This window comes from Lutjanus erythropterus, chromosome 20, assembly GCF_056507025.1.
Source record: "Lutjanus erythropterus isolate fLutEry1 chromosome 20, fLutEry1.hap2, whole genome shotgun sequence".
NCBI classification, from domain to species: Eukaryota; Metazoa; Chordata; class Actinopteri; order Lutjaniformes; family Lutjanidae; genus Lutjanus; species Lutjanus erythropterus.
The window spans coordinates 13,864,581-14,008,759 of record NC_139336.1 but is presented as its reverse complement, the minus strand read 5'-3'; the positions used below and the strand labels follow the sequence as shown (position 1 = coordinate 14,008,759).

At 38.8% G+C, this 144,179-nt stretch overlaps 2 protein-coding genes across 8 annotated transcripts in view; one reads left to right on the top strand and one right to left on the bottom strand.

Moving 5' to 3' along the window:
- nefma (neurofilament medium chain a) overlaps positions 1–268 on the bottom strand; it is a 4,793-nt gene extending 4,525 nt beyond the window's left edge. The window contains exon 1 of the mRNA XM_084746304.1: positions 1–268. This exon is cut by the window's left edge and continues 941 nt beyond it. Coding sequence (XP_084602430.1) covers positions 1–118 — 118 coding nt within the window. The 5' untranslated portion in view covers positions 119–268.
- Positions 269–43,467: 43,199 nt separating this feature from the next.
- On the top strand, positions 43,468–138,742 carry ank1b (ankyrin 1, erythrocytic b). Of its 7 annotated transcripts, none has more exons than XM_084745432.1 (44): positions 43,468–44,263; positions 85,026–85,127; positions 92,093–92,191; positions 93,877–93,975; positions 94,306–94,404; positions 95,202–95,387; positions 95,655–95,753; positions 95,972–96,070; positions 96,253–96,351; positions 97,345–97,542; positions 97,829–97,927; positions 98,287–98,385; positions 98,995–99,093; positions 99,284–99,481; positions 99,925–100,023; positions 100,226–100,324; positions 101,153–101,350; positions 101,531–101,629; positions 102,411–102,509; positions 102,730–102,828; positions 104,516–104,608; positions 104,850–104,922; positions 105,104–105,124; positions 106,531–106,654; positions 107,526–107,589; positions 108,011–108,123; positions 109,335–109,559; positions 111,122–111,276; positions 111,490–111,701; positions 114,052–114,256; positions 114,670–114,766; positions 114,872–115,100; positions 116,856–116,984; positions 119,954–120,073; positions 121,211–121,295; positions 122,422–122,496; positions 122,593–122,724; positions 123,885–124,043; positions 125,719–125,790; positions 133,372–134,029; positions 134,416–134,680; positions 135,034–135,105; positions 136,624–136,718; positions 138,414–138,742. In XM_084745432.1, the coding sequence occupies exons 1-43, from the start codon at positions 44,138–44,140 to the stop codon at positions 136,690–136,692; spliced, it is 5,841 nt and encodes a 1,946-aa protein (XP_084601558.1). In that variant the 5' UTR covers positions 43,468–44,137; the 3' UTR covers positions 136,693–136,718; positions 138,414–138,742. The 7 variants fall into 7 exon arrangements, with proteins under 7 accessions (XP_084601558.1, XP_084601559.1, XP_084601561.1 ...); XM_084745433.1 differs by having other exon boundaries at positions 43,469–44,263; positions 134,416–134,545; XM_084745435.1 differs by lacking the exon at positions 105,104–105,124 and having other exon boundaries at positions 43,469–44,263; positions 134,416–134,545.
- The last annotated feature ends 5,437 nt before the right edge of the window (positions 138,743–144,179 follow it).

The following is a 144,179-nucleotide window of genomic DNA, read 5'->3' as shown; positions in this document are numbered from 1 at the left end:
ACTGGGAGCGGAAGCCGCTGGAGGGGGTGCCGGTGGAGCGGCTGTAGCCGTAGCTGCTCGTCCTAGTATCCATACTTCTCCTGAAGGGGCTCCCTATCGTGTCCACCGGGTAACTCATCCGGACAGACTACCGGAGGGGAATGTGCGCAGGGATGGAGGGGGACGGTGCAGGAGGTGGTGGAGGCGTATATGTGGGTGTATGTGTGTTATGTGTGTGTGTGCAGGTGAGGGGTGTATGGCTCTCACAGCGACTGAGAACTCCTCTGCCTGCTCCTTATATACCCGAGACTGAGCCGATAACAAGGCAAGGCCAAGCAGTTTTCTTTGGTCCATTGATGGAAGGGAGGGGAGGGAGCGTCCCCCTCAGGCCGCCTGCGAGTGGTCCCCGGTCCCGTTCACTCTCAACCACGTGGGCACATGGCTGTCCAATTTAAATAAACATACACTTTAGATAGATAGATAGATAGATAGATAGATAGATAGATAGATAGATAGATAGATAGTATTGTTAACTTTATGTTAATGAAAAACATCTTAAAGTTAAATTAAAGTTAAAGTAAAAAAAAAAAAATAGGATCTCTCTGAATTCCCTCAGAGCAGAACTTAAGTCACCATTATGAATCAATCAGTCACCATATTCATTTAACTGCTCATATGAAACTATCACAGCTGTAGTGATTCTGTTATTTCAGCACCATGGAGAGCGACAAGCAGTCAGTTGTGGTCTCTTGGCTGAAAAAAACCTTCTGTAAAACACTGTAGAACTCATACAGGAATTTAGTGGAATCAACTAATCTTTTCTCAGTAATTTAAAGTGGATATACTACTTATATTTATTCAAGTTAACTAAACTTGAAATTCCCAGTATTTATTTTCAGAATAGGTTGAGCTTAAACTTAATAAGTACAGCTGAATTAATATCAAGTTTAATTAACTAGAGGAGTTTATTTGCTTTGAATCATTACAAATTACCTTGTTTTTAGATTGTGACGAATGATGATAAAATGAGAGTTCATTTCACAGCTTATTAGAGTGAGCTATGATGATTATTGCTCACACAGTCAAATGTGAAAACTTTGCTTCCCCTTGTCACTGAAAATAAAGATGTTACAACAAGTGATCCTCAGCTCCTTATATGAACAATGGTTATATGTATTTATATATATTACAGCCAGACAGATATATCAGTTGGCTGATTATTGTTATTTTCATTTTTTGTTTGATGAGCAGCTTATATTATTTGATCCATTTTTCCTTTTTTAAATTTATATTTATTTACAATTATTAATGATTATGAGTTTTTTATAATTAGCAAAATATTTCTATGCTTTGATGTCGTTTTAGATTTTGTATATGTTTTACTTTTATTCCCTAATATTGGTATCATACCCCCAAATATTGGTTGCACTCTAATATATACTTGTCATTTGTGCTTTAACATTCAAAGTTACAAAAGAGAAATGGCAATTGGAAGTAAGCTATTCCAATTTTCCTTAAATAATAATAATAATAATAATAATAATAATAATAATAATAATAATAATAATAATAATAATAATAATAATAATAATAACACACTGAAAAAACAGCAACAGCAAAACACTTCAATTGGCAATTTATTTTTTATTTTCTTTTTTTTTAAATTAAGGTAGCAGGGTAGATTAACACAATTGCATTGCAACTGAATTGGATTGGAAAAAAATGTCATTAATTTGTGTGTTATGAATTTAAGTAATTTTTCTAAGTTGGTCCAACAATTTTATTTTTTCAGTTCATGCATGTCATGTCAAACTTTAAATCTTTCCTTCATAGAACACAGATCATTTGATTTATTCATGAATTGATCAGTTTGTGTTTTGAAACTGATTTGACTGTAGACATTTTAGATAATATCAGTGAAATATAAAAGGTCAAAATGTTTGTCCAGCAGCCTGACAAAATACTGCAAAATGTAACGATCTAACAGTTAAAATTGTCTTCCTTACTCAAACAGAATCATTAGGGGGGATTCGGAGGCCTAAGGTCTACATATGGATATTTTTACCTGCAGCATCTCTTGTATAGAGGATCAAATGTATTTATTTTATATTCCTGCACAGCTTTACTGTATAGTGTTAAATATTTGTACACCACTCTCTATACCTATCTTTAGGATCCTCACTATTGTAGGTGCAAAACCACATGGGATTTGTGGTTTATCTATCCCATTTGTTGAGAAGTTTTTCCACCGTAATGGTGAGGCGTCAGTGTGGGCTGCTTGTCCGGTGCCTCGGCTGGCTTCTGACAGGCTATTGATCCCTTATCAATCATGACGGTTCACTCTAATCTCGGGTCACTCCGGTCAATGCAAATCGATTACCAGTTGCTGGGGGTAATGCACCAAAAACAGCTGCATTAGTGCTTTTGGGGATCCATTACTTAATGCATTTAAGGCTGTCAAAATTTCTACGACACTCCTCTACAAGTGCAGCTATATTGTAATTGCAAACTCCCACTGACTGAGGCACAAACTTGTGCATATATTGCATTTCTGGTGTTTGCGCATAGTTGAGTGTTAAATCTTGCATTCTTGCACAGATGTCCTGCTTGTTTGGGGTGTAGCATGGAAGTAGAGAACTTATTCTACTTTCAACACTGAATTAGACGTTTGCCATTAATCACCTGTCTACATTTTCTTGCCCCCCCCCCCTCATTGGCTGTTCACTGCAAGCTTCAGTCAAGCAGAGCTAATGCATCAAGCATGGCCAATTTTAGATTGCTCCAGAGACAGAAAGGCAGACAGAGAGAGAATAGAGAGACAAAGCTAGACTGAGAGGGAGGGAGAGACGGTCACAATGACTTTCTCCTCCTGTGTGCGTCTGCCTATTTTAAGCACTAATATGTATTGTAAATGATTATATACTACAGGAGCCGCACCCACAATCTCCTCACTTGCTGACGTTACAGTGTCCTTGAACCACTGTTCCCTGAGTGTCTCTGTCCAGGCCCCTTCCTGCTGGCTTCCTGCTTGCTGCAGGATTTTTAAACGCACATATTTCCTCGTTGGGGGCTGTTTGCTCAGACCGTTTGAGGTGCTTTTGGATGCACGTACGGTACGAGGGCAGTGGTGGTGTGATGTACACAGCAGAGTGAGGGGTGTGTGGGTTGGGCAAAAAAACAGGGGAGTCATTCAACATCAGTTCTGGGCTCAAGCGCACTGCAGAAGAGTTGGAGTGTTTTCAAATGGCACTGCAGCAGAAACAGGCTCTCACAAGCAGCTGAGCCCATCCCAGTCTGTCCCAGTCTCCAACATGCAGGCACCAGGCCACAGGGTTCATTCACCTTTGAATGAGGTCAAGGCACAGTCATCTCTAGGTGACATACTGTAGAGCAGATATGTTGTTCTATATGCTGATACAGAGAATACAAGGACAGTGTGACCTTTTATTCAGCTGACATACTGTGAAGTGGCACATATAAGCAGCAGATCAGGATAACAACGCATTAATATGACAGCTGAAGCACACATTCCAAAACCATCTTTTGGGAATCAAGAGTTGCTAGTATGAGGGTTTCAGAAAAACTGAGGTCAAGTCCCAACAAGTTTCAAAAAGTTATTTTGATTTTTCAGTAAAAAATCTGGTAGTGAAATGTTAAAATTCTTACTCATTTATTTTTCTGGCTAGAAAGCAGTGTAAGTAAAATATACTGAGGCCATACTGGAATCGGGCAAATAAATCATTCATTTTTAATTGACCTATCCTAAGTCCTGCCCCCTTTTTTTCTGTGCTCTGATAACAGTTGAGTGAGTTTGGGTCCCGTCAGAACCTCATTCATTTTTCTTTCTCTTTTCTGTACTTACATGTGTGCTTGGCTTGTCTATATTTTTCCAGGCTGCTAAAGTCTCAGAAAATTATATGGCAGGACCTCTGTGTCACATGGTCACATGGATCTTAACAGTATTTCCTTCTATCAAAAAGTGAGACTACAACTTTTGCAGCCATTCTGACCACAAGTGACAACTACAGGATAAGGGTAAATGCTCCATTGTTTGTTAAACAAATGCTAATATTACCTTGACCATTAACATGCCTCCATAATACCAGACCAAAAAAGACTGCAGCGGTATTAAAAACACTTTTTAATGTTGCTATAGCATTAAAAAGGGTGGTTTTTCCTCGTCACAGCTGCTCTAGTGCTTGCTCTTGTTGAGAACTATTGGGTCTCTGTAAATAATATTACAAACTATGACAGACCTGCTGTATATGAAAAGTGTCCATAGGTAATCTCTGTTATGATTTGGTGCTATATAAATAAAACTGACTTTACTTTTAATTTTCTACTTTGTCTAAGCGCAGCTTGTTGTTTATTTGAGTACAGATTTGAATGCACACACAGTATTGTGGAATTACAACTCAGCTAAAGGATCTGAATTCCTCCACAGCTGTTCTGATGTGTCATGCAACAAACATGGCTGCCAGCTGCACCTCTGTCTGTCCTGTAATATATTCATGAGGAGAAACAGAGAATGTCACGAGTCAGTGGAGAGGAAGAACGACATTGAGATAGAGAGAGAAGCAAACACGGGGACCTTTAATTAAGATTTACGTTGACGATGTTCAACCACCACTGCAGTGCGACCTCACAGGCTTACAACTTGTGTGTGTGTGTGTTTGTGTGTGATTGTGTGAGGACAGAAGATTAATGATTCCTGTTTTGGGTGGTGTCAATATTGTGATTGCCACAATCTAACATGGTTTTCTCACACTGTACACATTAGCAAGTTTAGTTTATATATAAACAAAGTTGTTTTCTGTTTAGAGGCAATATATCAATGAATGTGAACAAAAATTTGCATTTTCAGTAACTCACTCAATGGCTGCAGGAATTTGCCCCAATTCAACCACTAGAGCATCAGTGAGGTCAGGCACTGATGTTAGACAATGAGGCCAGACAAAGTAGTTTTTTGGTGTCTAAACCTAATTAAACTGCTACTGTTAACCACACGTTTATTATTGTCTCAATGACAACATAGGTCACCTGACTATGATGATGAAGGTCGCCTGTTGAAGGTCACTTAACTTCTTGCCTCCCTGCTCATCCAAAACTCTTAACATGCACTAAACAGTGTTAAACGACACATGCAAAGCTGACTAGAAAATGTGAAGTCATGACATGAGAAATGTCCTTAAAAGTTAAGCCCGTTAAAAGCAAAATGTGACAAAAACACACAAAAGTATGTTGAAGAAGTGCCTTGCCTCAATGAAACTATAAATGCAGTGTAGTTAAAGCTCTCTCTCTTTCTGTGTGTCTGTGTGGGACTACAGGCAGCAAAGCTTGAGGAAGACATAGAGGACAGTTTTGGGTGACTGCAGGTGGCCAGACAGAATGACTTGACACATATACCATCATAAATAAAGAGCTGCTCAGGACACCGGTCGGGACAGTGTCTACCTCATGTCTGCCACCGCTGTTATTTGTTGGACTGTCATTTAGCTTTATCACAGCTGCTCTTTTCTTCTACTGTTTTATTTCTTGATTACTTTCCCTTTTTAATTACTTCTTTCTTTCTACTGTGTCTTTCTTTTTTGTCATCATGTCCTATTCTTTCCATCTGTTCCCAGCCCCCCTCTGACTTCCCACCTCTCTCTGTCTTCCTCCCTCCTTCCCTCTGTCTCCCTCTGTCTCTTTCTCCGTCACTGTCTGGCTCGCACCCTCCCAGTATACCATAATGGTTGTCTTCACTTGTTCACCGTGATAGCATTATCGCTTTTCCGCCCTCTACAACTCCAGCATCCATCTGTTACTTCTGGCATCAGTTACTGTCAGTTAACAACAAGCAGTTGTCACGGAGATGTTCTCCACAGGATGCAGTACATAAACATGTTGGGTATATCAACGTCACAACTATGTCCTGACGCATCATTACACCTGCAGGCATTTTGTCATGGATGTTGATGTATTACAGAATAATTGCATAAAGTTGACATGAAACCGTTGAGTTACAAGTAAGTCTTCTGTTAATGAAAGTCATATGTTTGTTTATTCAGATGTATCTGGAATGTTTAACTGCATCGCATATTTTTCCTCATTTGCATCATTGTGAGCACCACAGACCTCTCAGTGGAGGATTCAGATTATTGCATGTTCAGCTCCCATTTGAGGTTTGTTGTATATTGATGAACATTTTCTCCCAGAGGTTTTCACAGCTCTGCTGTGCTAAAAAAAATCTATATGTGGGTCGTGTTTTGGGTAGAGAGGAAATTTAGTAAAACACATGACACTGCCACTGCAGAAAACTAGAAAAGTCCCAATGATTGACTGTGTGTAAAATTGCCTGTGAATATAGTAAATCTAAGAATCTAACCAAACTGGTACTGGTGAGATTATTACAATTCACTTCTTTCACAGTTTAAACCTCATGAGATCTGCAAGTGGGTCATTACAAACTTATGGTGCGCAGCCAAACATTGTGGAAAGTCACAGAACTTTCTTTCAAATTCTTTCTGAGAGTTTGGGATGTGGAATCTGAGACTGACGGAGGCCAGTTTGACTACATGGAACACAGCACCGAGGAGACTTTCAGCGGATCCGTCCAGGACTTTGACTCCGGGGATGACAAGGACATGATGAGTTCTGGAGGGGACAGGAGAGCCGTGAAGCAGGAGCACTGAACAAGAGCCAAACCAAAGAAGAAAACCACTTCTTTGTTGTTGGGCTGAGGGTAGACTGGATGCTACATTGACTCATTATCGCCCTTTGAGGTACAAAGTGGCATTGCAAGACAGGGCAGGCTGGGGCAAGCTGGTTAGCATGCTGGCTTCAGTAGATATCTCTGCAACCCAATACATAGTTCTTCATATTCTGCAGAGAGTCAGTTAATTTTATGAGTGATTTAAACAAAAAATCTTTTTGTACCTTCAAGTACATTTCACTAATTATAATATCTGATGAACATTAAATGTTTGTCTAATCGATTTCTTTTGCTTGAAAGTGCAAACAATTCGCACTTTGTGTAAGGAAAAATCGTAGTACATATGTCAGAACATACATAATGGGAGAAAAATGTTCACGACAAACAGAGTCTTTGCTGATTTGTGAAACAATGCCTTCAGACTGCAGCATTCTGCAGAGGTCAGAGCTCTGCTGGCCGGAGAGATGGATGGGTGAGAGGTGTGAGGTGAAGAGGATCAGATGGTAAGCTAAGCAGGGTGTGACAGGCTGTAGATAGCAGTGTGGGGTGATGTTAGTGGAAGGTCTGGAGGCAGTGATGATGTCATGAATAGTGGCAGGACGAAAAAAAGAGCAACAAGAGAGGAGGTGGAGGGGGGTTGCATAGGAGAGGAGGAGGAAGGGAGGGGTTACACTAGGATCTGCAGTTTATCTGCAATGCATCAGTAGCTCTCTCTCTCTCCCTCTCTCTCTTTCTCTCTCACTTCCTCGGGCAGATGCAGCGTCTTCTCTCATAGGTGATTCTCTGTGGACGGATAAGTAGCCACAGAAATAATACTGTTCCATATTCTCCTCGCACAGGGAGAACGGCTGGCAAAAACCCAGGAAACGGTTATATCAGACACACATCTATTTGGACACATACGCACCCACAAAAAGAAGCTATCACACAGGAACTAAAGTGTTCAGATCATGTCTCTTTTGGAGTTAGTAGTTGATTGAAGGTGTGCAAACACCCACATATCATTTTCTTCTCTGTAAAGTTTGAAATGCAACCTGAAAAATAACAACTTCTTTCAGTAGGTACTTCTTCAATAGGAGAGTAAGTTAGTTTATTTATATAGCATCTGTCATGAGCAGACGTCACAAAGTGTTTCACAATAAAAGACAAGAAAGCAAATAAGAGTCTGATGAGGTAGACATTAGATGCAGACATCCAGCTAAAAAACATCAAGTCAAAACAAAAAACCAAAAAATAAAATGAATAGAACAAGTCTAAACAAATGGGAAACACCAACTTTCAATAAAATGTCAACTTTAATATCAATCTGTCGCCCTCTAATCATGTTATGGAACAAAATATACACTTTTAGAGATAAGGGTTCCCAAAGGGTACTTCACGAAGGGCTGAGGTTTTACACAGAATTATTTGCTTCTGAGAAACCCTTGTTTGGAGAAAGGGTTTGTTAAGGGTTCTTTGTAAGACTAAGGAATTAAGAACCCATTTCATCCAAAGAACCATTTTTAGAATAAATAATTCTTCAAGGATTGTTGACATCCCTTATGACAAACAAACTGGGCACTGTGCGCTCTTAGAAATAAAGGGTTCTTTGGTGTGTACTGTAGAACTCTCTGAAAAGGTTCCAAGTGGATCCTTCACAAAAATGGAAGATTTTCATCCAAAAAACCCTGTGAAATGTTCTACAACCTTTTTATGATGAAATCTTCTCTTAGCCCTTTTCTACTAAATAAGCTCTGGTTCTTGAACCAGTTCCATCCGAGATTCTTGGAGCCATGGTGCCATCTAATGAACCAGCTACGTTTCTACCAGTTTTGATCGGAACCATTGTAATCAAAGATCGATTGGATGAAAAGGATTCTTAATCTCCTCATAGTCTCCAAAAATGGTTCTTCAGTGACAAATGGTTCTGGGTAGAATCTCAGCCATTCAGGAAGAACGCTTTTGGAACCTTTATTTCAAAGAGTGTGTATAAATCCAAGTAAATGCAAAACTAATTTAAAGTGCACACACAAGCACGCACACACACACACACTCACTCAATAATCTACTAAACTTGTTTCCTTATGTCCCGGTGATGAAAGGAAAAGCTTGTTTCATGTTGAATAACCAGTGATTTATATTCTTGTTTGCACTCTATCCAACATTTGGTGCTACAGATAAATGATTTAGCCTGATAATCAGACTGCTTATTCATGCTATGTGTTATGATAATATTTGCTCTGACCTCCACTCACATCGCCATCAGTTACCCTGAGAGTTTTGTATGTTGTGTTCCAGATATTGAACCCTCTTTGATCACACGGTAACATTTTCATGCTATTTTAGAATTCTATTCCACCACCTTTTGGAAGCCAATATTTATACATTTTATTCCACCTCATACATTTGACAACATGGTTACTTCTTACTATGCAGATTCAGATTACTTATAAATCAACAAATAAATCATGGTGTGTTATTATGGATTAAGCTATCCCCTGAAATGTCGTAGAGTGGAGGCAAAAAAAACAAACTAAAAGTACAGTCCTTGAGTAAATGTATTTACTTATATTGCATGTAATGAGGAAATAACTCAGCCATCACTTTGATTGCTTATCAAGAAAGTTTTGACAATATTGACGATATAGTAAGTACAGAATGTGTATTTAATTTACTAAGATTTTAAAGTTCCCATTATATGGCTAGCAGTGTATTTATTGCTTGCCAAAACAGCCTTCGAGACCAGTTTGACAAGAAGTTCCAAGGTGATTTCCCTGCAGGTTTTTTCTCCTGGTACCCCAGTTCTAAGTCACACTAATTGAGCTAATGTAAATTAGCAGTTAGCTAAGGTACTTTAGCACTAAATAAAGCTATCTATCTGTCAGAAAACTCCATAACAACCTTAGTACTGTATTCCCTGTTGGTCTCAGAAGCAAAGTGTTGACTGGGAGGCTGCTGAGCCTGGTTTTGTTGCCAGCAAACAGTCACAGTTAGCGACAAGTAACTTGCTAAAGCTGTCTGTCATCAGGAAACTCTGTAATTAGAGTTGAAGCTGAACAGCTAGAGAACATCAGAAGGGCAACCAGAAAATATTTTCTCTATAAAATATGATCTAGTTTCGCCCAATTCAGTGAGTAAAGTTTTAAAGTGGTGCTTTTACTGAGGCCTCCAGAGACATTCTGTCTGCTCTGGTGGCATCAGAGCCAGAAGGAGTTTCACTGGATGCAAATTTAGCGTATAGTCGCAAGTGCAGGATCAGGCATCAACATTTTTTAAATAGTTTTCCAGGAAAAGACAAACTCAGAAGTACCAATAATGCATATGTGATAAAAACACAGAAAACATTGATTTTTACTTGACAGGAACTTCAAAGGATCCCTGGCTGCTATAAGTGGCATCACTTCACTGATTCCTGCCTATAGGTCCAGTTTATGCGTGTGTGTCTGTTTTGGGCCTGTGTGTGTATAAAACTAACATGTGAGAACATGTCATTTCTCCTCCATTTCATTTTATTTTGTTTTTCAGCCGACCTTTGGGTTTGCTTGAATGGAGAGGAATAGCAGTGCAGCAGTCCTGCAATATGTATTCAAGCGTATATATGTGAATCTTAAATGACAACTATGTTTACTCCAAGTTTCCAATCTATCTGATTTGATCAGAGTAAAGCCACAACATAATATTGGCTCTGTGGAAACACAAAAACATTTACTATTGTTTACCCATGTCTGGTAGCAGTTCTATAGCAATAGAGCAATGATGCTTTGCCATATTCACTCGACTCTCATCTGTATGCTCGGTAATAAAAAGCACTTTCTACTGCCTTCAGTGTGTTTGTGGCGTTGTCTTTCTTGCTATGTGAGCCCCTGTTGTCCCTGAACCACGCGTGTCAGCATGTACTGTGCGGCTGCATAAGTTGTCGATATGTCCCTGCGCCAATGTTATCGAGACAAATTCGTTTACACATGTTGTACTTTGCAAATAAAGTGACCTGATGTCTGTGGGGGAAGATCCTGCATTGTGCTGCTGCTGCTGCAGGAAGCTGCTGCGGATGCTGTTGTTCAGGGTCATTCAGAACAACAGGAAGGTTCACAGGTGTATTAAACATACAAACACACATACAGACAACACACACAGTCATGTTCTGATTACGTCAGAGGACATTACATTGACTTACATTAGAGACTTAACCTAAACTGAACCCGTAACATAACCTTACCTACTCAACCTTAAACCAAGTCTTCACCCTAAAATTTAATGTTTTATGTAAAGAGTACTTGCATTTTGTCCCCAAAGGCAAGTCCTCACAATGTGACTGATTTAAGAGATTTATGACCCCACAACATGAATACTACATGTCCACACACACGCACACATACAGTACATAGCAGATCCGAGTCTGTCTGTTTGTCTCTTACACGGACTTACATGGTCTTCCCTCGTGATGAGTCTTAAAGAATTTAATGCTGAAGTCAGCAGCTTCTCTTGTCTGAAGGAGGAAGTAAACGATCAGCAGAAGCTGAGCAGATTGAACTGAATTAACCCACTGAGAGTGACCCCTATTTAATTATTTCATCAGTGCCTGTTTTTCCTCTCGTTTAACAAAATCAGAATGTGTTCATCATATAAGTAAACTCAACTAACTCTGTGACTTAACAGTTTTAAGCATTTTTATGCAAAGACAGACTCATCAAAGAGAAAAATCCCATCACCAAGTGGGTCAAACTTAGAGTTCCTACAAAGTCAAAATTGATATTTAATCGTTTTGTTTTTTTTCACATATGCATTGTGCTGTATTTTACCAATACACCAGTATCTGGATCTGCAATGAAAGAAAAGTCTTTGCAACTTTATTCAGTGATTTGGTGAAATCATCTTATGGAGAAAATATTTTCTGGTTCCTCCTCTGATGTCTTCCACCATTTCAGCTTCAACTGTCTGTTCTTTAATGACAGTGTGATGGACTAGTCTTGCATACCTAGACCTATCTTCACAGCACTCAGTAATCAGTATAGGAGAAAGGGTTGTTAGTGCTTAGTGCTTCTTGGGTGGCACTAAGCCCTGGATGCAGCGACAGACCCCTGCAAAATAGTGTCGGGGGCTACCTTTGTACCTTCAGGAATCCAAGTGCTAACTTGCCATTCTCAGCATGTGGGTTGCTAGCTCTGAGGTTGTTCTTGTTTTCTGAAGCAACAGAGGACTTCTGAAAACCCAGATAGTGTATGCCGCCTCATCCTACATCCAGTGAGTCAGATGGACAGGCAACTTTAGCACAGCCCTCTTGTTGCTAAAGTTGCCAACCATACCTGTTAGCTGTTGTTAGTGGGCAACAGAACCAGGCACAGCCCCCTCCCAGTGAACAGCTTCCAAAACCGCCAAGAATACTGGGAATACCCAGTTTTATCCTGCCAGCGGGGGGATTGAACTGATGACCTCGCTTCTCTAACCTTTAGGCCACCACTGCCACCATGTTCTCCATGGACCACTATAGCTGCATGATGGTGGGGATATTGGCTATTGGCTATTGGCTACTATAAATGCCAATCAATTGGAATCAGGGGAACTTTAAGGTCCTGGTGCCCAGGGTGCAAACAACCTAAATCATGCATATTATCCTCCAACAGTTGTCTATCTATCTATCTATCTATCTATCTATCTATCTATCTATCTATCTATCTATCTATCTATCTATCTATCTACGATATTCTGGCCCATCTTCAGTGGTCTGACATTGTGTTTTTAATCTGCAGCGTCTCTCATCACCCTCCTTCTCTGCAACCCTCCTCCCTCTTCTGCTGTCTCCACCTACACAGAAGCAGATTCACTGTCTCTCTTTTTATGTCTCTATCCTCCATCATTTTTTAGACATTTTAATGCTGTGCCCTCTGTGAATCGTCTTCTCTGTGCTCGTGAATCAGGAAATTACCTCAATGCGTATTTTCTGATGCACCAGACAAAGTGTGATGAAACCAGACGAAGACTCAGAATAACTTCGATGACATATGCAAAAACAATGAAGAATATACCTGAAATATGACTGACTGCTGCACAGCCATATGTCCCCATGATCACATGACTTGGGAGAGCCAGCCAAGCCAGAGAGGCTTTATGAGTCAATCACTCTATAAAGATGCTCAGTTATGAATGAGATAAAACATAAAACAATCTAGCCAGCTCTTGACAGATGCTGAGTCTTGTCTTTGTAAGCACTTGTTTCATCACATTTGTATACTTACTGTAGTAAATGAATAGTATTGTTTTGGAGGATACTGTCAGCACAAAGTTAAATGAAACATTTGAGAGTAAACAGAAAATTATTGGCTTAATATGTGAGGGAGAAACAAACTGTTCTCTCTGTTTGACTTGGATGACTCACCTGAATCTAACTGATATGAGTCATCACTTGTACTGTACAGTACCTGTGTGTGGGGTGTGTTAGTTCAGTTCATTGTCCTATAAGAGGACTTTCATTTTGCAGCAAGGCTGCATAAAACCACTGACGTAAAAAACTGTGAAACATAAATGTTTCAGCATTAGTCCTATTCAAAGAAACAAAAGACAAGAGTTGATTTTTTAAACGATGGCCTATCATTTCAAAGCATTATGAAAAAAAAACTGGTTAATCAACTTAGACCTAAATAGACTGCAGCATGGCCCAAGGGATGGTAATGGTGGCTGGTCGGTCCATCACATTGGTCCAGACTGAAATATTTGAACAACTCATGGATGAAATGTCATTCATGTTGTTGGTCCTCAGTGGATGAAACTTAATGAGTTTGGTTGCCACCTGCCTTTTCAACATGCTCAACCAAAAGGTCGAATTTATAACTCATCCAGGGTTTCTAACATCTACCAAATAGATTGCCACAAACTTTGGTACAAGCATTTATCATTTCCAGACCATTAATACAAATGTCTTAGTGACCGCCTGACATTACCTCTGGTTCTACCACGAGGCTGACATTTGTGGTTATGAGAAAAATGTCTTGGCGACTTTTGGATGTATTGCCATGAAATTTGGTTCAGACATTTATGTTACCCTCAGGATGAATTCTAAGAACTTTGGTTGTCCTCTACCTTTTCATCCAGCACCACCACCAGGTTTCTTGGTTATACTTTGGCTTGTGAACAAATACCTGCAGAAATAATGACAATGTCATTAGGCTGAGCTGATGGGGATGTTCAGCCCCTGCTACACATCAGCACATAAGAATTGTCATCTGGAGCATCTTAGCATGCTGACATCAACTTTTAGCTCAAAGCACTGCTGTGTGTGAAACATGACTATAGACTCTTTTTCTGTTTCATAACGGGGCCAACCACATAGTTGTTTAAAGTGGAAAAATACATTTTTTGCTTTAACTTTTCCTTATGAAGCAAACAGTGATTGTGCAGTGTAATGGCTATAGAATAATCACACCATCTGCATTTATACTGGTTCCCTATAAAACTCGCTTTCACTATGAAAGATCTGTCTGCCACCAGGCATGATTTTTTCCCAGGAAAAAGACGTCCCCATTATGGACTAAATCAGGGGCTTTCAACATTCTTCAGGCTGTGGACAGGTTAGCTGTATTGAATATTTTCAAGTCTTCTCTCATTGCTGCTTACCCATATCTGCTAAATCAGCAGCAGTTGTAGTGCTGAGTGATATGTGTACTTCATGTTCACCCCCTAGCAGTCCCTGCTGAAGACCCATGGCCTAAATGAATGAACAAATTCATGCTTTTTTTGAATGTTTTCCTCTCTTCCTTTCTGACAGAATTTAAACTATGTTATTACTATGCATTGCACATCATTACAATAGTTTTTAATTTACCTCTTCAGTGATCATGCTTCTTTCTTCTCCCTTATTTCCAAATTAGTGTTGATCAGCTCTCTACAGAGGAAGGAAACAGTGTACAGGTGTTGTCTTGGCGACAGTGGTACAAACAATAATACCTCTTGGAAATGCTTTAGGGGAAGACTTGAAAAGTTGTCTGTTTCGACTTTGAACTATAGAAGTCTGGTGTTGCAGTAGGTTGCAGCTTCTCTAAAACCTTTGATGAAATGTTTGGTGAATTTTGGGAACTGTTAAAAATGAAAGGTTCCAGACTGAGTCACAGACAGAAAAGAACTTCAAAAAAATCTTATAGATGAGTACGACCCCAAGATGAGAGAACTGCATGGGATATCAAGTTTCCCTTTCCCTGAGGAAATCTGAATGAAGGAACTAAAAAATGTGCTCGACTGGTTCCTTATAATGCATGAGACAGGGATGCTGTATCTGGACAGTGTTTTAAATTAGTAGTCAGCGCAACACAGCGATTCAGTACAAGATGTGAAATAACAGTCTCAAGGCCGTGGTAGTAGTTCATCTGTCAGATTATAGAAATATCTCTCTGAATGCTTTCACAACAGAATCGGTGTCTGAAAAACAAATCTGTTTCTTTCCCTTCTTTTTGGCTTTCAAGAATTATTTTGTGCTTGCAACCTCATGAATCAGTGGAACACAGTTTTGTTTGTTTGTTTGTTTCCTTCTGGTTGTGACAGGGGTAGCTCCATATAAGGCCTTCAGACAATGAGACTGTAAAAATGTTTTTTATGTGGTCCTGAAGGGCGTCAACATGACGTAAGGCCACCCTTAAGAACTCTAATAACTGCATCGAGGAGGAATTAAATTGTCTGTGGTAATAAAAGCAGCACTTAGTGTGGACATGTGGTGTGTTGTGTGTAAAAACACCATGCTATCTGAGTGCATGTGTGTACGAGAAAGAGAGACCGGGGGAGTGTGTGTGTGTGTGTGCATGAGTACTATTATCTGCCTGCAGTTATTTAAAGCCATTCCAGTGTTTCTGTTAGACTTGTCAACGAGCTGCTGGAGAGGCAGACTGAGGCGCAGAGAGGAAAGTGGAGTCATGCTGCAGAGGCTGAGCTGCAGAATCATGATACAGCTGAATGAGGGAGGGAGGAAGGAGGGAGGGGAGGGGAGAGCAAGGAAAAGAGAGACAGAGGCATAGAAAGGTGGGTGTTGGTGTGTGTGTGTGTGTGTGTGTTGGAGATTCTAACTATCCATTGGAGACTCATTACGTAACTGTATCTGTTGCTGCAGCATGAACACAACATAGTTGCGGTGAAGGGGAGGGTCTCCGTCTATAATGTCGAACTGTTGCATTTAACAAATTGTCTTTGTCATGACCTTCTGTCAAAGTCAGATACTTTGTGCACCCAGCCATTCACTGTGGTTCAAAATAATGCCTTTTTAAACATCTTAATTGTTAATTCTAACTGTTTTTTCAACAGTCTATATACTGTACAGTATTTGTCCCAAACTGTTCAGTATAGGATGTTCGTGACACTTCTGTCTTTGTTTGGTCACCCTGGGACTCAAACAGTTAGAGTCAAAATAGTCTATTCAGGAGTGGTTCTAGTGGGTGGCCTCAGGGGCCAGTGCCACTGAAACACTGAGGGTGGACAACCCCTGTGCCGCACCTTCCAAAAATCTACAACGATAGTCAAATTAAAGTACTTTCTTACAAGGCTATGGAGCTAACACCATGTTACTGAAGCAAATTTGTTGTTGAAACAAATATATGAAACTGTAAGTTATTAAAACAAATATCAATCATCCACAACAATCAGGCAAGTGGGACAGAAATCTAGTCGCCCAAAGTCAAGTTTGTCTCATTTTATCCTTCTGAAACCCCAATATATTCAGTTTAGTGTGATAATAAACAAAGAAAAAGGATCCTCCCATGACAATTAGATCCATTGCATGGAAGCACTGCAGTTTTTTTGATTAGTTACACATTGGTGTAGCACTGACGTGCTGCATGTACATGTCATAATAAGATAGCCTACCTAGGTCAAAAAATAACTCAGTAACTCAGAGTTACTAGGAATACTAATTGTAATATAATGCCTGTTTTGGAAATTGTAATCCCATACACCACTCATAACTAGGATAAAACATTACAGTAATAAGTTACTGAGTAATACATTACTGAGAGGAACTGTAGAGTGGTAATTCTCTGGGCTTTTTTGCTACAGGTTACACCTTTAACATTACAACTTGCCATGTAATCAGTTAATATAACAATATTGATTGTAGCAGCTTTAATCAATCAGCTACATGATGTGCTGTTTAAAAAAAGGCAATTTTTGCCAAAATGATAAAATCAACCTAGTCCATTAAGTCTTCTATTCCTTGTATAGAGCCCGAATTTGCACAAACATGAATTTCTGTTTGTACAAATAAGAACTAAAGAACTTGATTCATGTATTTGTGCTTACTTGTTAAGTCTATTTTTTCATAGTTGAGTAGTCTAGCCTTACAGTGAGTGTTTGTATGCGGCCCTTATAAATATTTGAGAGACCCTCTAAGTGGTCAGTCCTTCTCTGCACCACTGCTATTGAGATGATTTCAATGGTAGTTTTCAGACTTTGGGATTAACGTTGTGATTAAACTGTAATTCAGGGAATGGCTGGAGGTAAATGAGGGTACATTTATTTACAGACAGTAATAGGTTCAGTAGCACAGCACCAGTGTTGGGAGCCTGCAGCCAATCCTACTAAGTACCACTTAGTATTGTGAGGCAGTACGTAATCCCTCAAGTCAATGTGACTGCCTACAGAAAGATGTGTGTGTGCGCGTGTGCGTCAGCTCATTGCACATGAGACATACACTGTAAGAATCTAATTGTGTGTGGAAATTTTATTTCACTCGTACTCCCCACACATTATAAATCAGTGGACAGACACCACAGCCAGGACAAAAGCATCAGTGCTGTCTTTTAATGGTTGAAATATTTATTAGATGCAGTTAGACGTGTACTGTAGTTGTAAAAGTAAAGTTGTAAAATTGGGGTTAAGGACTTATAAGGTATTATGTCAATACAGACACAGGCATGTGTACATATGAATGGTTACATCTATCTTTGTGAGGACTGAATTTAGGTTTAGATTTGAGAGTGAAGACATTTTGGCCACATTTTTGATCGGACCACAGCAAAAAGCGGGGGCTGTCCCTGACTGAGTGATGAAGTTACACTACTGGTCAGCCACGTCTTGGACTTTCCCCATTGGCTACTGCTCTTTCAAAATTAATAGTGGCCAACAATTCTCAGTTACATCCTCGAGGGGCTTTTACAACGAGACGTGGGCAGTCCTCAGTTCCTTCCTCGGGATTTATTTTCAGCACCTATACTCTTCTGTGTCTCCATCCAAATGTATTTCAAATTTTCACAGAATTTCAAGCAAATTGGCAAAAGAGGATGAGAATAAATGTTTGTTTCCATTCATTATCACTATGTGTTTAGTAGAATTATTATTAGTTCGTCAAAATATGCAGTTATTTAATTAGAGAGTCGTGGGAGCAATTAGGAGATTGTTAGATCAGATCAGTCTTGTGTTAAATGTCAGGAGATATTCTGAAACAGTGTTTCCATCTCCCATTAAAGGGAAAATTTGGCACTTTTAATGTGGATGTCCCGCCAGTGTTGATGGACAGTGTGGTCAAATGAGGCAATTTATTTCCTTAGTGCTGCTATATTGACTCAAGAAAACAGTTCTGCTTGTGGAGCTGTGCCAGCAGTGCCTACATGTACCAGGATCCATTGCACATGAGTCTCTGACACACACAACCAGGTTACGGTGCATCGCCACCCTACCTAATAGCTATTACTTGGCCAGAACATAGTGTTAGGTGACAAAAATACTCTAGCATGCACCCACATATCCAGAAGTGGAGATTAGAAATCAAAGATGAAATAGTCTGTTGCAGCAGATTTTGCAGCAGGAGAACTCATTTATCATCAACACTGACTGGACATCCACATGAAAAGTGCCAAATTTCCCTTAAAGCGCATTAACTTTTTTTTGAATAAGCCACAATACTTGTAAAATTTGTATTAATATACAGTACATAACTGAAAAAGCAGCTATTGACAGCTCATTCCATGTCTACGAACAGTCTTTAATTCTACTATCTGAAGACTATAGACTTCTTCTTCTTCTGCTTCATTATAAACTCCCTTTTAAAGTCAACCATCTTCAGATCTGAGTGGAAAGTGTTGTTCTTGCAACTGCATTCATAAAATGTTTTGACACAAATTTATCTTGAAGATGCAGAAAATGATTCTGAGGAAAGATATAGCTGATTGTTGTGTTTCACTGAGACTCAAAAATCAACCATCTTACATGATTGACCAAAGTCTCCCGCCACAGCCTTGATTTTCTAAAGCTTGAAAACAGAGTCAGAATAAGGAGCAGAAGTCTATTTTTCTCTCAGAACACTTCAACATGATATTTCATTACATTATATTATTCTTAAAGGTTGTTATGGGACTTTTTCCTAATGATGCCAAAATCTACCTACCCTGGTTTTTACCATGTCATGTGATATGCTACTTCAGTACACTTGAAGAACAAATATTACTGTGACCACTGCAGAAAATTGCATTTGAATATTTAAAATGCAGGAATTCACATTATAGTCACTACCACTGACTAGCTGTGTAATCATTTTAGCACAGTTAAGCACATTAACCACACATGGTCCAACCATATAGTACACTCAGTTTCAACCTCTTAGCTTACCAAAGGACTGTTTGAGGGCTGAGACTTGACTTTAGCGTTAATGGTTAAAGTTGGCGAGTGGGAATGTAGGCCTATTATGACACTGAGCATCTTTGAAAGCACTGATGTACAAAGGTGTGTTTCATATGGAGTGTTTTTAATGATAATGTTTTTTAGTGACTGACAGCTTTTCCCATGATGACTGCTCTAACAGCCAAAGATGAGACAAAAATTTCTCTTCCCTCTGTCTCCATCACCCTCGTTCTTTCTGTGCTCTTTATCCTGCTCTCTTTTACTCTCTCCTTCCATCTTCCCCCTTTCACTCTTCTGTTTATGCCTCTTTCTCCAATCCAACCCTGTTTATGCTGCCTATTAAATAATCCCATCTCAACCAGGTTATAAAACTGTATCTACACTACTAATAGCGGCTGAGGACATAACAACTCTGTGTAATATATTTTTTGTATTAAACATGGAGTGTTTTGCAAAGAAATAAGCCCACAGCCCCACTGAGCAACCTCCCGAGGTCTGCTCTTGAATATGTAACAATGCATTTTACATGGAAATATTTCAGACTAGTCAGTGTGCTCACTTCTCGGTCAAGAAAAAACTACCATGAGACGCAGAGTGGAGACGCATTAAGGGAGAGGAGGGACGGAGGATGGATGGAAAGGGGGAGGGGATGGAGGGAGGATGCTTCCCTAATGGAGATGACTCATGGTTGTTGGAGCCTTACATCAGCTCTGTGTCTCAGATTTGCTCCTACATGAAAACCCTTGAAGTTAGTGCTTCCCATTTTTAATTCATCATCAACTCCCGCAGTCGCCCCCTCCTTTATCCAATCACGCAGCCACTCCCGTTTGCACTGTGTGATTTTATTGTGTGATTTGTACATTTAAATTGCTTATATAGTTTTTATGATTATTTATACTGCTCTGTGCTTTGTTTGCAGCTAGATTTCCCTTCAGGGACAATAAAGCCTAAAAATAATTGGAAACACTGTAGTCTTTTATAAGCCAAGCCTCTTAACAATAAGTGGACATTTGAAACAGGGCTGATTAGTATCACTTGATTTGGAGAAAATAATAGGGAGAAGTTTATTCACACTAATCTCACCTCAAAGGCAGATTGTTGTCACATTTTTTATTATATTTTTAGTTTTTTATTCTCCACAAAATAAGACTCAGGTTGAGAGTAGACTGTGTAATTTGATGTCTTGTTAATGACTTCTGGCCAACTTCGATCTTTGGCAGATCAAGGCAGAAGGCAGAAAATATAGTAGGATATTTTAGTACTATAACTTGGTATGATGCATATTAAAATCCTCATCAAATAATTGTAGTGATGTACAGTATGTTAACTGGAACCATTTGACATATACTGCCATCATTAGGAATTATTCATTTAAAGGTAACTTATGCAGAAATGTCCCAGTACCTAACAGTACCTTTTCCAGTACTTTACTCTTCCTTTAATAATAAAAATATAATTTCAGTTGTGACAAATAAGTCAAAAAGTTTCAATTCTATCATTGTTATTTCTTAAGAATATTTTGTTATTCAGTTAAAACAATCTACACACGTTCAGCCTGTCAGTCTGTAACCAGGGCATTTAACACTGTTGCAGAAAGGACATGATATCCTTCCTGTTACCTTGTTGTTGTTCTCAGAATTGCAGCACTGACATACTGTAACATTTCCTTGTTAATAGTGTTCAATTCATGAATATTGGTTTCAGACATAATAAAAACCTCTCATTCTGTTTTAGTGAACTAAATAGCTTGTTGGTGAGGAATTTCAGATGCAGCCAGTGGCTTAATTCTAGTAAAACTTGTAGAGCGAGCCACCGTCAAACAAAACAGTGAAAAAAGCCTGGTCATGTCCAACCACAACTCGTCCAACTAGCTACGTAAGTAATTAACTGAAGATGTCGATGAAGTTGTCAGCACCTCAAAGTTTCATCGTCCATGGACGGTTAAACAACTTCGGCATTGGCTGCACATGTGTGAATGCTAGCTGCAGCTGCCACTCACATCTCACATGCTGGTACATATATTATGCAATTTGAAAGAATGCAAAGCATGATTCTTGTTTTTTTTTTTTTTAATATAATCCACTAACCTCCCTTTTCTTACCACAGCCTTTGCTGTAGGCAGTCAGGCTGAACAGAGTAAGAGTAGTATCATGCTTGAGTAAGCCGTCTCTTTGGTTTGGGTCATGAAACTCAAAGTCACGCAACCCTGACTGGTGAATGGCAATGACTGAGCTTAAGTCAATGCATATTTCATGAGAGTGACACAGGCTCTAGGAAACTGCTGCTCACTGGCGAAACATGTGTGTATGGAGAAAGTGCTCATTCAGGACAGACTTTGACAGTCCCCCATCCTGTTTATGAAATGACTGGACCTACCTGAGCTAAGAAAAATGTTTTAAAGGTGCAGTAAACAGTTCCAGAGAAAGATAATTGATTGCTGAGTTTCACTCGTCAAATACTTAGAATGAGACTCGACAATGAACTATTACTGACTTACTGACCTCTGAACAGCCTGATTCTTATGTCATGGGCCACATTTTCTAAAGCCTGAAAACAGAGTCAGGAGTTTTCTCTCAGACCACTTGGATATCATTATACTCAAAAGTTATTATGAAACTTTTGCCCAATGACACAAAAAAAAAACTGTCTATCCACTCTGTCAAAAATTTCAAGCCATAAATCTGTAATAAAATCTGTTTTTTTAGGCACCTATTCACATTTTGAAACTTTAGACTATATAAGGGCTTAGAACATTATAATTGAAGTATATGATGGTCATTACCATGCTCCATTATGTCTTATAAGCTGTTGTTCCACTATGAGATAGATAGATACCATGTCTTACACAGATTTAATGCAAAATGTAACCACTTTTTACCGCTCAATTTGTAAAAAGTCCTTTGAGGAACACCATAGAAAAAAATCATGCTAGAATCTAGGATCAAAAACTTTGCTCTCTTTATTGTCAATATACCTTGGAAAGTTGTTGTAGCTGTTGCTATCCATCACTAGTGGTCATTTTATACAGTGATGTCCAGCTTCAAATAATGGTCTCTCTAAAATGAAATGACCACTCTGGGGATTACCATCATCACACATGAATACTGGCCTCATTAAATCCACAAGGGTCTCAGCTTTGCAGTCAGACCCAATTTATGCAATTCCAATACAGATACGGACCTTAGTATGCAGATGTATTCAAACAGAATAGTGCATACAAAAAATGCATGTTTTTTTGTTCAAAACAGCACGGCATCAGCATAAAGTGGGCGTGTAGGCGGGTGGGCGGGTAGACTCTTGGGTGCACATACAACCCATTTTCTTTCAGATATCATGAAATAAGGAATCTCTTTGAAAATGGCACTGACAGTTTTTCCTTTTCCCAAAAAATTTAGCCAAACTTTGCAGTGTTTTTATAACTGAGCCTGCTACAGGCTCTGAAAGACAGTACTGTCGGCCAGAGACGGGGGTGTCCCTGTGGAGCTGAAGAGGTTAAAAGCCATTTGATCCACTGTGATCCATTCATTTATTTACTTCCCACCAGCCATTAATTGAGTTTTCATTTTTGGCTAACAGCATTACAGCGAGTGACTTGCAATGAATTGGATGGCAGTCATGTTTGCGGTCCAGAAAACTGACAGTAGTTGATTGTTTGCAAATAGTATCCAGGCTTAGCTGATTACAGTTCTACTAATTCAATTAAAATCACTTCAGAAACAGCATTCCTAGATATACAAGTTCTCATGAACACAAAAAGAACTCAGCGTTGGCCCTCCCGACTCTAAAAAAGTGGGATTCGGTATCAGAGACACACAAGATTTGGACCCTAGCAGAGACACACAACACATTTTTGAGAACATACTCCGCGAGGACAAGAGAAGCGAGCTCAGTGAAAACACCAAAGACTGACAAGAGATGAAATATCACAGGCTTCCCCCCCCGGGTTGCCTGACTCTCTCTGATGTCTCAGAAGTGCCAAAATGCTTCGTCTTCAGCCATGAGAGACCTGCCAGCTTCATCAGCATATCTCATTTCCTCTGAAGAGGGAGGGAGAGGGGGACGAGGGGATGAGGGGGGCTGGGGTGTTTTGCATTTTGGGTGTGGCAGATGTTCCCCAGTGCAGGACGGGCATGAAGTTTCTTCCCCAAACTCTTTCTTCTTTTGTGCAGCTCAGTTATTTTTGTCCCTCCTACGTGTTATTGTTGTTTTCTCAGAATTAATGCTTCAAAGTCGAAGAGAAGTTTGAACTCCAATTACTCTGAGACGATTTTACTCTGGATGTAAAATGTATAGAAGAATGCCAATAAAAGGATTTGGAAATATGAAAATGCACACCTAAAAAAGTTCCATATGTCATGATTGACAATACGTGAACCTCCAGGGAATGAATGCATCAGTATAATGTATAATATGTACTACTGTATGTACTTGTGTGTATCTGTAGATGTAATCTCAATAAGTGTATCATAGTAGCTGCCTGCTCACCTCAGTGGGTCTAACATTTTAATTACCTGAGGCCACAGCGAGGCTGCTTTAGCCTGGGAGATCTCATCAATATTTCAGAGGCACATTCACTGTTGAAGCAGGTCTGACGCAGTCGAGCTCCAGCACTGGAAACGCTGAACTGTAAATGACTGCATCAAGAACACACACACACAAAAAATCTTTTTGTTTTAGCTTGTGTTAAAATCTTATTTTGCTTGGAGCTAGTTTGTCTATCAAATATAACTTTGCCTTTATTCAGTTCCAAGGCAAGCTATTTTTGAAATACTGACAAAATATACAAGTGAAACAGTTTACTTGTCTTGTTTTACTGTAGTATCAAATGTTATATATATCAGGTTTCTGTTTTAGCCCCACTGCTGTGGGATCTCTACATTGTTTCAGTCCTGTGTTACACTGAAGGAACTAAAAACACTACAGGTATGACAACAATCATTTTGAATGCTATTATACTCATTTTCATGTTGTCATCATCGTTTTTAATTAAGGGTCAATGTTGATGCAAGGAACCATTTTTCTACTCTGATTTAGTGCTATTTTGCATTACAAGGTCATGCAATTTAGGTCCACAACACATCACCAGTTGTTTCATGAAGGACCATAAAAGTTGTATACATTCTAGATGTAGAGTCAATATGTGGAAGTATTAAGGCCTGACCAGTATTGAATTTTTGGGGCCGATATTAGGGAGGTAAAAATAAATAAATAATATACTGTCCGATATTCTTTATACAGAATATAGAATATATACATAAACACACATTTTTTTTTCAATGATTCCTAGAAAGTGCTTAACATCTCTGACAAAGACATGTAATTGGGGCAGGATATTTTACAATTTAACAATAAACTTTACTCTGCCAAAAGATATCAAGGCACCAAAAAGTATAATAAGTAAATAACTTTAAATAAAAAAACATAAATACCACAAATTATATGTAACTATTAAACTCATATTATGAATATATATATATATCAAATATACATAGAATGTTGCCTATAAAGCCAACAAATAAAAGCAATATGCATTATTTTCTGTAAAAAAAAAACAAAAAAAAAACATATATATACACAGCATATACATTGACACCAATATTGACCAAAGCTGTGACAGGCCAACACTGTCAACTGATATACTGGTCAGACTATATCTCCAGACTATATTAATGCATTTCATAAAATTGCCTAACCTGTCCACAGTTGTGGGGTGCTGGAGGCTATCCTGTCACACAATGGTGCTTAAATATACTCATCAACAATTCATTAATGCCTGCACTGGTTTTCAAGTCTAAACTATAATTATTAAAATAATTAGAGTGCAGCATAAGAAAATAAATTGCAGCCAGCTAAAGAACAGAAAATTGTAATAAAACTGATCTACTACTCAGTTGTGACAAATGAAAGAGAGAAGAAGAGACAAACGTACACAAGGTGAATGCACTCATGACGTACATGAAATAACTGGTTAACAAAAAAGGTAGGTGACAAACAAGAAATCCAAATATTAAAGACAAAAATAAATCCTCTCAAACTAGGTCATTCAGTGTGTCATCTTTCATTTAAAACCTTCCGTCTTTACTGTCTTCCCTCCTAACTTTGTTCAGTATCTGTCTTTCTCTTCCTTTGACAAAATCTCTCTCTGTTTTTTCACACTCTTGTCTTTTTATCCCTCTCTAACTTGCAATTCCCTCTGTTTCTGTCTCATTTCCTTTAAAAGCAAACACAGCTCTCCTGATAGCAAAAGCAGCACCATTATCAATTACTCCCCGTCTCCTGCACCAAATACCCCCCCCCCCCCCCCCCCCCCTCCCCTGCAGACACAGCACATTTTCCTGGCCTGGAGAGGAAGAAAGAGGGAGGACGGAGGAAAGGAGGAGGAATGGATGAGGGCAGATTGAGAGAAATGAAGAGGGACTGAAAGAAGAATCCAAAATAGAGACAGAAGGAGCTGGATGGTAGAAGAAAAGAGAGAAAGACAGAGGCAGGCAATATAGAGAGGGGAGGAAAAAAGAAAACTGCTTAGAGCATTAAACATTATATTGCCTTTCTTAAGGTGGGCTGGCTGATAAGGGAGCTACTTGCACATTATGGCTTCATATATTCCAATATGACAGCAGCAGGGCTGAAATTTCTTGCTGTGTGTTTGCTCAGGATGTGTCCTCATTTGAACTATAGCTAACACACTCACACATGCACAATATAGAATGAGAACTGAGGACACGCTAGTGATGAACTGTACTGGGACATCATCCAAAATGTGAGCATAGAAAGAATCCATTATCTTAAGTGGAGCAGCTGGTATCTCACTGGACACAGACACACGGCAGGTTTTGGTGAGCCGTTACGACAGGTGAACATGCAAAACAATGACACAGCAGCACATGAATTCAAGACATTCAAGTTAAATAACTATTTTCATGTCCACACCAAAGTTTAAAAGTATGTTTTAGAGGTTTACAGTATTAATGGAGCACTAACTAAGGATGCAAACATAAAAAAACAAAATGAATATCCCACAAATAAAAGAGCCAGGAGGAGACAACTTGAGTTATATTATGCTTAAAGGTTATTATGGAACTTTTGCCCAATGATGCCAAAAATAAACTGCCTACCTCAGCTTTAAGTCACTTTTTTTCCTCTATACTGTATATGTGCATCTGTATTCAATTGCAATGATGTTTGCATCAAAGTTTTTTGTGTGTGAAACAATTAAAATATATACAGTATATTCATAAGGTTTTCTGCATCGTTTTATACTTTCCCCCCACATTGTAAAAGAAAAATAGTGAACAGGTTTTGATCAAATGTTAGCCTTCACCAATTACATAAACCCTCAGTATACTAATGCATAGTAGCAGGTCTAAACAATGGTGGGGTCAGTATTCTAGATCTTGTACATAAGTAAAGTACTAATGGCACCATTTAAAAATACTACATACTAATATATTATTAGCTAAATATACTTAGTGTTTAAAATGTAAAAGTGTTCTTGCTAAATATTCCCTTACTTGCTTTCATTATTATATATTTTGATGTACAGCGGGGGTCTTCGACATTATACAGGCAATGAGCACCTTAGCTGATAGAGAGACGAAGAAGGGACTCACTGCTACATATATACATTAAATAAATGTTGGTCTTCGCTCGCTGTCAGTTACATAGCTGCTAGGTCAGCAGCAGTAGTAGCATGGCTAATGTTAGCTTTGTTAGCATCATGCACTTTCACTCGTGGTTTCTGAGGTGGAGGGACTATCACAGTCTGTTGCTCATGAAGTTAGGTTGTAGCTAGTTCACTGTTATGGATAGGAGCCGCACAGTGATTTGATAGGTTAGCTAGCTCACATGATTGCACGACGATTTCATGGGTAGCCATTTGTCAGTGTAAATGTGAAAACATTTTGTTTTGGTTTTGTTTTAGTTTTAGTAGTAATAGTAGCAGCCCTTCTGCAGTAACTCTGAGGTCCCTCTAGGGGTCATGGACCCCCTGTTGAAGACCCAGGACTTATATTGTTATTATATTATTAACTTTAGCTGTCAAAAGTACAGAATCTAGCAGCAAAAAGGTACCTCAGATGTGTACTTGATTAATTATTTTCCCCTCATTGAACTAATAACTCAAATGAAACCCTCTATAACTCTAATCCTCAAGTCATTCAAGAATAATGTAAACACTTAGGAGGATATTTACTCTTTTAAACGATAGCTAGATATCTCTTGCTTCCTCACATGTTGTGTTTACTTGTGCCTAATTCTCCTCACAACATATTTAAAAGACTTCCCTTGTACTCCTCATTGTGTCTCCCTCTCTCCTCTGCCTTTTTCTGCCTCCATCCGTGGGCTGAGCCAACGCCCAGTTGCTGCAGTGCAGCTCACTTCCCCGTTCCCAAAAACTCTGCCCCCTCCCTCTCCTGATCTCAACACCCTTGCCTCTCTCTGTCTCTGTCTCTCTGCAGTGAGGCAGAGACGGGGCCAAAAGGACAGCGAAGTGAGTTTTTAGTGCCACTCACCAGCTCCCAACTGTGCACTGCCCTATAAACAGAACCAGAACACAGATCTACAGTTTGTAGCAAATGTTCTGTCAATAAATATGTTGTAATTTGAAAAAGTTGAGGAACAGAGGACTCCTCCTGGCTCACCTTCTGCTGTAAACTGTTATTTTTGAGTTTATAAATCCATGAAAGACGAAAAAAGACCAGCAGTTGAATTAATCTTTGAAAGAAGCACTGCAGCAGACAGAAATCTTACTATATGACTTCTACTGCCCCGTCCTCCCTCCCCTCCACTCTCAGCAAACTTAATGACCCCAAAACAGACTCACGCAGATCATCTAAATGTGTTTAATTTGTTGAGGGTTCAGAGTGGTTTCTCATGGTGGGTTCTTCTCTGAGACTTTAATGACCTTAATAACTTTAACGACACACTATTAAAGTTCTTTGTATTTATCAAGTGCTGTTATCCCTGAAGAGTTTTTAATGTTGAAACAGGGTTATGTAAGCCGGGGCCGGGTCTTTGGGAGTAATTGAAAAGTGAGGAGACACACTAGGCTTAGATTGCATCTGCTGAGAAAGATGAGGCCCTCACAAAGAGTGAGCAATAGTCTGGTAGATTAATGATAGAAAGGAAGAGCTATAGCTTCTAAAAGACAGAAGGCCTGAATAGAGACGATTCCTCAGATTGCAGTACTTTCTCTCATACACACACGACTGACTTAGAATCAGGTGTGTTACCAAGTACAAAGAACAGCATACAAGGAATTTGCCTTAATTTTCTGGTGCATCACTTTGAACAAAGTATTTAGAAAGATTATTTTTAAAAGCAAGCCACCATGTGACCATGACAATCATTTTATTTACATGAAACTAAGTAAAGCCATCTGAATCCAGTTTCAATCTACTTTCATTGTGCAACGTGGAATTATATATGGATAATAATTGATACTTCTGGCCAAATGTATTGAATGTTAGGAATTAAGCTGAAGTCTTTTCTAATCAAAAACAAAGAAAAGATAGAAGATTGAGTTTAAAAAAGAACCAAACCCTAACCCATGACCAAAGCCTTAACCTCTATTTTACTTAAAGCTACTACTAGCAACTGTCATATTTTGTTGATTTTGGAGGCCCATGTGCATGAGAGTGGTAGTGTTTCCACAATAACACAAAATATAATGTAAAAAATAAAAACAGCAAAATCTACTCCTGATTCCTCCAGATTACATACTACTCCCTGTGACTTTGCTTGGGAAAATGTAAAGTCAAGCTTGCTTCATCTAATTTCACGGAGAAGTGGCAGACATTAAGAATAACTACACAGAGATAGCCAGTCTTCTGGCAGGTGGTCTTGTTTGCTTATGTAGGTCATACGGAGGGATCAGTATTAAACTGAGATTGTTTCCTGACCAGTAAAAAACTTCTTGTAGTAGCTTTGAGGCAGCTCTAATCAAAGAATTTATATGAACAATTTGGTTTAATGAGTATGTAAAATGTGAAAGTTGTCACTCAGAGTGAGTAATATTACTGTTTGGTTCACTCTCACCACTGTCATAGTGTGTTTTTAAGATACGTCAGAGAGCTCCTGTAAACAAAAAAGTTCTGATAAACCAACTGTACTGACTGTGCACCACCTGCTCCGCACCAAACAGCAGACATGGGTGGATTACTGAACAGGTCTATGAGCCCAGACACAGGTGCCCAAGGACAGTGACAATAAGACAATGTAACAGAGCACCAACTTTGGGCCAACTGTGGTCTGAGGGCCCTACTTTGCGCAGCCCAACAGGTGCTACAGAGGCCAGCTGAGTCTGGTTTTTACTTTCAGTGACTGGATGGTTTGACACAATTTGTTTTACAGACTTTTTTTTCCATAGTCACGCAAGTTTTATTTCAAGATTCACACTAGTCAGTCCTGCTGTTTTCTATTCCAATCCAGCACAATTAGTTTCTTACCTTGCTCCAAATGAGTGAACCAAATTTAAGTCTCATTCATGAAAACTACTTTCTTGTAAAACCTTGAAAAACCTTTTTTAATACCTTTTATTCTTTTATGTTTACTATCATGTTATCATGATATATAATGCCATATCTCAAGAATGCCTTGAGGGAATTTCTTCAAAACTGGCACAAGTGATCATTTATGGATGAAGGATGAAGGATGAACTCATTCGATTTTGGTGGTCAAAGGTCAAGATCAGAGTGACCTCACTAAACACATTTCTGCCCATAACTCAATAATTCATGTGCTATTTGTGATTAAATTACACACAAATATCTAATGAAATAAAATGATGAAGTGATGACATCTTCTAACCAAAAGGTCAAAGGTCAGCTTCACTGTGACATCATAATGTTCAGCTCTTTATCAATCCTCTGTCCTTTGTAAAAAATAGTCTCTAGTAACGACAGCTCATGTTTCTCACTGGAAAAAAAAAATCATGAACTTAAATTTGCCTAACTTGCCAAAAAATACACTTAATTTCTTTTATTAAATTCCTTCAAAGTCACAGGTCAATATAGTGCTAAGTAATAGGTTTCTTCAAAGTTTACATACATTATCTGAGTCTGGAGAGACATGGATGTAAACTATAACTTGACTGGTTGGAGGAGACAAACAACTGCGAGGCAGTAATTCTGTTTTTTGATTGCTCTGTCTTACACTTCTCACTCTTCTTAACCGGCCACTAGAGATCGCAAGTGATCAACAACTGCAAAAACATCTTGTTTCAGGAGTAGTGAATAAGGAAAAAAGGAAAAAGGAACAGGCAAAACATTCACTTTGAAAGAAGAAGAAAACGTCACGATCAGTTTTTCTATAGCGAGTTGAGAGGAGCTGCATATTCTGAGCAGTATGTGGTGAGAAATCAAAAATGCTGTTAGTGCCGTACTTGTTCGGGTAAGGGTTAATTGTGTGCCCTGCTGACAAATTGTCTCTTACTCTGCTTTCACTGCCTATGCTGACAAAGTTAGGAACTAGCTGGTAAACATAGTGGAGCATACAGCAGCTAAAGAGCCACACATTTCCCTCAGGAGTCAGTGGAGACCCAAACAAATAATTTAAAAGCAGAGCGAAAATTGGATTCAAATTTGCCTGAAACACAATTTCAGATGAATGATGCTCCGTATCAGCTAGATTACCAATATGTTCAACCAAACCTTGAGGGATCATTTGGACTATCTGAAGTGGGGTTGAGGTACTTATTAATAATCAGTGTATCACTGAGAGCAAAGAGGGAAATGTCAAAGCAATGTACTGCTGTGTGCACAGTTAGCAACAAAACACATTAAAAAAAGGTCCACCTACAAAAACAAATAACAGTTTAAGTGTATGCTATATTAAGAATACTTTCACTGACTGCATTATGTAAGCCATATATAGAAAACTATCCTCTTAACACACCTAATTCACACTATAAAACAAACAAACTGATCAAGGAGTTCAGTCGATTTAGAGAGTGATATTTGGCTTGTACAACAGCGGTTTCCCATCAGAAAAGGCTGTCTGACAGAAAGGTAAAGCAGTGATAAAGTGATACTGATTGTTTTTTTTAGTGAACAGAATATGCTTTGGTTCTGATCCCATCAACAGCTTATCTTGCGAGGCAGCTGGATTTGTGAGATCACACGAGAATCTGTTTTGCCAGGCTTCAAGTTATCCATTTGTGTCCAATCAGTGTTGTAGGAGGGGCTACCTGGCAGTGATAGGTGTGTTTTTGGTGTGACAACAGTGAGAAGCGTCCATGGAAGCAACACACCTCAAACAATGGCAGCTCCTTATGAGGTTAGTGTAGAAATTATGATAGTTTCTGTGATAACTGTGACCTGCTTTGGCAAGATCTGATCTGATTTAATCCAATCGTTTGAAGTTAGCCTGTGTTAGACGTGATAGACAGATGGTTAGTCCAGTCACCTGCCAGGTGTTTTTTGAAAGTGTGTGGACTTTTCCAAACAGTTCCTAAGGACAACTTCACAGATGGTTCTGTGTAACAAAACATCTGGTGTTTCAAGTTAGTCCACAGCAGTACGTTGCTTCTGTGCGGGTTCTCCTCTCTACTTCTCAAAACTGGGTGTGTGCCGATCACCACCTACTGTGGCTAATACACTGACTCATACAACCTTACTTCAAAATATATGAACTATCCCTTTAACAAGGTAAAAACTAAAATAAAATATATCCATGCATGGTTAACCTTAAGCACATAAACACATTGTATTCAAATGTGTCATTGTAGTGTTATTATTTCTTCAAAAACAAAGTCAGTCTTTAAGTTACATTAAGTATAATGTTTCATGTCATGGTTATGATGCGACTGTAAACCACACTATGTATACATCGCTACTTTAGCTCCATGGAGTTCAGGTCCCATTGCTTTTGTAGCTTAGTGGACATGATGGGGTCAGGTCATGTGGCTTCCCATCAGATCATGGCATACCCTGTCCTGTTGTATCATATCCATCATGCTGCATTATATCCGATCTCATTCAATCACGGCCTGACCCTTCTCATCACATTAGGTCACGTCCCATCATGTCATGTCGCATTATGCTGCAGCATGATATAAACTGATGATTACAGCTGCCATAAAGAAAAGCACTTGCTTTGTCATACTCTGGGCAGCCATTCGAAGAGGATCAGACCTCTCCATCTCAGCTTTACCTTCTAATCTATGGAACAAGGTATTTGTCGTTGCAGTTTGCAGAACCACTGCAAAGCAAACACATTTACTGTAATGTAACTCTTGTAAAAAAAAAAAAAAAAAAGACACAGTTGATGAGCATTGATCTGGAGCAACGCGAGGCTTGTCCTCAAGTGCTCTTGTGCTGCTCTCTCAGGCCCTGCCAGGTAATCCAAGCCTCAGAGGTCGGTGAGTTTCCCGGCAGGGCGAGGGAGGCGAGGCTGCAGGGTAAATGGAGACAAAATACTCTGGTGGTGGATTCAGCTGTGATTTTTTGACACCTTTTAACGTACTTTTTCTCCACAGATTAACAACAGACTCTTGGATGCTGCTGGGAGGTACAAGTTTAAGGCACAAGGAGCAATCCAATAACTATGTTTAAAAGCTGATAAATATGCAAGCTGCACTATCATCAGCTGTGTGCTGAAAGGGCTTTGACAATGAAAAAGGAGACTGTATTATATGCAATGCAGAATCGCCGTGTGCGCTAGTCTCCTCATCAGCATTTCAGACGGAAAGAGAGAAAGTTTGCATTATTCTTCTCCTTGACAGGAAGCTGGTCTGCAGTATTGTGGCATCTTGGCTTCCACAGGGGTGACTCTGAGATAATTTCTGGGTGTCTGCCAAGTGCTTTTCACCCCCCAAGCACTTTGATTCTCACAGAGTGGGTCTGGCATGCCCGGCTCTAATGATCAATGGTTCCTAATGGAGCAGCGGTCATGGACAGAATGAGATTTTAAAAAGGGCACTGAGATTCTGTGCTTTTTTCTGAAATCAATTGTGGCAATTTAATTTTTATGATCCATTCAAATGTGGAGGAGTCATCCCAAGAATTCATTATGCAAGTACTTTAGTCTTTAAAGGAATAATAGTTTGACATTTTGAAAATTTGCTTTCTTGCTGAAAGTTAGATGACAAGATCAGTGTTTGTATACTTACCGTAGTTTAGCATACAGGTGAGAAACAGGGCCAAAACAGCAAGCCTGCTTCTGTCCAAAGGTCTGCCAGCACTGCCACAACTCATTCATTAACATGTCATAGCTCACATGTTTAATCTGTAACAAGATTAAGTGGGAAAACAGCAGTTTGAGGTTTTACAGAGGGTTACATGATGGACAATTTCCTGGCCAGGTGTAGTGACTGTCTAGAGTCTGGCCTGGTTGCCTGGTGATGACTCAATCACTGAGCAAGGCCAAGGAATTATCCCACACGTAACCCTGCAAAAACAGAAATTGTCATGTTTATTTCAGCCTGTCCTCACCAGAAAAAGTGTGTGTATAGGTCGTCTGTACAAGCAGGTTATTATGAACCATTTTTATGATTACTGTTAGACCTCTAATGGCCATAGTAATTATGATAAGAGAAGTATAAAGAGTGAGAACGTCTGCATGTACAGGTGGTTGAAGTGGATGGAAACAAAGTTTTGTTGCATACATGACTTTGTTACATACCTAATGCACTTCTTTAAACCCAAATCATAATGTTTTCCTAAACTTAACCAAGTTGCTTTGGCATGCTCTGACCTAATTAAACTACTGCTGTACAACAGTTAACCACTTTCTTTAACTAAATTTCCCATCAACACTGACTGGACATCAGCATCAAAAGTGGTGGATTTTCCCTTTAAAATAATGGCTGCACATCACCCCTCCATTCCAACCTCATGGCACAGAATATATTAAGACGTTTTTTATTCTTTTGGGTTTTTTTATATTTGTCCTTCTTTCCTCTCACTAATTTCATCATGGCAGTTAATGTATTCACAGAATGAAAAACACACATTCTACAGTGCAGTAACTGAACTGCTGAGCAAACGCAAAATCCTATTTTTTGTTTCACTGTTTATCTGCATTGGTGTCCTTTATTTAGCAATATGTTATCCCTACCCTGCTGAGCATTGCTTATTGAAGCCAGCAGTAAAGTTCTTTAAAGGGTCATACCGTGGCTTTTTGTTATCCAGTTGTTAGTTAGGCGTTATGTTATACAAATGTCACAATATGATAAATGAGTGACTGAAGATAACACAGAAAATGAAAGGAGGAAAAGAAAGAAGAAGAGCAAGATTAATGTGGCAGAAATAGACTTTCACAACAGCCATATTGTTATGAAAAGGTAGGTGTTATCAATGATACTAATTAAGGTTCAGTTTGATTTAGTGTAGCAGAGCCTTCCCACTCAGTTAGATGGCACAATAATAGCAGCCTGACTCTGTTTGTCTAAATGGAGCTGAACTTTAATTAGTATCATTGGTAACACTTGTGTTTACTCTACAATTCATGTGTAACTGGCTGCTGTGGAAAAGGTCTATTTATAGATATGAAGGAACTTCTCATTTATGCTTTGACATGAAGAGCCTCCGAGCCCTTCACACTTGACATGCTTTATGTTGGGAGGCTCTGGGTGCACAGAGGTACAGATAAGATGCTCCCTGGAGAAATTTCAAAATCCCTTGATAATAATGACTGAGAAATGGCATTGACAGAGAATTAGACATATTGTTTGCCTCCTCACAAGAGGCGTGATTGTTTAGGTGCCTTATAGAGCATGATATGCAATTGTGTCAAAGCTTTTGGTATCTGACTGTGTGTTGTAATAAACCTAAGAACAACTGGAGCTCATTGAAGTTTATTTCTTATTCTTCTAAGTAAAGACCGAGCAGAAAAAAAAATGTTTTCCATATCAAGTAAGAAAAGTTATTTTTTCCTTTCATATCACATTTTGGTAATTTTGGATCAAATATTTCAGAGTGTGTGCTCCCATCAACTGGATGTCCTCTGCTCAACATCTTTTATGCAGATGTTGAAACTTTGCTGACACCTACAGGTTCAAGTGTGTAAGTGCGCAGAGTTGTGTGCCAGCACTGTTCGGAGCCGTGGCATTAATAGTAGAAATGACATTAGTAGTTTTGGTAAAAGTGGAAGTTGTAAAGAAAAAAGAATAAGATCAGAAATGTCAGTGTCAAGCTGATATTTGAACCAACAGAGTGCTTTGTTCTGTGATTTGTTTTTATTTGTTGTTTGCAGGGTATAATCTTGTATGAGTGGTTACTTACAAAGATTGTAATACCTCTTTTTGAATATCATATTTTGAAATTTGGTGTCTTTATGCAAAACAATGATAATGATTTTTTTTATGTAATAATATTTTGTTTATGGGTAAAATGTATATATGCAAATGTAGATTTTTTTTTAAGTTGTTCCATATTTTGTGGCCTCTTTCAATCCTTAAAAAATATATAAAAGAAAAATGCCTCAAGTCTCTTTGACTTTCTTGCATTATATATTGATATTTCTATATATTTTTCTATATTTAGGTATTTGTTATTTGTATTATTTTTGCGTTTTTCTTTCCCCACAATTTTTTTAAATCATAGATTTTAGAATTTTTTTTGGCCTTTTGCCTTTATTGAGACAGGACAGGTGAAAACAGACATGAAATGGGGGATAGAGTAGGGGGACAACATGCAACTAAGGGCCACAGGTTGGAATCAGACCCACGTCTGCAGCTGAGAACTCCTACATGAGGTGCATGCTCTACCAACTTAGCCACTGGGGTGCCCCTTCACCTGAATTTTTTCATTTTTTATTTTTTAATTTAATGTTTATTTGTGTGGGGACAAGTACGTAGCATCGTGCCACACACCACATCTTATTTGCAATGTCCGTCCCTTGATGGGCCTTTAAAATACATAAAATTTGTTACAGTGTGCTGCTTGAATTTGTTGTTAGGTGTGTGTAATGACTGTTATTTGAATATTTTTAATAAAGTTGTACAGTTGTAATTTAAGTCTTACAGTCCCAAATACTTTTTATGGCCAGACTTACATCCCAAAAGTTATATAACTTATATCTACCACATACACACATTCTTGATAAAGCGTGGTGAATATATTCTTCCACTTCCAGTCTTCGCTCAAAAAACTTCCAAGGTTATAGGATCTTAAGATAATGACACTAAATGACCTATAAAAGAACACCTAATTAATAACTTATTTGATGTGCTGGAAAGTGTGGCTGATGGATTCCCGGAACAGCATGTGGGGAAACATGAAGGTGAAGAGAAAGACGTGTCCTTTGTTACAGCAGCCACAACCTCTCTTCTTATTTCAGAGATGGCTGTGTGGACTTTAGATTGGATGCAGCAGCACTGGCTGAGTCCCAGAGTTTTTTTTTTTTTTTTTTTTTTTTTCTGCTGAGGGAAGTGCAAGTCATCGTCAAGGGCAAAGACCAGTGGATACAGAGTCTGCTTTGGAGTTTGGCCAGATGGCATGTGACACAACTGGAAAGACACTGCAAAAAGTACAGGGCATTTCAGGGACATTAAACAAACATACCTCAACATCAACAATAAGAATAAGAATAAAGTGCATATGCAATGAACACAAACTAACCACATAAAAGATAAATATGAAAAGCCAAAAACTAAAATAATACCATATATGTATATGTCTCTGCCAGTGAGTCCCAGTTTACATCTGCTTATGTAGTGATGATTTTGAACAGATTTAATAAAAGGGTTTAAGTGTATATTGTGTCACTGTAATTGCATGTATGATTCCAGTGAATAATTTCCATTGAGAAACATGCTGTCTTCAGTTAGAGACTGTTACAGAGGAGGACAGAGGACTGAGAGAGAGCTGAACATTCTGATGTCACGGTGAAGCTGACCTTTGATGTTTTGGATATAAAATCTCATCACCTCATCATTTTATTCAATTAGATGCCATTAGATGTGTGTGGACTTTTTGTCAAAATCAGTGTAAAAATTCTTGAATTATGGCCAAAAGCATGTGTTGTGACGTCACAGTGTCCTTTAACCTCCAAAATCTAAGCAGTTAATCCTTGAGTCCATGTGGACATTATTACAGATGTAATGAAATTTCTGTCTTGCTTCCTGAGATGTCATGCTCAAGAGAAATGGACGGATGTGAGGGTGCAGTGAGCTTGAACTTCGACCTTTGACAATCCAAATCTATCCAGTTCTTCATTGAGTCCATGTGGACCTTTGTACCAAATTTGATGAAATTCCCTCAGGAAAATCAAATCATTTCATTGTTTAGTTCATGTAGACATGTAATGGTCATATGAAATTTTCTTTTATTTATTCATCAAAGCACTAAATACCAGACTTAAGAACTGCTTCTCAGGCACGATAAACTCCAACAACCACTGAATGACCCCTCACGTGCAATATGACTTTTTCTAGGGCAAACACACTGAATCTGGTGCAATACATACATTATTCTTGTGCAATTTAGTGCAACATCACATTTATTCCAGTGCCATGATCACAGTTATTCTTCTTTCATAACTTTCAGACACATACACTTTTATTTTAGTTCATGAATTAATGTTGGAGGTTATGAGGGTTTAAAACTTCAGATGTACTCTTTGCTTACAGTATTTAAATTAAAATAAATAAGTCCTTTCAAATATTTCCAGTGCATGATACCCAGATCTGTCATTCACGCTACTCAGTGAAAACCCATTTATTCATTTTATGCAAATTCAATATTTATTTCTTTTTTTAAAAAAAATCTCTTATTTACCCCAAACTAAAAAAAAAAGACTAAATAAAACTTTAAATAATTTCCTTTAACTGACTGCCTGAATTACAAGTAAAACCAAATTAAAAGTACAAGTCAATTTTTTTTAATTCAAAAGTTGAGTACAGGTATTCTCTATTGCCAAAGAAATATTGTGAGCAACAAATCACAGTGAATAAATAGCAGTTCCAAAAATCACCTTTAGGGGGCATATTACCTTCATGGCAGTTTCTTTCTCTAACACATTTGTAAAGACTCAAAGATTTTTTTTTTTCCCAGCATAACAGTGAGGGAAACTCCTCCAGGGAGATACAGAAAAATGCCCATTAGTAGCAATAACAACCATCTGCCACCTGATGGTGCTATAACACAGAGAACATAAGTGAAAGACATTGCAGTTTGAATCTTTAAATAGCAGTGATGTACTTGTAAATCTCTGCACTGTAGAATCAATCTACTCAGAAATGCAGAGCGAGACGTGGTGCCAATAAATATCACACTTTCACGCTACACCATATGGCGCCTGGTGAACCATGACTTCACTGCTGCCACTCAAAATAAATAGATTACACATAATTCACTCCTTTGGATTTCATTTTTACTAAGTGTTCAGTTGTTGAGTCATGGTCATGCAACAACCTTGGGAATATTCTGCAGCAAGCTAAATATTCCCAAAAGCACCGAGGAGAAAATTGGAAGTGCCTTTATCTATTTTGCTTATAAAATATGTAACACCCTGCCCAAAGATGTTAGAGTGGCTGACACAGCAGGCGCTTTTAAAAGCTAAAATATTATCCACTGACAAATCCTCCGGTTCCCAACAGTCAGTGTATTGCTCCTTATTTCATTATTGTTTGGTGATTGTTGTCGGACACTGAGAACAGTAAATACCAACATTATGTGCAGTATTGCTTTACTGCAGTATAATTGCAGTATTACTTTTTCAACATAACGTGTAATATTACATTCATTGTCATGTCAATATTACTTTTCATTATTATTTTATGATGTGTATTATGTGTATCATTATTTCATTATTGTCATGTTAAGACAATATTCCTTTGTTTCAAATTTCTTTTCAATGTCATTGCCAATGCTACTTTGTTTTTTTGTATCCTTGTGCACTTTATTCGTTATATTTCACTTTATATTTAATTGTAAATCAATGGATTCATAACAGAATCAATCATATCACAATAGCTTGTGCCCCAAGTCTTCCTCAGACCTTCCAAAAACTAGTTTAATCAGTTTATTGTGTCTTTGTTCAACTTCCTTTGACTAAACCCTGTGTGATTATCAAGTCACTGAGTTTGTTTCACCGCACAACCTCTTCTCCAGGTAACAGGAAGTGAACATTTTTGCTGCGTCATCATTTTCCAAATTTAGCATGCCACAGTTTGGCTGAGGAGCTGGTGGAATCAGATCTGACCCAGCAGCACCAGTATTATCACTGTATTCATCAGTGATAGATCCCAGGACCATCTGCTGCAATTCCTCATTTATTATTATTATTATTATTATTATTGTTATTATTATTGCGTCATCCATAAAATGTTCTTCATTACTACTGTCAGCAGATTTATAGTGTGCTACTGTTGCTTAACAAGCAAATGTGTACACGTTAAAACCTGGGGCAGAGTGGGTGATAAACCTAAGTATACTTTTTACATAAAATGGGTACATAAGAATAGGAAGTAGGATAAAAACAGGCATTGCCAGTTACACTAATTAATTCCATTCAGGTCAAACAGAATCATGTTGGCTCACTGGAAAGGCTCTAAATTTGAACAGGATCTTAATTAGCATCACTGATAACACCTATGTACTCATTAAATTATTATTATTGTTGTTGTTAATAATAATAATAATAATAATAATAATAATAATAATAATAATAATAATAATGATGATGATGATGATAATAATAATAATAATAATAATAATGTAGATGTGTAAATTTGACTTCTCCTTTTGTCACCCAGTTATGTGGTGCGGTGGCAGCATGACTGTCATGGTTGAGTCTCACAGAGTGCAGACCACATCTTCACAGGTTTGGCACCAATGGGCTTCCTTACAGATTGATTGGGCGCATAATGAATCTAAAAAAATGCATTACACGTCTCGAGTATGAAAGAAGATTATGGTAAGTTATGGGTAAACTTATTTGCATTGCTCACCCTGTATTTGATGGTAATATTAGCTAACCTTATGTGTTATCTTAACTTTTTGGAGTTGACAAGCTACCGTACGCCCACACAGGTGTTTCCAGTTAACCTGGCTGATTAGACCTGTGCTCGGGACTGTGTGGGAGTGTAGACTGCAATTGATTAACATCTTTTGAGCCTCCTGTTAGCTAGGGATAAATGACATCTTTATCATTGTTATTGGTAGATGAGATCTGTGACCTAAATAATTACCCGCACAGTTTCAACCTACCTTCAACCTGAGCGCAGGTCTAATCAGCCAGGATAACTGAAAACACCTGTGAGGGCGTACGAAGGCTAAGGCTAGCCTAGCTCTTAGCTTGCCTTACTAGTTAAGCTAGCTACCTGAACATTGGTAAGTTGAAAGCTAGTTAGCTAAACCTGTAAAAACCGTACATTAGGACGGTCTGCAGAGTTAGCAGCAGAAGCACTATAAGCTCTTTCAGCTAGCCAGTCACTGCAAGAGATAAGTGCTTGTTAGCAAGTTAGCTAGCTAATTAGTTGCAGTCACTTCTTATATTCTTGAACTGCATTATTGTATGACTTAACGTGCGTGCAGCCCCAGTTAAGTGCCTCTCTAGAATGAGGTGGATGGTTTCATGAAAGGCATAAACCATTGACATAGCATTTTATAAATATTATTTACAGTCAGTGACACGAACTGTGACCAGATGCCAAAGCCATGGAGTTAACAGATAGTTTGTACTGTGCAAGCTAGCAGTAAAGTTTGTGATTACAAATGCAGACCTTTTTCCTGAATACCAGTGGTAAGATACCTAGTAAAATTATTCTTCTTATTATTTTTATTATATACATTACACTTAACTATGCTTTCAAGGCTCCTTTTCATGTTACAGTTGTATCATTGAAGCATAATAGGCACAAGGGTAATATTAAATAAGTAAATAAAAAACAAGTGTAAGAAATCTAATACAAAAAAGTAAACAATAAAATTTAAAAAACAACAAAATATAAATGGTATGTTAAACTTATTTTACCAACTCTGCAAGAATCATACAATTTTTCCTGGAAATTATACTTAGTTGGGTAATGTCATATTTTCAATAATTAACAATTAGACAGCAGGCAGTAAACATGTAGTAAACAACAGGAGTACATGACCACAGGCCTTACAGAAGTTGAGTTACTGTGACAGTACATAAAACAGGACAGATCTTCCAATTATTGGTTATTTATGTAAGTGTCTACATGACTGATCAGCTAAAAGATTTGTGCCTGCCAAAGACCGTTTGACACATTACTGAAGAGCCCTCTATTGGAGCATGAACCATTTAGTATTGAACCATTGAACCTATTTAGTATGTATGAAGTGCACGTAGCCTTGAATGAACACATGCATCTCCTTTATGAAGGACAAAAAATGACACAAGTTCAAATGAATAAATGCAGAAATAAATACATGCCAAACACCTAAGTAAATGAAAAATCAATACAATTTGTGAATGAAAAATTGATTTATCTATGCATATCTACATTTATTTAAATTTTTGTACTTCATACTTGTTGAGGGTTGTTTCATTTCATACACATAAATTCACTGTGAAACATTTAACCCACACAAACACACAATTGTAGAAAGGCACAGAAACACTAAAAGTTACACTATTTGGCAAAGGAAAACCATCTTAAGAAATACTGCCATTGTCAAGATATTTTGAACATCCATATCCACAGAATGTGACATCTGTAGGCAGATGGTGTCTATGTATATAAAATGTATGTATTCCCAGTCTTGTCACATGGGCTCTTTGTTGAAGGCTATGCTGCACGTTACGTTGCAACATCATTCTGCAGAAAGATGATGTTGCAGGGGCGGGAGGAGGGAATACATAAGAGGGAGAAGGATGTCAGTGCATTTTCTCTGAAGTTGAAAAGTGGGCCTCAGAGAGCAAATATATCATATGATAGTATGTGTGCAATGAGATATAAATATTAAGATCAGATGATGAGTAAGAGATTATGTGCTATTTTCATGCTAAGTGCCTGATGAGCGCATAATTTTTCAGTTGCATATGAGAATACATTGTTCAGTTTTAATGTTTTTTTTTTCAATTTCCCACTCGGGTAAGTGGCCTGACATCAGTTTTTATTATTTTCATTAGTTTTATCGTTGGGCTGCAATGTCTAAGGCGGTGTCTTTAAATGGAGAAAAGTGGGAAATCCTCATATTTGAAAGGTTGAAAACAGCATTTTCTTTTTTTTTTTTTTGCATGAAAAGTTACTTAATGATAAATTATCAGGATCGTTTAATAGTTTAATTCAGGCAAGTGAGTTGCTGGATTTACAAGCCCAACACAAGATTTTCCTGTGCAAACAGGCAATCTCCAGTGTTGAACCCTGGAATATTAACATTTTTGCTCACACTGAAAAAAAAAATCAGTTATTGTATTAAAACAGAAACAGGACACTTCTTCTTCATACAGTAACAAAAAAAAATATATGAGTAACAATTTCATTTAATTTGAATAATTGAATTATTATTATTAAAAGTAACTGATTTAACAGATATTTGTTAAAGATAAGTTAAATGTAAAAATGATGATAATGAGATCAGTTGTACACTACATTTACATACTAAATGTCTGATGAGTAGTTTTCATTGTTCAGTTGCAAGAATATTAACATTTTGCTCACACTGAAAAATAAAGATTTTTTTGTGTTTGTTAAAACAGAAACTATCACAACACTTTTAGTCTTCATGCAATAGAAATTAATAGAAACTATATGAAGGTACACAAATAATATTTTATTTAGTAATAGATTTAGTTTCACAGTGGTCTTTTGTTGTTACAGTTTTTACAGATATCTGTCTTATGGACATCAAAACATAGACCAGTCACCATCTTTCAGCCTGTATCATCTTTAAATCATATTGTGTGTTCATGCTGTTGTTTACTCATCTGCTACTGAATTGCAGCATCAAACAGCCATGCAGGCCCTCCTGATGTGATGGAAAGAGGGAAAGTGGTGGAACGAAAGGGGAGGGAGAGGGCATGCAGTTTTTATGAAGCATTCATGTTGTTGATGTTTTTCTCCGTCTGCTTCCGACACTAAAACATGAGGGAAGTAGGCTAATGTAGATGTTAATGTATGGCACCATGTTGTTGCCTTGCCACCTGAACATCAGCCCTTGGTAGTGAAGAAGGAAATGTTTCAGAAGAACAAGCCCTCAGATGCTAATATATATTAGATAAAAGATGATACCCATTTCTATTTTACAAGCCTCCATCCCTCTCACTACTCCTCTTTCTCTCCATCTGTTTCCAGGAGGGAGGTGCTATGGAAAAACCATGGTCAGAGAGAGGCAAGACGTGAGGGGAAAAAAAAAATCTGACGGCATTCCACAGCTTTGGCGCCCTCATCTTTTGTACCAAGACGAAACAACAGCTACTGTGAGAGAAAAGCGTTCTGCAGAGAAGAAACTGTGGTGAAAGAGGCAGAGCAGTGGGAAGAGGAGGACATTTGACAGATAAAAAGAGGGAGCTCTGCAGCAGGATCCCCACCGTGCTGAACACAGGACTGCGTGACTGGTCTGTGCAAGCAGAGGGAGGAGAGAGGAGAGAAGGGAGGAAGGTAGGAAAGAAAGAAGGGGGAGGGGAGGCAATTCAGCGCAGTGCAAGCTGACTGGATGAGTAGCAGCCGCGGCACAGGCAAGCAGCATCAGCACCACTAGCTGTAGCATCTTCCCTTTGTGGCTGCTGGAGGCTGCCTTGCGGCTGCTGTAGCATCAACATCCTCCACACACAACACCCAAATATCTGGACACAGACGTTCCCGCTGCTCACCTCACACACACACACATGTCGTGGTGGCCACCAGAGAAGAGGTAGTAAGCGACGGGGCTCAGGGGACAGAGGGACACAGGAAGAGGAAACAGGGACGACTGGTGGTAGTGCAAACGGGAGGAGGAGGGCTGGAGCGACGGTGACTAGAGCAGCAGCAGCAACAGTAGCAGCGGCACCATGGCGCAAGCCGCCAAGCAGCTCCGCAAGACCAAGGACCTTGCGGAGGCCGCCGCCCAGGAGCAGAGGGAGAAGGAGGAGGAAAAGATAAAAAAGAGGAATCGATCCAGGGACCGCCGGCGCAAGGTATGGCTGTCTCAAGAGACAAGGGGAGGTGACGGTGTTTCTTGCATCCATCTCCCCCCACCTCTACCTGCCTTTCTTGATGTCTCTCTGTCACTGCATCTATTGTGCAAGATTAGTGAGGATGCAATTACACATGTATAATTACACAGTTGGTCCTGTGGCCTCAGCTGGTGCGCGTGTGTGTGTGTGTGCGTGTGTGTGTGTGTGTGTGTGTGTGTATATATATCTATGTGTGTGTGTGTGTGTGTGTGTGTAGGCTAACCAGTCAAGCACATACGCTCTGGTACAGGTTGTGTTTGCTGCTTGGTCAGATATTAAGCCATGGGGGAAGAAAAAGAAGGAATGTGATGTTTTATGCCATTAGAGGTGTGACCAGTATAGGCAGCTGTTTAAACAACAGGCAATGTCATTTTTTTCTTTCACACGTCAAGCATTTTGGGGGATTTCAGGCTTACATGGGTGCAGCTCATTCATATTAATGCATTGCAAGTTCAGTGTGCACGTACATATTATTATGCATATAATCACATCACCTTTATCATGCTCTGCAGGCTTCATTCTTTCCCACAAAGCTGTGTTGGTCTCAGATTTGGTGTCTTCCCCCATATTACAGATTTTTTTTCTTTGGGGGAAATGTAAAATGGAGGGGGAAGATGGAGGTACACTAATAATAGATGCAATTTTAACCCATCTGTATATCTTTTTGGTGAGGGCGTGTTTGTAGTACATGCATTATTCAATTAAGAAATTTATGTTGCTGATTATGTATTGTAATATTTGTTGTGTAGAATATTTAAATTTAAATGTGTTGTCACAAACTAGGCACGCAGGGTGCCATCCTGTAGGCAAGAGAGCTCTCATTCACTCTCCTGTTTCACTTCTCCCCTGCACTCTCCCACTCCAGCTGTGCCTTTAGGTGCAGATTTTATTGGTTGTGCCGCCTTGCACTCATGCTTGCCAGCACTGAAGTGATTAATGGAAGCACATATTGTATTGTGAAAGGTACTTGTTGAATGGATTAAAAAAACTTTTATGCATTTTATTCCTTAGTGAAATTTACAACATTAGGCTATGTGCAGATGGTACAGTGCCAGCTCTCAGTTCTTTTCTGTTCCTCCTGCAATATTTCTCTGAGCAGATATTGATGTGGAGTTGGTGGCAGCACAGGATAGGCAGGTCTTTTTATATTCACATTGTGAGGTGTGTGTGTGTGTGTGTGTGTCCGTGTCCGTGCATGCTTGCACGCAACAGAGAGAATAAACGTTTGTCTGAAAGACAAAAGCACAAAAGAAAAGAGCTAGTCCAAAAAATGGAATTTGCAGAGAGAGCTAGGGAGCTCATGGTGTGTAATCTCTTTTCTTTAGGGGAGTTATTTAATGTTCTTTCAACATCAACACATTTCTGTCCTCACTGCAAAGCAGTAGGGTTTGCTAAGGTTTTTTTTCCGTATGTTCAGCTTGTTTTACTGGTTTACTTTTTGTTGAAGAACCTGGAAAATTGTAGTTAGTTGTATATTTTCTTTAAATATTATTGAAATTTGAATCTCAAATTAAATATTGTAGGTGAATCATTATACGATTTTAATTGATTTAGCAAATCCTGGTTGTATTATCATAAGAACCTGAAAATGTAAAATATATAGTTTTGTCAGTTAAAGGACAACAGTCCAAAAAAACAGTCAATGGTACAAACATCAAGATGGTGTGAGCACCAATTATTTGAGGATTATATAACTCTATCATAGATTGGATTACATTGGACATAGCATGAATTGATCTTGTCTGTCATATCCCTCCTGTTTGTTATGTAACAAGACTAACAAAGAGTTTGGTTTTGGCAACTAAACTAAGGCTGGCTTAAATTTGTAACTATGATGATGGGGCGGTAGAAACAACTTTGTATACTTTGGATTATGTAAGGTTTTGGAAATTGTTACTACAGGAGGTGTGAACAGTGAACACACTGAGCTGAGAACTGATGGAGACAAAATGGGAGACATTTATACTTGTCTCAGGCAGACGATGAACACGCTGGATCTGGATGGTGGTAGTGGGGACACACAGAGGTACATATAACCATACGAGATTAAAAATTAAGGTAGTTATGAACATGATCACTTATAACAAATGATAAGATACTGTTATGTTTAAGATTTCATTAATGGTGGTATGATTCATAACCACTCAACTGGCTCCTCTCTAAAGGCTTGGGTGCCTTGAAAGTTAATTTTACTTCACTGTAGTGTAAACAATATGGAAACCCAAATACAATTTTCACAGACAGCTGTACATGTGCATTTGTTATGATTACATTACATATGACCAAAAATTAGTGAGTTGACAACTGTGCTCACACAGCCAAACATCAAACAAGTGCAATAGCACAAGACATGGCATGACAGCTAATACTGTTTACTAGTTCAACAGCACAAAGACAAACTCAGTGTCTTGCACCCTTTAATTTCACAAAGTTCTTGCCAATGAATAAAACCGACTCTGAGATTTACTTTTTGCCCCTTGCTCTGACTCTCTGTTTTATTTTATTTTAGCTTCCTCTGTAACTCTCCCCTTCGGTCTCTTCGCCTACGTTTTCCCACTCTCCTAGTTCTGGTGTCCCGTGCCACTCCTGTCCAGCATTTCCCACTGGGTCCCCACTGCCCCGGCCCTGAAAATCCCCTCTTTCTTGTTGGACAAAGCTCTTGTGCTAGTGGTACAAATACCAAAACCCCCCTGGTGCTTTGAGCTCCCAGTCTGGTGCAGATGGAGTCACCTAGCTGCACAGATAACACCAGCTACTGTTAGCAGCAGCTGGAGGACATCAGAGGGAAAACCAGAAAACACGTTCTCCATTAAAATATGATTCAGTTTCAGTAAAATTAGTGACATAGTATATGTTGTGTGACACAGAGCCATGAATTGTTATGCACTTCTTGCGGGAGATCACAGCCAGCAAAGCAAGTTGCATTACATTCAGGGTGCAGAGTGGAAATGAAAGAGGTGCCATTCTCCCCATTATAACTCAGTTATTTTAAAGGTGTTAAAATAGTTACATAATGTTGCTGTAACAGCCTCTCTTGTGGTCTGTAAAACAAATTGGTTCTCACTATATTTTGTGTAGTTTTAACTACTTTACTGGAGAAACATATTTCTCAGTATTTCCAAGTATAAATCAGATAGAACTCTCATCTAGTTGTATCCTTGTTGAGTCTAAATAAGGAAGGAAAGCAAAGCAGTGCACATCATTGTTGTATTGTCCTCTGCAGGATTTCACAGCTTGAAGCACATTTCATGCAATAAAGAAGAGTTTGTCGCAAAAAACTCTTTGCTTCACCACCTCTGTCTTAGTGGCCTATCACCCTCACTGTCACCTCAATCATTAACCATGCCACTCTGTTTCTCTTTTCTCTGTGTATCTCTCTCTGAATCTGTCTTTCTTCCTCCAGTAGATAGTTACCAGGGGAAGGAGGAAGGAAGGAATGAGGAAGCGAGTCAAAGAGACAGAGAGGGAAAGAGGAGGCACGGGCTGGTCTTAATGTTCTGGGGATGTTAATTAGCTCCATTCGATGTAAATCAAACTGGGCAGCATGGCATCTCTCTTCCCAGCTCCTCCACTTGCACAAAGGTCATCCACTACAGTGCCAACAGAGATCCTATCATAAGTCTGGATGGACTGGACAGTAATGTAGTTAGGGTATCTGCAAAGAAAGCGCAGAGGCATTCTGCAAGCTCTGCTGGCTAAGATGCATACCATACAGCTGCAGAGTGGAAAAGATGTACGACCTTTATCATCTACTTCTGCCTCCTTATCTTTCTTGCCTTTCCTCACTCAAAACATGCTTTGAGAGAAGAACAAGAGCAGAAATATCACTGAGGCAGACTGAGATATTGCAAACAGACAATTAACATTAATATTTTTCTTCTCATTCCCACAAAATAGCTTTATTTGTTGTTCATCACAGAAGAATAAAGTCAACAGGCAGTTTGAAATATGTAATGCATGTGGAGTTGAACGTTTGGCTGCACAGTCTTGTCTCACTGGCTGTATGGATCCCTATCTGACTATACCGTGGCCATTATGTCTAACATCATTGATCACTGCTGTATGTTTGCTAGTCACTGGTCACAACAGTCCAATAACTATTATTGATTTATGCTGCAATGAATTAGGGATGTACTGATCAAGGTTTTCTGCTCCGGCAGGGCTTCCCACTGAATGACAACTATGGCAGGGATGGGGTGTGGGGCTGCTGGTCTATTGAAAGTATTTTACAGAATTTACATTGAAACAATACATCGATCCAGATCGATGCATTTTTTATATCTTTATGGCTAAGCCTGTCTGGTAAAGGATTGGACTTTATTAGGTGATACTGATCCATTATGAATATGCTTAGATTTCTACTATGAAAATTTATTAAGTATACATTTGCAGACACCTCTGAAGATTTGGTCTCATGAATTACAGCAACAAGTGCACCAATATGAAATCCAGTTTAGTACACCACAATGGCACAGTAGTACACCATGGAAACCACATATACTTGGACCACAGTCAGCTGGGGTGTGGTGCATACCCATAATCAATTCATTATATATTGGAAATATAATTACATGGCTGCAGTTCAATGGAAACTGTGATCACATATAAATAATATGAATGAAGAAGTACATGAAAGTGCTAAGTGATCTTCAATTTGCATTTCAGATTTATAGGGTTTGTTTTTAGTTCTCTATAACCAATGAGAAAATAATCTGGGACGTCAAACCTTTTATTGTAGTACCTCAGCATTAGGGTTTCTCTGGCCTGTACATTTTCCTGTTTCCTGCAGGCCTGCACTTATTACAATGGATCCAAAGATCTGCTAATGGATAGCGTGTGCTTTTTCTGTGTGTGTGTGTGTGTGTGTGTGTGTGTGTGCTTGCTCGTGTTTTCAAAGGAGCTGTATGTGTGCCCACATGCACAAACAGTTTGTGTGAGTGGCATAGCAGGGCTTCAGGGTATCTCATTCCACTTTTATGTAACCTTATGGATACCCAACCCTAATCAGCCAAAACTCTCTTCCGTCTCCCTTGCTTGCTGTTTGCCTCTCTGCCCATGTTTGTGCTCACACAAAACAATACACGGAACAGTGACATCAGAATCTGCTTTCAGTAATGCCTAACGTTACTAATTAAAATTTGTATCATCTTCTGCATAAAGAAGTAACTCCAAATATTATTTAGACGGGGGGAATTAATCCTTGTTCGGCTATTTTTATTTTCCAGAGCTTCTTTGGATGCAAATTAATAGATCACGTAGATAAGTCATGTCATTGCAGTGTACAGTGGAAGGACTCTCATTCATTCTTTTTGTCTAATCATACACTGCATCACACTGTTTTGCCTGAGCTATTACTCATCTGACCACTGTGCATGAACTGCATGATCAGTTTGATTTGAATTGATTTCCTTCAGGTCAGACAATTGAAAACTACAAGAAGCCCAGAGGATACCACGTGAAAGTGCAGAGTATTGTGCTTCTCAGCAGCCACATGACAAATCTTTATATATTCTCTGCTTGACAGCTTTTTAGGTACACAGAGAAGCACTGATTAAGTTTGTGTCACTTTCTACTCAGCTGCTGGCTTTGACAATTTCAGTTCCTTTTCTCTGTAAAACACTGCTGATCATTGCATGCAGAGATGCAATTCTAGTGTGTTTAAACACAGTATTGTATGCTGTCCCAGGTTTGACAAAAGAGGTGGTATGAAAAGAATACTTTGATTCACTGTGTATTTGTGTGGGGAGGGGGAGGAAATGGTGTATGTTTATATGTGACTTGAGAGACATGTTCTTAAGGACATGTCCTAGAATCCAGTGGACTAATGTATGGGATTTGTCCTTTTTTGTGCTTTTTTTAAAAGCATTTTCTTTGGGTATTTTTTTGCCACCATGGGGCAGACAAATATCAAAACAAGGGCCCAAATGCATACGGGGTTGTTATGACCCTAGCAGACACAGACATAATGCAGCAGACACAGAGCAACATCAACATTCATTTAGAGTCATGTTTATGGCAATATGGCTATGTAATTCCAGTTTGCATTGCCCTTTTAGCTGTGATTTGGTCACCACCAACTCCTCAGAAATGTATAGCTAGCTTTTAAGTTATAAGATCATAAACTGCGCCCCTATAGCTCAGTTGGTAGCGTGTGCGTGCCATGTATTTAGGCTGTTCGTCCTCTGCAGTGGCTGCTGGTTCGTTTCCCCATCATTCATTGCCAAGAGACTCCTAACCCTTGCTAGATGTTTGATGTGGTTCACCCCATAGCAGCTAACTGTCTGTTTATCATTCGGTGCTGCTCCGGTAGCATACAGTGGTTTTATGTGAGCTTGTTTCCTGAAAATGTTTGCATTGGGTGTCTGCACATTTATGAGAGGAGTGAGAGTCAACTGTACAGCTAAACAACATAACCTGAAAGAGGCTGAAAAGGTCAAAAAACAAAACAAAACTGTGTAGCGCTTATTTCAGAGTTGAATGTTCTGGATTCTTCTTTATAGCTGTATACAGTTATTTGATTCAATATATGAAGTAAGGTAAAAAAAAAAAAACTCTGCCTCAATTGCTTTTATAAAATAGGATACTTACAGCTTCAGGTTTTTATGATATACAAATGTTTATAGGTTGAGGTTGTTTATAGGTTATACCAAATGCAATTTCAAGTAGCGCAGGTTATAGTGAAAGCTTTTACATTAGATCAATTCTTCAACATTTCTAGAGACACGGCGTACCTGTTTTCTGTAAGGCAACAGTAAACTGTATCGTAACAGTGTGGGCTGGTGTCTTTCCATCCCCTTTGAGGAAAGGGAGGGCAGGATGAGCCAAGGTCGAGCAGTGCAAAAGCAGCACTCAGCCCAGCCCGAAGCAGCCACAGGCTATATTTACCTGCCAGCCTAGGATTACACTGCATCGGAGACCAGAGCTAACCATCTCTCCACACACCACTACTGTGTGCTAGCAGAGCACCTGCTCTGATACTGTATCTGATGTTGCCCCGGATCCGTACCTGCTCAAACAACACAGGAAGAATCCAGAATAGAAGCATGATGGTCGATATTTATCAAACCTCTCTGAGGGCTTATCTAGAACTTGACTCTGTCACATATTTTGATCTGGAGATCAGAGTGATTTTAGATAAGTGTGCCTTGTCAGACACATTTGATAAATATCAGAAAAGTAATTTCACTTCGTTAATCCAAAACTTTGGTACCTATTGTTGCTGTGTACCTGCAGTTCTGCTGCATTTATGTCTCTAGCCTATGGTCTAAAAGCCTGATAGAAAATATCTTCATATGCACGTAGGGCGGGGCAATACATCTACTGTATATTTGCCTATATCAATATTATGATACGAGCCTACATATTGGCTTAGATATGAGGCTGCATTACAGCAACATTAAGTGATAAACTTTATTTGCTGGATTGTTTTAACTATTATTTGTGTTTACCCCCTTAGTCATTACATCCAAATTCCATGATGATTTTTTATTTAAAATGAATAATTATTATTAAAAGTTTTAGTAAAAATCCCATTGTGCCCTATTCCATAGCTTCCCTGTAGTGTCCCTTATGTCCTCAAATCTGAACAATTAAATTTTGTTCAAAGAACATGTTTTTAAAATGTGTTCCCTATGTTTCTGCATGATGACATTGCTATATAAACCCCCCTAGGATGAGGGAAGGGAGGGCATCAGTACTATAATCTACATCATTGTTTGTGCTAACGGCTGAGTTTCCATTCGAAAAACTCGGAAAAGAATGCAGATGGAGTCGCCCTTTAAATCTGTAAACATTTTTGAGGAGTCTTGTCAGTGTTTTGTGACACTAGCAACAGTTGGTGTGGTCAGAGAGTCACTGTGCCGATGGCCCATTAGATCAGCATGTGGTCATTGAGTTCCTCAAGAGTCACAGCTCATCTGCCAGCCTGTAGCTGTTGATCAGAGCATCCATCACCATTGTTAGCAAGGCCAACCAATGTGAAGCCCTAGTTTGCAGAGGGGAGGGGTAACAGCTGTAAATCTTTTTGGAAAGTTTATTGTGACCTTGGGGTCAACGAGCAGGTGGGTCTGAAGTGACTGATGTCACCATGGTGATTACTGTGTGACACCTACACGTGGTGGGATGATGAAAGGATGAGGAGATGGACAAGAACATGCCTCAGTTGGTGATGAGACATCTAACGTATTGCACTGATTGTCAGCTACACACAAAATACTAGAGGGAAAAAAGCTTGTTGCTTTAGCTATGCTCTCACACTGCATGGTCCCAGATTTATACGGATGCTGACTTTTATTTCAATCTGGCAGTGCCTTTGATGAGACTACATCAATAAGAAAACATGAGTCAGACAGCAATTGTATTCAAGATTTTTCTGAGATTTGTTTTGCATCCCAAGCAGCTCAGACTTTCACATCAAATGGGGCATCTAAAATATACCAGTTACAAAACACATATAATTATTTACATAATTGACCTACATGCAGTATATACCTAATGCTAATCATGCAGTTGACTCATCACAGGTCATTAGCAAAATCAGTATATGAGGGCTGCTAATTCCTAAGAATCATTAGGGGATGAGTGAAAGTGATACAGACTGGCACCATGCCACACACACTGATAAGCCCACAAAGAGCACACACACAACCACACGCACACACACACACGCGCGTGCACACACACACTTAGAACTGGAGATGGGCATTATGTAATAGAATTAGTGCTCCTCAAGGTCTACATGGATCATGTGGCCTGCAGGAGCCCACTAATGCACTGAAGCAGCCGCTCTCAGGCACACCCTGACTCCATCACTTTCCTCTGCTGGCCTAAACACATTTTACAGTATGTGTGCTGCTGGTTAATGGACAAAACGCATGATCAAGGACTTCATATAGTGTTGGTACTGTGAGACACTTTTATGATTTGTTGCACGTTCATCCTGTTATTGGCCATATGATGATTTCATGCACATCGAAGTGCTTAAAAATGCGGTGTCACAAATTTGTCACATGCTCAAGACTGACTTGAGATTGATCTTAGGCCTGGAACAATGCTGGATTTAAAATACATTATTGGTAAAATGTGCATGAACACACCCATACAATACAATGCAATTAGATATAATCGCCCTGCAATAAATGATATGTCTTTGAATATTATATTGTTGAGTTGTGATTTAGACTGAGAGAAGTGTGAAATTCAATTAAATTCAATTACTGTATTTACCTTATAAAAACTGTATTTCCAGTGACATTTTTTGAAAATTCCTGTATTCATTTATTAAATTGCAATCATGAAGAGCTCTAAAAATTGGAATAACTCAAAATCAATGCAAAGAATTTTTATCAAAGGTTCATTTGATCTATATAATTATACACAGTGCAGTAGCAGTGAAGCAGTTTCTTGATACTGGGACTAAATGTCTAAATGATGATCGTTTGAAAGATTTTAACATATCACCCAGCTCTAGTATTATAAAGTTGATTTTTCTAAAGATTCTTGTCTTTCTTGTCTTGTTTTCTCTTTTATATATTTACTATTGCTTTTTAATAAAAGAAAAGTATTTCTTATCCAATTTCTCAATTAATCAGTGGAATAAATGGTAGAATACTTGGTAAATTACTAAAATATGATATGATTGATAGCTGCAGCCCTGCTGCCCAATCGTGCACATTATTAATGCACCGAGTTTTAGCCCAGTTTTAACCCCTGGATGTGGCTTTTAAAGGCCGGATGTTCACTACAGTCATTTTGTGCTTCAGAACTGCACAATACAAGCCCATTATTTTCTCGGGCGCATATTTGATTTTTAGCTTTTGTACAAAGGCAGTGAGTACTTAGCAAGCCCGCAAATCTTTGAGGGGATTTACTGATGTATGATGTTGCTCAGGTATCTGTTAATATGACTTTTTTTAACAAATGAAAATGAGGTATTTCTTGATACTCTAGAAGCAAGTGTTCTATGACAAGTAGTATCACCTTTATTGAGGCATGCACGTGTAGGTGCTTTAATTGGTTGTGTGTGCGTGCATGTGAGTCTGCATAATGTGAAAGGGTGTCATGTGTCACTGGGATTGCTGCCTGATGGCAGATGGAATGGCTTCTCTCTCTTCAGGCTCATCACTCAATAACCAATCCCTGCTAGTGGACACAGCGCACGCATGCAGCACACACACACACACGCGCGCGCACACACACACACACACACACACACACACACACACACACACACACACACACACACACACACACACAGATAAAATGAAAGATGTTGGGTTAAAGGGGAATACGTACTGTAAACAGTATTGGGTTTCAAGTTGTGAAAACTACTGAAAAGGACAGAACAGAACATCAGCAGTTTGCAGACATCCCTGCCAAGTCCAGCTGCCATTCATTCAGTGATATCACTTCGCACTCCTGATCCGAGAGAGCCTGCATCAGCACTCATTGATAGGAACACGACAGCAAGGGGAGACAGCTAGAAGCAAACTGAAACTGAGTCTTTCTCCTCACTCAACTCTAAATCCATGTCATCCTTGTTGTCATGCCTCTGTTACCCTTTTCCTCTCTATCCCTCTGTCTGTATATGATCTTGTGTTTCTGGCTGTGAGTTCATTATTAAGGCCATGACATATATGAAGAGAAAATACAGAAAAGAGACCAGTCAACAGAGCTGTATGTTTCCCTGCACCATCCTCCTCCGCTGTCTACTGTACAAAAGCAATGAGTTGGAAAAATCCACACTGAACTTGTATAAATACTTCATTGCTAATTCAATTTTAAACCCTTAGATGGAAGGAGGGAAAGTGAAGCGACTGTTTGTTCTTTCACCATGCCCTCAGCACTTTTCTCCGTCGGCTATCTTTCTGTCTCTTTGCAGTATCTGTCTCTCTGCATCCTGCCATCTTTCTCCCCCCCTCTTTTTTCCTTTCCCCATCACTCCTTCCTTCTACCTCTGTCTCTCTCTTTTATCCTATCTCATGCTGTCTCGTGTATTCATCTTCTTGTTACCACACTTCTGATTCATCTAATTTTTCATGGTAGAAACAGCAAAGAATTGCAGTTGTGTGTTGAAGTAAATAATCAATAAAATATAATGCTATATGTGAAAAGGTACAAGATGTAAGGTCACAAGCTCTTCTCTTTACCAGTTTAACTCTAGAGGTCACTGGAGGAGAAATACAGGAAAACATCATTGAACTTGCAGCTCTGACATTTTCATCCAGTGACTCCAACCTAGAAATTGTTTACATACTTCTATTTTGCAAACGCAATAAGTTTTGACTGAAACATAATGTTTCTAATGCCACTATTTCATAATATACACTGATCTTTTTAATTATTGCATATTTTAATGAGTTTTCCCACACGATTGTAAACGTATTAAAAGGAGAATTAAGCTTGTTGTGCATTTAAGACAACACAGTATGGCCATAGCTAGTATTTTAAACTGCACCTATTCTTGACTGATCAGAACTGTTGTAAATTAGAATCATTTATAGATTATGTGGGGCATCTAACATTAGAGCTGCAATGATTAGTCAAGTAATTGATTAGTTGTCAGCTCAAGTAATTGTTTTGAGTCATTTTTTATGAAAAAGTGTCCAAATTCTCTGATTTCAGCTTCTCAAATGCAGACTTTTGGTTTATTTAGTTCTCTGATTGGATATCTTTGGGTTGTGGAACAAAAAAGACATTGAGCATGTAGAGCTACTAATAAAGATATCATCATGATCAGTGTTTTAAAGTGGAGGCTAATGGTCATAAAATGTACACACACAGCGAATCTTAACTTGTTAATCAAAACTATTAATTAGAATTTAAAATTAAAATAATACGGTAGCTGACTGGACTTAGTTGGCTGTTTGGCCAGCAGCCGGCACTTATGGAAAACTGCTCATAGCAAGTAAAGCAAGATTAAACTTTTTTTATGGTTATGTTTGATAATCACAGCACTTGGTTATAATGCTTTGGTTGCCTAAACCCAGCATGCGGTACATAAATGCAGCACTTACTTATCCAGCAATTATGTTTCTCATCACAAAGTAATTTGAAAAACAAATTATAAACAAATTAGTGTTAGTATAAATGGGATGAATTGTATTGTATGCTCTTAATACCCACAGTCTGCCATGCCATGTGTACAAGTTACCATGATGTTGCTCACTCTGTGTGAGTGTTGTGCTGTAAAGTCCATTGTTCATCCTGAAATCCTATTAGAGCTATTAATGTTTAGGTTAGGCCGACACTGAAGTCCCCATTAGGTACTTGTTTGCTTAGTACTGAGCGATTTCTTGCTAGTAAAGGCCATGAGGAGTAGCTGAAAGTTTAGAAAATTTCAATAATGACCCCGCAAACTCAAAATATAAATTGTCTGTTCCAAAGAACACACATCTACATGATGAGTCAGTACACATCTGTATTCAAACTTAGTAGTTCCATTGGTACTTAGACAGAGTACTGAAACCAAGAACCCTCTGTAAAGAGAGTCCATACACATTCTGCAGTCCTCCTCTCAAGCGCCTGTCAAATGTCCATATACCCAGGATTCAACAACGATTAAAAAGCTTTCTCTCTGGAATCCCAACATGCTGCCATCAGCCAAACTGACTCCCTTTGCATGTCAGTGCCGCAGCCTACATCATTCAGGCACTGTCGGCTGCTAAGTAATGTATCAGCCCGGCCGGCTCCCCCATAGAGAACCACCATAAAATCAAAAGCCAGGAAATTAATATAAATGTGTATTTGACCTCCTCATTCTAACCTCTGAAATCATAGGAAAAGTCTATAATCAATGTCATGCATCATCAAGCGGCCAAGCAATTCACCACACTTCAAAAGTTTGCTTGTCTGCTATCAGGATTTATTTTCAAGTATGAGCAGCATTAGTGCATGACCAGCCTAAAATAATCAGCCTCATTTACCAGTGGGTGTGTGTGTGTGTATGTGGCAGAGTGCTTTACTGCTGTGCTGTTATTGACTTGTAAGGACGTGTTGTACATGCACCACACCAGACCAAATGTTAATTTACCGTTTGGTGATTCGGCTTCATTAGATTTTTCCCCCCAGAAAACCTGCCTGGTGCACACTGATATATAAGATATGGAGTTAACAGGGATACAGGAGCAGGTGTAAATGCAGTATTGCTCTGGAGGCAGTGCTGAACATTATTGCGATTTCAACCCTTCAGTCATCCTGTTTTTGAATACAGCTGCAGAGCCGAACGGAGACATGATGACAAAACAGTATAAAAGAGATAATGCAGAGTTTTGTGTCTTCCCTGGAGGATCTTCTTTGCCTTGGCATCCTGTCATCTGTCTTGTTTACTTCCTGTTAGCTTCTGTTACCAAAGTCACAAATGTGTGGCGCAGAGCCAGTGTCTAAACTACATATGTGAGAAATCCTCTCACCAGCACTGTCATTCGCTGCTGTTGCTGTATGATCCACTGTATGATTCATCCACAGCTGCGCCTCTGGTTAGCAAATATACTGAGTCAAACCATCTAGGGGACAGTAGCATGATGATACAGCCGCTGCTGGCTACAACACTGAGTATCACACTTTGGATTTCACCAGAGGGATACACATGGATCACTGACTTGAATGATTGCATGTATCTTGAATTCTTACCCTCTCCCTCCCCCAACACACACACACTCTCAAGTTTTTACACTGCTGTTCTCTGTCTCATATCTGTGACTCATACAAACACACACACGTTAAAATATTTGTGGATCGTGGCCTGGTTGTAATGAAAAAGAGAGTCTGACTCAGCTCTTTTAAGACAGTATGACCAACTGACAGGGTGACAGAGTGTGTGCTGCTGGCTCTGCACCAGTGGTCCCATGGGGAAGGCCAAGGTGAGAGGACAAAACGCCCAGACACACAGCCTTCTCTAATATGCACATAGCATACATATTAAAATCACCCCCTTAATCCTATAGCTTAGCAAGTTCTTCATCAGAATTCAAGACACCGAACTCATTGAACCATGCAGAAAGTCTACAGTGATTGATTACACCATAATTTGCTTCCTCCTTTGAAAAGGGAGAGAAAACAACTCCAGCTCCATTATAGATACAGCATGTAAAATCTTTATCAGTTTACAAATCTGTCTCTGGTTGCTGTACATTTAAATCTGGTACTGTGTGCAGACCTGAAAGTGGTAAAATCTATCCCATGCCAGTTTAACATTGGAATTAATAAATGAAGTAAAGACATGTATTGCATGAAAGGTGGATGGAGCTTCCAGGTCTGAAAAGTGAAGCCAAGGCACAAATACCTCAACACCACACCTGCATTCTTTCTAGTGGTCACTGATTGCAAAAGAAATCAGATTGTATGGAAATGTATAAGAAAATGACTACTACGTCTCACAATTTTCCAAAAGAGTTAATGGTATCAATTGCTAGTTTTAAGTGCTATATACAGCATGATGTTTGTTTAGTAAATTATGGTACCTTTAAGGGTAAAATAGATGAAAAATTAGGGTATGTTTTAGGGCGTGACCACCTTGGGATTGACAAGCTGCTACCATGGCATGTCAGTCAAATTCAGTCAGGTTGGAAGCATAACTGTGTATATCCTTCCCGGCTCCACAATGTCATCCAAATATGATCACTTCTGACTTCAGAAAACCAAGATGGCGACAACCATAAAGCCATATTCGAGCCCTTAAAACATAGTCCACAAACCAATGAATGATGTAGTGATGGGTTTAGACTTGGGTAGGGCTGGCTAGGCTTGCTCTCTGCAGCTTGTTTTTCAGGTGAATCCATGCTTTGACCAGGCACAGCAGGTCATTCAACACACATTATGCAAATGTGTGTATTTCCATAATCTATGACATTGATTGTGTCAGCGAATTACCTCACCCCAAATGTAAAGGGATATGTCCATCTGACAGCGCAGACTGCCCGAGAAATATATGCTGAGAGAACATTTGATATTGCAATGAAAAAAAAACACAGAAAAAATAATATTTGTTTATAGTGCAATATAAACTTAGCTTTATAGTAGAAGAGCAACTGCGTTGTCCATGACTGATGGCTCTGTATTGCAGGAAATTGCACTTTCAGTTGTTAATCAACTGAAAATTTTCCTGCCATACTTCGCCTTGCCTGTCACTAATTCTGCACCCTAACAGAACTATAACTAGGTGCCTGTGATTTCCACCATCTGCTAGACTGTCCCTTGCCCCATGTGTTCCAGCATTGCTATGGCATATGTGATAAGATACAAGACTGAAATTTTACTGATGAAGCTGCATGTGTAAACAGTGAAAATAACTAGCAGTGCCTGAAATGTTATCCAATAATTTACTGGGAAGTATGTGTGAAAAATACTTAGAAAAGGTTTTGAAGGCATTTACCAGCTTACAGAGCTAGAAGACTGGAGTAGGTACAGGATTTACACAGGATATGGAGTGGCTATGATATTTTTATGTTTCAAATTACCCTCCAGATTCCAAGAACACATAACACTGCAGCAGTATTTTCCCTAGTGTCTCACATCTCATGGTTATAACATGGCTTCAGGGGCCTTTTCACTCTAACATGAAATATTAATTAGAAAGAGAATGCTTAATACATAGATTGTCCTCAAAGGCAGGTACTGGTGTGATATGAAAAGTTTTTGAACCAGCATGGAAGGTCGGTCTTTTAAAGGTGTTATAGTCTTAGATCTTAAAGCAGAGTTTAAAAAAACCCAAAACAAATAGCATAATCATGAATAGGGCTTTCAGAATAACAACACGCAGGCATTTTAGCCCAATATGGAGTAAGCATTTTTAAAATGTTATATTTCCTATGTAAGCCTGACCTTTACAACATTTTTAGCCTGTCAGTGTACAGTTGTGTGTGACTGTCACGTGTTTGATATGGAGCAGAGACAACAACAAGCATCAGCAACTGGTGAATGATGAGGATGATTGATGCTGCTCTGAGCGAAGTGCAGCTTTCTGCAAATGCAGTGTGTCAGCTTGTCTAGCCTATATTTTTAGCTCTCCCTGGTGCATTAGGTTTATTATAGCATGAGCTTTGGAAAGGGCTGAGTGACTTCTCATAGCGACATCATGTGACATGTGTCATAGTCATGCTGCTACTCACTTTGCATCTTTATTTATCAAGTTGTGTTTTGGATTAAGCTTGATGATGCTTTTTACCGAATGTATTTTGCATTAATGCGAGTGTTCAGCATGTTCTCTATTGGGTATATTAGGATTGTTGCATCAGTGAAAATTAAAAGCTGATGTTTTGGACTGGGTTGCACTAGTAAAGACTAATTTAATCTAAGATAAGGTCTAACAGAGTTTAGAAAAACTTGGTTTAAATTTGCACAGAGCTCTGTTGCACAATTAAATACTAATGCCAGTTTAGAAAATCCAAGTTTATTGATGCAAACCCAGTTTAATCAATTCTTCTAATCCTTACCCATAATAAAACTAATAAATATGTAGATAAATAAATAAAAAATCAATGTGCATGTTGTTAGGACAAAGTAAGTCTTTAAAGAAGGGAGAAAAACTGTTACAACATCTGTAACAAACATTGTTTGCGAGCTAGCTAAAAAGTTAACAGAACATTGTTTGAAAGCTAAAACATTAATAAAATATTACATTGTTTGCTAGACAAGCAAGACAAGCTGACACACTGCATTTAAATCAAAACAAGTGACTGAAATAAAGATCAGGTTTATTACAACAGATAATGTATGATAATAAAGGGCGTCTGCCCTAAGCAGTGGCAGAGTTAAGTCTCACATGGAGTCCAGTTACTGATGGCTGTGGTGGTGGTTGAGGACTGGGAGGCTGATGAGGCAGATGAATCTCCGAAGACTGGGTGGTGATGAGGAGGTGGAGGGGTGCACGTAACAGCAGCATGAATGAACTAAAGGCGGGGAGAAAATCATATTTAAAAATATGATAGGCTAACAATGAAGATGTGTCACTGTGTGATTGGACAGATGTGACCAACAGCTGGTAACACAATTGACAGCCCCAGATAATAACAGTGAGGAAATTATGAGTGAGCATGTGTGAGAGGAGCGAAAGGTGAAATGAATGAGAAATAAATTATAGGCCTAAAGCTGCACTACGTTCACAGCAGCATTGACATTGTTCACCAGTTTCTGATGCTTGTTGTTATCTGTGCTGCTTATCCAACACATGATAGTCACACAACTGTAGACTGGCTAGCTTAAAAGTTAACAACACATTACACTGTTTGCTAGCTAGCCAAAAAAGTTAACCATAATCATAAAACTCGATTGCGTTGAGTCTGTCCCTTAACTTTCTTCAAGCAACTTTCTTATTTATCTCTAAAAGACAGCCCATGTAGAAGTTAAACCTCCTCAAGTCTAAGTTTAAAGTTAAAACTGGATCACATCTTAATTTGGAGTTAGAGGTATAACAGAATTAAATTTGATCTATTGTAAGAGTGAAAACTAAACCGAAACATTGTTGTTGGTGCAACCCAGCCCTAAAGGTTAAATGATTTAACTTTACAATCAGCTGTATAGTTTGCTGTAGCAACGCCATTTTACTGTCTTGTTGACTCATCTTGAGAGAGGCATTGTTCATTTAATCGTCACAGAAAATAATAGTAATTTTCTGTGTCTATGTTTATGTCTCTGTGATCGTCTAAGTGTCTGCTCTGGCCTGCAGCCCATTTTTTCAATATGTTAATGAGTTTAGATCAGTATTCATTTAGTATTACAGTTCTTCTGCATCTCTCTCTCTGTGACTCACTTCTCTAATCTAGACTTTATGGAAAATTGCAATTGGCTGGCCTCTGGGGACAAGCCACTTGCTGCTGCTTTAAATTGACGGGCTATGTGTTAACCCCTCGTGGACCTTGTATTTCAGCTTCTGACCCTGGTATCAGGAGTTTGTCCCGTTGATGAATTGCTCCTCATGGGCAAAAACGCCCCTCATGAACCTGCGCAGAGTGCTGAATCATAAGGAGTTGGCTCTGTATCGACCGGCCTCAGGGAGTGGTCACCATCCCGTGAAATCCATCAGACCAGCAATGGTAGTTTGTGGCTGAGGACAATGCCATTATTCTCTTCCAGTGGCATGTGAAGATGATTTTGTGGTTTTGGTTTTGTAAGTGGTGATTATGTTTCTTGATATCATATTTATTTTAATTGTTATGTAATCTTAACCACATTCCTTTTTGAGTATAACCATGAAAATGCCACTATATCAGAGTTTGTATAGAAACAGCATTTACCTTCATGAAAAAAAGGGATGATCAAGCATCATTCTCAAGGCAGAGCTTCACATGTCTATTGTTAATAATATTGCTGTATCATCGTTTATTTTTAGAAGCAGTAGTCGTGGTTCTGAACTCACAGTAACAGCTGGGTTTACCCATGCCCTCCTGCTATCTTGTCTTCTAGTTCATCTTCTGATCGTCCTCTTTGACTTTTCCTCCTTCATCCTCCATCATCCCCTCTGCGCCCACATCCCTCTCTCAGCATGTCGCTTGCTGGTATGACTCTGCACCCACTGGGTGATTAGTGATGACCCGCTGTCACTAACACAGACATGAGCACCGAGGAGCCAGCACATTGTGCTTATGTCGGAACTTCATCCAGCTGTCTCATATATGCACAGACACACACAGATATGCAAACACGTAACAGTGTTTGTTGTTTTTATTTATGCTCAAAAAGCTTAATCATCTTGGAGAACGAAACAGAGGGTGTTCTGTTCTCTCTTATGTACAGTATGTTCTCCAGAATTGTGAGGATAGATGGTAACAGAAGATTTTCATACTTTGGGCTACATTTATTCTATTTTAGAGCTGTACAATACGGACAAAATCAAATATCACAATATAAATGATATTTTAAAGCCAGTAATTCAGTTTGGTGCTTTTCAGCAAACCTTAGAATAATCCACATTTTTCATACACGTTTGGTATTCTTCAACATTTAAAGCCAGCAGTGCAGTTCAGCATCAGCTTTTGGACATCTGGCATTCACGCCTGCAGTATTGAAAGTTATGTGTTGGGACTGCATGTCGTTTTTCATGATGTCATGATCACAACAGTCACAATATATATTTGACCAGTCAGTGTGAATTCTGCATGACCTTACAATTTTTGTCCAGTCACCGCAAATTTGACCAGTCATTGTAGCTTACTGTTACACCAATCATGGCAGTCCCTCACACAAATGTCATATATGCATGTCATATATACATCTCAATTAACCAACTTATGTTTTGTATTCAGTATTTTTTTTTTCTGGTCTTTAATTTGTCACAGGTACTGAAAAGTCAGAAGAGTACTTCTTCATTTACAAATAAAGTATATTATAATTTTTGTAATACTGAGCCTTTTTTGGTAACGTTACTTAGAGCACCTAAAACAGACTGTGGTTTTATTCTCCAAACAAAAAAAAAAACTTTTTTTTTTTTTTTAGCAATTTTTTGCTTCCACAATTTACAATTTCAAAAAAGCAAAACATCACAACATACATAACATTTTTTTAAAAAAAAATCTGCTGTGAAATCAGGCAGTAAGGCCACAACAATCCCCAAAAAACCTGCAAAATCCTGGAGGGCTTGACAAATAATGTCGTGTTCATGTGTTGTTCAAATGGTTTATTTCATACACTGATATATTTTGACATATACAGTATATTTGATAGACGCTCTTGAGAGAAACCTGCTCTGGGTTGAGGTCCATCAGTCTTCCCTCATTGTGTATCTGTCCCCCAGATTCTTACTGAGAAAGGGAGGGAATGTTAGTAAAGGGATTTCCATCTCCAGTGGTGCTACAAAGCCTGCTAGGAGATTATCTTTTAGGGCTGGGTGTGGTCACATGTGAGTTTACATTTGTGTTAGAAATACAAGTCTGGTACATTTTGAAAGAAACTGCATGGGTAGGAAGGACGTCATGGATCATAAGCTGGACACCAGCACTGTTCATGTGAAGGCCCTGTGACTTGGTTTGCATTTGTTGTAAAGCATCACACACTGTGAGCAGTGAGCTGAAACATGCTTTTTTTGTGTGTGTGTGTGTGTTGGAGTCTTTACATCCTGCAGTGAGGAGCATATGTCAGCTTCTGTCACCGCCTGTTGACAGCAGGGCTGAAGATGATGTAGCATGTTGCAGTGCGTCTCCATGCTGATGTGTCTGCACATGAATTGAGTGCATGTGTGTGAATTAAATCTGGACGTTTTGGGGAATGCATGTGCATTCACACACAGGTTTCAACTGTGTGCATTTGTATGTGTGTGTGTCTTGTGCCTGTCATTGTGCTTGTGTGAGTTAGTATGTGTCAGCTCCAGAGCCCTCTACAGTCCTGATTCATGACACGGGTGATTTGGTAGTCAGTCAGTCAACGTCACGATAGGGCAGCAGTTCCTACCCCCCACTCTGAGCCCCCCACGCCTCCCAGTCCATCTATCTCTTCCTCACAGGCCACAGATACTCTGACATCTAACATCCAACTCTGCCTTCAAGTACTGAGTCATACTGCAGTGACCTTATAGTGACTTCCCTGTTGAGTTTTGTGGTTAACTTACTCCCTGGTAGCTAATCAAGTTGTGGTTTTGTTTGTCAAATTGATGTTTTGTGTGTAGGCCTATACAGTATATACTTTATTTCATGTGAGAATATTTTTTAAGGCCCTGGAGTATTGAGATTTGTTTTTTCTGTGGTGGCCTGATGACTCAATGAGTAGAGCGTTCGCCCCATAATCTGTGAATCCCCTGCAGCCGCTGTGGGTTCAACTCCCACAGACAGCCCTTTGTTGCATGACATCCCCCCACTGTCTCTCCTGCTTTCCTGTCCTTATCTCAGATGTTTAAAGTAAAATATACTTCCTGAAAAATATGGCCCCTGTGACTGTTGTGCTGCCATATATTCTGATTGTTGTCATATTACTGATGAATTAATATAAAAGCAGGATTTTACTTGTGTAGTTGGTTGAGGTGGAACTCATTTTGAAGTGTTATGCATAGATCTGCAACTAATTATTATTTTCATTATGGATTAATCTGCTTATTTCCATTAATCATTGTTTGGTTTGTAAAAAAAAAAAAAAAGGAAATAGTGAGAAATGCCGTCACAATTACTAATTTCTACTCTACTTGTATAAACTATTGGGTAGAGTAATTTAGAACAAAATATGGTATTTTATAAGCTTTCCTTGTTTAATGTGCAAAAATCTTAATTTGTAATCTCTCAGATGATTAGTAAAGTAAAATTAGAATACAATATTACAGTAGTACAATATTTCCCTTTGAAATGTATTAGAGAAGAAGGAAAGACTCAAATCAGAAACAGTGGCATAGAAGCATTTATGAAGAAAGAATATACCTTCACACATGATTTATATACACATCCAGGTGTATATATATTTATGAATCAGTCAGGTTGAGTGTGTAATAGCAATGTGACAATGAGACAGAGAGCATCATAGTACTCTTTTATGCCTCAAGAGTTACACATAGTAATGTTTACAGGTGTATGTTTGAACAACATTCACTGCAACACTGCTACAAGCATGATTTTTATGGTATTTTATTCAGCACAAAAGTTAACCCAGTTCATGCAATAATGCAGGAACATAAATAATGAACGCTGTATCAAAAATTCAACACTGAATCATTTGTTCACTGAGCTTTATAATAGCTAGAATGCTATATCTCTGATATTAGGTTCTTGTATCTATTTAAATTAACACCATTTAAACCACTAAAATATTGTGATTAATAATCTTTTATAAAAATAAAACTACTAAATACTACAACTATTAAATAATAACACATTTTATATGCTGTAAATGTCTGTGCAAACGTAAAATGTCCTCAGACTGGATGAACCAAGGCTCAAAGGTAACGGTACTGGCCTGAGACTTGGCCTGAGATCACCTCTAAATGAACAGATGACAGATGGATGGGGGAGGATGGAGTGATAAAGTGACAGTGCTGAAAAGAGAAGTGTTACAACAGTATGTCATCTACTGAGATGGCTGCTCAGAAAGGCTTTTCTTTCCCGTGTGTGTTTGTGTATGTCTGAAAAGAGAAGACAAGAGAATGACAGAAATTTCTGTTACGTTGCAAATTTCAATTATTGACATCATGGTTCTTCAAATTCCAATCTAAACATCCAATACTGATACAAAGCAATGGATAGGAGGATAAATGACTGGATGAATGATAGACTTTATGTAAAGACTGATGTACAGTCATTGGGATGGACATATACATGTACTAAAAAGACTTCATCTATGTGCATAAAAGATTTATTTCTGGCACATTTTGTTCACAAATTTGTTAAAATCTGTGTTAGTTGGCAGTTCCTCTGCTAAAATAATCCTAGGGCTACAGATTAGGCAAAGTAAAGACCTGCCCTACTCTGCCTCCTCTGATTGGCTTACCCTGATATAACAAAGACAAATAGAACTAACCAATCAGAGGCAGAGTAGGGTGTGTCAGGTACAGCAAAGCGTATCCAGTCAGTTTTCAAAATAAAACACTCTATGAAGACATGCAATCATAAAGACGGGCAAAAAAAGAAAAACACACGGTGCAGATGTGACGTGCCCAGTGGAATCAGCGGGCTAGAGTGTCTTTTTATTGTGCCCAGTCAAAGGCACACGTGCAGTTATCATGCTGTTTAATCAGCACTTAACGCGCCACACCTGTCAGGTGGATGGGTTGTCTTGACAAAGGAGAAGTAGTTACTAACACAGAGTTTAACAAATCTGTGAACAAAATTTGAGAGAAATAAACCTTTTGTGTGCATAAAATGCACATTTTATTGCAAGATGTGGAAAAATTGGAGCAAATAATTTTGTTGAGTGTAAAGGCAGACAGACAAGCTATATTTAAAGGCAGATTTTATCAGGTGACATTGTATTCACTATAGTAGATAGTTTAAACTCTTAGCTGAGAGGAGTAGTGATTATGCAAACCCTCTCTTATCCCAAGTTCTCTTATCAGGAATCACTGACTTTCTTCCAGTGTCTTTGAGCAAGACACTGCACCTCACCAGCCCCAGAGGTGCTGCTCTGTATGTGACCATGGCCTCTGACCTCATCCTGTGGAGGAAGAACAAGCAAAAAAGAAAATCTCCCAGTGGGGATTCGTTGCTCTAAGACATCCATCTCTCACATCACACACAGATAGGTTGCTTGAACACGTGACTCCTCTCACAGCAGGCTTTCACCCCCTCCTCTCTTCATCTCTCCCACTTACACCTGACCTCTACTTCTCTATATCACTGTAAAAGTCACATCCACACTAATGCATTCATTTCTGCTTTGGCCTTTCAACCGCACTAACTGAAGCATTTTCAACCACAGAAAACACATATTTGTGGACACTCTTGAAGGTGAGAAGCTGGAAAACAGTCTGAGGCTATCTTCTAACCTGCCCTCTTATGTGATCTGTCTACTGTGCTATTCAGGGTTCTTCTGTCAACTCTGCCCTCCTCCTTTTTTCTTTCACTCATTCATTCTCTCATTACCCTTTTCTGTCCTTTGTGCCTTCCTCTATTTGGTTTTAGACCCACCATCCACCCACCTCTCTTCTGTACGTCCTTCCCATTTCCCTCCTCCCTCCCATCCATCACTCTTGCTCCTCCCTCTGCTGACTGCTCTCTCCTGTCTTACTGATTGTATATTGGCCTTATGGGAGGTAGTGCAGTCATTGACCATGTGCAGCTGAGTGCTATGCATTAGTTATGCACACATGACTTTCAGACATAGTGGCTCCCCAGCTTCTGTGTCTCCTCATCTTCCTTATCTTCTTCCTTTTTACTTCTTCCCTTTTCTGTCTTTGCAGTTTTTTTGTGTCTTTATGCATCATTCATGAGTTACTGGGTTTGCCCCTGTCCTTCCCTCTCATAAAAGACTTTAATCCATTAAAAATGTAGCTTCTCTTATGTTGAACTGAACATTTGAATTATACAACTTTGTTTATTATCAAAGTCTTTGGTTTAGCATTGTTTGTAAGTCACGTGTATATTTCCTGTTACAAACATTGATGCCATTCTCATATTTGCTTGTTAATCATAAGGTTATGCCCCGCAGCCAGTTAGCTTAGCTTAACACAAACACTGTAAGCGAGGGGAAACTAGCTGTTCACTAATTAACACATTATATTTTGTTTCTTTAATCAATTATTCATTTTGAATCTTTTTTTTTTAAACAAAAAGCCTCAATTCCCTGATTTCACCCTCTCAGATGTGAGCATGTGTTGGTTTCTTTAGATTTCTGTGACAGTAAACTGAATATCTTGATCAGCACTTCTCACTGTTTGTTACATTTTATGGACCAAAAAATTAATCTATACTGAAAAGTTGCAGCCCTATACAGATATTATATTTTGATGTTTCACTGGGGCTTATGTGTCAGACTATTTTTGGCTGCGACCAGGAGTCTCTTTCAAATCCAACAGACAGTCTGTCTTATAAAGCTCCATAAAATTACCATTTTAACTATATAATATCTTTAACAAGCGTTAGAGGTAGGTGGAATTTGTCTCCTTTTAACAGAGCCAGACTGGTTGTTTCCCCCTGTTTCCAGGGGGAAACAGCTTGTGGGCTACTGGCTGTATAGCTTCATATTTAACAGAGAGATAAGAGAGTGGTATTGATCTTTTTACTTAACTCTCTGCCAGCAAGCAAATAAGCATATTTCCCAAAATGTCGAACTTTTACTGTAAATGAGAGATTTAGGTGTTAGGTGTGGCAGTATATAACATACCAGCAAACCTATTTCAGTATAAGACCACAGCATTTAGCCTCACAGCCTTCTTACTGAACAGTCTGTGTTACAAATGAGGATTTTAAAAGCTATTAAAAGAGAGAGGCACACTGCTTCCTCTGCCAGCATACATTCAGGGTCAGTCACATCAAGTCCCAGGTGTTCAGATACAGCGGAAATCTACTTCTAAATCATGCGGTGCTTGTTTTATAGCACCTACCTCTTAAAGCTGATTGGGCAATCACAGACAACTTTGCTCTGAGTAAAGTTAATGTCGCTTTGGCCAATCAGCCCCAGGCCTCTTGAGTACATTGCTTCAGAGAGAAATTATAAGGAGGTGCACAAGCACCTGGTAAAAATAATCCAGATTACCTGCTGTATGTTATGCAGATTATGTTCCTGGACAATGGAAAATGGATGCAACAGTCCTGTTAGCCACTGTGAATGGAACTGAACAGTCCTTTTTTGGTGTATCTTCTAAAAATAGGGTCAAATTAGCAAATTAGCTCCAACCACAAAGGCATGTTTGTCATTGGTTTAAAGGGATAGTTCACCCCAAAATGAAAATTCAGTCATTATCTACTCAACATCATGCCAATTTAAGGTCAGGTTTGGTTTTGTAGTCCACAAAACACTGTGGGAGTTTCACAGGAAAAAGGGCGTTGCAGAATCATCCAAACAATGGAAATGAATGGTGACCAGTTTTCAAATGAAAAAACACCAGAAAAAATAAATAAAATGCATCCATACTGCTCATCTGGTATGATTCAAGTCTCCTAAAGCCCCGACATGCCATTCACTGGCACACGCACACTGTCACACCACACACACACGGTTCAGATGGTGTGCATGTGGCTCAAAGCTAAGAATCTACAGTGAAGATTTAGGCTAAAAACATGGTGTAAATGACATCTTTCAAGTCAGCTTGGCATGTTGGGGCTTGGGGTAGAAAATGACTTTTCATGTCTGGGTGAAACTATCTCTTTAATGGCCTTTTTTGAGATTGCATAATAAAAATGTATTGGGGATACAGACTTTTGTCATTGCAGAAAAATCACAAGTGTAATTAATAGCATTCATAACTATATTCTGTTTATGTCTTCCAGTTTCAGGGTCTAGTGTTGTGCATATTGGATCAATGGGACGCTTAATGAAACTGAGCCATCATGAAATTTATTAGTAACACCTGTGTGTGTCCTGCAATGACAGGTCAAAATGTCATGCCATGATGAGCAGGGTCTATGGTCTTTGCTTGCTTTTTGATAACATTTTAATAATCACAGTTTGTCTGAATTATGTTAACTATTCTCTAATACTAGACTTTGATAAACAGTAATGGAAGTCCTCCCCTCCTTGTATTTTCTCTGCAGTGTTGACATTATGTCACTATCGAAAGAGATGTAGAGATGCCCCGAGTCAGTCTGGGCATACTTTAAATGATTGGTAGCAGCTAAAATAAAGCCAAACTAATTCCAATCTTTCAACTTGAATTCTGTGAATAATTTAATTAACTTGAACGTGGTTTGTTTGGTATCTGTAGCCAGGGTTCACACTCGGCTGAAGCTCATATGAAAGGTTAAGCTCCCCCACTCTGTGGCCTTGCCCACACATACACAGGGATTTCTTTTTTCTTTTTTTTTTTTTTTTTTTGGCTTTTTGGACACCTTGGACAACTCCTGCCAAGCGAAGATATTTAGAAAAACTGTTTTCAGTGTTTTTGTGTAGTTAGGGACACCAAAGCAAATATGAACTTGCAGTATATGTTATGATATAGTGGATTATTTGAGTTTCTACTTCGGTGGAAAAGTGACAAAAACACAATACCATTTCCTTGTTTCATCATTACCATCTACTTCATGCTTACACCAGCACGGTCATGCCCTGAGTAAGTGAATGGTAATGTGATATGCATTTTTAGGTGTGTCGGTATGGATTCTAAAACATTCATCCTTTTAAAAGTACCTGTGTTAGCTGTGTTCCTGTAGACTACACCTATGCCTGTAACACCACCGAACAATCATGAGTGGACTGATTGTTTCTGTTGTTCAGACTACAGTGTCAGAGTGATATGTGTTCTCTTTAGCTGATCACTTCACATCAATTTCAGTTAAACATTTCTTCATGTAATATCAATAATTTCAGCTTATGAATTATTAAATTTTAAATTAATCTTTAGAACTTTATAAAAAATAAGGTGTGTCAGATTTAGCTGCTACAGCTGTTATTTCAGTGTTTAAGATGCATATTTAGTAAGCATTTAGATAAATTATAGTCCCTAAGAAGTGTATGATGAGATACAATGACCAACACCTGACAATCAGAGACTTAAATTGAGACATTTTGTGCACTGAAGCCCTGTGGAGCGTGGAGTTGATGACTTAGTTCCAAAATGATACTTGTGTGACGCTGTGTAGTATTAAAATGCTCTCTCAGATATCAGTTGTGCTGGCAAGGAAACTTGACTTTTGTTTTCGGACACTGACGGGAAAGGTAGCCCAGAGCATCAGCACAGAGTCATGACGTCAGGAGCAGACTCTGAGGGACAGCTCTACCCAGCATGCTTTGCCAGTAGTATTTCTGCAGTGCTCATAAATATTGAAAGCTTATGAAAAGAGAGGGAAGAGGCAGATTGAGAGAGAGAGAGAGGGAGAGAGAGACCACAAAGCGAGAGGCTGACAGCGAGATAGAGAGAGATATTGACGGAGTAATAACAAGAAATGAGCGAAGCTGAGCAAATGAAGATCTGCTTGTGAATTCAGGAGTTCAGGGCCGCCTCACCCTGTGTCACATTGCTTTATTGTCCCTCAGTGTCTCTCCCTCTATTGTGTGGCTCCTTTCTTCTCTGTGCTGTAAGCAAAAAAGCTCAAAACACAAACTGAGTAGTAAAGAAAAAAGGAACTAGTAAAACATCCATCCCTCTGTCACCTGGTCAGATCTTATAAAGGAAGGTAAAAACGTGTGTTTACTTTCCCTGTGTTGCATCTTCAACCTGGGGAATTATTCTCAGGAGATAGGTCTGGTGGATTATGAATTTAGGCTTTTGACTGTGAAGTTAAATGGAAGAATAATAAATTATGTAGGTTAGAGGAGGATGTAACAGTGTTTCTGTTAGGCTGCTTCACACTAAAACCAAGAACCAGCCAGGTTTGCAGTAGCTACTTCAATTTCTATACTAATTATTCTAATATAATAATTTTTAACACCTTTCAGTATTTCAAAGCTTTCTAAAACATGAAATCATTTGAAATTATTTTCACATGAAATCATTATTCATACCAAAATCATTAAGTATGAAATGAGCTGTATGTAACCATTGCACATTCAAAATTGATTTCTGCAGTCCAAATAACGAGTTGAAATCATAGATGGTATATTAAAAAAAAAAAATTAAAACCCTTTTCAACATACAGTCTATGGTTGAAGCAAGTTGTTTCCCACCGCACCTTCCTCTCCAGACTTGAGGAAGCTTAGGTAGGCTGCAGGAACACTGCACGAGTCGAAGATAAGCACAGAATTGTAATTTGACAATAAAAGGATCACTGAAAGTTGATCAGCTGTTTATAACTATCAGTTGTCTGTCAATGTAATTTTAAGCTTGTTATCCTGAAGCCCACCAGTCTAGAAATATCAAAGGAGAACACTGCAGCTGTGGTGGGAGTATTTCATTTAGCACGTCCTTAATCTCTAATGACATATCATGGTCATTTTATGATTTATTACAGTAATTTATGACAGTTTTCTCCTTTAACTATCACATTTTATCCCTGCATCACCAAGGCAAAAAATGAGTCATGTAATATTAATCATATACACGTGCACAAAGCGCCTATGAGGGCCTCTGTTCTAAATCTCTCACTATTTCTTTGTGTGTATTCTTGTGTTACTATATTTTCTTGTGTGTTAGTTGCTTATATCTAAGGCTTGGTAGAATTTAAACCTCTACAGATCATATAGTAATTTCCCAATTGTAAGCATACAATATATGTGGCTTGTGCATGCAGCTACACATCAAAATATATATTTATATAAAAATAAGGAAAAACACGCTCTGATTGTAATGGGTTGCAGAAGCAGTGGCCTGACAGAAGCTATAAATATTTCAGATGCTCTGTTTTAGCACCGGCATAGAGAAGACAACAGGAAGATCCTCGTTTTGATGTGTCTCATCATTGTTTCACGAGGAAAGTGGAATTTGGGTGTGCTGCAAAATATATTCATTTCAACAAATCGTTTAATCTTTTATTCAGGCGTCAATGCTTGTTTTTATTTTTAAGATGAAATGCAGATAAGCTTCAGATAAGCAGCCCTTTGTAGACTCGGAGCTGGTTACACAAAGATATGTTGGACTGGTCTATTGAGTCAGGCCAGTGTTAGTTTTACTGTTAAGACTTCTATACTTTAACTTTATATTTAACTGCTTTGTCATCACAATTATATACTGCACCTCAGAACTGAATTTAGCAAGAGGGGAGGTAACATGCTAAAATATAAATGGCTTGCACACAGATACATTACAGGCCAACTGTATACAGGCATTTGTGTGGCACCTGCAGGCATGGACTTTTCTTAACACACTGTTATTTGGGCTAGTGTGCACTCATTGTACTTAGACATGAGTATACAATTGCGTAGTCTATACTGTATATGTACTGCTCTGTGGGATTAGTGTAAGGATTTGGAGCAACCTACACTAGATGACAAAAACAAAATCAAATCTTTATGGACGTCAAAGCTCTGTGCAGTCGATTAACTTGCATGTAAGCTCATCTGACATCCTACTGTTTGTTAGACCAAAGTCACGGGCAAACAGGCTTTCTTTGTACAATCTGGAGAGCTTCAAAAAGACACACAGCAAAAAGTGTCTCTCTTAGCAGGAAAGTATTTTTGTGGGCTTTTTGCCTTTATTAACATAGGACAACTGAAGATATGACAGGAAAAGGGGAGAGAGAGAGGGGATGACATGTAGTAAATGTGCCGCAGGCGGGAATCCAACCGGCAGCCGCTGCAGAGGACTGACAGCCTCAACACATGGTGTGCACACCCTACAAACTGAGCTATAGGGGCACCCAGCAGGAAAGCTTTTTTGATTAAATGTTATATTTTAATTTTTATGACAAGAAGTCAAATACAATCTTAAGTGTTTTTTTTTTGTTTGTTTGTTTTTTTTTGCTGATTTTTTTTGAGGGCTACACAATTAATTGCAATAAAATCACTGTATGGCAAAGTACAATATCCAGATGAAAGAAAACATGTTTGCCTGGTGCAGACCTCAATAAATATCACATCATCACCAACATAATCGCAACATGACTTTTTTGTTACCAAATGTACAGACCTTTTTTTCCTACACTTATGGCTTTACATTTAGTTGCAACATGTATAACTTGAATTTTGTGTCTATTGTATGAGCATGCACTGTCCTATACATGTTTGTGGAGAGTCATCTCACACTCACACACTCTGACATCCATCTATTAATATTGGATCAACTTTGTAGATCCTGCTGGACCCTATTGATTTTGTATTCTCACGGCTATGACTTCATCTTGCCAGGCAATGACATGCTGTTGAAATGATCTCAACTTCCCTGGGTGGAAATATAATTTTACCACTCTAAAAACAAACAAACAAACAAACAAACAAAAAAAAAAGGGAGGAGGGGAGCTACCAGCTGCAAAGCCTCTTTGAGGCTCTTTTACAAAGTTCACTTAAATTGTTATCTTTAGTTCGTCAAACTTAACATTACCTTTCAGATGTACTTGTACTACAGTTAACTGAAAGTGCTACCTTAATGTTTGCCAAATTTAACATATGCAGTGGTAATCAGTGTTTGCGAGTACTTGACCTTCCTCAGTATTCAGGTTTCATACAAGCCTCAGCATGGTCTCAGAGGATGGGTTGTCGCCCGCCCATTTAGCTGCCATGTCGGCTCTTGTTATGGCACTTCAGTGACATTTTTAAGAAATGCTTCTTTCAAAAATGACCCTGTTTTATTCACCTTGCTGTGCAGTATATAGTTGAAGTTTTGCCTACATCCTCTAATGCCACCACAACAAACTTCTGTTTCCAGGATTATTGAAACTCTCATTTGCACTTCAGCCTAGTCTCCAAATGGTACTGAGCATGTGCAACTGTCAACAGAGAAGGGTACAAGATGGCTCACTCATTTGATACTTCCATCATCAGCTCTGGAAAAAATATGTGTTTAATTTTTAATATGGCAGTAAGATTTGCCTTATACATAGAAGAACACAGCAAAGCGTTGATCAATTATTGACAAGATTGTCACACAATAAAGCAACACACAACAAACAACATAACTAATTTCTAGATTAAATTAACCAAATTAAGATGTCAGCAGCTAATTTGATCTTCTTCCTTTCCTTCATTCTTAAGCCTGTCACATGTGTTATCTTAGATACCACTAATTAGATTTGAATAAAACTATGAAAAAACATTTTAAAAATGACAGTACGTGTAGTGATGTAGGGACTTAAACTTCTGCATGTTATTTGTTGATGTATCATTTCTCAGACGCCAGAGATTAGGGTCTGATGAAAGTTAGGAAGTTCACAGATCAGAATGAGGTGACTTATTTTTCACCAACTGCAGTGGGATTCATTTGTTAAGGACATCCTTTCAGTTCCTTTATAATCTAAGGATAGAGGGTGTAGTATGTGGAAACAGCAAGAGAGTGGTTGAGATCAGGTGTTTCATTGTGATTACACTGATCAGCATTTTTCATTATCTCTGGGTTTTCCTGCCAAGATAATATTTTACACTTGAAGGGCTAGGTCGAGGGAATTGGGCTTGAAGAGCTGTAAAACCAAGTGGGAAAGAAGATTCGGTGCCAGTAATATTAGAAGTGATAAATTGGGTGACTTGCTTTAATGTGTCCCTGTGTTGCACAGTGCAGGTTTCAGCAGCCAGGTTTAGAGGTTCCTTTCTCTGTGCATCTGTGGTGGAAGACGCCATTTGCTAACACTTCCAGGATTTGGGCTAGATGTCCCACTAGAACAACTGATGATTAAAAACATGGACACTCCTGGTACAGTGCTTTGGACAAAATCCCAAAATGCCATGCAAAGTGTTGCTTTTTTTAATACAGTGTTACATGTATGGGTATTGTCATACCTGGATTAACACATGCATACATACAGCTGTTTTTCCTTTTTTGCACTTGTAGTTATGACTGTGAGAGCTGACAGCAGGGGCCTGCAAGGCTTCTTCTTCTTTGTTTCCTGCTGTCAGAGCCTGCACATCATGTGTAGAGTTGCTTTGTGTGTAAATCTACCCTCCACTGTGGGATTCTACATTGTTATATTCTGTGTCTGGCCCTATTTTGTGTATGTGACTTCACTTGAGCATCTATGTGTCTTTTGTGGTAGAAGTGGGTCTTTGTTTAAACCCATGAGGGTTCATTACTGTGATCCATCTCCCTCCCTGTTGCTGCCAACACTAACATACTGTGGCATCTATGCAGCTATTTTTAGTGTGGATTTAGTGTGTCTGTAGGTAATTTGTCTTCATGTGCGTTGTTTTTTAGCTTTATGTGAATGAATTTCTTGTTTTTGCTCACAGTGACAAACAGCCCCCATTTTTCTATCTACACCTGCAATTCGTGACGGCCCACCAGTATTCATCATAATATATCCAAAATATGCTGTGTCTACTCTAGAGTTATACTACTGATACTGAATTTTTATGTATATCCAATGTGCCGATATACGCACGCATTTTTTTCCACTTAATTGCGGAGAAAACGAGTCTTTGCTAAATAAGGAAACTACTGCTGACAGACTTTGTTCTCTGGTTCCTGTTTCTCTTCATCTTTGTCGCAGTTTGGTTAGGTTTTGACACAAAAAATGCTTGGTTCGGTTTAGGCAACAAAACTACCTGGTTAGATTTAGGAAACAGTTGTGGTTTCACTCACACAATGACATCATGTGACATTGCACATATCGTTGACATTGTAATACAGTTGCAGGCTTAGGCAAAAAAAAAAACAAAAAACTCTTCATTAGGTTTAGGCAGTAAAACAACTTGGTTAAGTTTGGGAAAAGATCATGGTTTGGGTAAAAATGACTGTGTTACATCAAGTGACTTTTGAAAGTGACACTCTACGTTAATGTTTTGTTTCACACCGGATCAAACATCTCCTCATGTTAAACATTGTCTGCAAAAATGTTGCATGTATTAAGAGCCATTGAAAGGCATTAATCATGTCCTGTAATAACCAAACTGTACTGCAAATTCCACTGAGGTGTGTGGCACTTTGTACTACACACTGCACATTTCCCTTCAGACATGACAGCAATTGACGATATGCTTCACCTTTTCACCTGCTCTGCTTGCAGGTTAATGTCCATGCCTGTGCTGAATGTGGTTACACGTTACTCCAGATAACTGGCATTAATTAAATATTGAGAAATAGTTTAAACAACTAGTAGTGAGTACTTGAAAAGTGTTATTTCATGATTATGTCATCTTTGGGCTTCTGTTTACAACTTTAAATTAAACTCAGGTTTTAATCCCCATTTTGAAAGCTGTGTAGTATATTTAATGCAATAATGTGTTTTAATGGTGCAAATGGAGACATTCACAGGCTAATTCAAGTGTGGCTATAGTCTCCAGGGAATTTCAAAACTGAGAAAAAAGATCACAGTTTAAATCATGAATTTTGCTTCATTATTTATTATACCCCTAGTTAACTTCATAAGACAAACATACAGATTACCTATACTTGGTGTCAGGAGGATATAAAGATGTTTTCATGTGAAAAACCTGTTTGGAACTTCCTGCATACAGTATACTCAAATTAATGATGTGTGTGTTTTGTTTGCAGCAGAAAAAAATGTTATTTTTAAATAGACATAGAAAAAAAATGTCAAAAGGTTTTGGTTGTCTTTTGAAGGTCCCATGGCTGAATTCTTTCAAGTCTAAGTATTATGGGCAAAACATGCATTTCTAATACCATAATGTCATTGTTTTGCCAACAAATCATGTTGAATGTTCATTTTTGTCATCATCTGAAGGTATTTTGTTGCAGTAGAGCTGCGTTTTAGCTGCACAATAGTAGTAGGACTAAGTTAACTGAAGAGAAAATGAAGATATGAGGATTGGCAAGGCTATTTCTTTAAGTTAATTTTACAAATAATTATCACAGTGTGGGCGAGAGAGGCATGCTCTGATGTCAAGACATTGCTGCATCTTATTAAATACTATAACTATAATCATGTGCTTTATATAGCCTGAACAATGACATGAGAGACTCACGCTCTGATTTGAAAAGTTCAGAACATGCCTCTCCAGAGCATGAAACAAAAGAGGATCACACAGAATGTACAGTAGATACTGGAGATACAATTAAATGGACCAAACTAATATAATTTTAGCTAGGAAATAATGTGCTGTTTCTATTTTTAAACATGCCTTTACACTGGTAATCATGCATTTCCGTTGATTTTATAATGAAGAAAATCAATAATTAAAGATGTTGCTTAATAAATATCATCGACTTAAACATGTAATAATAATAATGATAATTTTATTTATATAACACTTGTTGAGCCAAGTATAAAAGATCATATAAAAACATTTAAAAGAGCATTTAAAGGAGATATCCTTTGTCTGTGCCAACAGTAGCAGTATGCATAGAGTAGGCCTAGTGGTAATAGTAAGTATTTCTGCAAGCACCTATGAAGTTACACTGCACAGGAGATGAGATGCATGTTGAACAGTGAGTTGAAGTCACAGCTTGAAGTGACACAACGACCCACTTCAAAATTAGAAGTGACAGGAGCTGTCACTACAATAAGTGCATGTATCCAATGTTATGCCAATGACTTCAGTCAGACAAGACTCACAGTACAGAAAACCCTCAAATGTTTCCAGGACAGAGAGTTTGTGATGCTCAGAGATTGAATGTCTGTGTATTCTCTTCTTCCAAGAGTACTGACTATTTATCATAGAGAACAGTCCTGCAAAAATTCTAATATGAATGTTTATTTACCACCCTCAGATCATTAAATCAGTTGCATCTCAAACTGACACCAACAGGAGCTCATAAAACAGCTTGTATTTTGATCCAATCACCCTGTTGTCTGTGTGACTCAGTGTAATAATATGTTTCTTAAATGGCATGAGCTGTTACTCATCCTGTAAGATCGGTTTCTAGCAACCAGAGTTTCTAGCATTTGTACTACTGGCATTAGTGAATGTTTCATCACCTTGGTATTAATATCTGGAGTCTCTGCCTCTTCTGGCTATTGCCATGTCAACATGATTATTTTTTGGCTCAGCAAAAAGTTTATAAGTCTGTGTTTCACTGTGAGGACATTTAATCAGATTTCAATTTGTGTGGGCTAGCCAGACTAACACACAGAATGAAATGCGACATGTAATACAGCACATGATGACAGACAGGCACAAGGACAACAGGATCATAAAGTACAAGATATCCAGGACTGACAATGTACACACTTGACCCAGTCTTATTCTTGCCTTGTGAAGTGTAACGTGTAGTGAGCAGAAATTCATATATCATTATCAATATTAATGAGCTGTTACAACTGTTCCCACCCCAAGCCCCCATTACATGGCTAACTGTTTAAGCATGTGGGCTTGAAGGTAGCATGAATGCAAATCATTCCAAAAAGGGCATTACATTCAATCGTGCCCTTGATAACCCCCAAGTCTTCAACATTTAGATGCACTCTAGTTAAGAGTTTAGTTACCCCAAATCAGAATAAACTTTATAACCTGCAAATCAAAATCTGGCTGACACTAAATAAATTCCGATCAATCACATGTTGCTTTTTGCGTGTTGCATGTTTGTATGTCTGCCATTAACTGTTCTCTTCTTAGCTGTTGTGTGTTTCTTGACTCATGTGGTTCAACACTGACTTGTCCATCAGGTCAGCATTGTGGCCTCTGAGAGGTTGGCCGAAGCCTGAGGAATATGGCTCTTTAATAACAGAGTAAATATGATGCTTGTATACATTCTTCTGTACACTTTACTTATTTCCTCAACACTTTGTTTGTGTTTCCTCATCAGTTGCAAGGGGGTTTCTTAACACATTGTAAAAATGTCACCTTTTTAAGTCCTGTAGTTACACAACCAATAAATATTCCTATTGATATGATGGATGTGAATTCTATATCATTATACATATAATATATCACTTTATATCATTCTATAACATTAATGAATCAGTAGAATTCTTGAATATTTTATTCAAATGATGTAACTGACCCCATTTGCAGTTCTTTTTTGATAAAAGTCTGATTTTAAAACATAGGAGGACACAATTAAATAATCTGTGAGATCTTTTTTGGACTGTGGTGCTGGTTGTGTGTTGCTGTCGCGTCTGTTCACGTCCTTGTGGTACTGATGGTCAGGAAAACAGCTGTGTTGTTGTGGCCATTTTTACACACACTCATTTGTACTTTTCCAGTGCTGTTCAACTTTCTTACTTCTGTTTATTATAGTGTAGACTTGTTGAATGTGCTGTTTATATATTAGAGGTGCTCAGAGACGTTGTTATCTGTATCTGTCCAACCAACAAAATTATCTGTCTTTGTGTCTGTATTTGGATAGAAGACTGAAAGTGCAGTAGTCACATTAAATTGGGCAAATGTCATATTTTCTAACCTAATATTCACTGGCAATGCAATTGTTGTGTCCTCAAAGCATCAAGTTGATTCGATAAGCCTATAAATAATTAAAAAATACTTTTCATCTCTCTCTCTCTTTTTTATTTTTTATTATTAACTAAACTAAGTTACATGGACTAAACCCCACCTCTACCACTCTTTAAGCGGGGGACAGTAAGCAATACAAAATGAAAAGAAATGTTTTATAAATCGAAAAGTTCTGTTCTGACTGTTTTGCACTGGAAATAGGATCTCTACAGTCAAAGATATAAAAAAAAACTTTCAGTTGAAGTGAAAAATCTTAAATTGCAGTGATTCTATGTTCATGTTTCTTGATGTGTTAATTTTACTGCAGTTCACCGTAGTAGAATATTATTATAATAGTAATAATAATAACAAAAAATAATAATAATCTAACTTTAACAGCAAGTAGTAGTGCAAAAATGTAATTAGAAGTAAAAAAGTACAGAACATTACTGTGTTGCATTTCAGAAATTATTTTTCCCTTATAATCATATGCAACTTCATGTAGAAGAATTATGTTTCAGTCCAATAAGCCAACATATAAGCCAAATGTTTATGCTTAATTTCACTCTAACAGTATGTATGTTTTTCCATTTTACTCATGAGTTAGTCAGTTTGTAAGATCTTGTTTTATTCTTGACATAAAGTGGAAAATGATGCTTGACTCTTGTTGCATACTGCAGACTGACATTGGTGGTTTTTTGTTTTAGCCACTAAAAATGCTTCCCATGAAAGCTTGCTAGCTTTATTCCGATTGTATTTTATTTTGCACTTTTTATTACTTATTTTACTACACTTGCCTACCTTCTCAAACTTTGTGTATGAAGTGAAGATTCAAATGTACTTGCAGACAGCAAGCTTTTTTGAGGTAAACATTATTCATTAAAAGTGTTAAACTGAAAATATGTAAAGCCCTGCACAGCAATAGATCATATAGGCTCAGTGGCTTGATAAACAATCAGTGTAGCTAAGAAATCCAAATTACAGCAGTCACCTGAGGCAGCAGAATATGGGATACAGTGTGACAAACTCCACATGTTCACATTGATGTCCTTTTGACCCATGAATCACCAAAAAAAGCAGCAGTGGTTCATTTTAACACTCCTTTCGAACCTTTCTTTTTAGGCTAATTTGATCCATTTTGATATGAGGCACCTGTAAAATGAACAAACAAATTAGTAACACATTTAGTGATAAGCGAACCAACAGCGAGCCAACAATTAGTTAAACAAAAAAACATGATGATATTAATAGAAGTGGAAAAATAAAATAGACTAAGAGAGAAAGAAGGGCAATGGTCAGAATGGGAGAAGCAGCAGGAAAAAGAAAAGCAGATTTGGGTACAAGCCGAACAGGATAGAGGCAGGGATCATTTGTACAGTATTGAGTGATGCATAGTGAGAGGTTTCAGTAATCTGATTATTTGGTGTAACTGGCACCATGATGAGAAATAAAGTAGAAGTGAACTGCCAGGATCGGATGTAATGCTCAAATCTCTGAGATGGAGAGAAGAATGAAAGGAGGGATGGAGGGAGTGGTAAAAAAAAAAAAAAGAGGGAGAAGGAAAATGGATTCCAGCTTGACAGCAACATGAACTCAAACTGGCATAAAATGAGTTTCTGAAAGGTGCTGTAAGATTTTTCATTTTCTGCAAAATGTGGTCAGCTGTTGTTGCCTCAGTACACACACACACACACACACACACAATGGGCAGTGCTCGTTAATAAACACATATTGTAGAAGATAAATGCAGATAGAGAACTGGTTCATGAAGCAGCAGTGGTGTAGTCATGAGAAGAGGAGGAGGGCTGCAGGTGGAGACTGTGATGAGTAATACAGTACATATTACATCAAAACATAGCGCAGAAGAAGAGAAACATAAAAGGAGCTCACCATGGAATTTGAAATGACTTTAGACTATAGAATGAGAGTCATAACAGGAAAAAATGTATAAGGAACTCAGTACCAACACATTGGGTTGTTATGTTGGAGAGACTCTTGTCAGTGACTGTTTGAAGTCCAGTCTCTCAGAGCTCTCAGGCTCAGTAACGTCTGGCTCTCATGTTCAAAGCAAAGAGATGAGTAAGTGAACAGATCATATTGCTACCCAGACACTTAATGGTGTGCTGCAAGAAGAGAGGAAAATCGAGGCACAGAGGGAGAAAAACACATTAAAGCATACTATTAGATGTCAGCCAAAGTTCTGTAACATTTGCAGTCGTGTTTTCACGGCACATCATCCGTCCAGAGGTCAGCCATGCCTGAACATCAACGACACAACCACACGTGTAACTGTTCCTGATTTTTGTTGCTCAAAATGGGCAGTTTTGGTCAACCAAATATAGGCTAAGCTGTTACAAATAACAAACACTGACTTGAATTTGTTGAAGAATTGTTTTTCGTTGTTCATGTTTTTATGACGGATCAACATTTTGGTCCTAGTAGACTATAAGACTGGAATTTGAATTTGAGATGTTCAGAATTCCAAAACATAAGGATCAGTTGATCACCTACTTTGGCATTCACAGTACACACGTCATTAATGAGTTGATGCTGTGCCTCTCTCACCCGTCCACAAACCATTAGGTTGTGCTTCTAAACCTTTGTAACAGTTAAGGTCTTCTGTTATGTATAGACTTGGTCTAATTCATTCTGTTGCTTATGTCCCAGTACTTCCAACACTTTGCTTCACCCTGCCCTTTCAAACGCAGGAGAACCAGGGGTGGCAGCGAAACTTGCGAAAAATACCATATCTAGAGCCAGTGTTTGGTGTGGCCACAGTAGAAACCTGGTGGTGCAGCATGGCAGACTATGTAGAAGGGGATCCACGACCTCTGTAGATATAAAGAGCTAATCTTAAACTTACACACTTGACCTATAGTGAAACACCCTCTACAGAGCTTTTTATTCACTCCTGCACTAGCTTCAGAAAAGGAAAAACTGGGAAGGGCCACACACTTGTGCTTAATAAAAATTAAGTGAGACTGCTTGTATTGTATCGTTTTGTTCTTGCTTACTGTGAGTAAGATCATTCTTTATAGTGTTTTTTTTAAACAATAACAACAATAAACAATTTTAATGAATAGAAAAATAACAGGTGCAACAATTAATAAATTATTGATGGACTATGAAATGAATGGCCAATTATTTTGATAATCAGTTTATCAGTTCGAGTCATATTTTCATTAAAAACAGCTTTATGGTCAACAAGTAATAGATTAATCAATTTTTAAAAGAATCATTTGTTGTAGGCCTAAATAATAATAAAAATGATAGAGCTGTGAATAAATTGGAATAATTGGAATAAATAGGAGTGCTGAGGGAAAGTATGACTGGTAGTGGACAGAGGAGGCTGGCAAAAGACCATATAATCTTGTTTGCTTTTTAAATCAAATGCACTGCATTGCTCACAGAAACACATGAACATTGTCTCCTGATGGATCTGCACAGATAAGTGATGTGAAGAGAGAAAAAAAAACATCTCTGTCATTTGAAAAAGGGCAGGCCTATCTTTCAGCAATTCAGTATATAATTAAACCACTTGAGTATTCGAGCTCAAACACATACATCATTTTGCTGGTGACAGGGGTGGAGAGAGGGTCAGGAGTGCAGCACACTACCCAGTATTTCCTCTTCAGGGCACTGGAAACATCTCATTGTGCAGGTCAGCTTTATTAGACTATTGGCCGATGAATGAATTTGGAGGTGGGCGTATAAACACCAACACACAAACCACAGGAGCTTTTCCTCTGAGATCAGACGGGCAGACAGCACAGCTCGTGGCGGAGTGCGCTCGGCTATGAATGCCTGCCAAACTCACAGCGTGGGCGAAGCTTGACTGTAAGGAGTCTGACATTTTTAGCCTCTTACAGAGGGCAGGAGGACCCATGAATGTAGCCTCGTATTTCCTGCGTACAGCCTTGTGTCTTGCCTTAAAATGATTGTTATATTATTGTAATGAGTTTAGAGTGGGGCTCTTAGTGGAGCTACATCCTGATAGGGAGGACTTGTGGATAATTTTGGAGGAACAGTTGATGTTGAACAAGTGTTGATGTGTATTTATAGCATTTGTGTATATTTGAGACTTGTTCATTTTGCTGTAGATGTACAGTTTGTGTTCTGTTGACTTTGGCTTGTAACTCCTGGTGCTGGAATGAATCTGTGTGTTTTTGCTCTGAAAAGTGTTTGTATTCCATGTTTTACACGTTTTTATGTATTTTTTATGACGTATAGGGTAATCTGTATTTATGTACACATACACGTAAATACACGAACATGTTTGTGATTTTAATTAACATTGTTCACTTGTTCATTGCAGGCTGATGCAGCCACCAGCTTTCTGCGTGCAGCTCGTTCAGGGAACCTGGACAAGGCTCTGGATCACATCAAGAATGGAATCGACATCAACACAGCCAATCAAGTAAGATAGTTTCATTGAACTCACCAGCACAGGTTTCCAAAAAAAGCTGTTCGTGTGTATGTGGGAGTACAAAAAAAGATGCCACCCACAGATTTCAATTAACAAATGAGTAAATTAAATTAGGGCTCATTAAAATCAATTAAAAGGTTTATTTGCTATTCACAGTACTTAAGAAAAAATAGCAGCCTACACAAGAGTACCTGTTCCAAATCCACTTCTTTCATATAAAATTTAAACTAAATTTGAAAGCACTCAGTGACAGCAACCATTAAAATAAAAAAACAAGAGATGATTATTTGTACATTTGTGTCAATTTACATGGAAAACCAGTGGCTGGATGCATGTTACAAGTCTATGCATATTCTCTGGAGGAGTCAGTATCCATTAATAAATATGTGCTCACACTGAAATACAGTAACGTTAAACATTAACAAAAAAGTATTACTTTGAATTAATGATTATCTGTATGCTACAAATTAGAATTAAAGTGATAATTCAGATTTTTTCAAGTATGGGTGTATGAAGTACTTATCCATAGTCAGTGTATTACCTACAGTAGATGGCGGTCGTCATGCCCTCAGTTTGGAGACGCTAATACCAGCATGGAAGCTAAGCAATGAACTGCTGTGGACAGGGTCAGCGACAAAAAGTATTTTAGCCACTTAAAAAAGACCCACATAAACAAATATATCAGTTCAAGTGTTTGCTATATTAAACATTTTCACCACTTTTCTGATAGACTGCCTTTTCTGTTGGGAAACTTAGCTTATATAAACCAAATATTATTTTCTCCAAACGAACCAAACTCCATTGGTGGTCATTTTACCTCACAGACCACCAGGAGTTGCTGGTCTACTGCTGCCTCGATCTGTTTGTTTTTGTGTTATTATGTGAGTTTGGTTAATCTGAACTATCCTTTTAGGATAGGAAGTTACATGTTTGTTGGCATGGAGAAAGCAATATTTGGCATATATAATTGTGCTTTCCCGTCTGATGGCAAGTGGTGAAAATATAATACACTTCAAATGATTAAATTGTTTGTTTTTTTGTTGGACTTTTTTTAATTGACTGAAATACCTTTTGTTGCTCACTTGGTGTGATAATATGTGTGATAATGCAATGATACATTATACACAAGTAGCTCATACAACCCTACATCAAATAATTTGGAATATCCCTTTAATTTAAACGGAAAGCCAGTGGCTGTATGCAACAAGTCTGATCATGTTCCCTGGATGAGTTGAGGTTCATTCTGAAAAAAGTGAGAAGTGGGAAAGTGAAAAGAGAAATAAAATGTGAATATAATAATCTTGAATATTAGCAGAATATTACTCTGAATTAATAATTATCTGTTATCTAGACAAGTAAATGAACCCCCACCGTTAGCTACATACCGCTAGTCATTTATGTAATTAAATTGTCAGTATATAGTAAAAACTGATAGAGTAATGTTGAACCCAGGCACCCAGGGGCAGCAGACCAAGGCAAGAGAACGTTATTGCTTGAGATGTTAATGCTTCTCAGGAGAAATTTCTAGTAGGGCAGGTCTAAATGATATATTTTATATACTACAGGAGGGCGGAAATTCATTATACTTTGTAAGTTCTTTTCCTTGAGGCCACCCTCCTGTTCATTCATTCATGCCCAGGGGCAGCATATTGGAAAAAGTAAAGAGTTTTGTTTGGTTGCTCTGGTCTCTTCCCTCAGTGCCCTCTGGTTCTCTTTTGTTCCGAGCATAAAATATTGTATCCTCAGAATCACAGCTGTCTTCGGGGTAATATGTGGAGAATTGTACTGTTATGCCAGTAAGACAGACCTTTGGCTCAGACCATGATAAAGAAAAAGTCTGATATTTTAGTGAAGATGCTAGATATAATCCTGATAACAAATAAAAGTATAAAAATAAAGAACATTCCCAAAATATCCTTAAATTGTTCTCAACAAATTAATTTGCTAGAGATAAATTATGAACTTTGAATAGAAACAATGTCAGAAAGTTCAAATTTTACTTTTAATATCTGTACTCAATCATTATGTTTTGTACATTACTTTAAATAATAATTTGGATACCTTGACTGATGCACTCTGGGATTGGATTAACTTTTCATTCACTGAATGAGTGGCTTGTTCTGTGTACCAAGGAACTCTGTTCCCACTCTGGCTCATTTGTATTTCTTTAAACCAGTCACAGTCTGTATAGTGCCCCTGCAAAATAGTTTGGGGGGACGAATGTGTTTCAGTGAAATATTTACTTGTCGAGAGGCGAGTCCAGGCATTAAAATGGCAAAATTACTGCAAAAGATAAGTTAGAGCTTTTTCTGGTTCATACCGTTAGTGACCTAGGTGCTGATTTGCCATTTTCACTTTGAAGGGTGCTAGTTCGTTGGTTGTTGTTGTTTCCCATAGTGATACTTTCAGATTTTCGGATGTATTGAGTCATGTCTTGCTTGAAGTATTGGCAACACTGCCCCTGACGACTAGCAGTGGTACTGCTCCATTTCATCTGTATATGTAAGCTTTCAGGAAATGTGCACAAATACAGAAAAAATGAATGCAGAGTACAGACAGAAGACACCATCCATACCTGTATGTATAAACGTACATAACATTTAGCATAAATAAGCCTTAAACTCATACACATGAAACTTCATGGAATGACAAATTTAATTGTAAATGAAAGTAGAGACTCATATCAAAAATGTTGAAAGTATGGGGCGCCTTGTTACCCCACTGTGGGAGACTAAAAGGCTTTCCCCAGTCAGAAGGTCATGGTTTATGTAACAGATTGAATGCAGAATGGTACTTGAAACTTCATTGTATTCCTCTGAGAAAGAACAAACTGTACAAAATTTGGTGTTAGTCTTTAAAGTAACTTGAAGCAGGACTTTAAATGCACCACATAATGTCACTGTATTCTCAGTGGAATGCCATTCTGCAGTGTCAGCAAATGGTGTAAAATAAAAGACTAAAAAGAAAATTAAAAATGCACGACTCCTAGACCTCCTGATTCTCTGTCTTTGTGTAAAGTGGTGTGCATAAATAATTGAGTATATTAGATTATAGTTCCCTCAATCTTCAGCCCAACTCGCTGCTCTCTTACACCTTGTTGCATCATAAGCAAAACACAACAAATTCAACCAAATGAACACCATGAGACATGAATGTGGATGTGTGAATGTGAATGTGTGTGGTTAGCTTGCCAGTGTGTTGCCTTGTTAAGGATGGCTGTGGAGTGGGAGTGACGTTTGGTGAATGAATGGACAAGTGCTTTTATACACAGACAAAACACTGTCATGGAGATGGGCATTAAGAATGAACACACAACTCCTTCAGTCTGTACTGATGCAAGCAACACACACACGCGCACACACACACACACACACACACACACACACACAAACACACACACACACAGACCAGCAGAGGTAGAATAAGTACCAAGATCTTTTACTTAAGTAAAATTAGAAATACTATAGTCTAAAATATCTATAATTAAAAGTACTACATTTGAAATATTACTCAAGTAAAAGTTCAGAATTATTGTAGGCAAAATTCACTTAAAGTTCTCATGAACTGGCTAACTGGCTGGAGTGCTTACTGCCTGTGTTTCCCTGTGTAGGGAAGGACTTGTTGCAGTCATTGATTGGTGTTTATAGTAGCCAGTAGCCCTCAACCCTTACAAATGACCTGTGGAGGGCAGCAATACTCCTCTGATTTGTCTAGACTGCCGCAAATTCCAGGAGAAGAAGGAGACCGCTAGGAAGGAGAGGGGACCTGTTTATTAGCTGACTCAGCCACCATTTGGACAGCAGGGAATAGGCTACAGTACTGTGGTAGTTTTCTTAAAAATACAATTAAAAATAGCGGAAAACACCTGCAAAACAACTTTTCTATGATTGTTGGGCCACATACTGGCATATAGGTGATGTATGAGATGATGAGAAAAGTAAAAGTACTTATTATGCAGAATGGCTTTTTTCATTGTGTTATATTATTATATTATTCTATCACTAACAAATATGTATGTATGTAAGTGCATTTTCCTGTTTGACAATGTGGTGTCAACAACACTGCCATATGATATCAGTATATCACATGTATCACTGAAAGAATGAAGTGGCAGAAAATGGTAATTCTCAAGTAAAATCCAAGCATCTTGAATCTGTACTTATGTACGGTACTTGAGTTAATGTATTAAGTTACTTTCCACCACTGCACAACACAGAGAAAGCGAGGGGGGATTATATAGAAAGACAGATGACTATTGATAAAGCAGCAAATGTGCATTTTGCACAATTTTTAAGGGTTTTTAACATCTTTGTATTAAGATTATAATCAGCTAAATAATTACTCTTGATATGATCTACAATAATTGCATTTCATACCCACAACCATGTGATGAAATATATTTCCGAAGGCCCTAAATGTGATAGTCTAATGTGAATCATTTCCCCCCCATTTCCTCTCTTTCACAGGATTTTTGTTTACCATGATATTGATGTCTTTTTACTGAGGACTGAGGCAAGGGCAGAGGTGGTATTTTTATATGTGATTTATGTGATTTTGCAGCAATAACCTGTCCTTGCTATAGCAAACAACCCGGCAGCCTGTCCCTCTCCCACTCTCTCCCACTCTCATTATGGAGGCGTCTAACTGCCTTCCATTGTATGAATAAATGCACATAATTCACAGATGTAGGTGGCTGCTGACGGGGTGCTAACGGGCACTGAATGTATTATTTTTATGTTAAAAACAAAACAGAATCGTGTTTTTTGCTTTTGTCCCATGTGTGCACGGCAGACGTTCACACACTACATTTAACAGTGTGTGTACAGTAAATTCCACTGATACACAGTTCGTTTCTCAGCACTCTGTGCATGCTTTCAGACAGACTGTGTTGCCCATTTGAAATGAGTGACACCGCAGTATGATGGGAAGCCTGAGAACAGCGTGGATAACGGAGACTCCTGGTGGTCGGATCGGTTACAGCAGGCGGGCCACAGCTCAGACTTTATCAGTCAGAGAGAGGGACAATAAGACGGACAGACAGACAATGTGGAGCTCGTCTCCCTCCTGCTCTCCTCTTTCCTGTTTATTTTGCCAGAGCTGAGTCCTCCTGCTGTCGTTGCAGATTTATCAGTTATTTTTAGAAGTACAGTAACGAGACAAGTGATGTTCTGCACAGCTGGAGAAAATGGGCCTATGCTGTTGTCCTCACAGGGACACAAGACTGAAGGATGCAGTGTTTCTTTTTCTCATCTTTCCTCAATATCCAGCAGTAAAGTGCTTCCATTTAAAACAGATGGAATGTGAGCTTGATGATATTCAGCAGCAGAAGTCAATCATATTACAGTCTGGTTTCTCAGACCGCTGCACTAATAGCACATTTTGGCAATGAGATACTTAATGTCAGTGGTTTTGCCCAAGAACACAGTGATCAAGGCCAAGGAGAGGACAAGGCCAAAGATGGCCATGGATGGCCTCAGCAGAGATATTTATAAGAGGTCATTGTACTGTCCAGTGAACTAATGTAGGAGGGTAGAAAGTGGTGCTTCACCTGTATGTATTACAGTTTTTCTTGATTGCTAAGACATGCTTAATGAAACTGGAATCTTTTTCATTGTTTTCAAACAGATTTCACACAGTTTTCAAAACAGTACACTCAGATCTCATAGAAAGACCCCAAACTCAATTAGATTAATTATGTTAAACAAAAAGAAAACATCTATTCACAGCATGATTACATTCATAATTATGAATCTCTAATGCACCTGTGTGAAACTCCTTTACACAACTCTTCAATCAGTAATCAGTCCATCTATGAAAAAAATCTATTAAAGATGCCAGCTCTGTGTTGCTGTTTGCAAGCATGGATCAAAGAGGCTGAAGGTAAATAAGGAGAGCAAGAGGCCCTGGCAGAGGAACCTGAGGAGGAGGATATTTGCATTTATAAAGTTGGTCCTGCTGTTGCTGCCCCCCCCCAAAAAAAAAGAATGTCATAGAAAAAAATCTTGTGGAGTATTTCTGAGTATTTCTGATTTGGGATGGAATCATGTGTTGGTTCTTTGGCAAAGAAAGAATGCAGTAAAAGCTGTTCCATAATGAATGTCTGAACTTATTTAGTCTTGGTGTTTTCTATAGGTCTTATATATCAACATCAGTTTATGGCAACAGAAATATCTATTGTTGTCCATTGTGAAATGTTGACTCTTCTTTATTCTCATTTGACCACAAGTCGAATTGTTTGATGGAAACATTTGTTTTGTTGCCTGTTTTTAATGTGATGTAATGCGAGCGCCAGAGCATTTTGTAAACAAAATGAGTCATTTTTGGCCAGCAACTTTCAGTTCAGTTCTGTATGTGAGCTGTTTTGAAAATTTATCTTTTGAATGGACAAATGTGTTCAAACAAATGAGGAAAAACTGTATTACACTAAGTCAAAAGACCACAGTTTACCCTGAGAAGGTGCCCGGAGAGATGAGGTGTCATTTTTCAGTTAATGTGGACCAGTAATTTTAATAATCCTACTTATTAACAGGATTATTATACTACCGTAATGCTGAAGCTTTAAGATACAGATAATCCTATGTTTAATTAAAAGTTAAATTGTTTATTACTATGAATTATTAATACTTACAGCTACGATAGCTACAATATGTAACATTTCTCCCTAAAATAGCTAAAAACACTAGACAAATTTTATAAATTTTGTTGTACTTACATTATCTAAAATGTTTCCAAAAACTTGTAAAATCCATAATTCATGCCAGATACAGTTTACTACTACTACTTACTACTTCAGATGTCATCAAACTACATCTTTTGATATTGTTTTAATGTGAGGGAGACCTTTAATAGCAGAACGTTCATGTTGTACATTTAAATATGAGTTGGTGATAACTTTTAACCTGTATGTGTTTCTTCTAATTCTAACGTGATAAAATCTCTCTGTTTTCTCCCATAAGAATGGTCTCAACGGGTTACACCTGGCCTCTAAAGAAGGTCACGTCAAAATGGTCCTGGAGCTACTACACGCTGGCATCGAGCTGGAAGCCACCACCAAGGTACTTTGTTCTCTCTGAACTGAAGTCTATCCAGTACTTTTAACTGTCATACCTTCCCAACACTTTTCTTAGCTTTAGCTCAGCGTATCTGTAACCACAAAAACCTAACCAACTATAAGATTACTGATGACCCTCTCATCAGCAGAAAGACATTCTTTTAAAAAATAAATGCAGTATGCTTCTAGCTAAAATTGTAGATCATGTCCTGTCACTAGAACTGGATGAATTTTTAACAAAGCTTTTTAATAACATACATTATTGAGTTTGGCTTTTCAGTGTCAAAAGGGGACAGAAAAGCTTTTACCAAGAGAGTCAAACCTTAGGTCTCTCACCTCAGGGTCTGTGTGCTTTTGTGAAAAAAGTCTAAGGAACAAGTCAAAGGAATAATCAAGTTTAAAATCATGTACTAAACCAATTTCTTACTTATTTATGTGCATGTTATCTGTGTTTCCAACTTTCCCACTTCCTATTTTTCAACATTTTCCCAGAATCAGAAACTGATAAATGGCTTTGAACAGACCTGTTTTTATGTATTTGTTATGTAAAACAACAATATTAGGTTATCTTGACTCAAGTGTTGAGTGGTTATAGATCAATCACTTTATCTAGATGGGGGTACCTTTTTCTAAGCTTTGTTTTAGCCTCAGACTTTGAACTTACTGCAATTAAGTAGTTTTTTTTTTGTACTTGTTCTTTTATGAGTAGATTTTCAAGTCTGTACTTTTACTTGTACTTAAGTATTCATTACACCATGTAATCTACTTAGTTACTTTCAAATTTATAATTGAGTACTGAGTACAAATTGAATTAATATCCAAAACTTTCTACTGCATTTTAGTATCCAATAAGGTGATCTGACCACAAACAGGCCAGTGAAAACCAGGACATGTGGACAAAACTAAAAAGTAATATTAACACTGCAGGAGACACAAGTTTGGAGGAAAGATGTTAATGATTAATTGATTAATAGGCATGAAGAGTTTTAACCAATTAAAACTGTATCCACGAATATTTAATCAGCAGTCTAGAAAATCTAGAAGGAATGGCAGAAATTGCACCTCATTTGACTTTGTTTTGTCTGGTGGAGCCATTTGTTGAATAAGAAAACTAAAACTTGAAATGAGAAGAAACAAATTGAAAATGAGAAAAAAGTTTTAAAATAAAACATGTTTTGCATCTTTTTCATTATTAATGTTTAATTGATTGTTAGCATTTTCACCTATCAGTTAAGGAAAACTGAAAATTTGCAACCCTAGTTTGGAGAAGTGAGTGTGACCACTGAGCAGAACAGAGAGGGGAGAAATTAAGACTGAAAATCTGGAGAAACAGAAACCTCTTTGATTGAATCTCTGCTATTATGTATTAAACATCAGCAGTTAAAAAGTAACTAATACTTTTTATTTTGAGTAATATTTTAGTAATGTAACAGTACTTGTACTTGAGTACAGATTTTCAGTACTCTTTCCACCACTGCTTATTTCATCATAACAGCTGATTTTGTTTTAATATTCACAATACAGGCATTTTGCTTCTAAAGGAACAAAACAGTGTAGCTTTCACCATCACAGTTTTTATCTTATATACTGAGATCTAGGCCAATAGGTTGCAATCATTTTCCTTTCATTCACTCTAATTTCCGCTCTCTCTCTCTCTCTCTGGCTATGTGTGTGTCTGTGTTCCTCCAGAAAGGGAACACAGCTCTCCATATCGCAGCGTTGGCAGGGCAGGAGAAAGTGGTGGCTGAGCTTGTCAACTATGGTGCCAACGTTAATGCCCAGTCACACGTGAGTCACTTCAAGCTGTGTACAACAGAATAGTGTGGGAGTCTGTGTGTGTGTGTGTGTGTGTGTGTGTGCGCACGCATGTGTGTGTGCATGTATTTTTGTATTTCTGTGCTTGTATATGTGACACACATGTTAAAGAGTTGTCCTTACAGGTTATATGAATGCAGTATCTGTTAGGATAAGTGTGTGTGTGTGTGTGTGTGTGTGTGTGTGTGTGTGTGTGTGTGTGTAAAGATGAACACCTGATAAAACATTTTGTTTTGTAATGTGGGTTGAGGCCAGTATTATTCCATAGTTGTAGCTATACATTATGTATTTGTGCCCTGACAGAAAGGGTTCAGTCCTCTCTACATGGCAGCACAGGAGAATCACTTAGAGGTGGTCAAGTTTCTTCTTGAGAACGGTGCCAATCAGAGTCTCCCAACTGAGGTACGTGTCTGTTGATTAGTTATTACCTCCTTAAACATCAAGTATGTCTGTGTGCTGTCAGGCACTGTATGAAAGATACTGTGAGACTCTATACAGTACTTTAGTGGAATAAAATAGATCAGAAATTGTTTGCTGGGAATGTGCTACATTAAAAGAAAATCCTCTTACCAACTTATTTTGTAACCTTGAATTGAGTTAGCATGTTAGCACCTCTGGTTCCCTTGTCTTGAAGTCCGTGTTTTTTGAGTGGAATTTTGGTTAGATGCCTGAAACAAGGTCTATGGTTAACATGATCTTCAGAGATTTTCATGTTTTGTTCTACAGCATAAAAAACGTCAATAAGTACGTCATTTGTGCATTTTGAAGTTTTTATGCCAACACTAAATTTACACTTCAAAAATCATAAAAATGTTGTTCATTTGTGAATTATGTTGCTGAATAAAATTCATCTGATTTGGATTTCCGCACTAATCCAAAATCCAATTCTGTAATCCTAATGCTAGCGTCGTCGCTGCAGCACTCTATTACTGAACTGTAAAACCTTATTTTCTTGAAGCAAGCAAATGACCTACTATAATTATGGACAAACGTTATGGGATCATTTTCTGATGAACACAAGGCCAATTTCTAGGTTTCTATGTCATTTCTTAAAGGTATTTTGACGTTTATATAATAATCTTTATAATGGAACATTTCTGTCATAATATTCCTTTCATGCGCCTGCCTCTTCCTGACCTTCCTTCCCCCTCTCCTTTTCCCATCATCTCTGCTCTTTTACTCAATGTCCACTCTCTCAGGATGGCTTCACTCCCTTGGCTGTAGCCCTCCAGCAAGGCCATGAAAATGTTGTGGCACTGCTCATCAACTATGGCACTAAGGGCAAGGTCCGCCTCCCCGCGCTGCACATTGCTGCGCGAAACGATGACACGCGCACAGCTGCAGTGCTCCTGCAGAACGACCCCAACGCTGATGTTCTCAGCAAGGTATACCTTACACTGTGTGAACTAGTGTGGTGGTTTTCTTAGTGCACTGTGACCATACAGTTGCCCAACGAGTAAAGAAAAATGCATTGCATGGGCTGAAAAATCTTCAAAACACCCTGTTATAAAATCTTTTGTAAAAAAAAACAAAACTGCTGTTTAGCTGTCTAACTTTGTGTTCCATGATTTAATGTGTATCATGTCATTTAATATTGATATAAATAGATTGCAATTATCTTGCTCTTCCCCATTGTGTTTCTTTTTCTGTAGACTGGTTTCACACCCCTCCATATTGCTGCCCACTATGAGAATATGAGCGTAGCCCAGCTGCTGCTGAACAGAGGAGCCAATGTAAACTTCACCCCCAAGGTCAGTTCGTCTCAGCTGCAGGATCAAAAATGACATGAGAGGAATGAAAAGAGAGGAATGATGAATGTGGTTCAGGCATCATGCACTGAAAGAGCAATTTCATGTACGAATACAGGAATGTTAACACCTCCACTGTTGTTTAGTGCTTTTTAATAGTTTCAGACAATTACAAACAGAGATTATTACAGCTGACATATTTCTTGCCCCTGTTTCTCTAGAATGGCATCACGCCCCTTCATATAGCCTCCAGGAGGGGCAATGTAATGATGGTCAGACTACTGCTGGACAGAGGTGCACAGATCGATGCCAAAACTAAGGTAGTTTAACATTCAGCTTCACTCCACTTGCTCATTTTATTTATGGATGCTTAACACTTTCCTGATATCTATTTCCTCATCTGTTATTCCCCCCCTTCTGTGCCCATTTCTGTTTTTATCTCATTTAACACCTTTCCAATTACTCTCCCCATCTTTCTCTTTCTTAACTGCTCTCTTTGTAGGATGAGCTGACTCCTCTCCACTGTGCAGCCAGGAATGGTCATGTTCGCATCATTGAGATCCTGCTGGAACATGGTGCTCCCATCCAGGCTAAGACCAAGGTAGATCATTTAAAGTTAATTTAAAGATAGCTTGTTTGTTTTATTGTGTGACTTTGGTGAATCCGAAGTAACCTTTTAAAACACCAAAGTGATAAAAAACAAACTCTGCAATGTAAACTACTTTTTTTGGTCATGAAGTCTGGTGGCTTTGAAGAAAGCCGTATTTGGCTTATATAATGGCGGTTTCCTGGCAGTTTGACGGCAATTAAAGTAGTGAAAATATTATACATATAACATACACTTAAACTGATATTGATTTTTTTTAGGTGGCTAAATACATTTTACTCCTGACCCTGTGCACAGAAGTATATTGCTTAGCTTCCTACACCAGTACTCCTCTCTGCTTATCCAAACTGTAAGCGTGCCGACAACCATCTACTGTAGTTAATACACCAACTGTGGTTAAGTATGTCACATAACTCCATTTCAAGAAAATCTGAACTATCCATCTAATGAAATTCTATGATCATAGTGGTTATCTTTTAGTCAGTATAATTCTGGGACCTCTGTACCGATTGTGGCTTCTTTTTTTGAATTGCAATCAGAATCTTAAGAAGAAATCTAACTACACACTGAGATTCAATCAGCATACAAACCAGCTTGCTAGAAACTTACACACTTTCATTCAGCTATGGCTAATTTCAAGATACTTGCCACACTGCTCTGTTTACTGAGCATCCCACAGAAGACCTGAGCTGGGCCTGAATCAGATGAGCTCAGCCATGGATGTGCACACTTGGCAGATATTACTGCCACAAGATTCATTGCCAGTTTTATTATCTACATGTAATTTTAGCACATTGATTATATCTCCACTAAGGACTGATACTCTGCTTTCCTGCACACAAGAGACTGAATCTTATTGACTATGTGCTACATACACCATTATACACACACACACAGCTTTTTTTGGCGACATTGAGAAATCCATCTCCAACTCTTCTTTTTTCCTCTCTCTAACTTTTTCCTGCCTCTGTCTCATTCCCCTTACAGAACGGTCTGTCCCCCATCCACATGGCAGCTCAGGGGGATCACATGGACTGCGTCAGGCAGCTACTGCAGTACAATGCTGAGATCGATGATATCACACTGGACCATTTAACCCCTCTTCATGTAGCAGCCCACTGTGGTCACCATCGGATGGCCAAAGTCCTACTGGACAAGGGGGCCAAAGCCAATGCACGTGCTCTGGTACGCTTTTGGTGTGATTTGTTGTTCATTTTAGATGACTTTCAAAATTCAGTAAAGATGATCATAGTAACTGTCTTATGTCTTTTAAGACATTCATGTGAGATTATTACTTCTCTCATATAGTTATAATTTATTTACTTATTGTGATATTTTTACTGAGCTGTGCAGATTTATTTTGAAACTTTTAGTTGAACAGTCTTTGGATAGAGATGCATAGAGTGACTGGTTTCAGGACTGTGCACGCATACAGTCTAATTGTGAACTTTTTCTTTCTCTGTGTTTCCAGAATGGCTTCACACCTCTCCATATTGCTTGCAAGAAGAACCACATGCGGTCCATGGACCTGCTGCTCAAGCACTCTGCTTCCCTAGAAGCTGTCACAGAGGTGAGAGGATGTGACCACCAGAGAAAGAGTCTGTAAATGAGAAGTTTTCTCTTTCCTTGCCTTTTGTAACATGCATAGATTTACATTTTGTGCCTGTATTTGTTGTTTCCTATAAGCTTTTATGGCTTTGATTTGTTAAGGAATGTGTTGCATTTTTACATTGATGTAAGTGGAGTGTCAGTGTCATCTCTCTCAAAATTTCAAAACTGGCTATCTTCTGATTGCTAATAGGGCATATTAATAATGATGTCCTTTGCTGTCCAAGTATGTGGCTAATGAAGTAGAATATCACTTAACTTCTCTGTAATGTGTAGATATTGAGCCTTGATGTCCTTCTCTGTCTGTTTTTATGTGTGCAGTCTGGTCTCACTCCTCTTCATGTAGCAGCATTCATGGGCCATCTGAACATAGTGAAAAACCTGCTCCAGAGAGGGGCTTCACCTAATGCTTCCAATGTGGTGAGAACTCAGTTTTCCTACCCCGTAATCTAATAAGTCCATCTTAATTTCTTTTTTCTTTTACATCGTTTTCAAACATTGCCACATGAGTGAATTTATGTTTTGTTCTTAATATAACTGTAGTAATCCATGATGTAGCACAAAAATTACTTCACTCTGTGTTCATACTTTTAAGAGAGTGGGAATTCCACATTGAATTCAATAATTAATTACTTGAGAAGATTAATTTCATAGGTCAAACATTAAACAATTAACCAAAGATGGATTAAGTCTCATTTTGGCAGCACAGAAAGCCAGTGCTGTTAGGCATGAATTGCTTCTGAATGACTGAAATTAATAGACTGGTCTGAACCATGGACCCCGATATGAACAAGGTGGATTTAAACAAGATTTGATTTAAATTAAAAGATTAAGTTGGCTAAAAGTTATAAAATTTATCAGAAATTTAAAATTAGAATAACAAAACATGTTTTTCTGTATGGGTTAGAAAATCCCTAAGAGTACTTACCTTACAACTTACAAACATTATTCAGCAATTTGTCATAACTGATGAATTGGCATATTGTTATGTCATTTGATTGACCTTTTTCCTGTATTTATTTATACCAGAAAGTGGAGACTCCCCTTCACATGGCCTCCAGAGCAGGACACTGTGAAGTTGCTCAGTTCCTGCTGCAGAACGCAGCACAAGTGGACGCCAAGGCTAAGGTATGAACTGTGTAGTCCTAAGTCATCACAACCCTGAACAAGCTTTGTGTTTGTACTATATGTTTGCATCTGTTGCTGTCATTTGGTATTTCTTGAGGAGGTCATTGCTCCCTTTTAAACTGCAGAAAAGTGTCAAAAAACTGCATAATTTAAATAAATAATAAATTGCCCTCTTTCTCCTTGTGTCCAGGATGACCAGACACCTCTACACTGTGCGGCCCGGATGGGCCACAAGGAGCTTGTCAAGCTGCTCCTTGAGCACAAGGCCAGCCCTGACTCGGCTACAACTGCAGGCCACACACCCTTACACATCTCTGCACGTGAAGGACATGTCCACACTATTCGAATCTTGTTGGACGCTGGGGCACAGCAGACCAAGATGACGAAGGTAGAGTGGAAGCCATGATAGGAAAAAAAAATGTTTGCATCTGCATTAAAGTTCCGCAGATTGATTTGAGTCTCAGCTGGTCTACATTAGGAACCACACTAGTAAAAACAAACATGGGTCATTATGCTTGGACATCTTACCTGCTGTCATTTCTGGGACATTTTTATGTATTGAACTACCCAGCAAATTCATCAATTGTAATTTTCCAACTTCAAAAGCATGTCCTTGTTTATTTCATGGTTAATTGTATCTGTTTTTTTATATTTTCCTCCTTCATCTTTGCTCTCATTTACCATGTTAAGTTATATTCATGTTGGATATTAGTAAAAATGCATATTTTATAAATATGAAATTGGTGATAAAAAAGCCAAGCAATAACAACAGTGATTATGATGTACAACAATCTTAAGCGTGCTATCCTAATTTTGTTTTCTTTTGAGCAGAAAGGCTTCACTCCTCTCCATGTGGCCTCTAAATATGGGAAGGTAGACGTAGCTGAGCTCCTTCTGGAGAGAGGAGCCAACCCTAATGCAGCTGGGAAGGTGAGACAATCTGTGCCTCCTGTAGTTCAGCTGAAGTACACAAAAACAATAAAACACTCTTTATAAGGCTGTGCAGCGCCGGCACAGAGATGATTTTTATTGTGGTATGTGCTTCATATATATATGTTGCTGTGTGTTTTTGTATGCGTCTATGGGTTTATATATGTGTACGTGTGTGTGTGTGTGTGTGTGTGTTTAACAGAACGGTCTGACACCCCTTCATGTGGCCGTCCATCACAACAACCTGGATGTTGTTAAACTCCTGGTCAGCAAGGGAGGATCTGCACACAGCACTGCCCGAGTAAGATGGCCACATATGTGTGTGCACATACTCACACAGGCCAGCCAACACGGCATGTCAAGCCATTGCTGACACATATATAAGAACAAATGAATGTGTGATACAGTACTTAAGGGTATAATTTGGATTATTTGTAGTGGGCTTGTTGAGTTACTTACTGACAGTCAGTGTATTACCTTTAGTAGATGGTCAGCACGTCCTTAGTGAGGGGAAGCAACGAGGAGGTACTACAGTAAAAAAATCCTTTTTAAACACCAAAATAACACAATAACATAAACTAACTATCTGATCGAGACAGCAGTGAACAAGAAAGTCATATGTTCTGCTAGGTAAATTAATGATTTTGCTAATGGAGTTTGGTGGTTAGGAGAGAGTGATATTTGGCTCCTATAACAGTGTTTTCCCATCAGAAAAGGCTGGCTGATGGTAAGTAAAGCAGTGAAAATATTCTAAATATAGCATACAGTTAAACTGGTATTGATTTATGTAGGTGTTCCTTTTTTTAATTAGTTAAAGTACCATTTGTTGCTGACCCTGTCCATGGGGTTTCTGTGCTGATATTCCTCTGTTTCTCCAAACTGAGGGCATGCTGACTACATCTACTGTAGTTAATGCACTGACTATAGATAACTACCTCATACAACCCCAGATTAAATAATCTAAAGTATCCCTTTAAACATACAGTAACTTATATAACAACCTCTGTGCTCTAAAGCACTCTTTCATCACAGCATTCAAGTTTTAGTCTAAAATTAAACATGAACAGTGTCAAGAAAAGTGATGTTCCCACCCTTGTGTGTGTCTGTGTGTCCTTGTTTCCTGCTTCAGAATGGCTACACTCCCCTGCACATTGCGGCCAAGCAGAACCAGATGGAGGTGGCCAGTTGTCTGCTGCAGAATGGGGCAACACCCAATGCCGAGTCCCTTCAAGGCATCACGCCCCTACACCTGGCGTCACAGGAGGGGCGGCCCGACATTGTGGCTCTGCTCATCTCCAAGCAGGCCAATGTGAATCTGGGAAACAAGGTAAGATAATAGCATGGACTGAATTTGATATAAGCGGCTTTCACCTTCACCAAATGATTGTGATCATTTTTAAAAAGTTGTATGGTTGTCAGACTATTTAACAAAATAAATATACTTTGAAAATGCTGTTTTAAAAAGACTCATTGCTAATGTCCCCTGTCCATTCTTTCTGTCTGTCAGAATGGATTGACCCCGCTGCATCTCGTGGCTCAGGAAGGTCATGTGGGAATCGCTGACACATTGGTCAAACAAGGAGCCTCCGTTTACGCTGCCTCACGGGTAAGTTACACCACCTCCATTGGTGCACAGAAGGATAGAGTAAGTATTATTAGCTGACATGAGTTAAAAGACTGAAACACTGAAAATGAGCTATAGGATTATAGAATCTTATTATTGTTTCTATTTATTGTTTATTGACGACTGCCACTGGGGTAGATTCTCCTTGAAATCTGATGAATCCAACCCTATATTTACATTTTCCCAGGCTATACTATAGTTAGTAGTATGCAGGGTTTAATCTGAACAATGGCAGGTAAACTGAGAGAATTTACCAGCCAGATTTTTTTTACTGGCCGAAAAGACATTTATGAATAGATGGATGAATATCAGACTTATTTCTTATATTCTGGATTTTTTTCAATAAAAAAAAAACATTATCAGTGGATCAGTGTGGTTTGTGGTTGTGGTATGAAACTCTACTACTTTTGTCCACAGGGGTCTCCAAAACCAACACAACATGCAAGTTCCTTGTAACCACTTTAATGCACAGCATGTAGTCCTGTCACACTATCTCATCAGTGTTTAAGACATTAATGTATATAAATCTATCAATCAAATATCTAATAAGACACCATGAAAATGTATTTTATAAAAGTAGGTGATACATCTTCTTTTTCAATGAATAGATAATCATTTATCAGCTTCTTAAACGTTAGATGCCGTTTTACAATTATGCACGCTCATGTTAGGAAGAGTTTACATAAGATCCACACTGTCTGTAAGAAGGATTAATGAATCTACTGAACAACAGCCAACAGTGTTGTCTCTCTCTTTGTCCCAGATGGGCTACACACCCCTTCATGTGGCCTGTCACTATGGCAACATCAAGATGGTGAAGTTTCTTCTGCAGCAGCAAGCCCATGTGAATAGCAAGACAAGGGTATGACTATATGACTGCAATTGGGTCTGATGACTCGCTGTTTGTTTTTGTTTATTTATTTGATGCTCGGTGTTAGTACCATGAAGCTTCATCAAAACTCTGTTCAACCTGGTCAAATTGGCACCTCCGGTAATTAGCATTAGGTGCCAAAATCATAGATGGAAATGTTGCTTTCTCTGTGTCTTCCTTTGTCTGACCATCCTCCCTCTTTTTCCTCCAGATGGGCTACACCCCTCTGCACCAGGCAGCTCAGCAGGGTCATACCGATATTGTCACCCTGTTGCTGAAACACGGAGCCCAGCCCAATGAGATTACTTCGGTGAGACACCTTTAGGAATACTTCATCCTGTTATAATCTCCCTCCCAACACTGAGCATTCCCTCTGTACCTGCTCACTGATTCCTCTCGGGAAAAATGAGCATGTGCCCATGGATTAATGTAAAAACATAACACAGTTAGCAAACTCTTTGAAGGCATCCCTCTGAGATGATAACTGCTAACATGGTTCAAAGGGCGTGATGGACATAATTTAATAAAAACCAATAAAATACACAATTCATGAAACATCTGTCCGTGTACTAGAAAAATGCACAGGGCCCAGTTCAATCGGTATAAACACCATGATCAGACAGATTTGATACAATGTCCATTGTTAGCCACATCAAGATCAATAAAGTGTGCTGAAATATCACTGTACTCTGTTGCCTTCAAGAGCGTCATCTCTGGTAGGTCCCATAGAAATTTAATGTGTTTCATTTCTAGAATTCAAATACTTCTCTGTGGTGATTGTAAAAAGTATGAACTAACCAAGGAAATTCTAATCTATGATACATACACACATCCCCCTTGTCTCCAGTGGCCATTCATCCCTGTGTACTGATGAAACTGTACTATATACAGGGAAAGAAGTCACCTCACCATACTGTAACTGTAATAACACCAAACATGTATTCTGTATTTTCATTTTTTTTTGTAGGGCAATGGTCAATATTTTACATGTCACATGTTCTGAAATAAGATACTAAACTCTCATACAATTAATGTTGCAATCAATCTTGTTCTTTATTATTTTTCTTCCATACATTTTTCAGCAGCTAACTACATCTGCATATTTTCAGTGACAGAAACCATTCAAATAACACACTACTACTATTATTGTAACTCTTTACAGTACATACAGTGTATATACATACTGTACTTATATACTGTACATACTGTACAGACACATGTACTTACTGTACATCCTATATATATGTAGCACATAGATACATTACTGATACACACACACACACACACACACACACACACACACACACACACACACACACAGAGTGTTATTCATGATTTTCAAAATAAAATCCCAAGATGGTAACCTTATCATAACAGGAAGGTAATTATGAGCCAGGCTTCACCCCAAAAAAGCACGCAGTAGTCACTTCATGTTAAGAGGAAACTAAATGTGGACCTAGATTTTCAAAATAAAAAACTCAGAGTCTAGAGAGGATGAGGCTTGTTTTTCAAAAAATAAAAGCCCCCACCAGTCACTGTATTTTAACTGGAAACTCAGGGTGAGGTTGTTGTTTCAAAATAAAATTTAAGGACAATACTGCTTTTGTTCAGGTTTTGTGTAACTTTGATGTTTTTTAAGATCTTAGGCTTTTGTCTACAAACATTATGTACTGGCACACACTGCAGCAGCTGGCATAGCGGCAGCTGGGAGATGCAGCAACAGCAGCTAAAAGCTTCCTGCTCTCACACGCATTTTCCTCAGAAAATGCATACCATCTAGTTTGCATTTTGATTTAATGTTCAATATGCTTATTCACTTTGTGCTTTGTGCCAGTATTCTGACAATTAAAAGTTTTATCACATTATGATATAATCTGGCAAAATATCAGGCCTTCTTTTTATAGAATTTTTTCTATAGAAAGAATGAAATGCTTTTTATTTTATTTAAAAATCTATGGAAATATTTTGCATGATGTTTCTCATCTTTCCCTGTATAGAATGGGACATCTCCCCTGGGTATTGCTAAGCGGCTGGGTTACATCTCTGTCATTGATGTGCTGAAACTGGTTACCGAGGAGTCGGTCTCCGCGGTGAGCAACACATCATGCATGGTTCACATGGTTACACCAATACGCAAAGAAGTAGCCTTGACACACCATGATTCAGGAGTTCAATCAAATGATTGTCTTGTCTCGATCAGGTTCAGCTCCCTCACCTGCTTGCAAAATAATTTAGCATTTTCCATCTATTCTCCTTTCTTAGCTTTCCATTGCACTCTTTCCTCTGCGTCTGATATATCTCTGTCTTGCAACCTTCTACTGCTCTTCACAGATCACCACAGAGAAGCATCGGATGAGTTTTCCGGAGACAGTCGATGAGATCTTGGATGTTTCAGAGGATGAAGGTAGGCTTTCCAATTATGTTAAACACATCAACTGTACAGCTTTGATAATTAATTTTCAGCTCTGATTTGTTATTCTGATAGAAGAAGACTGTATGAGAGGTACACTGCCACATCAAAGTACCACCATGAATTTGAATAAGTATATGATTGTTTATAACACCCTTTTCCATTTGTTTTGTAGGGGTTGCCCAGCTAACCTTAGGTAGGATTGTGTCTGTATCTCTGGCTTGTCCGGTCCGGGTGCTAGTGAACTTGTGCCTTCATTGCAATTGCACTTTCTCATTTTCTCTGTGTGTCACTAATTGTCTTTTCTAATCAGTTCCTCTGACTCTACTCTTAACTCCAGCCCTGTTTTCTCTTCTCTATCTTTATCTTCTCATCTTTATTCTCTCCTCCGCTCTCTCTCTCTCGCTCAGAGATTTATTTAAAAAAAAAATGTGTCTGTTTTTCATCAGCATGTAGTCACGACATTTTTTCCTTTTACCAGCGTTCAATGCACATCTGTTCGTGGACTCATTATTGAAAGAACTCCAGTATTTAAGAGACAAACGGCTCCCTTCCAAATCCAGCCATTTTGAAAATGAGTGCTCCTACCATTTACTGCCTAATTGATCAATAAGCTGATTACACACACGCTGTGCCCCAGCTGTGACACTCTCGTGCAAACAGCACGCACAGTTTCTGTTTATGCAGTTGTCTCTCTGCTTTAAAGAAATTCAGAATTAAATCAAATCAGTCTAATTTTTACAGCAGTTTTACATGCAAGCTCCATTTTTAATCCGTTTTGTTCTTGTTATACTTGTTTAATTGTATTGCTTTTTCTTCTTTAACATTTTTTGTTTACCTGTGCAGCTTGTATGTACTAATGAATGTTTAATTGTCTGTAACCAGCTCTGTTTTGTGGTTTATACTTTACTATTGTTGTTCTGATTATTATTTCAATATCATTCTTCCTTAATAATTGAGGTATTTTCTCCTACACAGAAACAACCATCACCACATGTGATTTCATCTTTAATGGGCATGCTCACTAAAAAAGCTGTCACCAGGTGCCTTGCAGTTTGCCGTCCATGCAGTGTCCTGAACTGTGTTATTCACTGTCTTACCAATCCTCTTCTTTCACTCCTTTGGTTTCCATCAGCTCTGGTTGTTGTTGGTTTGACTCCATTGCTTAGAATGAAATATTTCAGATTGCTTTGTGGCCATTTTTTTTTGTGGTTTCATCAAGGCGAAGGGATGGGAAGGATGGTGATGTAATGATTACTGCTTTCATCTATCGAGAATTGAACCAGTGACAGTATTTTGATTTGAGTGGAGACGTCAACCACAGTTCAAGATACTGTCACTCACAAAAAAAAGGGAAAAAAGTCAAAATGCATTGGTGGAAAAAGGTGAACTCCATTGGCAGATTTCTTTTTTTGATTTAAGAAACTTAACACTTTACAACTGAGTGGAAGAACTTGAGAGATCAGCATCATTTTGCCCTGTTTTCCCCTGGTCTCGTCTTTTCTCTCTTAATTCTTTATGTGCAAACCTGTTCCTTGCCAGTTTTCGTTTTTCCTCCATGCTCTTCTTTCTGCCTTTCTTACCTCTTCATTTTGCCAACAGGAGATGAGTTGCTCGGGATGGATGGCGCACGCTATTTGAAGCTTGATGACTTCAAGGACCAGGATGATGACTTCCTCTCCCCAAAGAAAACCCTGAGAGACTTTGAGGGTGGCATGGGTACTACGTAAGTAATTGTGTACTCAGACTTTTGTCCTGGTTTTCATTTATTATCAAGAATACCAAACATAATCCATTCAATGACCTACCCAAATCCATTTTACATACGTCATTTACAGTATCTCTGTCCTAAATTATTATAATATTAATTATTATCTATCTCTATCTATATATGTATATATTATGTGTGTACATATATATATATACATATATATATATATATATATATATATATATATATATATATATATATATACATATATATACACACACACAAACTGCAAGTCTGTTCACTTCCTGTCAACTTTGCAGTAACGTTACGCCTCCAACCTTATTGATGATCACATTACAGTGCTTCTTATCCTTCCCATCCTTAAGTAATGAACTTTATTTTTACAGTTAGGTTTGTACATATTATTAATAGTATCTACAGTTTCGTTTTTGTAAAGAGTGTTTATATTGATAATTACCTTAGTGTTTTACTTAACTGTTAGCGATGTTAGCTAGTCACTCAGTGTAGCACCAAACACCTTAGTTACTAACTTTGCTGCTACACTGAGTTGTTAGCTAACGTTGCTCATGGTTATCTAAAACACTGGCGTGATAATCAAAATGATCAAAAACAAAAGAACATTGAATACTATTAACAATATGCACAAAGATAACTGTGAAAAGTGAAGTAAACTTGTGGATGAAAAGGCAGTCTTAAGGTGATCACTAAGGCTGGAGTTACACCACTACTGTAGAGCTGACAGTAGGTAAACAGACATGCAGCTCTTAAAATGGATATATTTCACACTACATTGTGCAGTTAGAGAATAATAGTCAATAGTTTGTTGTCTTACATGATTCACATACATACACTTACTCTCCTATAGGCCATATTCTCCTGCTATTCCCAGGATCCCCTGTGTGTCTCCAGAGACCGTACTACTGGATCAGGTGGGCTTAACTCACAACAATTAGAGAGTGTATCACATTTGTAAAGCATTTGTTTTCATCCAGTTAAAGACAGACCGGATATTAATTTGTGAAAGTTAGAATATTCTAAAGTAGTCTGACATTTATTTTTATCTCTTCCTTTGGTTTCTGATTTTCTCTCCTCTTTTCTATTAAATTGTCTCCTCTCTGTCTGGTTTACTCTGTTTTTTTCTGTCCATCATTTTCACTCACTTCTTTCATTTTGCTGTATTTTTGTTATCACCTCGTCCCTTCTCCCTCCTTTTCTCTGCCTATCTCTTCTCTGTCATACCCTGCTGCTTTTGTCTGTCTCTTACAGTAATCTTAATCTTGTCAGTCATGGCTATTTTACTGCCTCTCAGTTTTTCACTGCCTGTCCTTTTTCCCCCCTTTTTGACCTCAGCACACTCCCGTCCCCCTGCCAAAGGAGTATGACGAAGACTCTCTTATACCGAGCAGTCCGGCTACAGAGACTTCAGACAATGTCAGCCCTGTGGCCAGTCCCATTCACACTGGGTCAGCTGCATGTTAATCCTCCTTTTTGTCACATTCTATTTTTATTAAATTATGTTATGGATTGATTCTGCTTGTCAGGCATATTTTAAAGAGGTGGTTTTGGCAGACTTGTGCAGATCACTAGTATTTCAATGTATTGTATGTATTAAAAGTACAGAACATATATAAGGGCAGTGGAGATGGAATAAAGGGGAAAATATGTGAAAATCAGCCAAGAAACACTGGATTTAGACTGGTTTGTATGGTGTGTGTGCAAGGCAGGGGTCTCATTTAAATTGTTTTGATAAAATAATAATTGCTTTGTTAGTAAAAGTTTAAATTCATAGAAACAAACTAATGTAAAGGGGAAAAGGTGTGTTCACCAACTCCACAACTGAGAACGATGCACTTTGCTGAATCATCCCTCATCTGTTATAATCACTGATGTTATGACGCACCTGACACCAAAACATCAATGATGTCAGAAGTGGCCAAGACTGCACCAGAAATGCTCCACCCACCACCCCACTTCCTACTGTACTGGCAAGTGTGTAAAAAATCCACAGCTACTGTATATCACTGTTTTCAATTAAATTTAACTCAGAATTGATAGTGTAAAGGGGATGATACATGTAGGTTGCTCGAGGATTTACATTTTGTTTAAACTGTAAAGTTCACGCTTAAACTGACTGTAATTAAAGTATTTAAGCTTCATAATGTTAGAAAATGTTAATGTATGAAGTCTGCCTAGTCATAATTTATGCACAGCACAGTGAGTCAGCTTTTAAAAAGGAGAATATAAAGTGAAGGTGTTAAGGGGAACGAGTCACCCTGCCACACACACATACACAGACATCTGTCTAATGCAAAATCAAGCAGCATGGGGCTCTTCTTTTTTTTTATGTCATTCTTTCTACACTTAGTGGCCGTTCCAGATGGCCTCTCCTCCCCTGCCACATTGAGACCATCAAATGAAAAGGGCACCCTCATAGTAAAATGGTGTCTCCTCAATGAATCACTCGGACAGAAACCAGATCAATTTAAAACACTATTGAATGAACCGCAACTGCTTTTCTGTCTCATTCAGCAGTGAGGAAAGCCCAGTGTTGGCTGTGCCTGTGTTATTTAACACTAAGTGCTTCTTGATCAGGATCACATAAAGTTAAAAGATGATTAATAAACAGTCATCTGAACCTTTTCATTTAATTATTGTGTCCCTGTTTGACTCTCAGCTTCCTGGTGAGCTTCATGGTGGACGCCCGAGGAGGCTCCATGCGAGGCAGCAGACATCACGGCTTGCGAGTTATTATCCCTCCTCGGACCTGCACCGCCCCAACACGCATTACCTGCCGTCTGGTCAAACCTCAGAAACTGACCACACCTCCTCCACTGGTGGAGGGGGAGGGGTTAGCAAGTCGTATCATCTCCCTAGGGCCGTCGAGTATGCAGTTCCTTGGGTGAGTCAGCTTTGGACTTGTTTTACTTACTGTATTTGACCAGCTTTAAAATACGTTCATGCAAAAATATTTATCTACAGAAAAGCTCTAGGGCCAGGCATGAGGGCAAAAAATGAGAAGAGGAAGATTTTGTTTTTTTCATTTTACATTTACACTTACAAGAGAGTAAAGTTGAAATACTGAGAATAAATTACAAATGGCAAGAATAAAGTCAAACTATTAGAGTCAGTGCCCGTTACATAACGCAAATCTTGTGGGTGTGGGCAGTTTTAACTTTGCTGCAGGTGGGGCGTGCAGTCAAATAATAAACTGCAGATCCCAGATCTTAGCTAACGAATCAGAAGATGGAGTCAAATGAAGATGAAAGGAAGATTTTTACAGTATAAGAGTAAAGTATGTCTGATATTTGGGCCAGTATCAGTTATCTTCTCTTTTGTATTAAATTTAATGTTGTGTAAAGCACTTTGTGATTCAAGTCTGAGAAAAGCACAATACAAATAAATTTCTTCTAATTATTATTATTATTATTATTACTGACAATGATAGAAAAGAATTGACTTTGTTAATTGTGACAAATGTGCAGAAGAAACACAAATCTGGCTCCTCTAGTTTGAAGAGAGGTACCAGCTGTGTCCTAGCAGGACAGAAGAAGACACAAAATCAATGGAACGCCATTTTTGTGTGGGAGTGTTTAGAGCAGGCGGTAGTGGAGCACACATTGCAGGAGTGGGTGGTAATGGTCAGAAATCCAGTGAGAGCATGCAGGAGTGGGATTAAGACAACATAAAGAGGAGAAAGATCTTTTTTTTCTTTTTTGCAGTTTGAAAATAAAGTTGGAATCTTTAGAGTAAGGTAGAAATACAGTTGCCACTTTATTCTTGAAATGCAGTATTTTAAAAATTCTTCCTCCTCATTATTTTTTTCCCTTATAAGTTGGTTGGTTGATAAGGGGTTAAAAAGTCTAAAACAAGTATGTCAGTTGGTAGAGCATGTCCCCCATGTACGGAGCCTGAGAGACCTCTGCAGCCGCCGCTGGCTTGACTCCCACCTGTGACCCTTTGCTGTGTGTCATCCTCTGCCTCTCTACCCCCTTTCCCATCTGTTCTTCAGCTGTCCCTGTCCAATAAAGGCAAAAGCCCAAAAATATAACCTTTTAAAAATGTCTGAAATAAAAAGCTGGTATATCATAAGAATGACTTGCACTGTATTTGTGCAAGATAATGAGGATAATGCTCTGTATCTTGTGTCATTTGAAAATAAATTTCAAGCAAATGACTATTATGCCATCTAGTGGATATAAATAAGCTTGTATATGTCAGGGTGATGCTGAGTTTTGGTATAGTCCTAGCAACAAAATAGGATCAGAACAGAATTGGATATTGTCTCTCTTTTTTTCTAACAAGGCTACAAAATCTATTTTTATATTCTCAACCCCATTTTGTAATTTATTTTCTTATTTCAAGCTAATCCAGAATACTTGGTGTGTTGAATAATACAAGCCTAAAACCTGTTTTGACACCAGATTTTAATGCAGCTTTTATTGTTTTGTTTTTTTCCCATAGCCCTGTAATAGTAGAAATTCCCCACTTTGCCTCACTGGGCCGAGGCGACCGAGAGCTTGTTGTCCTCCGCAGTGAAAATGGTTCAGTCTGGAAAGAACATCGTAATCGCTATGGTGATGAAGTGCTGGAAACTATTTTGAATGGCATGGATGAAGGTTAGTGTGATTGTAATGAATGACTGTTCATGAGACACTGCACGGTTCTTAATCTCGATTTATGACCCCAGAGGTGCAGAAGAAGGGTGCAGGGTGAGATACCTTTTACAGGAAGGTTGTCTAAGCACCAACACTAAAAAAACACTTTGTCTCACTGAACGCATGTAATAAAATACAAAAACTTTCCTCCTATTCCTTCGTTCCTGTTTCTAGACTTGGAGAGTCAAGACGAGCTGGAGAAGAAGAGAATTCGTCGGCTCATCTCCACCGACTTCCCGCTCTACTTTGCCGTGGTGTCCCGCATCCAGCAGGAGAGCGACCTGATTGGTCCAGAGGGCGGCCGGCTGACCAGTAAGCTGGTGCCCCATGTTGAGGCCATCTTCCCCGAGACGGCTGTCACCAAGAGAGTGCGACTGGGACTGCAGGTAAGGAGAAGAGTTGAAGATTAGAGCTAAAATACGATAGAAGGAGAGAGATAAAAAATGAGCAGGAATGATGAAGAGGAGAGGGAATTGTATACTTGAAAAACATGAGATATGCAGATCTTTCATAATTGCTTGGGTGTTTGTTTTTTAGTTCTTACGACGGAGACAATCTGGTGCTTTTCCGAAATTACAGGGGACAGATGTTTGAATTACAAAACAGCTGACTCTCAGTCTGTGACTCAGTGGTCTGTGCCAACATGTTTACCTGTGGTGTTTGTTTGTCCTGCATTTGGTCTCTTTGAGTCAAGATTTGACAGATTTCACATGCAAAAGTTGATGTTCTGACAAATGAGTCTAAATATGTAAGTCGCACATTAGTCACTGAGAGTGAAAGTGTACTCTGTACTGTTGACTGCAGACAGATGCTTTGTCTTATTATTGTAAATCTTCATGTTTGAAGGAAGTTCATAAGCCTCTATCAATTTTGCATGGTTTTTCACTATTTACTGCGAATTGTGTACATGTGGCATACAATAATTGATGTAATTTTCCCCCTTTACACATCATGCAGTTAGTTTCCATTTATTTAAAGCTACAATCTGCAACATTTTCCCCCAAAAAACAATGTATAATGTATAATCCCTTTCAGTTATCACTTATGACCCTCTGAGGCTGTGTGGTGGTGGCTGCAGAGACCCTTTTCTCTGCTTTTATTTCCTTGTTTCCCTCATTTTTTCTCTCGGGATGTTTCATCAACCCAGAACATTGGTATTTGACATCCTGATGCATTTATGAACAGCTCGGGCAAATGCTACTTACTCACCTTTTAATTCCAGCATACATTTATTTTAGTTCATTTATCCGTCAACAAAATGAACAACTACCTTAAAGGTATGATGAAAATATGAAGAATTTAAAAGTGCTATGACATTCCTTAGCACCTGGTCAGCAGTAGTTTTAAATATATATAGTTGTACTAAACAGCTAAAATATTTAAAAAAAAATCATTGGTATGTTCCTATACAATGTGAAACATTAACCTCTACCTATCACATGTAGATACAGGTTATTTTATAGGTATGGATGGAAAATACATATTTCGTCATGATACTGGATTATATTGATTGATTATATCACTCGACAACAATGCAATATTTGCTGATAGGCTAGCAGACTTTTTCTCTATTCATAGCTTAATCATATTTTTCTTACTCTCTGCTGGTATAAGTTATTATTTCCCAACATAAAACCACAGTTAATTTTCAACCTGCATGCTCCATGCACAGAGCAACTGTAGATTTTGGTGCATGGAAGTACTGGACATCACCAGACTCCCACTTATGTCAAACCAGACAGAAACGGAAATACAGAAGGGTGTCATGCGAAATAACCAAAATAGTTACAGTTTTAACCAAAACTGTTCTAACTTTAATAGAAATTTGTGAGGTCATGTTGCAACCCGGTGCTGATAGAGAAATCGCTGATTGAGAAAAAAGGTTTTCAGGGCCTTTAAGATACTGCATGACATAAAGTTTACATCAGCCTGCATAAAAAGAAGTGACAAGACCTGAGGAGTATCTCAGCCTGCATTCCATACTGCACCATTTCTAAATCAGCATGTGCAACACATGGTGTCTGTCCTGCCAAACTGGAGCTTTTGGCAAATGTGTGTCTGACTGTCACTCATCCAGACCTCCGCAGACACACATATGGGAACTTGGCAAACGCTCATGCTGACTACTCCTTGTCACACAACACCTCTGCTTGGTTTTGTTTTTCACGACAGGATGATTACGACGGATTATACGTTCTACATTTCAGTTTTTTTTTCTTTCTTTCTTTTTTTTTTTGGTCACTTCAGTGTACATTGTTTACATTGTCTCGTCAAAGCACTGATTTGTCAAAGCACTGATGCTATTTCAGGAAACTGCATGAGATTTTGCTTTGCCTTATGCTGCTCTGTTTATGTTTTCCTTTTATCCAGCCATTCATCAATCCTCAGTTCCCTGATTTAAGTTGTGCGCCACACTGACCGAGCTGATGCACTGATCTGAGTTGGGTCAATTGTGAAATATGAATTGGTTGCATGTGTGAGTATGGCTGTGAGTTTGATGTTTCAGTCTATTGCACATTTGTTGCTCTGTTTTATCCTTCCCTTATTTCTATTTCCTGCCTATTAACTTTCCTTCTAGCTCACCTACACTTACTTCTGCTTTTATATCGTGTTTGTGTTTTAGTTTATGATTTACATATTTAATGTGCCCAGCCTTCTTGAACTCCATATCCTTTAAACTATCTTCTCTGATGTCCTCTTTTTTAATACTTTTTTCCCTGACCACTCTCCTGTCAGGCACAGCCCATCCCTGATGAACTGCTGACTCGGCAGCTTGGTAATCAGGCGACCTTCAGCCCAGTGGTCACCATCGAGCCACGTCGACGCAAATTCCACCGTCCAATTGGGTTGCGCATTCCTCTTCCACCATCCTGGAGGGAGAGTCCTCGGGATGCTGGGGAGGGTGATACCACCAGCCTGCGCCTCCTCTGTAGTGTCATTGGTAGGATTCATTTTTTAAATTAATCAAAAGGACAAGAAGACTGACAACTTTCTCTGTTTAAGTAACAACTTTTTGTATTGTTGTGAATTTCTGGATGTATTTGCAACATAATAAAATGTGCTGAAGAAAGTATATGTAGCAAAGGTGAAAAACAACAATTAATTAACAGCAATTAACACTAAACTCTCTAAGTTCCATTGTAAATGAATGACACTGGAAATTCATTGTTATATTATGACTTGTTTAGGACTTGAAACTCAAAGTTTAGGACTCAGGACTTATCTGTCTTGACTTAGGACTTGAGACTTACTTGTGACTTGCTAAACAATGACTTGGTCTCAGCTGTAGTTTGTAGGCATGTGTTACCTTGGTTATCAGGGCATGAATGACACAGTGTGGTTGTTGTGTGTCAGGTGGCACAGCACCAGCTCAGTGGGAGGACATCACTGGAACCACCAAGCTGATGTACGCCAACAACTGTGCCAACTTTACCACCAATGTTTCTGCAAGGTGAGTCAGCTTTCCCTCCCCACCCTCTTGCACACCTCTGAATATTAATCAAGTTTCTACCTGTCACTTTCAACCTGCTCGTTTTTCTTCTTCTGTCTTATCCAGATTCTGGCTGGCAGACTGTCCACGCACAGCAGAGGCGGTGACCTTTGCAAATCTGCTGTACCGGGAACTGATGTCTGTTCCGTATATGGCCAAGTTTGTCATTTTTGCAAAAATGAATGAGGCACGCGAGGGACGCTTGCGTTGTTACTGCATGACAGATGACAAGATGGACAAAACGTTGGAGCTGCATGAAAACTTCACTGAAGTGGCCCGCAGTCGAGACATTGAGGTCAGCACAAGGGCAGGGAAAGCATTGCCAAGATCACAAAAACTGAAAGGTGTTATGGGAGGCAGTAGAGCTCATGGCATCCTCAAACATAGTTCCCAGACAGTGCAAACAATTTTCCCATTACTGTAAAAATGATTTTTATCATATGAATTCAATTGACTCTTTGCTAAGACCCTCCATTCCTTAGTGACCACTGCTACGTCTGTCAAGCTTCCCATTCTTGAACTGCACACAAGCAGTTTACAGTGGTAATGATAGCAGATTTAACAATGAAATTGTTAATAATTTTTGGAACATCAGGTCTTTGATTCCACACAGAAGGAAAAAAGGCAACTTCGCATTTCTAACAGAAACCGTGGTCCATGGACTTTGTCAGCTAAAATTATGACTCTTGCTAGCAGATTTCGTAAGTGTAGCTAGCTAATGTAAGCTCATGTTAATGCTTAAACTCTTTGAGTCAGCCGAGAAGTCTGTCTCCAGTGGACTCATTTTAAAATGAGAACACTGTAAAAGGTTCATAGTAAAGTTACTTAAAGAACCAGCTTGTAGGATTCAGTGGCATCTAGCGATGTGCTAGACGAGCGAGCAGATTAAACCTCAGCTTCCTCCTCTCTTCCAAGCTTGTCAGAGAACCTACAGTGGCTATGAAACCTGCAGCTCTATCTAGAGCCATTTTTCTGCACAACACAGTAGCCACACAATCTGTTGGGTTAAACAGCTCATTCTGAGGTAATGAAAGCATAACGATTCTTATTTTCAGGTGATTATTCACTAATCTAAACATACTGATTCACATAATATTTAAATCCTGCCATATTCTAAATATCCATAAATCCTACACATCATATAGCATTAATGCTAAAAAAAACTGAAGCTACACCTACATCCCAGCATTGATTGGGCGTCTGGAGAAGGAAGCACAGGGCTTAGATTAAGTGCAGCAGACCTTCAGACATCCAGTCACCTAGCCAGACCAGCCCAACCATGATCACCCTAGGAAAAAAAATGGGATAAAAGCTAAACTAATCCGGCTTAGATTTACGAGAGCAAGCCAGGGAGGAATGCATCATCATCAGCCCACTCAAATTGTGTACCAACCCATATCCTCCTCCTCAAGCCCCCACAAAACAAATCTCATTTTAACCCCTAGGAATAAGCCGTGAGTTTGGCAAATGGACTGGCATCCAACACAAGTTTAGTTGGAGGTAACGTTATTGCAGGTAGTAAGCTAGTTTGCCAGACATGCTATTGTTTGCAGCTTACGTTAGAGCACGTTAAGGTAAAGTTTAATCCATTCCTCACAGGTTAGTGTTTGTGTTTTAGGTTTTTGAAAGACTACAAAAAAGATGCCACCCTCCAAACTGAGACCCAACATGTAAAGAAATGTAAAGCTTGATAGGCCTGTGGCACCTAGTTATGACTGCTGATCTATGATTGGACAGTTGCTGTTCAGAGGAGGGGCTTAGCAAAGTGTCAGTTTTGGCTACTCAACTCAGTTAAAGCATTAGATGATGCAGTGCAGGAAAAGAAGTTATTTCTTCCTTTCACTGCTGGCATCGCTCCCAAATACTCCCCATCTTGGGATCCTGATCCTGCAAGTAAAGCGTTTTCTGCAGCACAGAGAAGTAGGAGTTTGTGTTTTATGATATCAATCCAAACTCTGGCTGTTTTACAAGGGTCAAATTCTTGTCAGCTTCTCTCTCTCTTATGATTTATCTTGTCACCTTTAACTTTTTTTTTTGAAACTCTCCACAGCTGATGGAGGGCATGCCGCTGCACCTGGAGTGTTCTGGGAACCTAGTGCCTATCAGGAAGGCCACGCAGCAGCCTCGCAGCTTCAGCTTCCAGGCCTTCAGAGATAACAGGCTGCCCGTCTCTGTCAAGGTCTGTCTCAATCTGACTGCTCACATGCCTGCTCTTCTGTCACTCGCTGTGTATTCATACTGTACTGTGGTTTTGTCTGTTGAGTTGTTGGATTCAGTGTGTCGGAGATCCTCTCGTCACTTAGTCAGTTTCCCCTCCTGAGCCCACCTGCTGATCACCCAGACGACCTGTTCATGTGGTGTTTTTTGTGTGTTTGCTTTCCACTGTCATATCTGTCAGGCAGTTTGTCTCACTGTTAGCATGTAAGAGTGTAGATAACAGTGTTCTCTCTGCACTCATTCAGGACAACAGTAACACCACACCAACAACGTTAAACCCGAAAAACAGGGAAGCTAGAATAGAGGCGTAATTTCACTCTAATATTAAATCTAATACTAAGGTTAAGAAAATGTCACTTTATATTCATACAATATAAAGGTATATCAACGAAATTTATTAGTATTGATCATTTTTGATATATTGATACATTTCTCAATATGTGTATGTCTGTCAATCCATTCTTCTTTGTGGTTGTTGAATTGTGTTCATTCTTTCTACACAAATGACCAATTTTCCACAGATTTTTTCGAATTCTTTTTTATTTTATTTTGATCAAATTTTTTTGGGGTGAATGCGTAATATTGAACACCTTCCTTATTTATAATGGTACCCCTATTTTTAAGTGTGTCCCTCTGGTTTCAGATGCATCACTGTAAAATTACTCCTCCTTTCTGATCATATCTGTCTTTTCTTATCCTCTGGCTACATTGAACATAACGTATCTAGACTGTCTGTGGAGTTGCTTCCACTGCGGTTGGGCGATATGACGGTATATACCATGCAACGGTAAAAATTTATCCAGCAGTAGAAATGTGACAGTGCCACATTCTGTTGTTATTTATTGTTTACTCTGCAATCACCTGATAAAAAGCACCTTTTTGTCTCCTGTCTTGGTTGATGTGAGGCACTAAAACTTACCTCCTCATCCTTCTATTGATTCTCTAAATCTAGTTTGTTTGCTTGCTAGTTTGTTTGTTTCCATAAAAGCAACAACTTAAAAACATAGCCTTACTTTAAAGCTATAATATGCAACATTTCTGCATTAAAATGTCTAAAACCATAAAACAGTAGACATTTGTTCTGTATTTTGTTGAGCTGTGCACATACAGTATCCAAATATTTCCAACAATGTTCAAACCCAAATCCATAATTAATTGAGGCTAACAATGTGTTGCTAGTTGCTGCTTGGTAATTGCTATAACTTCTGGAACGTAACATGGAAAACATGGAATACAACCAGAGGGTAAGGAGGGACATTTGTAAATAAAGGGAACATGAAGAAAACCTAAGTATCATCTCATCCATTAACATGGTTTCAATCTGTGCCATGTCATAGATTTTCATCAGCTATGGTGGTTGCTTAAAGATATAATACACAACACAGGCAATGTATAGACTTATTTAAATATAATTCCCAGTAGAAGTGTGAGGTGGTGTCTGCACCTGCAGAGACCCTGCCCCATATTTTCTCATAATTTTCCTGTAGTCAGGATGCCTATCCCAACCCAGAATGTCTGGGAATGAGTGTAAATCTCTCTGTTGCATTTACAAACAGCTCAGACAAATCCTACTGATTCTATCTTTAAAAGTGAAGATAACAACATACATGCCACGTCACTTCACCACGTCATCAAAATACATCTTTTGTTATTGTTTTAATGTAAAAGAGACCCATAGCGACAGAATTTACATATTGTTCATTTAAATTAATGTTTCTTGTCAATTTAAAGTTATTTTTGATAAGTAGCCATACTGTATATCAGCTACTTTGTATCAAACAGGGCTTCTACTTCTGTTGTGGTGATCGCGCTGTCAGCATTTATTTTGCCAGTACCAGCTGGCGGTTGCTTAGTAACTTTATCCCTTACATAACCTTCTGTAGTTTGTAGATGTTGACTTACCCTTATTACAAGAACTTGGTGTAAAAGTTGAAGTTCCAGAGCGCTGTGCTAGGTCCAAAAACTGAAGACACAATCCCACACATTTCCAAAACAAGGCACCCTATCACTTCTTTGCCAGTGACTCACACAACCCTACACCATACATGCGCTACAGACGTAGCCACTAAGAACACATATTACACGGCGCATCCACTCCGCGAATGGTCTGCATACGTTACGTGTTCAATGTAGCCAAAGCCTTGGTGTCATTTTTTCCTTCTGGATTTTACTGTTGTTGTTTAAACCTCCTCTCTTGCACAGGTTTCATACTGTGTGTGCCTTCCTCATGTTTGTCTCATATATATGTAATTTGTTCTAAATTTTATTTTTATTGTTCATTTTATTTAGTAATCCATCTTTTTGTCTGTCAGTGTGACACACACTACTGTTCAGTATCAGCTAGATGAATACTTTGATATCTTTTCATTACGCTGTAGCCAAGCAACAAACAACTTACCTATCTACCTGTCGACTCTCTTGGGTAATTGTTTGCATGTCCTGTGACTCCCTCACTTTCTTTGCCTGCCTTCCTATCTTGCGGCCTTGCCTGTCTGTACGTGTCTGTCTCACTGTCTCTCTTTCTCTCTCTCACGGTCACTCTGTAACTGTCTGGTCTGACAGACGTCCAGGTAAAATGTGCAGGTAAATCTCTACCTCTCGCTTGCCTGTGGACTGCTTCCATCCCTGTTTCCCCCTGCTTCTCGTCCCAAGTACTGCGCCACATGCTCGAGAAATTGTGGAGGGATCTAATACCCGTTTTGATCTGTTTTTCTTCCTCCTCTCTCTCTTCTTTTCTCATGTGTTCTCTCCTACCCTGTGTCTTTCTTTCACTTCCTCCTTGCTCCATCTCTCTGCACTTACCCCTTTTATTCACTCATCTCTCCTCCATTCCTCTATCTGGTTTCTTCCTTTTCCTCCATTTTCTCTATATTCTCCTTCTTCTGTCTCTCTTTCTTTTCTTTTCTCTGTCTGTAATGTCTCTATGTTCAGGTCAGAGATAGTAACAAGGATGCTACTGGGTTTTTGTCCTTTCTGCGGAAGTGCACCAAGTACGAGGACACACAGCATGTGCTGTGTAACCTTAACATAACCATGCCACCATGTGTCAAGGTAAGGACTTGCTCAGAACAAACTTCCCTACAAGCACACATACACAAACCTTTGTGCTTGAGTTTCTCTAGATGTCCGTGTGCATAATGAAGACAGAGGTCTGGCTACCTGGCATTCTCGGAAGAGGAAGTCAGTTGCTCTAAGTTGGTCTATAAGGTGTCTTGGTAATGTCATATCTTACTTAGTGTGATGTGTGAAGTGGGATATATCATGATATTACACAAATACTAAGGGATTTTGTCTCTTTTCACCCTATTGGCTATTCAAATGAACATTTCTTTTTAAAAAATAGATGTATTGGCTCCAAATAGGAATGAAAATGAGGTATAGGCCTTTATGTGTGGGGGGAGCAGCCTGCTCCATAACTTAGGTTAATTAGTAAATATCATTTAATTCATTATCAGAGTTAGACTGGGGCTGAGATTAGGCATCTCAAGAGCATTTATTTGGAAGAAAACCTCAAGTATATAAATGTAACTACAATAGTCAGTGTCCCACGTGGGCATGTCTGTCAGTACATTTACATAAGGCAGAAACAGACACACATACCGGCACGGATCACACAGCAGAGGGGGCTTTTGTGTACCAACAAAGCCAGCTGAGCTTTCACTGCAGTATCGAGTTCCACAAAAAGCAGCATGATGTCCCACATCAACCTACTGCTCTGCTTATTTAACTGGCTTTAAACGAGATGTAACATAAACACAATTTCTCTTGACTGTCCTCCATGTTACAACATTTGTCCAACCGTGAATGTTCTCATTCATGCAGGTGATTGTAATCTCAAGAAAAGATTAAATCGAAGGCAACTGGACTTGTTTATGTCTTTGAAGACATTTCGCCTCTCATCCAAGAAGCTTCATCAGTTCATGCTAGTCCCCCACGCCCCCACACATGGTGTCAATGTATATGCACACAATCCAAATTGTGCTTGAACCAGTAAATGGACAAACTTAATGCAGCACTGCTTTACCCCTTCAGCACCTTCCATGTCATTAGGGTGACTCACCCAAATGAAAACAAATTCACTTTTTGTATCATTGAACCCTTAAAAAGAATTACACACATTAATAACACTTCAGACAATAATTACAGAATAACTCTAGTGTTATTTTCTTGTTTATATTTATTCCTCAGGTTGTTGGGAGTGAGGAGCGCAGACGAACTTTAACCCCCCTCGCCCTGAGAGAACGCTACAGCGCACTGAACGAGCCTGGTGTGGGTGAGTCCTTCACTGCCTGACCCTCAGCCCTCTCCTGACTTATACACAGCGGAGACGGGCACTGAATGTTGCACTGCCCTTTTACCCACAACCCTTCGCTTCCCAGTCTGCCCTCTCTATTTCCCCCTATATGTCTCGCGTGCACGCATGGCACACAGACTGAGCCTTGAATGCAATGCACTGCTCTACGTTATGCCCCAGAGTTCTTTGCAGTGCAGTTAGAGGAAATGTGCGACCAAAAGTTGAGCAGCAGTCCCCAACATGACCCAAAATGGCTCTGTGGCACATGGCAAATCAGCCTTTTCTTTCTTGAGTGTCCTGATAGCTATGACAACAGTTGAATGACTTCTGTGATTGGTTTGCATGGCGCTGGTGTCTCCACTGCGATTTCCAATGGCATGGCAGCAGATACTGTTAGCATTAGCACTGTAGCTTAGCACTGGGAATGGGCAGGACCTCGCAGTGGAGCTAGACAGAGGAGTCCTTATTTTGATTGGCCTGTGGTAAATAAACAGAGTCAAGATGGCCATTCTGGTTGGTTTAAATGTTGATGATGGTGGTGGCAGTTGAAGGAGAAAGGCCTTTTCTGTCTATCAAGTACACAGCGCTGCTACGTTGCACCTCAGTCTTTCTATATTGGTTACTGAATGCTACTTTGACTGGTGGGACAAGTACCTGAATGAACCCCAAATTCTGACCTCCCCTGTCCATATGGTGTGCTTACCCTGAAGATTATTTGGACAAAAACAATGTTGTGGGTATTGCTTACTTCCCTCGACAGAGCAATGCTGTTGTTAAGGTAAGTATTGCTATTAATAATTGTAATAGCAACTCAAGTCAAAGTCAAGTCTAGGACAGAAAATTTATTGAAACCAACAGTCTAACAGCTATCTGTGGTATTTATGAATAACACACATTTGCATAGTCCACAGTTGATATTATCTGTCCACTAAGCTCCAACATTAACTCCAAAGTACTGAATGTCAGCTGGACTATCCAAATAAATTGTGACTCAGATATACTCTCTATATCTTTGTTTAATTAGAACCAGAGTTACAATTTCCTTAGTTCAATAAATGTACTCTTATTTTCCTGGTGACAGTAGCATTTTTCTTTTTCTTCTTAGCCACAGTGAATGCCATGGAGAGGACTGAGATCAAGATCAACATCATATCCGAACAGCTGGGTTTAAGCTGGGCAGGTTAGTCATTCATAACATCAGTGGAGCTATCCGTCTACTGCATCTGTCTGTTTCTGTACATTTTCTGTTTATCAATTTGACGTGTCCGTTTGTCAGAGTTGGCACGTGAGCTTCAGTTCGGTGTGGACGACATCAACAGGATCCGTGTGGAGAATCCCAACTCCCTGCTAGACCAAAGCTCTGCTCTCCTCAATCTGTGGGCCGGCAGAGAAGGCAAAAGAGCCAAGAGTAAGTCAAGACACCACTGTATGTTCATAACAAAGTACCTTGTGTCTACTTAAATACTGTAGTATTGATTCATCACTACATACAAACTGCTTTAAAGATTATTTGAGTGGTGTTGTTTGAGGCTCTTAATATCAGTGTATTAGCTACAGTAGATGGAGGTCAGCACTCCTCCAGTTTGGAGAAGCAGAAAGCCTAAGCAGTGTACTGCTGTGGATAAGGTCAGCAACAAAAATTATTTCAGCCACTTAATAAAAGATCCACCTAAAGTGTACACTATATTTAGAATATTTAGACAGATTTACTTTGCCATTGGGCACTCTTTTCTGACAGGAAACCGCTGTTATATAAGCCAAATATCACTCTCTCTCTCTCCACCAGACTCCTTTAGCAAAAGCAGTGATTTTACCTTGTAGAGCACAGGAGTTGCTGGTCTACCGCTGCCTCAATATTGTTTTGTTTGCATCATTGTGTGACTTCTGTGGTTGAAAGTGTTAGTTTGGATTCAATGAAGTCACACAAAAACACAAACAAACTAACAGATCAAACCATCAGTAGACCAGCATCTCCCATGTTCTTCAAGGTAAAACTGCTGTTTTTGCCAGTGGAATTTGGTTGCTTTGGAAAGCTGTATATTTGGATTATATAAGGGCAGTTTCATGTTAGAGAAGGCTGTGTGACTACACAGTAAAATGGTAAAAATATAGCGTACACTTCAACTGATATTGATTGATTGATTTATAAGTGGCTAAAAGACATTTTGTTGCTGACCCTGTCCGCAGCGTCCATACTGGTACTCCTCTCCTTTATCAAACTGGGGTTGTGCTGACCTGCATCTACTCTAGGTAATACGGTTTCCTTATCAATGAATTGTGAATTACCACTATCAATAAATACCTCATACAACACCACTTCAAGTAATCTGAAGTATCCCTTTAAGTCACACATTGATTGCTGTAGGGTTTTTTTCACAAAAGTGAATCCGGTATCATATAATTAGATTATTCATCTACTTTTTTAATTATTTAATTGTTAGATTAATTACATTTGTTGACTCTGTCTGTAGGACGCTCTGACTTCCCAGTCCTTGTGCACATACTTTTCCGTTCCTCTTTTTTCAATTTGTGTCCAACCCACCTTCCGTCGATGTGTTTTCCCCTCAGTGGAGAGCCTTTACACCGCTCTGAAAAACATCGATCGTGCAGACATTGTGACCTCTCTGGAGGGTCAGGCCCCACAGCCAGCACCTGGCTCTTTAGAGGAGGGGGCCTGTAGACTCAGCGAGCGTGACTCCACTCTGCTGTCTCCCAGTGTCATCAATGGTAAGACTACATAAACACATCAAGAAATTTATCACCAAGGTTACATCATGTCACTTTTTATATTTTAAGTTATGAATCCATTTGATTAAAGAATGGAAAGTCTTTCCCATTCAAGATTAGTTACAAAAATGCAGAAAGTTTTGATTGTAAATAAAGTTTAAATATAACATATACAATATATGTATATATTTAGCATGAATATGTAGTATATTCATGGAGATACAGGTGTTAAAGGGACAGTTCACCCCAGAATCAAAGTTTTGGCCTGTAGTGCTATTTATCCATCTAGTTTGGGTTGGTTTGAGTTTCCATGTTGTGGAGATATTGGCCGACAGCTGCCTTCGCTCATGTATTAACTATTTTAAAGTAGTTCCTCCAAGGGATGTACCTGAATCTGAATTCATTATTCACTCATTACTATTCTGAAAATGTCAGTCCTATGATTACTTCATCATAGATAAAAAAAAAAAGTTTGCATCGCCTTTAATCAATGACTGATTTAATACACCAAGATCATTACCTTTTTTATATATTTGTGTATATTTACTGTATAGTTTCTATTTCCAGTGCAAAACAGAATCTTTTGATTTATAACACTTTTTTTCAGTTTCAGATTTTTCAGGTTTTTACCCCAGTTAAAGGCGAGGAGGTGGTGGTGGGCTTCTTAAAAATTAAAATGAAAAAATAAAAAGAGAGAGAAGTGAACAGTACAGAATGAGGATGTGGCAATATATTTCAGAATTAATTATACTCTAATATTAAATTGTTTTATTTCTTTGTAGCCATAACAATTGCATTGCCAGTGAATATTTGTTTAAAAAATAAAACATTTGCCCAGTTTAATGTGAATTTCGATATAAATCATGACCACTTATGGTCTTTTATCTGAATGCAGATGCAGAGAGAAATAATGATGTCTCTGTGCACATCTAGTTCCTACATGAAACTGCTCACAACAAGGTGTGTGGCTTATCTTCAGTAACTGTGTCATGATTTCTGAGACATTGCTGTTGAGTTTTTCAAAGGTATTTTTTGACACTTTGAGCACCACAAGCCCAGTGCCATCTCGTTTCATTATATTGGAGAAAAGGCAGACATCTCTACACCCGATCTCTCTAAAACTCAGCAAAGAAACATAGCACTACTGGTAAGAGAAAAAAATATGTATTTTTTTGATTTTGGGGTGCTCTGTCCCTTTAAGCTTGTTTAGTTGTCTGTAACAATCAGAAATGGAAAGTTTGGAGAAATTTCTTGCTTAAACAGAATTTAGAAGGTAAGTTAATCAGTTACTTCTGTTGCCAAGTACAGTCTGTGGTGTACTTGGTAATACTTGCCGAGATATACAAGGAATAGGAATTCAGTTGTTTATACACTGAATATTACGAGACTGTAAACTGTAAGAACAAAAATACCTTCTCCATGTTGATCAAATTCATGATTCTACACCTACTTCACAATTATCCCTGCAGGATTTATTTACTCAAATGCCCCTTTTGTGTAAATGTATTGGTCACAGCAGCTGGTTTAGTCAGCACCACTAAAAATCTGAGACAAAATTCCTCAGCACAATAAGGTGAGCTGCTGTTCTTATATACTTTCCACCCCTGAAAACCTGCCCTGCTTCTCTGTGAGTCTGGGTAACAGCCGTTTTACCTTGTCTCTGTTGCTCCACAAGAGGTCACGGACACAAGGCCACCGCGCCTTGTGCACAAGCCACGAGTTATTAGACCCCCGTTTTTCAGAAGGGGTAAGTTGAAGTTAAACTTGGGCTGCATGGTGGTTTGCTGCTCATGACATGATGATGATGATGATGATGAAAATGAATCTCAAATGATGTTTTTGAGGTCTGAGGAATGGTGTCATTCTCCCACCATGAACCCCAGCCTTATGCAGCATGCACTAACACCGCCTCTGTGCATTCCTCACTGGGGCACAAATCATTGTTTTTATTTTTCAGTTACAGTTTTCCACACCTCATACTTGAGCCCTGAACATGATGGTTCTTATTCTCCTTACTTAATATGAGAAAAGAGGAAAACTCACTTATGCTGTTACCGACAGGATTTAAAAACATTTTTAAAGGTGAAATTTGTAATATATTCACTATAATGTATCACAGAATTACTGTGGTATGTCATCAGAGATTAAGGAAGCGTGCTAAGTCACTTCTCTGACAACAGCGCTACAGCCGCAATGTCCTTTAAAATTTCTTGTGCGGGCCAGAATAACTGAATAACTTTAGTTTGCCTGTTTCACGTTAGAAACAGTTAAAATTAATGACGAATTTTCACCAAATGAGTGTCTGTGTGTATGAGTCGTAACAAATCATTAACAATCTTTTAGAAGAAGTAGATCTTTATAAATATTTAATTGAGCACTATGATAGCTCAAACTCCAGAGTGTGTAATTTCAGAGCAGTGTTTTTTGTTTTCAAGGTAATGGGCTTTCCTTTATTTTGACAGACAACTGATAGTTATAAACAGCTTATGTATTATGTAGGACTCGTCGTAGATTGTTATTGTCAAATTACAATGTTGCGCTCATCCTGCACTCCTGCAGTGTTCCTGCAGCCTGCCAGAGGTTCCTGGGGAGGAGGATGTGAGGGAAAAATAACTCGCTTCAACCATAGACTGTATATTAAATATGGAGTCAACCTATTTCATATACAGTCTGTGGCTCCAACTTGGTATTTGGACTGCAGTACTCACTTTTGATGCGCAGTTGCTACATATTACTCCTTTGAGGCGAAACAGGCTGTCACCAAACATATGGTTAATTCCTGATTTTCAATTAAGGATGTTTGAGATTGTTTAGATTATGTATGTGTGAATGTGTGCACACATACACCCGTGTGTGTGCATACATGAGTGTGTGTGTCTGGGATGGATACACTAGTCAAAAGTGGCGCTAGTACACAGATGATAGTGTGGTCTGGGCCTTCATACCTTGTTTCTATCCCTCCTTTCTTTCTGTCTTTGTCTTTCTCTCCCTGAGAACAAGACAGAATCTCACAAGTTTGATCAACGGCAGACACTGTCACAATGTTCTAGCCGTCTTGAACTTTTGTCTTCTGCTCAGGACAGTCTCTCTCCGTCCTAATTTCAGTCTGTCTCTGAACCTATGACATGTCATATCTGCTGCCCAGCCGCCCTGCTCCTCTTCCCCCTCCTCCTCCTTTTCCCCTCCTGCTCTTCTTCCTCCTCACAGCTCTTCCTGTCCGACCTCTGACCTCATATGACCTCATGTTGACCTCTGGGCCTCCTCCTCCTCTCTTGTCATCTTATTTTCCCGCGCTCCTCCCTCGTTCAGTCGAGCGGGGACCCTCTCCTCCTCCTCCTCCTCTCTCAATCCAGCTCTGTGTGTGTACTACAGTTTGTGCATGTGCATGCTGCATGCTTTGCTGTTACAGTATCTGTTTGTGTGTGTGTGAGTTTGTGTGTGGGTGTGTGGGTGTGTTTCAGTCCTGGGCTTTGATTAATAGTAGATAGATTTGTTAATATTCAGATACAATCAAGAAAATCACTATATTTACTTTAGCTTGCAAGGAATTTATGTATATGAATTTTTTTTTTTACACAAGAAGTGTTTGAAATGCCTTGCAAGATAAATGAGGCTCAGTTTACTTTAGATACTTAAAATGATCTTAAAATACATATTTACCCAGGTCTATGTAAGATGATTTCTGTCTCTACAGTGACTGGGACTTGTGAGTGAGAAGTTTCCTGAACATAATAAAATTTGCTGTTTTTGATTCTGACATCTTTATGTGCATGGCATGCTTTCAATGTATGAAGTTTTCTTCACAGTGTAAAATGTTTTCTCTGTTTAATTGGTGTACTTTAGTCTTGTTTTTAATGCTATATTAACAAACAAATGGGTTGATTTTGTTTCTTTTCCTGTAAAATAAATGGTGTGTTGTTTAATGCTCTGCTATAACACATGGTCAGCTGCGTAGCACATAATGTTCAACGTACAATGTTGCTGTGAAATAATGTTGTTCATTCATGGGCAAAATAACTGTAAATTACTCTCAGTGTTTGACAGAGGACTCTAGTTTGTACCTATTTTTATTTTATTTTATAAAGAAAGGTTTTGTGCCGTTAAAGGGATAGATTGCAGTTGGCACGTCCCCAGTTTGGAGAAGCAGCAAGAGTACCAGTGTAGGAACTAAAGCAATATACTGCTGTGGACAGGGTCAGCAGCAAAAATGTATTTTAGCCACCTAAAATAATCAATATCACTTTTATGTGTATGCTATATTTGCTGTCAGACAGCCTTTTCCAATGAGAAGTTGCTGTTGTAACCAAATATTGCTCTTTCCAAAGCCACCAGACAGACAAATTTAGGCAAATTTAGTAATTTTACCTCACAGAATACAGGAGTTGCAGGTGTACCTCTGCCTCAGTCTGTTAGTTTGTTTGTGTTATTGTGTGACTTTGTGTTTTAAAGGGTTAGTTGGAGTCGGTGAAATCACACAATAACACACACTAACTGGTCAACCAGCATCTCCTGTGTTCTGCACAATAAAATCACTGGTTTGCCAGTGGAGTCTGGTTGCTTTGGAGATAACAATATTTGGCTTATATAATATATGTTCGTGTCCTGTCCAAAAAGTGTTTGAAGGCAAGGTAAGACAATAAATATATTCTAAATATAGCCTACACTGGAACTGATACTGATTTTCTTTTGTGGGCCTTTTTATGGGTGGCTAAAATACATTTGCCGACCCTGTAGACAGCAGTATATTTCTTATCTTCCTATACTGGTACTCCTGCTGCATGTCCAAACTGGGGATGTGCCAACCACAATCTACTATAGGTCACTGAGTACCTTATACAACCCTGCTTTTAAAAATCTGAATAATCCCTTTAATTTGTGTGTAAAAACACAATAGATTGTTTTACTTAAATTTTGATGTTAAAATCAATCTACACTGAACAATTAATCAGATTTTAATGAACTATTTTTTGCCCAAGTCTGATGACAGACTCACTTTCAACATTGTCTGAACTTTATCTGCCAGCAGGGATAATGCTGTGAGGCGTGTTTGTGTGTAGGTTTGGGTGTGTGTGATTTATTTTCGTACATTTGGGGCTCACCCATGAGCCGAAACTGTGTGTCCTCATCTGTATCTTAATATGAGTGAGGTATTGTGTGTATGTGTATATGTGTGTGTGACGTGAGTGGCGTGCTGTGCAGTGTGTTGTCTTTTTATTTATTTTATTTGTTTTCTCTGTGGACCTTATTTGTGCTTCACTTACATCCTGTGCCTTTGACACCTTGTGTGTGTGTTTATGTTTAAATAGCAGGAGTGAAGGGAAAGGCTAACCCAGATTCATCTAACTCATTCTAACTCTCATTCTAATTCTGACTCATTCCTCCCTGTTCACCTCATTCTGATGCCACTGCTCATCCTCCTGGCCCTGTACCATCCCAGAAACACACACACCCACACACGCTTACTCACATTTAATTCAGACTACTATTACTAGACTATTACTTGCATAGTAAAGAGGTATTTCACCCATTAATGCATACTTTTTTACTGTTGAGATTTGTTATTCTGTTTTAACTACTGTTTCTATTCGCAAGAATTTGACTTGCTGTAAGATTATATTTACAGTAGATCTGGTGTTGCATTGATTAATGTGAACTGGAAGCAAAAATGTGAGAACAGAAAATGCACTCACTAGTAGGTCAGTTAAGGTGGACTTCATTATATTTTTTCATTTAACCATTTTCTTCCCATAGCCGGACCTTTATGACATATACCATCACTTGTTTCTGCAAAATTTGAAACAGTGCATCAAACCTCTCTCAGGATTAGGTTGTTAAGATTAATAATCAGGTTAATCATGGACAGAATATTAGCAGCGTTGCCTCCTACTCTGTTTCCACAGCTGCAATTTACAGCAGTTCCCTACAGTAAATGTACTGATAGATATCACTTGATGATGACAATAAGTTTAAGTTTCTTTTTCTGGGTCTGGATAGGATAAGGACAAAAAATACTAAATATTTTTTGACCACAATATATTATCGCAAAGCAATGTTTTATTTCAATATTTTAAGGTAAATTTGTAAAACAGAAAGATAAACTGAAAAGATTGTTGTTATGAAACCTCATGGTTGTTCTCATGCTATAGGCCTTGGGTTCTTTTTAAGCCTCATCTCAGCCACACTATTATAAAACCTATTTACTTTTCAGATGTTTGAGGTTTGCTCAGTTTGATACACAAGTTGACATCATGCCTCGGTGGATCAGGGCTCTGAAACAGAACATCTTAACTTTGACTTTGGGTGAAGTACTCCTTTACTGTTCAGTTTCATTCATCTGAACTCATTAATGCAACAATTTAAAAACATCTTACTTACAGTCAGTCCCCAATCCAAACCTGTCACATGTACCAAAATGTGTGAGAGTATTATTGTCTTCAAATATCAGTAAGATTTATAACACATGGATTATAAGCTTTATTCACATAACATTTCCAAAATATTTCAATTTAAACACTGAAAAGTTTTAATATGTCTCTTAAATACTTAAGCATTTAAATATGTCTTTATGTTAAACTTAGATAATAGATGATGAATCAATATACCACTCAATTAAATTATTAAAAAAAAACATATTACTTATCTTATCTCATAAACTTAAATGAAATCAAATTTTAGAGATAACAAAGTTGTCCTCTTTATTCTGTATGTACCATAAATAAAAAAAAAATACAATGTGAAATTATCAAAATATCAAATAATAGAAAACCTATCACTGAATATAATGTGTGTATGTTTATGTCCTTGTGTATTTTGCTTGTGTCGCAGTGACGACTTGGAAATGTAACCAAAATATAACAAAAAATATTTTTTACGTATGCATCAATGTGTATAATGTGTTTTGTTTATACAGTCCTTTTTATATTAATATGTCATTTTGGACTAATAAATTTATTTATTAAATCCTAAGAGTGAGAATAGCATAAATAATACATACATAATACATGCTGCAACCAGGCGAATTGGCTATAAATATAACCTTGTTAGTTTAGAATAAAATCTCGACCACCATATAATAGAACACTGTGAACTGCCTTCATAAACAGGCACAATTACTTACAAAACAGTCTTAAAACGTAATAGCTTTGTCTAATGTGCGTGTATATTAATGTGTTTGTGTGAAAGTGTGTGATTGTGTGTACAATGACCTTTATTTGGATGCTTGGGGTTCAGACATATAAATGCATGACTCTGATGTGTAACTACAGGAGAATGCAAGAGCAACAGTAACTTGCATTTTCCTCTGCAGAATCTGCAAGATGCTGCTGACTCCCACTCAGGAATGTGGGTTGGAACGATAATAAAGACATTTTGTTACAGCTTTGGTATTTGTATCACAGCCACTTGAGTATTGTAGAAAAACTTTTTTCATTCCTGGAAAAGTAGCCTCTGTCTCAATTTATCAACGCCAACAAGATCTAAGAAAGAACAAATTTAAATTCCTTTTTCAATGCTTTGCCCAGCTTTCAGTTGTACAGCATGTCCTTTAAAAATATTGGTTCATTATTGGCTGTACTGTATGTAAATCCAACAGATTCTTCATTATCTTTTCCAGCCTCTTCATTAACTCCAATTGCAACCAGGATACTAAAAGCCAATAGAAAACCTTTTGTAGCATAAACTAATGATACTTTTATATCGTGCCAACCCCACAATCAACATACTGTATAACTATAGACTCACCTTTTTTCTGCTTATCAAGGAACACAGTGTATGTTCTGCAGATTCACTTACTTACAAACTAGAGCCATGCACCACTCTCCTCACAGACAATGGATGATACACCAAACCCCTTTGACCCCCACCTCACTCTTACCATGTCCCAATGACAGTAACCTGAGGTTCATTAGATCAAATATTTATTCAATTAAACAAATTACAGGAAAGAATTCGGCACTTTTCATGTGGATGTCCAGTCAGTGTCGATGGTAAATGTAGTCAGTTGAGTTGAACTGAAGCAAGAAATTCCCCAGTGTGTGCTATATTGACCAAGAAAGTTCCCGCTCTGTAAAATCTGTTGTTCGTCTTGAATGCAGTGATGTAACAGTGATGTTGTTGGAGGCAAAGAGGAAGTACAGGCTCTTTCTGCTTGGATTTCTAGTCTCTGTCTCTGGGTAGTCAGGAGCCAGTATTTTTGGCACCAGTTGCCTTTGGCTGACAAAGTAATAGCTATTGGCTAGGGGGTCCATAGACAGTAAATAATTAGTGGATGGAGTGTCCTTGACCTCCTAACCCATAGGTTTCTGCAGAGCCATTTTGAAACTCTCAGTTTGGGTACATTGGCCGGAGCCATCATTGTAGTTCCTGACTTGGCTAGCGAGCGAAGAGGTGGAGCAAAGGTGGACAAATAAAGCAGCTACTTTGCAGCTACCTGTGATGGTACCTGTCTGTCACTCCATGCAGGCATGTCCTAAATAATGCCTAACTTAAAATCTTAATAAAGTTTAATTGGGTGAGTAGATAAAAAATTCACCCTGGTCAGATGTCATGAACAAGGAAAGTAGCCGTAGAGACCAAAACATTTTTTTTGACAGGAAAGGCGGAGAGAGAGCAGGGGAAGAACACACAGCAAAGGGCTGTGGGTAGGAGTTGAACCCACAGTTGCCACAGAGGTCCCACAGCCTCAGCACATTGCTCTACCAACCAAGCAATCGTTTTTTGTTTTTTTTACCAGGTTGTAGACATGTTTAATTGTGCTGTAATGTTGGGCATTTTAACATGAGGGTTTATGGGGTTTGTCTTTGCTATTGGAACCAGCCTCAAGTGGCCACTCAAGGAACTTACATCCTAGTACATGTAGGGACTGATCTTGGTCAATATAGCACACTGAGGAATTTATTGCTACAACTGACTATATTCACTAACAACACTGGTCGGACATCCACATGAAAAGCGCCAATTTTTCCCAGTAACATCATAAAGATGATGGGAGCTTATTTCAGAATGAAAGACAAGTATTGTGCTTGTGCTCTACCTTTCAAACTCATAGTAGTAAATAACATAATGGCTGTCAGATTGCTGGTTTGGGATTTAGGATCAATATATCTTTCTTTTCACTTTTAATGAAGTGGATTGAAGATATCTTTATCATAAATCCTTGGCTTCATAAAGACGGACTCTAGTCCTTCTCCTGGTGTATTGGGACAGGGCTGAGCCCCACTGTTTCCTCACAGGTTGGAGAAACAGTCAGTCCACCACCTCTCCATCCTCCCCCTGGCTGTGCCTGCGTGGTGTTAGTCTTTCTCTTGTCTCGCCCCTGTCTTCCCTCCAGGTTATGGGTTGGTGCAGGAGGAGCTGCTGTCCCCGGCCTCCATGCAGTACAGCTTGCCCTCTCCACTGGGCGCGGAGCCCTACTGGCAGGAAGTCTCCAGCCTGGAGTGCGCCCCCATCGCCACCACAGAGGAAGACACGTTAATGGAGATGTCGGATGTTCAGGTGTGGCCGGCAGGGGTCAGCCCCTCGCTGGTCACAGTGGAGGACTCGTCACTGGAGGGCAGCAGCCGGGCTGATGACTCAGAGGGCGCCACACTCTCCCTTCCCTGCAGCTTGGGTCGCCCGAGCAGCGGAGCCAGTGGGGCCAGCGGCTCCATCATGGAACTGGAGGAGGAGGAGGAGGAAGAGGAGGAGGAAGGGGAGGTTGAGGATGAGGAGGCGCCACAGGAGCCAGCAACTACGCTGGCGGAAAGGGACAGGGTGCGGGCCAGTGGTGCCGTCCCCAAGGTCAACCTAAACGGGCAGCTTGGAGGTCAGAGGTCGGATGGGAGGAGAGGGGAGGCCCTTGCAGCAGGAGGAGGAGCAAGAGGGGGAGTTGGAGGTGTAGGGCTGGGTTCAGTGGAGGGGATTTCTGTTGTTGCAGGCCAGCAGGTGTATGCCCAGCGGTGTGAGATGTCGGGACTGAGTCGGGCTGCAGAGCACAATGGAGATAACCGGTACGTCAGCTGTAATGTTTGTCAAACTGACTACATTGTATGTTGTTCTTTACTCTCTGCACCATTGACTGTAAATAAAGATGGACAACATGTCACTACTTCCTCCCACTGTGCAAAAATGTAGGGAACATATCCCGAATATGAGTGCTGGTCAGCTGTCAATCATGGTGTGAAACAACCTTTTTATGTCATCAGATTACAAAAAAGTCAAAAAAAAAGTGGTAATGGAAAAGCCCCTCTAGAGGGGGTGGGATTGACATCTTCACTTGTGGGGGGCTCTCACGTTGTCCATCTTTATAAATGTCACTGGTCTACTCAAAATGGCAACATCTCCCCTATATCTTTCTTTCTCTCTCCCTTTGCTTTACTTTAATCTTGCTCTCCAGTATGGTGGGAGGAGGAGCATTTCAACCCTATTTACCAGACAAGGACTCCCTGCAGGGCTGGGTGGGCTCGGTGTCATCGGGACGTGACGTGCCAGGCTTGCGCGTGGCCCAGGAGGCTCTGCTGACTCCGGTGTGTGACACGGGTTACTCTCATGTGCTGCGTGGGCGCCTCCTGCAGGGCACGCAGCCCTTTGACAGGGGGCTGGGCTTCTCTCACCAGGAGGCGGGCCAACATGCTTGGGAGCAGGAGCTGAGGCGGGGCCAGGTCAGGTTGCCACGCCGACCACCCGCCGCTTCCTGCGCCTGGAGGGGAAACATCTTTATCCATCGCTTTATCTTTTTTGAATTATTATCAGATGGGACAGACGGCCATTCAATCTGATTTTTTTGCTCATGACCATCAACAATCTTTAGTCTCACTTAACAAACATCAAAATTGATTATTTTGATGTAACTGACCAGAATGATGTGTTGTGTGGTACAACACATGGGGAATACCTGCCATTTTTGATACTTTTTGCTTTTGTTTTACATTTTTAACTGCAAATAGTTTATTGGTATCAAAATGTGAGTACTATGAGCTGATATTTATATGTGACTTGTGTTATTTTTCTACAGAAAGAAGAGAAAGACGACTATGCTGCTGAGACACAGTTCGTTTCTGAACATGGAAGCGCGCTTGCTCGAAAGGTAAGTCAGTGGTGTTTTCATCATTTAAGCTGAGTCATATTCACACACAAACACTGTAAATACGAGCAGACAGCGTTTCACTGAGTCACTTGCATAGCCTTAGAGGGCACAAAGGGTGGGAAACTAACAGTAGCCACCAGCCAAATGTTGGTTAAACATGCTTTGTCCCCATGAGCATGTTTGACAACAAACCAGCAATTACTGTTAGTTTAAATAACACTCACATATAAAAAACTGGAAGACTTAATAGTACAAAATGAGTGTTTGCAGAAAAGTGAGACAGCCACCTTTCTACAACATTTTCATTGTTGGCAGATTTGTAAACAGATTTATTGAACAATGTGCTTCAGGTGGTGATGTGTTTTCAAAATTTCTTCCAACCCGATTTGCAGATGAATTCCTGGATGTATATCAGTGATAGCCAGGCTGCATTTCATTAGTTGTTGTACATGCTCTCTTTGACTTTCGCTTGGCCTGTGCCCTCGAGGGAATCCATGCTGCCATCATAAGCGTTGTTCTGTTTGTCAAACTGAAGTGAACTGTGTATTATCCATAATCAAGTGCAGTCATGCATTTGGTGCAAGAAAATATGTCCAAGAATATATGGCAGAAATGCATGTAAAATTAGTTATATCATTTGTTTTTGTCAATTTATTTACTAAGGAAATGCACATCAATCAACCTTTCAGTTTACACATCAATATAAATGTCATTGAGTTATGAGCTAATTTTCATCTGAATGAAAATTACGGATGAAAATGAGATGATCATTAAAGGTCTGTGTTATTGGGCTTACATTTGTATTACCTGGAAAACACTTATTGCTTAAAAAGTGCTCTATGAATAAAATTATTATATGTGTAGGGTCTCTCATCTAGTTAGCAGAAAATTTAGAAAATCTCATTGATAGCTTGATAATGCACTTAATATTTACTTAGATTGCTGTACTGTTAAGCTTGTGTGATTTCTTTATTCTCAACAATATCTGTAAATACCTGGAAAAATGCTGTTTTGCAGTATATCATAAACCAATAGCAATATGATAACCATGATACAGATCACAAACAGAAATTTCAACATCATAAACCAATGCAGCTTACTACCAACAGTTGACACATTACAATTATCCCCAAAAGGGGATAATGCAGTTTTTTTTCTGATGATTTGTAAAAAGCAGTATCGGTGCTAAGCCTACAACTGGCAGTCGATGCATGATGTTTGGGCTGTACAAGGGCAAGTTTGTGCCATTAAAATCCTCCAATCCTCCCTCACACACTCTCCATGTGGCCTCTGTCTACGTTATGTATTACCAAGGGCTGTGGGCTGGTGAATGAGGGGAAGTGGAACTACTAATGAAATGCAGCACTGGTGAATTTTTGGGACTTGAGTGAGCCACGGTGGCCGGCAGGTGGTCAGACAAGTTAGTTTCCTGCTCTGGTTACATGTACCAGTAGAGGCTTCAGCAGTTAACTGGTCCAAGTGTTGTCTCCTTCCCTCCTCCCTCCCTCCTTGCTCCAGGTGGGGGTGGATGTGAGAAAGGGCGCTCAGTCAGTGCAGCGCACCAGTCTGCGGAGAGTTAAACACTGAAATACACATACTACCCAGTCCTCCAGGTACGGGACACCCAGCAAGCACTTGTGCATCCCAGTGCTTGGATAGAAGCCTGTATGGCAACATATTGGACTCTTTTAGAGCTCAGTAGTCTCACATGCTGTTCTGTTCCATTTATGTTCAAAATTAGATTTAATTCAGTGCACTTATAATTTTTGTTTGTTTGTTTTTGGAAGGCCTGTTTAATTTACCCTGTATGTTGTGTGTTATGGAGATAGTTTGGATTATTTGACGTGGGGTTGTATGAGGTTTTTATCTATAGTCAGTGTATTACCTGCAGTAGTGGTCTGCAAGCCCCCAGTTTGAAGTAGCAGTGTAGTACCAGTGTATGAAGCTAAAAATGTACTGCTGTGGACAAGGTCAGCAGCAAAAAATATAAAATAAAAAATATTCAGAGTATTTTCACCACTCTACCTCAGAGTCAGACAGCTTTTTCCAATGGGAAGCTGCATTTATATAAGCTAAAAGCTCTCTCCAAAGCAACCAGATTCCATTTTATGTCACAGAACACAGGAGGTGCTGGTCTACTACTGCCTAGATTAGTTTGTTTGTGTTATTGTGTGACTGTGGTGTTACACAGGGTCTGGTAACCCTGTCCACAGAGGTACTTTGCTTAGCTTCCTACAGCTCAAACTCCTGCTGCTTCTTCAAACTAGGGGTGAGGCAATCGCAACACATAATACACTGACGATGAATGAGGACCTCATACAACCCAAACAAACCAAACCAAATAAGAGACTGGGACTGCCTAAAAACTAGTATTTGACCTGGGGGCGATGCCTTACATCCTGCGTCACGCAGAGTGCCTGATGTTCATTGACGCTGACTCTCTTGGGGTTGTCACATCACTGTCTGGAGAAGCTAGCAAAACTGAAAACCTAAAAAGTTGTTTAGTAATGTAATCTTTGCCTTAACCCCAACATAAAGCATACATGAGACCTCACACTTGATAGTAACTTAAAACAGAGATGACTTTAATTTTTTTTGTGATCACAGATTGCCATAAATACACTTAATTTTAGATGTTTAAAATATGTACAACCAAATAGTGCTAAAATATATTATAACTTTGATGGACTCAATTATGGCCAATACACTGATATTAATGTAAGTTAGTATCCTCCAGCCTAAACAGGCTATCAAGACACACACTGAATTTCCTTGTACAAAAATGTGACACCAAATATACAAATTAGAGGAAAACATGAATACTATATTTTGTATTCCTTCATGCTTGACAGGCATTAAAGCAACAACAAGGAATTTACAGATTTTGTTGTTTTTGGAGACCAGTGTGGACAAAAGCTGTAGTGTTTCCACAAAATATAACATCAAAATTATAATTATCTAATTAGAGAACTCATCCCAGTGGCCGGTACTAAGAATAACTTTATAGAAATATCCAGTCTTTTCAGTGACGGTCTTATTTGCTCATGTTGGTCTTATAGAGTTACTAGTATTAAATTGAGACAGTTTCGTGACCACTTCAAAATTCCTTGTGGAAGGTTTAAATAAACTGATCTGGTTTTTCATGCATGTACTCAGATCATGGGCTCAGGGGGTCTCGGAGGTCTCTAAAGCATGCACTGCTACATCCTGCAAAACCACACCCATCCAGGGAAATACTACGTTTTTAGGTAGTCCCCTTCAAATAATCCAAGCTACCCCTTTAATTCTGCCTCTCTTCTGTTTTTTAGGACCGGAAAGCCACTGCCAAACCATCCTCCACAAAAAAACAACCAGAGCGCAGATGGAAATGAGCAAAGGCGAAGAGGACGAGTAAGACAAAGACTAAAGAAGTGCAAACTACAAAATGACAAACACAGAATCATCCTCAAGTGTGTGACCATGGACCACCACAAAAGAAAAGAGACCAGTGAGAAAAAAAAGAGGAGTTCAACTTGTAGTTTTATAACATTTGTAAAAAAGAATATCAACTAGACTAAGGCATGACGATTCTTTTGTTTTTTACAAAAAAAGAAGATAAATGTCAGTAAAACAACCAAGAAAAAAAAAGCAACAAAAAGTGCTTCCTGTGAACTGTAATCGCATGATGACTGCTGGTGCATGCCCTTTGACCTTTTGAATTGTCATTATCTACAAACTGAAGGGGTACATGGTACGGGGGCTGGCCCGCGCTTGAGCCACAGGCCATTTTAAGGACCTTATCACCCCCCCCCCGACTGGAGCGGCAAGCAAGACGAGTCCAATAACACTACAGCCAAAAAAAGAGTCCCTCAATGGATGGTTGTGTATACAGCTAAGCCTCTGCTGAGCCTACCAATGCTTCTTCACCGGACCCTCTCCCTTATTATTCTCTATGTGATATATGCACTCTATGCTTTGTGGACATGTGTCAGTGTGTGTATGTGTGCGTATGTGTGCGCGTATTCTTCTCTACCGCATGTGTTTTCTTGCTTCTGGCTTGGTGCTGAGCCCCGCCTCATGATTGGCTCGCTGCCCCCCTGTGATGTCATGGCGCGCTCAGTGCTGGAATGAGAAAGCCACTGTCGCTCCCCTCCCCCGCTCGTGAGTGTTCCTGTCTGCGTGCGCTGGCGTCTTTTCCTTTTTGTGGATGAAGCTCGTTTCTTGTTCTACGTTCCTTTTAAAGCCTGTCCACCTTGGTTTTGAAAGCATTGTCTGACCTCGGTAGGGAGCTGAAGCTCTTTCGCCCCTCGTGTTTTCAGGGGAAAATGTGTTTTTCAGACGACGGGGAATGTTTTCTTTGGAAAAGGGGTTTGTTGCTTGGTTTCGTTGTGCAGCAGCTCTACAACACAAAGATCAACGTTTTCCTCCCTCGTGACCGTTTTCTACCTTCTTCCATCATTTCTCCCAGTAGCGCACGTCATCTTGACTCACAACCTTTTATCAGTAGCCTCAGTCGATATGCAGTAAAATCACAGGCCTCTCCATCAGCATCTATAGCTCCTCCATCTGATGTTACAAACTTTGTGTGTGTGCTCCCTCTTTATCTGTTTGCAACGGCTGTAGGGCCTCAAATTTTGGTTCATTCATTTGGAACAAAGTGAATGAAGTGGAGGGAATGTGGAGGATCTGATTCATGTGAGGACGTAGTGATGGTAGCGTAAACTAGCATGATGCTACTACGACATGGGATTGTGAACGGGAGCTGTGCAGCCAGGACAGACAGGTAGCACTGTGATTGTCTTATTAACACTGACCCCACACTCGTGAACTGTGAAGACACACATATATACAAACAAAAGCACACCCATACACACATGCATACACACACACATGATCAGAAACACATCATTAAATAATAATTGCCTGGTCAGAGTGTCGGATAGTTTTTTTGGAGTTTGCTACAGCAATAATACTCAACAACAAGAGCACAGAAGATGGATGGAAGCCGGGGTTCTGTATATGTACACAAAAGATGTGAAAGGCATAACTGACTGAACTCCTCAGTGAAGACAGAAACTCCATCTGGACGAACAGCAGTCGAGTTTGACATTGGGGCGGCTGCACTGGTTCCGTCGACCTTGATGGGAATGAGTCAGAGAGAACGCGCTGATGCGAGAACGGATGACTCAGCTGTAGCAGTGTGGGACTGCGGAGGCCTGAGAGGGATTATTTTGTTTTTTCAGCACTTAACGTAGCAAAATATAAACCAGGATATGTTAACTTAATACACTGATACCTATTTTTAAGGAGTCTGCTGCTGTCGTGAGGTGGAAACCACCAAACTCCATGTTCTTTTTCTGAGTAATTTAAGTTGTAGTTTTAAGTGTTTCACGATTTTCAAAAAGACATCACTGTAAATCACCTCTTGTTCCCTTCATCTCTGAGACATTTACTTTATGCAGAAACCTGACGGCAGCACTATGAAAGGGTCATATCATAGTAGCACACATTTCCTGGAAATCAAAATATTTTTAAGTACTGTAAATGCTACTGTAGCCTGAATGAGTGAGTCACTGAATGAATGAACACATTAGTTACACATCACACAAATGCACATAATTTCCATTCCCAGTCCGATATAGCACATGTTTTTAATTACATATCACACGTTTTCCACTGTTACGCCACTCAGGTTTTCAGTTCTGCTCTGTCAGAATCAAAAAATGTTTTTGTTTTTTAAGTTCTGAGTCCTCCTCTCAAAAGACGAATGCAGGACACAACGTGGGTTCCTCAGAATAAGACTTTGGTGTTGGGGCCATTAGGGCGGGATGGGAATGTGAGGGGGGGTTGGCGGGACGTATGAAGCAGGATGGAAAGAGTGTTTGTGTGGATGTGTGTGTGAGAGTATGTATGTGTGTGTGGTGGGGAACTCTGATTCAAATAAAACCAAAAATGACTGAGAATGTGGTGAGTAACCACTCAGGTCCTGGGGAGGCAAAGTGACAACTGATACTTCTGTTGGTTGTGTTTATCTGAATTCATTTATACCTGTGAGGAACATAAATTAATCAGACAGGTCTCAGTGAAGCACTACTCCCTTTACAAAGTAACCCACCAAGAAAGTTTAATTGAATATATGTAAAACTAATTTTCCTTCATTTTCTGCAGGTTTCTGTAGACTGCTTAACAATAATATGCTCCTTACAGTCTTTGATTCCAGTTACCTTTCTTGACCCGTTCTGTAATCTTACCAAAGCAGTTTTTCTCATTAAGTCAAGACATAAAGTCTTATCCTCGAGTCCACCCAGGACAAGCAAGACAGCGTCTCTTTGTATTTACACTCCGTGTAAACTTTTAGCAGACGTGATTGATGCAGTTGAATGAGGGAGGCCCGCGACTCTCTCAATCTCTAATGTGACTCACACTTTCTGATTTTTGGGGGGTAAAGTCATAATCCTTAAGATTTTCATCACATCTAGACTTACAAATCGGTCGACACACTTTGCTCAGTGGAGGGCTAAGGACTATCTCCCAGCTTTCATAGTAAAATTTTTTTGGTAACAATTAGAGAGTTTTAAGAAATTGCCATTACCTTACTGATCCAAAGTGGCCCTTCATAATGGGGCAGTGACATCATGTGCTTACAATCAGAAGAGTGGAGGCAGAGCATTGTTTTATCAAGGTGTATCCTCAAAAATTGTAAGGGGCATAGGTGCGGCTGTAATTTCCACCATTCTAGCAACTACCTTGCATGTAGCAATCCCTAGGTGATCAATGATGATGAGGCCGCAAGATCTCCGATTGTCTGATATGGCGAGACTACGTTATATCAAAGCCCATTTTTGACACTCTTTGTGTCATTTTCTTAGAAACAACTATTCAGTTCAGTCATCTGCATGGGGAATTGGCTCTCTGCAGTATATGCAGTTGTAGTTTTTCTTACCAGCAGAGTCTGCCTTTTCCGCATGGGATTTAAATTGCGTACATGTGCAAAAAGGATTCACATGGACCGATGCTTCCATTTGCTGGACATGATGCAGAAGACTGAAAAAATGCATGGATGTATCTCAAGTAATGAGCAAGAAAACATTTGATCAGTATCAGCGAGTACCATCTCTGCCTTCTTTAGTCTTCTTGATGAATCCTATCTGCATATTGAAAGGTTTTCTGTCAGAAGTCTTGGATTACAGTCTGCTGAAACGTTATTGTCAAGTTTTTTTGCCCAGTGATGCCATAAATAAAATGTTTGCCCCAGCTTTAAATAGATCCACTTGTTGTAGCTCTGTCATTTGAAAAAGTAGCCACCAAAACAGGAGTTTACATTAAAAATGTGCGTGCAGAAGGCTTTGAAATGTATTTAGGCCATAATGTAGGAGATACAATATAGAGAAAATATACAAAAAATTAAATGAGAAAAACATTTCCCTTGGTGGATAATCAGAAATGTATTAAAGTGTGGGGTTATGTTAGGGAAGACAGGACTCATGACCTCAGTATTTCTAAAACCCTAACAATGGCCCTTGTTGCCTCTCAAAGCGTGTTTACCTCCAGTAACCACTGGTGTCGCTAAATCTGAATGACTGAAATCTTGAGGATTGTAACTTTAACTCTGAGTCATTATTCCCTTCTTTAGTTTACAGTTAAAAGACCATACATTGATCGATTTTGGCCATTTATTGAAATTATGGATTAAGTAGTTTTATTTTAATGGAAATCTTCAGTTTCCACTGTGAGTTGAATTTTTACAAACATAATTTGGATTTTTGATTTGAATTCAACTTGTCAGTGCATGACGTTCTGCACTATGATGAATTTAACTCCACCGTGTTTGTTTTGTATGTAAAGTGTGTGTGGGTGTGCGTGATGGTACTTGTGGGATTTGGGGGAAGAAGAGAGAAAGTTTTTACCGGGCTTGTGACTTGAGAGGACGTGTAACCTACAACGATGTATTTTAAAAAAAAAAAAAAAGAGTATTGTAAAATTTTAACTGTTGCAAAGAATAGAGATCACCTATACTCCTTTAGAATGGATACATGACAATGTAAACGCAATATCATATTACTCTATCCTAAGGAATGCAACTGCGCACATGCACAAAAAAGATGTTTTTATGAAAATATATGTATAAATATATGACAAAATATATTTAATTAGAATGCTATGCACCCTCATAGAGTTGTTATGGATGTTCTTTAAGCATTACCTAGACTAGGCCAACGCCCACATCATGGGGAATGTAGAGGCTTTGTAGCTATGACCACTTGTTTTCTTTTCTTTTGTATTGTCCTGGAGAGAGGATAAACAAACGTGAATATGTATACAAGCCTTTCAATCAGAATCATTCTGACATGAAGATATGTATAGATCATCTTACCCTGTACACCAGCTCAAACCATTTACAAGAATTAATAAACAAAGATGTGACATACATGTTGTGTGTGTCTTTGTAAAAATGTGCAATTAGTGCAGCATTCTTGTGTATATCTGCCCTCACATTCCTACATAGGCTGCATCCAGAGTGAAGTGTTGCATGTAATGTTGTTTCAGTAATGCTTTGTTTATGGGTCCACTGCATCCTAACATTTTCCCACAAAGGGAAGTTTATGTGTTGTTGATTTCCACAGGAATTTGCTTGAAAAAGCTGCCCCATTTAGACCCAAGTATCCATTGATTATTATTTACTATTGGAGACTTGATCTTTCACAGATGCTTTTCATAAATGTTATCTTTTGCATGACAAAAATCTCATATTTTGCATGTTCACACTTGCTCTATACTGTTTACACTAGCAACTCACTCAAAGTACATAATGTAAATAAGGAAAGTGGACTACCTGAAAACTTTCACTGAAATTAGTCACTTGTAACAAACAGTTGAAATTATGAATTAAAAAGTCACTTATGAAATAAAAAGTCATAATTGTGATATAAAGTTGAAATTATGAGATTAAAGATCATAACTGGGAAATAAAAAGTTGAAGTTATGAGATCAAATCATAATTATGTAACAAAGTAAATTTTTACCTCTTTTTATCTCAACGTTATTTTTATCTCATAATTATGACTTTTAATCTCATAATTTCGATTTTTTTAATG

Coding starts and splice junctions, on each gene's coding strand:
- ank1b (XM_084745432.1), top strand. CDS start 44,138: ATGGCGCAAGCCGCCAAGCAGCTCCGCAAGACCAAGGACCTTGCGGAG. Junction 95,388..95,654: donor ACGCTGATGTTCTCAGCAAG/GTATACCTTACA, acceptor CTTTTTCTGTAG/ACTGGTTTCACACCCCTCCA. Junction 122,725..123,884: donor AGAAGGCAAAAGAGCCAAGA/GTAAGTCAAGAC, acceptor TTTTCCCCTCAG/TGGAGAGCCTTTACACCGCT.